This window comes from the organism of the source record quoted next, unplaced genomic scaffold (genome assembly GCF_019419815.1).
Source record: "Pyrus x bretschneideri cultivar Hongxiangsu unplaced genomic scaffold, Pyrus_bretschneideri_v1 Contig6, whole genome shotgun sequence".
NCBI lineage: Eukaryota > Viridiplantae > Streptophyta > Magnoliopsida > Rosales > Rosaceae > Pyrus > Pyrus x bretschneideri.
This window is the reverse complement of record NW_025999798.1, coordinates 10,501,354-10,644,754: the sequence shown is the minus strand read 5'-3', so window position 1 is coordinate 10,644,754 and position 143,401 is coordinate 10,501,354. Positions and strand designations below refer to the sequence as shown.

The 143,401-nt window shown below is 37.7% G+C and overlaps 14 protein-coding genes across 21 annotated transcripts; 11 read left to right on the top strand and 3 right to left on the bottom strand.

Annotated features, from left to right (window-relative positions):
• The first annotated feature begins 7,759 nt into the window (after positions 1-7,759).
• Positions 7,760-8,185, top strand: LOC125471495. The gene is made up of 2 exons (XM_048571934.1): positions 7,760-7,852; positions 7,907-8,185. Exons 1-2 carry the CDS (start codon positions 7,760-7,762, stop codon positions 8,183-8,185), a joined length of 372 nt encoding a protein of 123 aa, XP_048427891.1.
• A 20,582-nt stretch (positions 8,186-28,767) lies between these two features.
• On the top strand, positions 28,768-31,748 carry LOC103928038 (FCS-Like Zinc finger 8-like). Its single transcript, XM_009337046.3, has 3 exons — positions 28,768-29,400; positions 29,479-30,335; positions 31,317-31,748. The coding sequence occupies exons 2-3, from the start codon at positions 29,542-29,544 to the stop codon at positions 31,393-31,395; spliced, it is 873 nt and encodes a 290-aa protein (XP_009335321.2). The 5' UTR covers positions 28,768-29,400; positions 29,479-29,541; the 3' UTR covers positions 31,396-31,748.
• A 5,381-nt stretch (positions 31,749-37,129) lies between these two features.
• Positions 37,130-40,981, top strand: LOC103928039 (folate-biopterin transporter 1, chloroplastic). Of its 2 annotated transcripts, none has more exons than XM_048571440.1 (9): positions 37,130-37,441; positions 37,601-37,821; positions 38,139-38,203; positions 38,295-38,457; positions 39,091-39,239; positions 39,334-39,588; positions 39,721-39,889; positions 39,980-40,072; positions 40,427-40,981. In XM_048571440.1, exons 1-9 carry the CDS (start codon positions 37,165-37,167, stop codon positions 40,727-40,729), a joined length of 1,695 nt encoding a protein of 564 aa, XP_048427397.1. In that variant the 5' UTR covers positions 37,130-37,164; the 3' UTR covers positions 40,730-40,981. The 2 variants fall into 2 exon arrangements, with proteins under 2 accessions (XP_048427397.1, XP_009335324.2); XM_009337049.3 differs by having other exon boundaries at positions 37,595-37,821.
• Positions 40,982-68,227: 27,246 nt separating this feature from the next.
• Positions 68,228-85,680, top strand: LOC103928041. 3 transcript variants are annotated; one of them, XM_048572086.1, is made up of 2 exons: positions 68,228-69,022; positions 85,654-85,680. In XM_048572086.1, the coding sequence occupies exon 1, from the start codon at positions 68,623-68,625 to the stop codon at positions 68,980-68,982; it is 360 nt and encodes a 119-aa protein (XP_048428043.1). In that variant the 5' UTR covers positions 68,228-68,622; the 3' UTR covers positions 68,983-69,022; positions 85,654-85,680. The 3 variants fall into 3 exon arrangements, with proteins under 3 accessions (XP_048428043.1, XP_048428042.1, XP_048428044.1); XM_048572085.1 differs by having other exon boundaries at positions 85,658-85,676; XM_048572087.1 differs by lacking the exon at positions 85,654-85,680 and adding an exon at positions 77,274-77,292.
• On the top strand, positions 81,431-83,231 carry LOC103937664. The gene is made up of 3 exons (XM_009347611.3): positions 81,431-82,346; positions 82,462-82,611; positions 82,742-83,231. The coding sequence occupies exons 1-3, from the start codon at positions 81,636-81,638 to the stop codon at positions 83,033-83,035; spliced, it is 1,155 nt and encodes a 384-aa protein (XP_009345886.3). The 5' UTR covers positions 81,431-81,635; the 3' UTR covers positions 83,036-83,231.
• Positions 84,177-87,559, top strand: LOC103928046. Its single transcript, XM_009337056.3, has 6 exons — positions 84,177-84,310; positions 84,452-84,557; positions 85,561-85,605; positions 85,730-85,838; positions 86,308-86,596; positions 87,141-87,559. Exons 1-6 carry the CDS (start codon positions 84,263-84,265, stop codon positions 87,330-87,332), a joined length of 789 nt encoding a protein of 262 aa, XP_009335331.2. The 5' UTR covers positions 84,177-84,262; the 3' UTR covers positions 87,333-87,559.
• Positions 87,560-89,191: 1,632 nt separating this feature from the next.
• On the top strand, positions 89,192-90,229 carry LOC103928045. Its single transcript, XM_009337055.3, has one exon. The coding sequence runs from the start codon at positions 89,515-89,517 to the stop codon at positions 90,058-90,060; it is 546 nt and encodes a 181-aa protein (XP_009335330.3). The 5' UTR covers positions 89,192-89,514; the 3' UTR covers positions 90,061-90,229.
• Positions 90,230-91,702: 1,473 nt separating this feature from the next.
• Positions 91,703-96,183, bottom strand: LOC103928043 (protein OBERON 1). Of its 5 annotated transcripts, none has more exons than XM_018642763.2 (6): positions 95,921-96,183; positions 95,784-95,827; positions 94,300-94,680; positions 93,046-93,608; positions 92,894-92,960; positions 91,703-92,727 (listed from the first exon to the last, which is right to left on the bottom strand). In XM_018642763.2, exons 3-6 carry the CDS (start codon positions 94,673-94,675, stop codon positions 92,309-92,311), a joined length of 1,425 nt encoding a protein of 474 aa, XP_018498279.2. In that variant the 5' UTR covers positions 94,676-94,680; positions 95,784-95,827; positions 95,921-96,183; the 3' UTR covers positions 91,703-92,308. The 5 variants fall into 5 exon arrangements, with proteins under 5 accessions (XP_018498279.2, XP_009335327.2, XP_009335329.2 ...); XM_009337052.2 differs by having other exon boundaries at positions 94,300-94,742; positions 96,000-96,183; XM_009337054.2 differs by having other exon boundaries at positions 94,300-94,689; positions 96,000-96,183.
• Positions 96,184-104,164: 7,981 nt separating this feature from the next.
• LOC103928047 (pentatricopeptide repeat-containing protein At4g14850) lies at positions 104,165-106,444 on the bottom strand. The gene is made up of 2 exons (XM_009337057.3): positions 104,765-106,444; positions 104,165-104,672 (listed from the first exon to the last, which is right to left on the bottom strand). The coding sequence occupies exons 1-2, from the start codon at positions 106,351-106,353 to the stop codon at positions 104,207-104,209; spliced, it is 2,055 nt and encodes a 684-aa protein (XP_009335332.2). The 5' UTR covers positions 106,354-106,444; the 3' UTR covers positions 104,165-104,206.
• Positions 106,445-106,972: 528 nt separating this feature from the next.
• Positions 106,973-109,119, top strand: LOC103928048 (lactoylglutathione lyase). The gene is made up of 4 exons (XM_009337059.3): positions 106,973-107,133; positions 107,248-107,478; positions 108,424-108,499; positions 108,884-109,119. Exons 1-4 carry the CDS (start codon positions 107,047-107,049, stop codon positions 108,910-108,912), a joined length of 423 nt encoding a protein of 140 aa, XP_009335334.2. The 5' UTR covers positions 106,973-107,046; the 3' UTR covers positions 108,913-109,119.
• Positions 109,120-111,654: 2,535 nt separating this feature from the next.
• LOC103928049 (late embryogenesis abundant protein D-34) lies at positions 111,655-113,253 on the top strand. Its single transcript, XM_009337060.3, has 3 exons — positions 111,655-112,039; positions 112,480-112,770; positions 112,879-113,253. The coding sequence occupies exons 1-3, from the start codon at positions 111,713-111,715 to the stop codon at positions 113,041-113,043; spliced, it is 783 nt and encodes a 260-aa protein (XP_009335335.2). The 5' UTR covers positions 111,655-111,712; the 3' UTR covers positions 113,044-113,253.
• A 10,396-nt stretch (positions 113,254-123,649) lies between these two features.
• LOC103928053 (transcription repressor OFP12-like) lies at positions 123,650-124,942 on the top strand. Its single transcript, XM_009337064.3, has one exon. It carries the CDS (start codon positions 123,820-123,822, stop codon positions 124,564-124,566), a length of 747 nt encoding a protein of 248 aa, XP_009335339.2. The 5' UTR covers positions 123,650-123,819; the 3' UTR covers positions 124,567-124,942.
• Positions 124,943-130,657: 5,715 nt separating this feature from the next.
• Positions 130,658-131,580, top strand: LOC125471230 (preprotein translocase subunit SECE1-like). The gene has a single exon (XM_048571432.1). The coding sequence runs from the start codon at positions 130,733-130,735 to the stop codon at positions 131,273-131,275; it is 543 nt and encodes a 180-aa protein (XP_048427389.1). The 5' UTR covers positions 130,658-130,732; the 3' UTR covers positions 131,276-131,580.
• LOC125471231 (probable prefoldin subunit 2) lies at positions 131,496-134,314 on the bottom strand. Its single transcript, XM_048571434.1, has 2 exons — positions 134,150-134,314; positions 131,496-132,206 (listed from the first exon to the last, which is right to left on the bottom strand). The coding sequence occupies exon 2, from the start codon at positions 132,198-132,200 to the stop codon at positions 131,754-131,756; it is 447 nt and encodes a 148-aa protein (XP_048427391.1). The 5' UTR covers positions 132,201-132,206; positions 134,150-134,314; the 3' UTR covers positions 131,496-131,753.
• Between the last annotated feature and the right edge of the window lie 9,087 nt (positions 134,315-143,401).

The window sequence follows — 143,401 nt, the reverse complement described above, 5'->3', positions numbered from 1 at the left end:
ATTATTATCATGAAATTTATATTTGGCGAGGAAATAAATGAAGTGTTAATGTAATTTTATAAGTTAAAGGAGATGCTTTGATTTCTTTCATATTGTACTTACAACTGAATGTTCTGAAATATCAACGATTATATTTTATATATGGTGATGTAATAGATACTTGCAATGGTTATATATTGCACGAAACCCGTTCCACTTAGTGAGACATAGCATTTCATTCAGACCTTAACATACGACTAATTTACTTGAGATATTAATGTATCTTTTTACAAGACTGAATATTGAAGTTATCATCCCAATTCATATGCAGCACAATACGGCCTATTATTACTGGGCTTAGATCCCCATTTAAAGAAAGGCGAGTCATATCATTTTGTTAAGCCCAACGGATGGCCGAATGTAAGTTTTCAGGATGATAACATCAATCAGATGCTAATGAAGTCCGATTCAACTGAAATTGTTGTGTCTATGATCTCCCATGTGGAGTGGTACCACTTAGGTCATCAATTATTGCCTTTCCTTTTACGATATTTGTCTTGAATCCTGATGCTGATCGATGCCCGCAACATATGCCAAGAGATTGGTTGATCCATTGCGGAAGGCCATGATAAGTGGTTTTGGTCTGACTTGGCCGGGGAAAATATGGTCCCCAACTTGCATCTGAACGACGATGCTCTAAATACGAGTTTTAATAATTATAAGTAACGTTATAGCAATACAACACAGTTACAAAGCTTGAGTTAATATACCAGTACAACACACTAATATCGTACCAAGATTGTTGGAAAAATAAGTGTAATATTGCTATAAATTCGTATCAGAAATATATGAAATAAATCATGCAAATAATGCGCTGAAATAATTGAATAACTATACAGAAACAAGGGTTAGAAGAACTTGAAAATTTGAGTCGAGATAAGCATTTAATACTCTGATACTTATACCCAATGCACGTGATAGAATTGTAGGAAAACACAACTTGATAGTATGGGATACTATATATTGCGCCCCACACCGTATTTTTGTTACAAAACAAACCCCCAAACAGCATAAAAGAAAGTAAATGCATAAGGGATTGAGATGGTCCACATCTCCTCGGAATTTCAAGGATGCCCATTGTTTAAGTCATCATAGGGTCCCTATCAATCTTTTGTCACCAAAGATGTTCTTGTTTGCCTAATAATTTCTCTCTTTTCCCTTTTCTTTTTTCAAAGGAACCAAAAACATTTGATAAAAGTAAAATCTTTTCTCCATCTTTCCTTCTTATTACAAGTTTACGCGCATCTTCCCCTTCCCCATTCTGCTTTCCTTTTTCTTTATCTACTCAATTTCTTCTTTTATTGGAATGAATTTTATCCGCACGCATTAAGCTTTATGTAGCCATCGGACACATAATTATTAAGTTGGAATCCTTCAAGGCACAAATCCGAAATTAGGTTGGAAGCTTTTAGTTCAGAATTAAGTTGGTTTTTCTTTCTTTTCATCATGAAATTAATCATCTTAATCTTTGCCAAAATGCATTACATTTTACTATTTATTTATTTATGGGTTTGTTGGGTTTAATGTTGCATCTTGGACAAGTCTACTTAATTTCAAATGCGACCTTGTAGTTGTAGATAAAAAAGGAGTGCTAAAACATATGAGTCTATCACGGGAAAAACTTGTGTATCATCGAATATTTATAAAAATACGGTGAATAATTAGTCATCATGTACGTAAATATTCCAATATTAGTTAATTATTCTATATGGAGGCTTTTCCAATAGGACACGGATGGATAAGATAAGCTAATAATACAAGTACCATTGTTAAATATGCACAAAATACGTGTATTATTCGCGAAAAATAATTAAAAGAAACTCGGGGATGATAAATTTACTTCCAAACCAAAGTTTTTAGGTAAAACTAATTTGAACCATTTCTAAATCTTAATTATGAGCCCATTAAGAGCATTTTCACCCCATCCAGTTGTAAGGAGGATTGGATAATTCAAACCACTAAAAACAACAAAATGAGCTCTAGCCTATACATATCAGTGGCTATCCAGTGGGCTCAACACCCACGGACCAAGCACTCGGGCCATTTCATCCCGCCTTAGCGCCTCAGTGCATTTAGCGTTAAGTTGACATCAGTCATGTTGTATATATTTTTTTTGACGCTAGATTCCTCCCCCTCTGATGACCCATCAATTAGGGCGATGTTCCTTCCAACTGAAGACAATCCTTCAGATGAACCAAGCTCTGGAAACTCAAATACGATGCCGGATTCCTCCCCCTCTGATGACCCATCAGACGACTCGTTGTTCTTTCCAACTGAAGACAACGAGTTGTTGGAAGATTCCTCCTACTCAACACAACGATCTTGAGCAAATCTTTACTCTCTGACGAGTCATAGATTGGGATCAAGGCGTCTCTTGGATGTGTTGGGTGACTAAAATTTATGTGGTTGGTGTGGTGTGGGAAAACAAAGGTGAGGGAGAAAAGGAGAGGCAAAGAAGACGAGGGGATAGAAAGGGGGGGGAGAGTGAGAAACTTGGGAGGTTTCTAGAGAGAGGGGACCTTTAGAAAAGAAGATACTTTTAGTATTTTTTTTATTTTTTAAATAAATTTTAATACTAATTGTCGGGGAAATTTATTATTTGGGATGGAGATGCGCTTGAACATTCACTAAGGCAATAATTGCCTTAACCAATTGATGGGGTAATTAGGCCTTAGTGGGATGGATTTTCTCTAATACGAGATGCAAAATACTATGAAATGGGCATTTTATATCTTTTCTTGCTGCAAAATTCCTCAATAGCGAAATGTAATTATCCATCTTTGTCAGAAGACGTAAATAAAACTTAAATATGTATTTATTTTTGCATCTTTTGGTGATCAACCTCACTAAGTAATTAGAGAAAATTAAATTGGATATCAAATTTACAAACCTCCTATTGGACTATTGGAGTAGAACTTTCACTTACATCTACTAGAAATATGAAATGGAATGTAAACATGATTTTTGGATCTTAAATTTTCATTTCCTCATTGAAGATGCCCTCATAATGCATGAAGCTTAGCTTGAGTGTTAATAATGCTTCCAACAATAATTATAAGAGAAGTAGAATTAAATGAAAGGATTTTTTTTTTCAATACTACATGGTATTAAATAATACGAAAATGAATAACTGGGTTTGAAAATATAAAACCTAAATTTTTTTTTCCAAATTTAACAATTAAAACAACTGTTACAGTAAATGCTACGTAACATTGAAGTCACGCTCTGCACAATGTAAGTCGGTTAATACTCAAATCTTACAACTATCGTCCAAACCCAATCTAAAATTGAAATTATGTATGTATATATATATAACCCATCTACATAGATCGTTAATTATTGATATAGTTTTTTTTCTTTTTTTCGTCAAAATCATCCATATAGATTATAGAGTCAATAGATTTCTCAAAGTCCATCAAACCCTAAGATCTACTATAACCCTTGTAGTAAAACTCAAATTTCAACTCTTGGGGCAAATATGAGTTAAAACTCAAAACTCATTTATAGGCCAAATTTAGCCTAGGATTATTCTTTGGGTTAGTGGGGTTGGTCCACCATATATGTATATTTTTTTAGTTTTATATTTATAAATTCATTGAATCCAACCGTTAAGATCTAATTTGATGAAATCCAACACTAAAATAAAAAATAAAAAAAATAAAAAAAAAAATCTTTTATGTGTTTCTTATTCTTTCATAGTATTTCACGAGTTTCATGGTGTCAGTTAGTGATTTTTCAATATTTGTCAGAATCTAAATATTTTTAGGTTAAAATGTTCATAAAGTTAAATTAGGATACTCTACATAACTTTTTCTTTTAAAAAAGTTACTTCAAGAAAAAAAATTAGTTTAAATTCATTTTTTAATAATTTGGTGCTAAAATTTTAACCCAGAAGGGTTGGAGCAAAAAATTTGTTTCTAGGTTAAAACCTAAATTTTCTGATCTAAAAATTTTAAGTTTTAACTTAAGAGTTGGAGATGGTCTAACAAGCAATTGGGTTTGATTACACAAACAACTAAGAAAAAAAGGGTGGACCAATAAGAAAGGACATGATACTTAGGCCTCGTTTGGCAGATCAGACTGTACTGACTATTTATGTCAGATAGGATAATTAGCCACCGGATAGTACTGACTAAATTAGTCGGGCGTTTGGTATAGTATCGGACTAATGATCGTATTATTTATAGTGTGTTTAGTACTATACCGGATAGAAGGAATTCAAAGTATTATTACTTTTAAGATAAAAATTGATGATTAATGGAAAAAAAAAAAAATTACACATTCACGACCACCAAATGGGTCAAATTAAAAAAAAAAGAACGAAATCTTCCTTTATTTAAATCAAACTTAAAAAAAAATTGAAAACATCTCTTTTGTTCCCCATATCTCTCCGCCGCATCCCTAAACTCCCTCCCTCTCTCTCCCTTCTTCTTCTTCCCCAACTGATTTCCAACTCTGAAGCTCTGCAATTAACACCCATAGACTTAGTTTTCCTTCACTGCAATTTCAGTCACGAACATCTTTGCAAATACACCATGTTTCTTTGCAAGACCCAGTTGCAGAAGAAGCTCAGAACTCCAAAGAAACAAAGTGAGTAACGGAGTCAAATACAACATCGTCGTTCTTGCGAGCTTTGAGAGCGCATGCGAACTTAGCAAGCGGATCGGACTTAGAGCCTTCGACGCGCGATGGCCAGGCTTTGGGGCTCTTGTAGCAGAGGAAGATGTGGCAGCTGTAGGCGTTGATGGTGACGGCAAGAACGATGATGGCTAGATGAGGTGTCGTGGAGAACGAAGTGCGAGAGAGAGGGAAGGAAACCAGACTAATAATCCACTCCTTTTGAAAAGGTTTATTATGCAGATGCATACCCTACTAAATAGGCAGACTGACTAAATTAATCTGGCGACTATTTAATATGTAAGGATACCAAACGACTGGGTCCATATTAGTATAGTCATATCTGATCTCTTATACGACCCACCAAACGAGGCCTTAGTGGAGAGGGTGGGCCCCCAATTGGTTGATTTTCCACACGTGGCATTGAAGCTGTGCCACCAACTGCTTCTACTCATTTGATTCTAGGGTTTCAGTAAAGGAATCTGTCTATATCTTCAGACCCATATGGGTAATGCATTATGCATGCAAATAAAATTAGAAACCATAAGAAAAAAATATTTTGGACTGGAAAACCAAAAATGAATCATTTTATTTTATTTTGTTTTGGTAGAAACATGCATGATTTTAGATTTTATCGTTTTTTGGTAGAAACATGCGAGACGAGGACATTATTTTTTGCTCTTTTCCAAACGAGACTTTTCCAAAGAGAAAGGGAAAGGGGGATAAAACCCTAGGAGTTGAGTTGATCGTGCGATTCCTCTGCAGATATGTACATTAATTATTGTTGTATCAGTAGTGGAGTCAGCATGAAATCATTGATTGTCGACGATCTAATAACTTAAAAAAATTCTATGTACATTTGTTTGTGTATTGTATTTGACCCTATTAACAGCTTCAGCAAACTAAACTACCTCATTCTCCTAATTCTTCTTCTATTTTTTATATCATCATGTCTTCCTTTCTCTCTTCTTGTTTGCAACTCTATTGTGCACATCAAGTACTCGATGAAATGCCTTAGTTGACAAGCATTGGCAATCTTCCACATTACTTTTCAATTTCCTGTGGTCATCTTTGACAAGTCTCGACATATGTATCATAGCAATTGTTGACATATATTGGCATAAGCCTTTAGCAGATGTTGGTAAGCTGTTAATAGTCCATTAAAGTTTTTTTGGTCGAAATCATGACCCCATTATTTGAAATTCTGGCTCCGCCATTATATCGTATACATAATGTACCCACGTAATATAATATCTCTGTCCTTTTTTCATTTCTATATGTAGAGGTCAATTATGTATTCACATTATCTTTCTTTATTTTTTTCTCTGATTAGCTTCTTGTGTCTTATCAGTAATTATCTGAACATCTCAATCGCAAATCTTTGACATTTAGTAGTAATACTAATTTCAACTGGGGCTAATCCACTGATTTAATTCCCTGCTTTGATCACTTACTCGGAAATTTTCCTGAGTGGTGTCTCATCTTCACCTTATCAAATTAACCTTTTTCCATGGAATGATATATATGGACCCCCTGCGCTAGGTGGCCCTCTATATGTCATCATTTCATGAAATTAAATCGTCCACAAAGATGCTGAGGTGAATACAAACAATAGGGGACTAGGGTCACTTCGTTGAATAATTATTACACAATCCACTCCACTCTACGGACGATCATATACATTCAGGACTCAAGAGCTAGCAGTGCACTTCTTACGTACTAATACTAATGAGTTCTATAACACCAGTACTCTATTATTACATACAAGAAAGTTTACACATATTTCTGTATGGACAATGATTGTGTTTCCCTACGAGGGGACATACTTGTCCTCTTACTAACGATTAACAAACTTTTATTGTCCGAACATTATTCATTTTCAACATGATCATTTAAAGATTACATTTTGTAGGCGTTTTCCTTCAATCCAATCGGTGGATCGAATTGATTATAGAAACATGAGTTTAATCAGTCGATTTATTAGCGAACAAGGAAAAATATTATCTAGACAAGTGAATAGATTGACCTTAAAACAACAACGATATATGCAAAACATTATTCAATTTGGAATTTTTTTTAGTCATTCATATGTATAAAACAAAATAGGTGATTCATCATGAGGATGCTACTTGTTAATAAAACTGTTGATTAGTTTAATACATATGGATGACTAAACAATCTCCAAATTGAATTATCTATTGCATGAGATGATGTTTTGATAAAGAGAATAAACATTTCCAATTATGATGTTCCAACAATAAAAGTTCGTTAATCTTAAGTGGAGAGGACAAGTAAGATCTCTTATAGGGGGACAGAAGCATTATCCTTGTTGTATTATTGACTTATTGACACAATACAACACAATAACAATATATGTGTCATATAAGTTCCTCTTTACGCACAAATATACATTGAACCTTGTTGAGTGGGACACAACAGTTCCACCATTAAACTATCTCCAACCGAAGGAGTGCTAGAGGGCTCATTTTAGCCCTCTAGCTCTCCAAAAAATTAATATCTTAATGAACAATGCATGGCCATATTTCTTACCATCTCCAACCGAGGGCCATAGGGCCAAACATAATTTATTATTTAAATTTAAAAACTACAACTTAAATTTAAAAACTACAACAACTTAAACTTAAAAACTACAAATTAAATTTAAAAACTACAATGACTTAAATTTATAGGAAAAAATTGAGAATTTTTTAATATTTTTTTTAAATTTTGGCCGAAAAAAATTCAAATTCAAATCCAATGGGTAGCTGACGATTTGAATTTTTCTTGGCTATAAATAGGGTGGATATTGGGCTATAATTCACACACCTTTGAATTCAATCTCTTTCAATTCAAGTTTACAATGGATTCCAACTTTGGATCCTCTTCGAATTCCAACTGGGGGTTCTCATCCAATTCCAAATTGGAAGAAAAATAGGCACATATAAGACAAGAAGATGAGGAGTCTGATGAAGAAAATGAAGCATGGTGCAACACACAATATGTGGCAGCCATAGCTGCGGCCATGGTGTGTCAGCCAACTAAGGAACAACCTTAATGGGGTGGCTCTGTTGCTAATCGCTCTTACAAACCACGAAACGGAGCGATGACGCATGCCAATCTGATGAACAACTACTTCAATGCCAACTCGATATACATAAAAGATGATTTCAGGCGTCGCTTCCGGATGAGACGTCATGTCTTTGAGCGTTTACTTCATGATGTCCAACATGTCAATCCATACTTTCAATAGGATTTGGACAAAGCAGGTCGCCCTGGTTTCTCACCTTATCAGAAGGTTAGAATGATGGCCTATGGTTCCCCAGCTGATTCGATGGATGAAACCCTTGGTATGTTTGAGTCTACATACCTTGATACTCTTGTTGAATTTTGTAACACAATTGTTCAGCTTTACAAAGCGAAGTACCTCCGCGAGCCAAATCAAGAAGATCTGGATCGTCTCATTCTCAAAGCTGAAGACCGTGGGTTTCCGGGCATGGTAAGGCCATTAGACTGGATGCATTGGAATTGAAAGAATTGTCCCACTAGATGGCAAAGAGGCTTTAGCGGAAGGTCGAGAAAGCCAACTATTGTGTTAGAGGCGGTTGCCTCGTATAACACATGGATTTGGCATACTTTCTTTGGAGTCCCTGGATCCCAAAATGACATTACAGTTCTTGGGCGTTCACCCCTCTTCAGTAACCTGACAGAAGGTAAATCACCTCAACTTTGGTTAATGTTAATGGCATTTTGTTTTGACTTATCACACTGTTCAACCTAAGTATTTCACGAATTTCAGAGTGAAAATCATTTCTTCTTCAATTTTTTGAACTAGAGATAGAAGGCAAGTTTATATTAAGGAAAAAAAGGATGAAAGTGGGTAAAGGGAGGGAGGAGGGAGAAATTAAGAGAATGTATGAAACAAAAACTTAAAGTTAAACAACTTAATGGTTTTACGTTTTTGTTTGTGTACCGTTAATTATTGAACAACCCTAATCTTTGAAAGAAATTAAAAAATAAAAAAAATAAAAAAATAAAAAAAACCCCTAATCAACCAATCCAATTGTATGTGATAAACATGATTTAAATGAGTGATGAGTTGATTGTTGTTTTTCACTTTCATTCTGCTTGTGAATTGATGAGATTGACTAAAAAATGTTATATCATGCAACACGCGTCGTCAAACTTTCATAAGGGGTATTTTGATTTAGGTCTTAAATTTGAACTGATATTGGATTTAGTCCAATGTTTTATTTATCTAATTTAATTAAACTTTTGGATTTATGCATCTTTATTCATATTTTTAATTTAAATATTTAAATATGAAGATCTAGCCACTTTCCTAAAAAAATAGTTAATAAAAATTTCTAAGTCATCATATATGATACCTACACCATAATTTGATTAAATACATTCAACATGTGGTAGAGATAGAATATACAGAAAAAATAAATAAAACTCAATCTAACTATCAACCGTGAAAATAGTTCAAAGACATTTAATCTTCATACATTTACAAAACTCATACTAGTCTGTGTATATTTATGTGGGTGTGTATGTGTGTGTATTTCCTACAACATTGATTATTTAACACAATGAACCTGTACATTTTTGCTCGTTTAAGGCGCACAAGGTACATCGTAAATTTATGACATGCAGACACCAAGCAGTAAAAGCCCATATCATAATTCATACCCCTCAACACACGGGGTGCAGAAAGAGTTATGAATGAGAAATAATTTAATTCTTATCTTTAATAGTAAAATTATGATAGGGAGCTTTACCAATAAATACAAAAACACAAAATACATTTCATAGAACTTCATTAGTTTTGAATCATTTCAAGGAGAGAGAAGATCCAGTAGACTTATTACTTAACCAAGACAAAACTACAAACCGACATCATCTATAAAAACTTCAAACTAATTTTAGATCGGTATAAATGAATTTTTGCAAGATCAATTTCAACATTTTATGCAATATCAGTTTCATAATTCATGCACTTCTGTAAGTTCAGTTTCAAAATTCCAACACTTCTGTAAGATCAATTTCAAATTTTTTGCACTTCGGTTTGATCAATTTCAAAATTTCAGCACTTCTGCTAGATCAGTGTCAAAGTTCCAGCACTTCTACAAGATTAATTTCACAATTCCAGCATTTATGCAAGATCAATTTCAAAATTTTCAGCAGTTATGCAAGATCAGTTTCAAAATTCATACATCCAAATCAATCAAACATTTAAAAAAAAATACAAAATAAAAAAAAAAATCTAAAATCTCAATTGTTCTAATAAAACTCATAAATCTAGTGAACAATATGAAGAAGAAAAAGAGAAGGGAGAAAGAAGGATAAAGAAGAAATAGGAGAGGCAAAGACGAAGAAGGATGAGGTGAGAGAGAAAGGTAGGAAGAAGGAGGAGATAGAGAAAGAGAATGAAAATGACGAAGAAGGAGGAGGAGAGAGAGAGAGAAAGATAGACACGGGTATGAAGGAGAAGGAAATGAGAAAAAAATGACCAAGAAGAAAAAGTAGACGAAAGAAAAATAAGAATATAGAGACTTATTTTTCAATAATAGAAAGGTAAACTTGTAAATGTAAAGATAATTATAAAAAAAAATCATGACGTCACTTGCTATTGTGTGGCTTAGCCAAACTCTTCTTCCTTATAGTGTAAAAATATCGATGTACTAAAAAAAAGTTTTGTTACTTAGTACTATAGTCTAGTGGTATTCCTCTTCACTTGTAAGTAGGCCTGACAATTTCTGATACAACCCGTTAGTCCGACACAAAACGACACAAAAGTAACAGGTTATCGGGTAACCCGATAAGCACCTGTTAAGATAACGAGTTGGTCCAGGTATACATGTGGGTAACGTAATGCACAATAAGCAAAATGTTTATTTAATCATTTTGTACCCCCACAAATACTATTATAATTATATGGCTAAAGCCAAAATAGTCTCTGAGATTTGCATAACACATCACTTTGGTCCCTGAGATTGAAAATCAATAGAAATGGTCCCTGGGATTGTCCACCATCCATCATTTTGGTTATTCCGTTAAAAATTCAGTTAAGTGTCACGGAGCTCTTGGCTGAAAGTTTGGGCAATCTTCAAAGCTTCGTAACTCAATCGTTTCTTAACCAAATTCAACCCATTATATATTAAAATGAAAATAGGAAAGTATAAAACAAGATTACACCTATTTGGAAGCCCAATGGTTGCCAAAGATGGCCAGAAAATAGCCTCAAAGTTGATTGGTCCGCGGGAAAACTGGAAAACTCGTCGAAAACTGGGTAAACTTTAAACGTTCATAACTTCTTCAATACTCAATGAAATAAAGTGACTCAAAACAAAAATCATACTTCTCGACGAGACGAAGAGAATGGTATCTTTGTCGACGGCTATGTATCAGTGGTTTGGCTAGAAAACAGCGCGAAAGTGGCTAACTCGATAATAGTTAGCCATTTTTGAGTCATTTTCTGGCCAAAATACGATGAATTAGCCGTCAAGAAAGGTACCATTCTCTTCATCTCGTCGATTAGTATGAGTTTTATTTTTAAATCACTCGATTTCATTGAGTATTGAAGAAATTATGAACATTTAAATTTTACCCAGTTTTCGGCGAGTTTTCAGTTTTCCAGCGGACCAGTCACATTTGAGGCTATTTTATGGTCATCTCTGGCAACCATTGGCCTTCCAAATAGATATAATCTTGTTCTACACTTTCATATATTCATTTTGATATATTATGGGTCAAATTTGATTAAGAAATGATTGAGTTACAAAGCTTTGAAAATTGTCCAAACTTCCAGCCAAGAGCTCCAGGACATTGACGGAGTTTTTAACGGAATGACCAAAATGATGGATGGTGGACAATCTTAGAGACCATTTCTATTGATTTTCAATCTCATGGACCAAATTGATGTGTTATGCAAATCTCAATGACCATTTTGGCTATTTAGGCTAATTATATATACAATCATGTACATATAATTATATATATATATATATATATGTATATATTAAACTAAATTTAAAAAATGGGAACTTAAACGAAAAGTTCCTGGTACTGTTTAATTTAACGAAAAACCACATTTTTACACTAAAAAGTCAATCCTGGTACTATTCACTTTACCTTTTATTTTGTCATTGCCGTTAAAACTCAAAGTTTTCAAGTCATTTTCATTAGTTTTCCTTTTAAAAGTTTGGAAAAGAAGGTAATATATTTTGATATGGTATAGTACTATTATTTTATTTATTTTCGTAATTATTTTAGTAAACTTCTCTTTTATTTAGCGTATTCTTGCACTTTTGATATTTTTATAGTAGACTATTAGTGTATTGGTGCTTTTTTATTAGGCTATTATTTTGGAGTGTAGATATAGTATTTAACGACAAATATGTTTTTATGTTTTGAAATAATATTTATATGGTAATATGGTATCTGCAAATTTAAGAAGAAAAAAAATGTTTTTCTTAACGGGTCATAACGGGTTGGGTCATTTTACCTGTTGGGTAAAGTGACCTAACCCGTTAAGATAACGGTTGTGACATGACACGACCCGTTAAGATAACATGTTTTACACAAAAACGACACGAAACACCGAAAACACGATCCGTTTGCCAGACCTACTTGTAAGTGAGAGGTCTTAGGTTCGATTTTCACCAAAGGCGAATTTGAACAACATTAATTGCTAGCCCATTATGAGGCTAAGTCCATCATCTCCCCTTAGCTTAATTGTTCCTAAATAATCCATTAAATAAGAGATGTCATTTACCACAATTTAATGAAAATAAATTTATGTGGATAATCAATGAATGGACATAACCCAACATAGTGAATAAAACATAATGAATTACAAAATTCGACTTATATTAAATTTACTCCTCTTTTCCTAGTTTGAGTGGTAAACGCACAAAAGAAAAAAAAAAACCAAGTGTCATGTGCAAAATTTTATTAAAACAACAAATTTCGTTTGATAAAAAAAAAACAATAAATTTCGTTGTTAAATATTTATAAGATATCATCCTCGTGTTTTTCATTTAAAAAAATCTAGTTGACATGTTCTGTTACTTAGAAGGCTTAAGTTTGTTTGAATAACAAGTTATCATCAGTTAATTCATGCACTGCTCATTTGAAAGATAAGAACTTCATTGTTTGATTGTATTTTATTTGTACGTACTCGTATATTCCGTAGTAATTTTTATTTATCATTTTACAATTGCCATTCAACAGAGGAAATAAGTCGACGACGTGTGCATAACCAATATGAGGATGAATTATTGTGTTAGGAAGGGGCAGCACTGGGAGAATGACTTAACTAACCATAGGCTTTTAGTGTAACCATAATAATTCATAAGGGATATAAATTATGATGGTTACACTACGTAATACCACTACTTAACCATAATAATTCATAAGGGATATGAGTGCGTGTATAATCTATGCTAAAAGTGATATTCACATTGTATGTACGTTTTCTCTCTAACCATAAGCTCTTAGTGCTTATATGGTTTTTAAGGGAAATTTTTTCTTAGAAAGAGGTAAGTTAAAATGTCCAATACTAAGCATAGATTTAGCACTGAGTTGTATGATATAAACTGCTGATTTGGTTTGTAGATTATTACTCGGTTAGAAATTAACTCCATTAACTATATTTTTAAAAGAAAAAGTCATTGAGAGATCCAGCCAAATCCTCATTTTGGTCCATGGAGTTACAAAACGGAAGGATTACAATGATGCGCAACAGTGCAAGTTGTTGAAGCAATATTAGAAAATATGAAAAATATGTTGGAAAACTAGGAGTATATAATATTAACAAGTTTCCTAGATTACTAACAGATGTTAACATGATACCTGAGGCAGCCATTGCCGAACAAGAAAAGGATATCTTCTACTCGTTGAAAGACTCAATGTTCTTAAGGTGATAGAACCCAATAACGCAAAACTTTTCTTTACGAGCAGGGAGTCCTTTTATAGATTAACATTCACCAACTTCCCTCTATCATGGAGAGTTGGTTTTTGTCAGTTAACAGCAGTTTCATCAAATAAGTGGGATGGTAGTTATCTCCACAATTGATATCCATATTTCCTTAATAATAGGAAGTAGTTTTTTCCACGTTTGCAACTTACGTCAAACTGTATTGTTACCAAATACATTTCGTCCTTCACTAAATGATAGTTTAGTCCAATTAAGTTTCTAACATTCTCCCACTTGGACGTAAACTAATCATTTCATCGAAATGTTATCACAATTACAATATTGACTCCTTAGTGATCACATCCAGTTACACGTAACTTGCTTCCCCACATCTACCAGTATTAGTTCAAATGTCGAACTCTAGAAAACCATGTGCAGCTCTCATTGGCACATGCACTCTAAAATCACTGTCATTTGAGTCTAATCTGTATGATGTCAAACTTTCAATGAACTTCACATTCATTTTTCTATGAATCAATTCAATCAACTTTATGGATCATCTTTGGATAATCACAGTTCCTTTACTGAATTGAAAATCATATACCACTTTGTGTTATATAAGCTATATAACTCAGAATAATCATAAAGATTCAGCACATGCATATTTATTACTGCAACTCAGTCTTAAACCATCACTTCATAATTGTAATGGCATACTGACAATCATGCAAATACATATAAATACACATTCATACATGCAATTACCCAGTGTACCTTTATAAAGCTAGCTTTATGTTGCCTTCAACCTTAATCACTGGATACTAGCTTTTCAAGCTTCCTGCATACTCATACGAAACCAACATGCTCTTTGGAACATAAGTCAATTGTACTAATATATATTATAAACTGAATCAACGTGGCATTATTTACAATAACCACAGGGAAAATAAGATAAGTCAAGCATCAGGTCCAGATGCTATCAAAATTACGCAGCAGCGCTTTCTTTACTCCCACATTTCAGTTGATTCAAAACCATCATGCACACCCATGTTTGCAATGTGGGCATCCTTATCATGCACTCCCAAATTTCAATAGCCGTAAAAATTGTTATATCCTAAAAGATCGCAAACCATTTATACATTCATCTCTTTGGAAAAGAATATTGACATGTGTTGAGTTTTAAATTCATAATTTACACAATCCAGTTCCGGAAATCTTTTCACTTTGGTGAAAAACATATGTACACAAGTTGATACTACAAGGTTATACTTTATACATATATTTGTGTCTTTGCATTGGCTCATCTCAAGCTTAAGCAATGTAGGACAACCCATTCCTTATTTAAACACACAATATGTCAATTTTGCTTCATGTTTGCAGAACTCGAGATTTTTAATCCATTTTGATTATTTCCCACAGCAACCAATAATATGGCTATTCAATTCAGTTAATATATATTTGCTATACATTATCATAGAGCATAACAGGCTGAGAAATTGATTTACATGAATTTACTTTACCCATTCAAGTGGAAATCAAAGGCAACAGACTTAACCATGTAAGGGTTATGTCAGGCATCAATCACATATAGAAATAACATGTATGATTCTTATTCCCATAGATGAATCAATAACATGCACTGCCAACCGATATCAAGTATTTCTATTATTCCTTTCAGTTACTCACACACATACAATTTTTTTTGAGCAATTGATAACTTGATAACAAGAAAACTAAGGGGTTTTGGATCAGATTAAATCAAAATAGTGATAGGTTGATTCCATCAAAATTCAGATGCCAATCAAATTAAATCATTAATAAATACATCAAAATTTAGTGATACTCACAATCTGGTGTGCTTGGGTGTACGCAACCTCTACCGCCATCAAGAAGAGCCTTTGTCTTTCCTTTTCTTGCAGTGAATAAAAATTTGACTGAGGAAAACATAAAAAACTTGAAACAACCATTAGTGATTGTTAAATGCATGTTTATATCACACCTTTGGGCAAGGGATAAAAACTGCCATTAACCTTCATTGTATAGCCATCATTCAAGAATCTTATCATGCATTTATTACAAGTCTTTGGACAAGAATATGGCATGATCTACATGATACCATACACTGATTAAAACTACCAACAATTTATACATCCCCTTCTTTGGAAAAGAATGTGAACATTTCATGAGTTTTAAACGGCAAATATTCTACCTTTACTGTAACAGAACAATGTTCTTAATTGTTCTTAACATTTTACTGCAAACCAAGCTGTTAGTATAGGAGCAGAAAAAATAGAACCGAATTGTGAATGAGATCGAACCAGATTAACGTAGTGAACAAGCAAACATCTGCAAGTGTGAGTTTATCTCCACACAGGTATCTCCCACTGCTTAAATGATCTTCGATCGTATCTAGTGTGTCGAACGACTTGTTCACCGCTGTATAGTTTTCTTGTTGAGAAATTGGGGTAGATTATGCTATTCCACTTCTCAATCTTATGCTTCAATGGTGTTGGCGAAAGATCCAAACCCGGATTACGAACCAACTCATTGAGTCCGGAGTTGAACAATTGGATTATATGGAAGCTCTCGTTGCAGGCTACTTCATTCCTCTTCGCATACTAAAACATTGGCACTGTGGACCTCCCGTTATACCCTCGAGGCTGGGATAATGGTATCTCTCATAGAATCCAAAGTGATGTAGTTATTAACAAATGAGAAACCAGCAATAACCAAAATAGTTGAGTACCATGTTATCACTGTCATGCAATTTAACAATACAATGGATCTAGGGCCTGTTAAGTTAGCTTTCTGCCACTTTTCATGCTTCAATCTTTGCTCAGCAATCGAAGTGTCAGCCAGCAGTGCGTTCATCCTCTCTCAATGCTAAATCGAGATCCATCAGGCCCAGCAAAATTTCAATGTCTTGTTTCCACCTTTTGAAGTTTCCTCCGTTGAGAGGCTCGATCGATGAAAGGCTAAGTGCAGACAATGTTGCTGAGGCAGCCAAATAAAACATTAAATGCAATTTTTAATTTCATGCATCACTTACACATGTTTATATATCCCCTTTTGGTCAGAAATATAAACACCCCTTAAAAGACATCATGTATATTCTGACCACTTCAATCATCTTTTATCACAGATATATCAAGTCTTTGGACAAGATAATTACAAGATTATACAAGGAATGATTCATACAAACCTTATGCATTTTATATATTCTTTCCTTTGGAAAAGAGTATGAACATGCAATGAATCTTTATACCCTTCTTTGCCAGAATATACATCCAAATCATTCACTTTGGTGAATTCAAAATATTATGGTAAGTGCTGCATGACATTAAAAGAACTTTTGAGGCAAAACACCCTCATGCATTTTATTGAAAGTATCGGTGCTGTCATATGTTGTCGGATGAAATAATGGAAAGCATGGATGCATTGAAAGTATCGATTCGGTGCTGTCATGTGCTTTGGATCAACACATCATAATTAAAAATAAAAATTCACATGCTTGAAAACATATGCAGTTCGACACGTACATTTGAATCTAGGATATGTTAATTTGGCTCTGATACCAAATGTTGGAAAACTAGGAGTATATAATATTAACAAGTTTCCTAGATTACTAACAGATGTTAACATGATACCTGAGGCAGCCATTGCCGAACAAGAAAAGGATATCTTCTACTCGTTGAAAGACTCAATGTTCTTAAGGTGATAGAACCCAATAACGCAGAACTTTTCTTTACGAGCAGGGAGTCCTTTTATAGATTAACATTCACCAACTTCCCTCTATCATGGAGAGTTGGTTTTTGTCAGTTAACAGCAGTTTCATCAAATAAGTGGGATGGTAGTTATCTCCACAATTGATATCCATATTTCCTTAATAATAGGAAGTAGTTTTTTCCACGTTTGCAACTTACGTCAAACTGTATTGTTACCAAATACATTTCGTCCTTCACTAAATGATAGTTTAGTCCAATTAAGTTTCTAACAAAATAACAATATAATTTCAATGATAATAATCATAAAGAAATTCACAACATCAATTATATATGAGATTAATATAAACAACTAGAGAGAAAGTTAGAATAACTGACAAACTTGGAGATTGAGGCTTGCATAAATACAATGTCCTAAAGATAGAATTTCGCCCATACTCTTGTGCTTGTAGTTCGGTAGGCATCCATCTCCCAGGATTCAACAATCTATAATCCAAAGTCAAAGCACTTCAATCTTCAGACTCTGGCGAACTTTATATATTCCGTACTCTCAAGATACGACTCAGAACTTGACACATGAAACATGAGAGAAACAAAGTGGGGAAACCCTATTTCTGAAGGTAAAAATTAACTCTAATTTTTTTATATTTAATACCAATGGTTTCATGGGTTTATATAGAATCCAATGTCTACTTATTAAGGAGATGTAACCTTTCATTTATAAATATACATCACTTATCAAGGGAATACACCTAAACAACATAACCTTTCTAAGAAATTGGTTAACAATATTTTTCATTTAATTATTAAAATTATATATTACAATATTTCATATTATAATATATAATTTCCAACACAAGTTGGGAACTACATTGATCAATTTTGAAACTCAGAGACCAAAATGAATAACTAGGTGGGTCATTTGAGTGATAACAAAGGACAAAACGATTAAGGAGAGTTCATTAAAGTTGATATATCAACCAAAAGAACGCATAGAGGTGCTATCCCATAATCTATTCCATACACAAACTAAGCCTAGATGCATGCCATTGAAAGTATTATTGTAGAACATTTGCAGTGCTTTAGCAGTTGATCGGTAGTTAATTAGTACTGTTGTTATAGTACATTTATAACAATTAATTTAAAAGTTTTTTATGTCTTTAAATGTCCTTATCAATCCAAACATAATATAATCTTTGATTCCTTTGTTTCTTTTATGAAAAAAAGGATCAGCTCGAGGTTTCGTCACGGTAATCTATTGTTGGAGGCTGATAAGACTCATATAGGCTTTTCAACCTTTTCTGGTCATCACTGTGTGATTCACTATCATCAGAAATTGATCCAAGAACATGCCTTGTAAAATATGGGTCTGGAATTTGTCCCCAACAACTAGGTCACCTTGTGATGATTGACAATCTTTGATTCTTTCGCTATATCAAGTCTATACCTTGCTTTATATGTACAATTATTACCGTTGTAATTTAGTGTATTGTTAATTAAGCACCGGTGTGTGCGTTTTATTACAAATGAAGGAAGTTGAGGTTCTACCATAAAGTTAATTGGCAATATTGTGATGCCCAACTTACTTATAAACTCTTGCAGTGTTTCTCCTTTCACCAATGTGGAACCCTTTAACCTTCACGTTGAGCCAAAAATAATCCCAAAAATCCTGGAGGCGACACGTGGACTTTTAGCCAACAAAGACAAGATTGCCTTATTAAATGAGCAGGGTATCCCATGCGCAGTTCAGCATCTTAGGACATGCAAGCAGCAGACTACGACTGCTGAATGCTCCCTGCTCGTGGCAAGAAAAAGTCAAAGGCATTGAAGATAAGATTAATTACTAAATCCTATTTTTAATGCATTCCTAATTGAAAACGAACTTTTTTAAGTAAGTAATCCCAATCACATTTAATTTGGGATATCTTCACAATTATTCCAAGATATTATTTACACACTATCTTGGAAATATTCTCACCAAATCCTACCCTAAGGGTCGGCCATACTCCCTATAAATACCTCATTCCTCCACCAAAAACAGGGGAGAGCCTTTCTATACACAAAAAACCCTAAACACTCACTCTTTTTAGGGAGACTAACTTAAGCATCGGAGATCAATTGACATTCATTTTCGTCAAGACTGAAGACAGCGAAAATTTACATCGACACTTGACACTGTCACATATATATATAGTATTACTGAAGTGAAAGTCAAATAAATCCTTCCTAATCTGAATGATAAAATAAAAAAAACTGTTCTTAAGGAACTGCCACAAGTGCTGTTATGATATAAATAATCTTCCATTAATCATTTCTTGTGGACCATTATTATCATTAACAAACTCACTCAGAGATGTGGTTGGCCTTTGCCTTCGATTTATTTATGGCTAATTTGAAGATTTGATCATTTGCCTATATAATGTTATCTTTACATTTGACCATTAAACAATGTTCTGGCATATATAATCTTATCTTAAGATTTGATCATTCGCCTAAACTTAGTAAGAAAGTGTAATTTAGACTACTTATTCTCAGTATTTTATTTTGTAGTGATTTGATTTTACATGTGTATCGTGAAGCTGATTTAGAATTAAATATTTTTACGAACAAAAACTATTCGTCGTTTGCAAGGACGGAGTTAGGATTCTTTTATTATGTGGGCTAAGCTTTTTATTTATTTATATTGCATAAGTTAAATTCCATAAACAGACTAAATGATCAAACAAGATATTATTGTTGTACAATTAGTAAGAAAAAGAACCAGAAAGCAATTTAGAAGGAAAAAAAACTAATAGTATTGGACCAACTTATGATGGTCAAATATATATATAACATTGGACTCAACTGGTTCAAGGAAGTCTGTTGTATTATTAATGGCATGGAGCTTTTCAATGTGAACATGGGTGGGCTAATGGTGATTAAATTAATTTAGTTTTTTTTTTAGTTTTAGTTTCCAAAAAAAAAAAAAAAAAATAGTTCTTTCAAAAACTGAAAAGTTACATGAGGTAAAATGGATTAGACCATCTCTAACCATTGACCTAAAACCTAAAATTTTTAGTCCAGAAAATTTAGGTTTGAACCTAGAAACAGCTCTTCTGCTCTAATTCTTCAGGCCTAAAATTTTAGCCCCAGATTATTAAAGAATGAATTTAGGCTTTTTTTTTTAAATTAACTTTTTAAAAAAAAATTATGTAGACTATCCTAAATTAATTTTATGAACATTTTAACCTAAAAATATTTAAATTCCGATAAATATTGAAAAATCACTAAATTGATACATGAAACTTAATACAAACGACAATTAATAAACCACATAAACTTAATACAATCGATAATTCATAAACTACATAAACTTAATAATGATATCCACAATCTTAACTTGGTGGTGGACTTAGGATATAGCCTTGAGATGAACCATCATCTTGAAATATACTCCTTGTGGCATGCCTTCACAAAATTTCCTTTTGCTTATCACGTAAGAACTTCTTCCTTTCTGGAGTGTATTTGTTAAGGTCCTCCATCATGAAATTACTTTTGAACCTTTCTTGATCCCTATTCCCTTTGTGTGTAATGACCAAACACATTTGGGCCACTTCTTCCTCCCAAGAGTTATTGATGCAGGAGGCAAGCCTTGAAGAAAACAATTTGAAACCCTTAATATGCTTTGGAATAACAAAGGTTTTGTATTTTAATTATTTGGGAATTTGTTAAGCTATTTTGGAAGTTGTAAAGGTGTTGTAGAAACCTGAGGTCAATTAATTTGTAAACCCTTATAAATATTGTACTAGGAAGTCTTGAATGGAAGACTTGAATGAATTAAAATATTATTTGCTTTGTGCATTTGAAGTGAGTTGTTTCTCCTTCTAAAATCAAGCATTTGACTTGGTCGTGTGAGTGAATCCACGATTAGCAACGTGAGCAAGCTCCATTGCCCCTGGTTGAGCGAATCCCAGGTTATCTATTCTACTCTCCTCGATACCCTTGGTTAGCGAATCCCAGGTTATCTATTCCACTATCCTCGATACCCTTGGTTCTGTCCTGCATCAATTATGGCTTTCGATCAATCTTGCAAACTGGTAGCAATTTGTGCACTAATCGGATCTTGGAACTTCCCTTTTCTCTTTGCTTCCATTTGTTTATTATGGATGCAAATTTTTTCCTCTTTGTTCTTGGACAAAATTGCACCTACAAAACAAACAACATCTTAGATCAAGGCCAAAAGCTTTGTCTGCCTGCAGAACTTGAGTAAGGGTGTAAGTCTGAAATGCCTCAAGTAGTCTGGCTAGTGATTAGCTGGGAATCAGAATGAATTGTGAGCTTTTTCACTGCCAAGTCTTTTGCCATTCGGAGGCCTGCTAGTAGGGCCTAGTACTCTACTTCGTTGTTGGATGCTTTGAAGCCTAGAGTGATCGCCCGCTCGAGCATCGAACCATTTAGGGTGACAAGGACCATGCTTGCGTTCGAGCCTTTGTAGTTGGATGCGCCGTCGACTTGAAAATGCCAGAAGTCTCCATCGAGCGAAGCAAGCATGGCTAGGGCATGCTCGGCCGCCTCCGGAGTATTGTTAGGTCGCTTTGTTGCGTCACCTAGGCTAGGCGTGAAAATGCGGTAGGGAGCCATGAAGTTGGGGCCATGTTACACATAAAAGGAGATGCTCAACTACAGGTATCAGGCTGCTCTAGAGTTGAATTATGGAGCAAGGGCTGGTTGGTGCCGTGTGACACGTAGCAGGAGGTGGTGTTGAACTGCCAGTACATGTTGCTCATATGTAGAATCTTTTGGGACGACGAGGACAAAACTTACTTCCGAGTGTTTCCTTCAAGTATCCGTCTGCCATTGGCCTGCCTTTTGGGCTGAGTTGTTGGGTTTGTCTAAAAACTTTGCATCCGCCAATGTCTACGCCTTTATCATCGCGTGTCTGGATTGGGCGGAATAGTGCATCATGTGGATGACTGTGTGTGTCTGAAAGTAAAACTTGAGCTTCCGGATTGCAACAACTATTGCCAAAGTTAGGTTTTGAATTTCTGGTAGCATGGAGGAAAACTTTTGAAATGTGGAATACAGGTAGTCGAGCCCCCAACTTTTCTCGTATAATGGTAAAGCTTATTGCTGCTTTAGATGCGGCTGCTCGTCCAATCAGACCTTGAATCTCTTTCAGAGTAGTGGGGGACTTCATATTCAAGATCGCTCGGATTTGTCTTGAATGTGCATCGGCAAAGCTTGTCCCAAAGTGCATGCTTCTCTGCCAGAGCGAAAGAGTCAGCCAGAGTTAGATCTTCTTTCATGATTAATTCTCCGAATAGTGAGTGGTCTGCTAGGAGTCATTTTTGGAAAACTGCTTTAGCTATCGAGTCGTTACATCCGACTATCTTTGCCTTCTTTGCTTTGAACCTCTTCACATAGTCACAAAGTGACTCATTAGGGTTCTTCTTGACGTTGAACAAGTGGTCGGACTTTTTCTTGATCAAGCGATAAGATGAATATTCTTTGGTGAAAACCAAAGAAAATTCGTCGAAACTCCAGATGGATTGTGGCGGTAGGGTGTAGAACTAATCTTGCGCCTCGCCTTGTAGAGTGGTGGCGAATATCTTACACATGAGATCGTTTTTGTTTCGATAGAGGATCATTACGCTTTGGTAGTGCTTTAGGTGTCTCTCTGGGTCTTCATCTCCTTTGAAAGATGTGAAATGTGGCATGTTGAACTTGCATGGAGGCTCTGCCTGCTCGATCTCGTCCTATGAAGGGTGACATGCTTATGTTGGTCATGTCTCATCGTAGTGGCTTGTTAGTGACCTTGTTGCATTGAAAATCATGCAATCGCTCGGTCATGAACCTTTTTACTTCTTCCTGAATTTGCCTTTGTTTTTTTTGGGAGGGGGGAGGGGGTAACAAAGCTCTCAGCTGGCCCCAATCTATGCCACGACTGCGATGCATGTGGTTCGTTCCTAACTGGCGAAGGAATTCTTTGCAGGTTGTTGGTTGAGCTTGAGCTGAACTGAGTGACTATTTCTCTCCGTTCTTCGTGCTTCCTACTCCGATGTGAGGTGGAGGATGCTCCTTGCGGGCCTAACCACGAATGAACATTTCGCCTGGAAGCTTGCTCATGTTGACTATCGGAATGTGGCCCCAACCATGAATGTATGCTTGTTCGTGGGCCTAGTCAAGAGTGCCCGCTCCTCCGCACGTTAAGACGGGAGTCTACGCTATCTCAGGGGCCCAATCAAAAGTGTACACTACTCGAACGCTCGATTCGTAGTTGGTTGAGTGGCTACTTTCAGGGACACTGCTGGAAAGGTTCTTTGTTTGCCCTTGTCCTACTTCAAGACACCTTATCTGGGGCACGTTGCATCTTGGTGCGCTGCAAGAGCTGATTCGCCAAGGTTGTCTGCTGTGCGAGGGTGCTCGTCAATTCCATGACTTATCGAGACAAGTATTGTTCTCCATTTAGGTTGGAAGGAATGCGTCTCCTTGAGCAGTGGAAGTGTGGTAGACTCTGGGTGTGATATTTGAGTTGGAAAATGTCAAATCCGTGGAGAAATGTGGTGACAATGCCCCTGGTTCAATCGTAGACCTAGAAATTTGAAGTCAGGACGGTTGAGCTAATCTTAGGCCGACTTGGGCTGCTTGGGAAACCATAGGAGCAGGCTGGGCTACGGGAGTGGGCTGATTGGCATATGGTGCACATGGGTGCGAGGCTTGGGCTTGACAACACATTGGGTTTTGGCAGCACGGGCCAACTCGGATAGGGCTTGGGTCCTTGAAGGTTGAAGTGGCAAGGCTTAAGCTGTGACCTTGGTGCCGTGAGTTTTGCCGAAGGTGGCCACCATGGTGGTTGCCACAGTGGTGCCCCGTGGAGGTGGTGCTGCTCCACTCACTGTTATGTTGAGCCTTGTAGATCTTCGTTGTCTTAATTCTTGAACATTAGAATTTCCATTCGTCGAGGTTTCCAAATCCATTGCCATTATACTTTTCTTTTACGTTTTACCAAAGAATTTTTAGAAATAAAAATTCTAAGAATAAGAATGTATGAAAAATCTACAAATGAACAAGAAAATGAAAAACCTTATATGCGAGAGTCTTCTACGAGTGTGTGAATCAACTCCCAATGAAAGCACCAATTTGTGGATGCAAATTTCTTCCTCCTTATTCTTCAACAAAATTGAACCTACAATACAAATAACACCTTAGGTCAAGGCCAAGAGCCTTACGTGCCCACAATGATTTTTTTTTTGGGGGGGGGGGGGTGGTGGGGTGGGTTGGGGGGTGGGGAAGTGTTTGGAGAATTTTGAGAATTTAGTAAAAGTGTAGAACTTGGGTTTTGGAGAAAATGAGGGTGTTTATATAAAGGTGTGGCCAGCCCCTTTGGGAGGAGATGGACCGGCCACTTGGATGTTTTTTGGGTGAGATTCATGATTTGTAGCTAATTAATAAATTAATTGAACAATAAACCAATTAATTAGCTAATTAATATAATTAAAAAGGAATGATTTGGGGGTTACCTTAGGGAGAAGATTTGATGAGGGTGGATGAAATAAGTTTGAAATCAATACCTATTTTGGGCACTTTTGACTTGATTGAGGGATGATTGCCCACTGATTGTGCATAAAAATCCTGGTGTCCCTCAAGGATAATTTTATCTTTTTACCCAAAAATCCATGTGTCGCCTCCATATTTTCCTTGATTATTTTTGGTTCCACACTTTTCTCTTCCCGGGGGCCTTGCAAAAGAAGAAGTTGGGGTCAATGAATCAACATCTTCATTGACATCATTTGTCTGTGCAGCTTAAAAGCTTGATTTTTTGGTGTAGTCCTTGTCTTATAAATTGCCATTGCTTTGTCACCCTATGCAAGAAATACATAAAAACAATTAGTTGCAAAATAATATTATGTGCATGACAAATAAATATCAACAAAGAAACTCACAACTTTTGCGGCGCTCCTTCCACTAGCCATGTCAACCACGGCTCTTTCTAAGCTTCCCTTACTTAAAGTGCACGCTTTGTTGATAACCTTTCACCGATTGTAAACACCACCACCTTCCCTTCGGCCGGCGTTTGAGTTTTCATTGAACTTTATAACGATTTTACCCCACAAAACCTTTTTATTTTGATTCGTGCCAACAACACCATCTTCGCTAATAGAAACTCATGCCAAGCATAAAGTAACATCTTCCTCAAAGGTCCAATTACGACCTCTAATATACTCTTTTGCCATCTTAAAAAATTTGGAAACTGTAAGAAATGGTAGAAAGAAAAATTGGAAGAATTGTAGGAGAAAATGAGTTTTGTGTGGATGCTTGAACAAATACATAGGTATTTATAGAGTTTTTAGGTGAATTTTGATTTAAATAAAATTTTTAATTATTTTAGCTGTTGAATTTAAATTTGGAACGTTGGATCTTTTTTTTTATTGTTAGATTTTATTATATTCAATCTCAGCCGTTGGATTCAATAAATATATAAATATAAAACTAAAAAAAAAATTGAATGTAGGCCGTTAGATTAACCAATGGCCTGTTGAGCCATAACATACCCACGTGGGCGGGGCCATGCTGATCTCTACGTTGGCGCGTCGCCCGCGTGCACGCGTTTGGTGCTCAAGTGCCGAGTTTCACTCGCGTTGGTAGGGCACACACCATTTTCTGGGCTAAATCTTGGCCGGTTTCTAGCTTTTTTTCTTCTTCAAGTTTTAGGTTTTAGGCACAAATTAGAACTAGGGTTGGAATAGATTGGGGGGGGGGGGGATAGAAGGGAAGGTTGGAGTTAGTCTTAGAGTATAAAACTCCCCTAGCCTAGTGCCCAGTGTAGCCCTCTAGCTAGCTTCGCCGTTGGTCGTTTGTTTAATGGCTCGTTTACATAACTGTAATCAAAATAGAGGAATTGGAATGAGGATGAATCATAATTAGATTCAAGTTGAAGCTGTTTACTTAAATGTTCCGTAATCAGAGTAAAAATGAAAGATAATTCATATAAGTTGTTTACTAATTCACCTAAATCGGAATAGAAATCAATACGATCACTAAAATGCCCTTATTCTTTTTTGTTTTATTCATCCCCATATTTATTTTTATTAACATTTTAATTAGTTACTTTTATTAATTTGATTAAAGTGAAGAGTTAGAATGTCATTATTTACATACGCCTTCATCTATCATCCCCAACAGAAGATGATAACTACTCCTTCCCCTTTTCCTCTCGCACCTTTCCTACTCACCCTACCCAATAACCACCACCCCTTCTCCTTGCCAAGTATTTCAATTTCAAGATTTTTGGGGTTTTGAGAGATTACTTCACTGGATATGTGGGTTTATTATCTAAGGTTTGGGGGATAAATTCTTGAATCCAATTTGGGGGAAATGTGGCTGGCTTTTGTGAGGCAGTGGCAGGGGAGTAAGGCATGGCTTCATGGCAAGGTGAAAGGTGAAGCGCAGACAATAGAGGTGAGGCACAAGAAGTAGGGTTTGTTGGGTTGAATGGAAGCCAAGCCCCAAATCGAAATTGTTCGACACGGTAATGCATACAGTTACAAAGAGGGATCTAGGCATTATGAGTGATAGTGAGTCCTCCGGATCATCTTGTGACGATTCGCCGAATTTGATGGAGGAAAGAGTGGAGGATTTTGAGGTGGTGGAGCAAGAGGAGGCGGTGGAGGAGCAGAGAATTGTTGGAGAGGGTGTCAGAGGACAATGAGAAGATAGAAAGTGGTACTGAAGGTGAAGGTGAAAGGGTGCTTTGGGAAGAAATATTTGATTTTGGATGGAGGCTTCTCCTCGGAATCCAAATACTACCTTCGTCCAAGTAATCCAATTTCATCGATATTAGGAATTAAAATCCTGATTTTTTATGGGGCCCGCAGTACTATGTATTCCACTTGAGTTGGTAAACGCATGAATAATCATGTATGGGGCCCATATGTAAACGCAGCATAAGTGTTGATGAGATCATGAATGGTTCAAAGATGTTAGTACTCGATTATTGGTGAGAAATTTAATGTTGTCTTTTGTGTCAAAACCCTTTGTCAAGATCATTCACTTTCTATTTGTTAGGAAATTATTTCGTTTCATCATGTCGTGAAGCTGATTTTGTATTAGATATTATGAAACATATCATATTTTTTCTTGCTCGAATTTGAGAAATTTCCCTTCCAAGGACGTTCTTCAACATTCCGAACAAAAGTTATGAGGATTCGTTGTTTGCGTAAGTGTCGGCACAAGCAATCGCCGCACTTTTTCGTGTGGGCTGGAGATGGATTTTGCAATTGTTGAGTAATGTTTGTGCCCCAATTATCCTGAGTTTTTCTCTGGGGTGGATTTGCTTTTATGGTTGTCCAAATTAATCACTTAACTTTGAATGTCAAAAATATAGAAACCTATTAACTTCTATTTTTTTATAACAATACCTTTCATTTAGAAGAAAATTTTCACGTAGTGATAAGTACTCATTAAACCAAGCAGCATCATTCCAAAGGGGCCCTCTGGCCTCGTTATGCCCCCGTTTAATGTAGCAGGTAAAGGTAAAACCATTTTTTTCTTTTTTTTTTTTTTTTTTTTCTTTTAGTGAGCTTATTTTTAATGGTCAATAATATTTATTAACACAGTCATAAACTAAGAAATTGCAAAATAAATAATACATGATGAGGTGTGGGCCCATATTCGTGGGTCCCTTGACGAGTCAGAAATCGAGACTTTCTAACTGGAGTTAAGTGGGACCTGCATTGGGTTAGCTCAGGAGTCGGGACACTTCGGCTTCTCATTATACATTCGCAACGCCACAGAACCGCCCATGAATTTCCCACACCATTACAGCCGAGAGATTTTTCCTTATTACCTGGCACAATCTGATACGCCACGTGTCAGAAATATTTATTCTTACATGTTGGTCTTGTGCGTGTTTCGTTCTTCTCTACTAGAATTTAATTATATATAAAAAAACATAATATTGTAACCCAATTGTCACAGTACTTGGATTAGTTTCTTTCAAAACCCAATTTTAAGAGCGTTATGATGTCATAGTGTTATGTTTTAAAACACAATTGATTCTTCATTTTAGGGCGTAACATTAGTAAACAGATACATTTATCAAAGAACAAGTGAAATGCAAGCATGCGCTTAGCTAAATTAGTTAGAAGAATGTACTCTCTCCTTTATGCCACCCAAGTATTCATCATTTTTTACTTTAATAACAAAGATGTAAGTGAAATAGTAATATCACATGACGACGTGGGAGCTCAACGTAAGCCGAGCGGAGCTGGAAAGTAAGAGCTGGTGAGTGTGGGTCAATCCTGCGCGCGTCGCGTCGCTGATGCTCAAAATTCCACTAGTAAAAAAAAACCAATAATGTAGGAAGTGGACTGTAGAGTGCGAGAGAGTGATGAGTAATTGTACGCTGAAAAAAAAAAAACGCCATCGATTTGATGGATCCATCCATACCTGGACAGAGCCCGGTGTGTGGTTTTAGCAAACCCACTGATTCTCATGCACACCACACGCTTCTTTATATTCACCCCCACCAACCCATAAATCCAACGAGCTCTCTCTCTCTCTCTCTAACTTCCCTTTCTCTCTGCAACTCCACTTCGATGTTTCAGGCTGATGATGTGAAACTGATTTAGTGCGGAAATAAAGAGAGGAGAGAGAAAAATATAGAGAGAGAAAGAAGACGCATAAATCACAGTTCATGTGACGAGCTAGCTACTCCTTTTGTTTCATATAATTCTGGGTTTTATTCGTCTGTCTTTTTAATCTCTAATCCTGGTTTGCTTCTCGTTTGCTTCTAAATTCTGAATCATTTCTTCTGATGAAAAAACCACTTTTGCTGAACCAAAAATACCAACAAAAATATAAAAAGACATAAAAAGCTGAGTAGCACCAACAAAAGAAGGAACAAAAATACAAGCTTTCTTTGTTTTCTGATGCGGTGATGCATGCACGTCTTGTCCTTAGAGATATGGAGGTCACAGAGTTGTGGCAGCAGAGAGAGAGAGAATCGTTTCATGGAATCGTTTCCGCAATTTCTGGTTTCTGGGTTTTTTCATCTGCCATTCTCTAACACCGCAGAGCTTAAAAGTCTGCAACTTTCTGCCATTTTCTAGAGCTTCAAAGCTTGTGAGTAACTTACTGGGTCAAAATCAGATTCAAGTTTTAATTTTGGGTGCATTTAGTAGCTATTTTTCTTGTTTGCAGAGGGATTTTATTTTTATAGGATTTTTCAACAACCAGAGCAAGCAAGCAAGCGAGCGAGCTCCAATGGCGGAAAACGGCTCTCTTCTCTCTCCCAGAGAAAAACACACAAAACTCACTTCCTCTTTCTTCGCGAATCCGAGATTGTTCACCAGCTTTACCTCAAAAGCCGTCTCTGAATCCGACGCCGTAATGAGCCCAACCTCCATCCTCGAAACGAAACCGTTTCTGGGCCTCCGAAACCCCTTCTGGTCCGAATCGAACACCCCCAGAACCCCGGAACCCGAATCCAGACGCATCCACTGGGACAAATTGGACTGCAAAGGCATCGGCCTCGCCATCGTCGACGCCCTCAACGAATCCGACCCGAAACCGTCAAATCCCAAAACCCGAATGGTGATTTTTGGATCGCAGCTCAAGATCCAAATACCTCCCCTGAAACCCTCTGTTCTCTCCCCTTCCCGATCACCGAAATCTTCGGCGGATTTCAGCACCAAGACGGAGAATTCCCATCTGGGTTCTTTCTCCTCCGTCTTGTCTCAGTCGCCGGAGAAGAAATCGCTGTTCGAATCCGCGTACTCCGGGCTCGAGACGAAGAATTCGACCCGGGTTTTCACGAGCTGTCTCTCTGTCAGCGAAATGGAGCTCTCTGAGGATTACACGTGTGTGATTTCCCATAGGCCGAACCCGAAAACCACGCACATCTTCGACAATTGCATCGTGGATAGCTCCGATGGCGTCCCGGAGTTTTCTCCCGGCGGGAAGTCAAACGGGTCAAGCTCTCTGTCTGAGAGTTTTCTCAGCTTCTGTGACAATTGCAAGACGAATCTTGGCCAGGGCAAAGATATTTTTATGTACAGGTTGGTTCAATTTTTTGTTCCTTGTTATTTTTTTGTCACTCTATCGAGAAACCGGGTTAAAACGATTATTTTTCAAATCTCAATCGCAGTAATAATCGGTGTTCATTATCCGATGCATGATTACCAAGTTTGTAATCTTTAATCGCCCCGGTGCTAATATTTGATGAATACGTTATCAATTTTATTTTTTATTCTTCAACATAATTTGAATTTGATTTCTAATCATTTGTTAATCGATTTTTTTTTCTTTTGAGTTTATCATATGATTCATATTTGTTGAGTTAATAGTATTTTCTTGCCAATTACATGAAACTCCATATATATATATATATATGTATGTATGTATGTGTATATATATATTCTTGGATCATGGTTGCTATTTGTATAATTATTTATGATTAGAATCTTATATTATACTGACTTGTACCTTAACCTCGAATCATTAATTCATATTATAATACAATTATGGATAGGTAACTACTACTCATACTAGGAGAGGATTACAGATCCATATTATGCAGGGTATCTTCTACTATAAAAAAAATAAACCCATCTACTCCCTTTCAACCAACTAATCAATTTTCTCCATTTTATATTCACTTCAATCATGCAAATGCATTTCATTTTGGTATTCCTTAGAAAAAAAAAGTCTTTCTTTGCGGTTGAAAAAAGAGTAGCAAGTGCTGCTGAAAAATCAATAACAAATAGACGTGTGTTTGAATAATTGAAATTGTATCACTGGACACTTGTACATATGTGATTGGTTTCTAGCTGCATTTCATGTTCTTTCAGCAGCAAAATATGGTTCTTAAATATAACAGTCGATATTTTAATCTAAATTACGAGAAAAGTAGCTCGAATTTGGTTTAAGAGACACACAGCCTGCTCTAACTTGGGTGCAGACGGAGCACTCTGCATTAGCAAACTTGGCTACGCGGAATTTTGCGTTATTTAAGCATTCGTTGAAATTGTGTTTTGCAGGGGTGAGAAGGCATTCTGCAGCCGTGAGTGCCGTTACCAGGAGATGTTGGAGGAGGGAGTGGATAAACTGGAAGCTTGAGTAGCTGATTGTAACGTGCATGGACCATGGAAATTGTTCCTGACACTTGACTGAAAAAGCTTCAACAGAGAGAGGGGGAGAGGGCACCTTTTTCTTTTCTTTTCTTTTTTTCTATTTTTTGTGAGCTAAATAATCGGGAAGGAAGGATAGTGATTTGTGCCATGAATATAGTCCATGAATTGAAGATACATGTACGACAATATAGTAGTTGAATTTTCTGGGAGAATGTATCTCTTTTCTTTTTTGCAATTTGCTTTCTGCCTCCCCTCCTTGTAGAATTGTAGAGGGAATGAAATCAAAGGCTGAGTTTTGTTGGATTGTTAAATATATAATTGTTGTTGGATTTTCTGTAATGTTGCTCGTTTAAACACCGATTGTCGAAAAGCACTTGAATTTTAAATAAACATTTCATTGTGTCTTAAATAAAAGCGCTTTCATTAAAAGCTCTATAGATGAAGGTGTTTTTAATAAAAATGCAAGTGCTTTACCTTTCGTAATCTCGTTTGAGACTACTTTATTGTGACTTGAACAAAAATGCTTTTATTGACTACGCTTAAGAATACAAAAGCATTTTGTTATACACGCTTGCGAATAAAAGTGCGTACAAAAAAAATGCTTATCAAACTCATCTACAGTTTTTGGATTTCAATGCTTGGTGTAGGTGAGGATCATGATGTGTGACTAATTAAAGCCTACAGTATATCTGTTTACCGTGTCTAAAGTGTCAATGATTTTGGTTGAAGTTGATTCTTTTTTTTCCCTTTTCTTTTTTTCTATAAACAGTGTTTATTTCTATACGAAGTCACTTACTCCCTTTTTTTTTTTTATTAATCTTTTTCAAAAAAAAAATTATTAGATTATTGGGGTAGCTTTGATTAGCCCACTAATGGAAGAGTGCAATGAGCATACTTTAAGGAAAAAGTTTATGTGACTGATTTCAAGGGAATAATTCTCTGTAAAACCCACTTATTTAAAGTACCAAATTTCAAAGCATAACAATACGACGCCAGACAACCACTGTTCTTGGTAAAACTTTTTTATTTATTTGCAAAATAGTCTTGATTTTAGCCACTTTTCATATCAAATTGAAGTTGTGTTGTCCAAATCATGACAATTGCTTCACATTTCTTAACAAACAACATTAATTTGTATAAACCTAAAAGTAGAAATAATGTTGGCTTTTAGCGAAAAGATTCTGGTATTTAAAATCGATAAAAATGGTGTTTAAGATTGTCCATTGTCAATCATTTTGATCATTTTATGAAAAATCTCCTTTAAGTTGAACAAAAAACCACAAGTTCAAGTTGAAGAGTTGACTTGATAAACCTGCCCTCAATTTAGCGGATATTTTTCATGGAATGACCAAAATAATTGACAGTAGACAATCTCATTGACCACTTTTATCGATTTTAAATTGCAGAGACCAAAGTGAGGAGGTATGCCAATTTTAGGGACCAGTTTGGCCAGAAAGCCAAATAATGTTTAAAACTAAGTAAAGCTAGAGCACACCTATAAATGGAAGATCTTAAATAGAGAGTATCCTCGCTGGATTCTCTTTGTGAGAATCTCAAGGACCCTCCAATAACATTCATTCATCGTCCATCGTACGGCCATTTTTTGTCAGGTATTATTTATATTCAATTTAAAAAAAAAATTACAATCATTTATGACCGCACGATGTACGATGAACGGATATGATTTGAGGATCCCAAGATCCTCACAAAGAAGATCTGGCGAGGATCCTCTTTCGATCTTAAACATCCTTTCATCACACGATATACGCACTAAGTAATGCTTATGATTCTGTGTTAGTGTTTTTAGCGCTTTGGTCGTGTTTATATTTTAAACTATGTTGTTTAAGAATTTTGTTTTGAACAATCCTTTAAATTCTCAAAAAATAAACTCGTAATGCTTAATCCTCAAATCCAACGAGGACAAATATGTCCTCTTGGACATGTTTACTATGAGGAAAAAGAATTTAAAAATAAATAAAGGGGGAAATAAGAAATAAAGATGATCTTATTTCTTTACAAACTTATTAAAGTGGTCTCTCTTATAGAAGTAGGTAGGATTTGGATGTGGGCGTATTATATTCCATATTTTAATCTCGAGATTCTCTACCAAAACAAGTTTACAATAAATAAAGATAATTCATTATTTCTTATGTTTTGCTTGTTTGAAAAACTAGAAGCGAAGCCAAGACTATGTTGGCTATATATTGAAAACGATAATTTTGCCTGCATCATCACTCATCACATCTCCAACTCGAACCAATACTTTATACATTATATAATAAGTCAGACAAAACGAGAGTGACATTTCACACAAAAACAAAATTTATTAACATGTTATTGACAATGGACTTAAGAGCAAACGACTCTCAAAAAAGAAGAGATAGAAACTTACACGTCCTATCTTTATAAGAAATAGAAACTTGCATGTAAAGGGTGCTATACTTTCCTTCCTGCAACATTTTTTACTATGTGAGGAAGGTCGGTATATTCATTTTTGCGTTAGAGCCTTAAAGGTAATTGAACTTAAAGCCTATCATAATGCTAAAAGCATTAACTTAATCTCGCTCACTTTTTAACCTACCCTAGACTTGTTGCTAATAACTAATTATGTTTGTTATCATATTCGTTCTTTTTGATGACATGAAAGTATCCATTTGGTGCCCAGCTCTCAAGGATATATTCGACCAGCACAAGCTTCTCGCTTACGTCTAAGGCTTTAAACCCTGTAATCACGGGCGGAGCTACCCACAAGGCTAAGGCGGACTGTAGCTCAGGGAAGTTTTTTTATAAGTGTAGTGTTATCTACACACTCATTTTTCTTTCTCACACATTTCTCTCAGTTTTCAACCTTCGGATTGAATGAATTGATGACGATCAATGACAAAAAATTAATACGGGTGTGTGAATTGACCATCCTTTTTTCAAACTCATGCTTTAATGATTTATGTTAATGCATGTAGCCTATATAGCTCACTCATTCCAATACAGGTTATTATTTCATGTATATTTAGTAGAGGATAGGTAATAAATAATACTTTTTATGCTACAAGTAATAAACTAGTTCTATCTTCCCTCCCTCTTCTATCCTATTCGTTAAAGAAAAACACCATTTACCCTATGCGATTTAACCTCCGTACTTCTTAGTCAAGAAAAGAAAAATAATTTTCTTTTAGTTCACAATTAAATTCCTATCTCCGCAATTCCTTACTTTTCGTTGCAATTTTCCAATGAATGCAACCTTTGATACGTTCTTAATCACTTTATTTATTTATTCTTGGTTTATTTAGCAAGTTAATTATTTATATGGTCCTTGAAGTTGTCAATTAGGGTTATGATTTCAAGAATTATTTATATTTTATTGTTGTTCTTTTATATTGATTAAAAAAAATAAATATATAGTCTTGTGGTACTAATTTCAGGTAACCCATCCAAAAAAAAAATCCTGACTCTGCCATGCTCCAATTGAACCTAATATCACACATATAGTGATTTTACACTCTATTATGATCATCTTTGTCCGAAAATGACATTTAAAATGAAGAAAAACTTATCATAATCAACTACATGTCAGGGCCAGTTGTGATTCGCAACCTAAGACCTAATAAGCCAGTCAATCGAGATCAACATCTCCTTATAGACATAAATGGATGGATACATTCGGTGACACAGTAGAATTTTTCTCCGCGATAAGAGAATTTCTATTTTTTCTTATTAATCGATAAAATGAATTTTTTATTTTAGATTAATAAAATAAATGATAAAAGAAATGATAAAAGAAATGAATCATTAAAAAAAATGTAAACGAGGCATAACATTGTTTTTACCTAAGATTCTAAAAAATACTAGGCGCTAGTCGAGCAGCAGGCATGAGCCTTCTGCCTAAGCATATTTATGTAAATTTATATATCTTGTAACTAAGTGCATATTTACACCTAAAAAAACCTTACTTGTATGGATAATAAAGGATTGATAAAATACAAAAATAGAAGTAGAAGAATACACAAAGTATATACATCCATAAAGTTCAATATTTAAAAAACAGTAAGCATATAATCATAATGAGGAGGATTCTTGGATGATAGACTAAATTCTTCTTATTCATGATCTTTGCATTGGATTGGATATAGACTAAATTATTTAACCTTGTTGTATCTAGTTTATTTCTTTTCTTTGTGGGGGTGTTTGTTTGCCCTCACTAACTCGGACTGGACTGGACTGGACTAGCTATTAGTCCAATACTGTGTTTGTTCCATGCTGGGACTAACATTAATGAGACTAAAGGGGACTAGCATGGACAAAACCCTTCACTAAGAGGTCTTAGTGAGACCCCCCAATAACCATGGGACTAGCTAAGACTATCCTCTATTTCTCGTCCTTGTCATGCTCAACGACCACTCTCGACAGACTTCTCGTCATCGCCGATCACCTAGATCAATCATTAACTTCCCGACTCTCTTTCAGATCCATTTCACAACCAACTTTCATATAAAATATACCAAATTGAAGCTGGGAGTGACAAGATTACGATTTTACTTGAATCAAGGCCAAAATGTGGTCGAATGTGGCCGGAAAATGGCCTGGAAATCTCGGCCTGTTTGGGCTTCTTCAAATCCATGACAAATTCGAGCATGCAAAGCTAAGATCTCGGTCCAGGGATGGTGATGAATTTTTTGGCGGTGCTAACTTCATCCAATTTAATGAGGGTTGGCCAAAAAACACATCGGGAAACCTGCAACTCATCGGGAAAATTGGAGACGTGAGGTTCCGTTCGAACAATGCATAGCTAGAGAGGGAGGGAGGACAGAGAAATAGAGACTGGAATCAATAAGGAGTTTGACCAGGAATGAGAAAAAGACATGAATTGAGAGGTCTGAGAGGAAAAAAAGAGGAAGAGGGTGGGACGATGAGAGAAGAGGAAAAGAGTGGGACGGAAATGGTAGGAAAAGATGGAGAAAAAAATAAGATCATAATAAAATATTAATAATTTATATATTAAATAAAATAATATTAGAATTTGTTATTATCCAGCTTCTTAGTCCAATATTGCATCAAACGCTTCACTAAGTTAGTCCAGTTTAGTCTAGTCTAAGCCAGTCCAGCTTAGTCCTTGAAGCTAATCCAGTCCGAGATAGTCCGGCGCAACAAACGCCCCCTGTATGTATCCCTTCAAAAGTGCTCCAATTCATTTCACTATTGGATGAACTTGTAGTAAATCCATCATTTGCAAATTAGGCACACCATTTCCATAAGTATACCACCATGAAACCAAACAAGAAAAAAAAACACACAATTAATAATAATAATAAAAAAAACCTCCTAGGAGCCTCCTAGGACTGCCTAGCCCGTCTAGGCTTGCCTAGCTCCAGACCGATTTTTCAAAACAATTTGCACTAAATCGCGGCGGGTCTTCATTGCCTAGAGCCTAAGGGCCACTTAGACCGATTTTTAGAACACTGTTTTTACCTATGTCCAGGGATTGAAGTAAAAATTATCTAAATTAAATTGGGCCTGGATCCAGTACTTTTAATCATTGTTGAGTCAAGTTGGCCCAAAGGCACTTTGTTTGGGCCATGGGCTGATCTACTGAAGCACTCAAGGCGCAAAGCAAAAGCCGAACGTGTCCATTTGTTGGCCAGAAAAACCTAAAACGATAGGGGTACTTACGTCATTCCATTATCGCGATATAGAAACGTTTAGAATCATCACACGGAAGAAAAAGCGTGCAAGTACGCTTGTGGTATTAAATAATTGTCAAATGGAGTCACAAACTTTTTGTGCAATCTCAATCTTGCCCTCGGGAAATCCAATTTTGTCCTCGGCCTCCTTCGCTCCACCTCCTCCACCACGCTTCGTCCCTCGGATCCACCGGAAGCCGTGCACTCTCGTATCCGGCGCCCACAGAAGAACTCGCCTCCGACGCAGAGCCCGCCGGAAGCTTCCTCCCGAGAACGACATGTCAGTCGCCGTCCCGATGCCATCGTCCCCTCGCCGGCTCGACTTGGACCACGAGTCGTTCCTCGATTCCAGGATTAGTATGTCTCTCTATTTCCGTTTATTGAAACGTTACAATAATTATTCAGCAGTCAAAGTGTAACTATGAATATCTAAGCAAGCTTTTACAATTGGGTTTTAGCAAAATGTGATAAAGGTTGAAGCTTTACTTAGTTTTGGTTCAATGCGATAAGGTGCAGGAGAAAGGGATGTGTTGATAACTGATAGGGAAAAAGAGGAAAGCATGCCTTCTCCAAGCAAGACCAAACATAGAACGAGCACTGTGAAATTTTTTGGGGTCGAATTGTGCCCTGACAATGTGGCTGTTGCCATGGTGTATTTTGTACAAGGTGTTCTAGGCCTTGCAAGGCTTGCTGTCAGTTTTTATTTAAAAGACGATTTGCATCTCGACCCGGCTGAGGTACATTTACATTCACATTTTTTCGTTGTTTTTCTGGACTGGTTTGCTTTACATTTTCGTAGCTGTAGTTGTTAAAAGTGGCATGCTTGATTAACTGTGAGCTTAAATTGATGTTGTTGTGCACTGATTGGTAAAGAATTTTACTTTGAGGATTCCGAATAGTATGAAAAAGGTGTTAACAGGGTTACGGATAATGGGATTCTAGCTTTGAATTACTAATGTGAGGGCACATATTGTTTTTTCTTTGATAGTTGTGAATTGCTTGTCTTTGGTGTTTGTAGTCTTGGTTTCTGACAAATTTATATGTGTTTGACTAGACAGCTGTGATTACCGGTTTTTCTGCGTTGCCATGGCTGATCAAACCTATATACGGTTTTGTTAGGTGTGAGTCTATTTGCCATGTCTATTTGGTATCTCTCAGTTACTGTATTCCGCTATTGTTGTTTGTGAACAGTTTTTTTGGGTCCTTGCAGCGATTCTGTGCCACTATTTGGTTACCGAAGAAGGTCATACTTGATTTTGTCAGGGCTTCTTGGTGCAGTGTCATGGAGTTTGATGGCCACTGTTGTTGATAACAAATTCAGTGTTGCTTTCTGCATAATTCTTGGATCTCTATCTGTTGCCTTTTCAGATGTGGTAAGTATCTATTAGTTATTCTGTTTGAATGGTATGGAAGGTATATCTTGTTACGTGTCACAATATGTGCCTAACTTAGGTTTCAGCCAGAATATGAAGTTGACTTGGTTCTCAGCTAGAATTTGATTTAGATCATTTATTTAGATTGTTTTCGACATGGAAAATCCTCTTAAAAAAATAAATTTGTTATGAATTAAAGTGTATCTCAACACCGTATATGATTCAAGCGATGAGATGTGTTTACTTAAATAGTTAATTTTGAACTTATCAGATCAAATATATAATACATATAGAGATATTACGAAATAAAAAATCAAAATGATCCCTAAGAGAGTTTATATGGGGAAGTTCTGATCCTCAGTTCTCTCCTTTTGAGATTACAAATAAGAGAACATTGAAAAATTGGAGGGGAAAAGCCCTAAAATGATTCCAGAGGAAGAAAGAGTCAAGACTCACGAGTGTCTGGTTTAATTTTAGGGAAAAACTTAAGCCTACTTGTTTGCATTATTTAGAAAGGTTCAGCTTAAGAATCCAGATCCTCTGGTATGAAACGATGAATTGCCTCCTTTTTTGTTCAGTTTCTTCGTTCTGTAACATACTTTGTAAACCATGTCAAAACTAAGTATGTTTTAGGTTGTAGATTCCATGGTTGTGGAGAGGGCTCGTGGTGAGTCACAAAGCATGTCAGGTTCTCTTCAGTCTTTGTGTTGGGGATCTTCTGCTTTTGGTGGAATCGTGAGTTCCTATTTTAGCGGCTCCTTGGTGGATGCTTACGGTGTAAGGTACACAAAGTTTGCTGTTCAGAATGTAGGGTCCTATTGCTGATAATCATCTGATGTGGTCTTTTGTTTGTTTTTCAAATTGTTGATGTTTCAGGTTTGTTTTTGGTCTCACGGCTTTGCTGCCACTGATGACATCTGCAGTTTCTATTCTTGTGAATGAGCAGCCTGTGATTGGTGCCTCGAAGGGGCCAAATTTTCCTCTGGCTGGTCATAACTTGCTTGATAGCTGGAAAAAGAATGTTCTTCAGTTATGGGATGCTGTTAGGCAACCCAATGTATTTTTTCCCACGTTATTTATTTTCCTGTGGCAGGCAACCCCTCACTCAGAGTCTGCAATGTTTTACTTCACGTACGTGCAATTTATGAGCATGATCATTATCCTTTACTTTGTAAAAGCTACAGGTGTACATGGCCGCTTTCAATTTGTTTCAGTAAATGTTTCCAATCTTAACTAGGGCTTTTCTATTTCCTTGGTTTTCAGCACAAATAAACTTGGTTTTACCCCAGAGTTCTTAGGACGTGTCAAGCTTGTTACCTCTGTGGCATCATTGCTTGGGGTTGGACTGTATAATGGATTTTTGAAAACTGTTCCATTGCGGAAGACTTTTGTAGTAACAACTGTTTTTGGTTCAGCTATTGGGTTGACTCAGGTTTGTGATACGACTTATTTTCTTAAGGCTCCCTGACTTAACTGTGTCAAAAGAAATTCATCTGTAATTATTATTGATCTTATGTTTCAGGTTCTCCTTGTTACTGGATTAAACAGAAAATTCGGGATAAGCGATGAGTGGTTTTCAATTGGGGATTCTTTGGTCATAACAGTTCTCAGTCAGGTACACTATTAAAACTGGTGTATTACTATTGATTGCTGTACCCTGTAATTTGTTAAAAGAATGTAGTTCCCTTGGATGCATGCATTCTGAGTGTGCTTTGAAAATTTAGTCAAATGCAGCTTCAAACCTTTCTTAGAAATAGATAAACCGATAAATTTAACTGATGTAATTACTCTTCGAAAAACTAAGCTCGCAACTTCTATTCATGGTTCTGTTGTCGTAACAATGTTTCGTTTTTGATATTTCGAATCTAATTGTACCACATGCATGACAGGAAATATATCTATTGCTTGTGCACAGAACTGATTCTGTGGACGGCTGTACCGCAAAACTAAATCCTAATTTTCGTTGCAGGCTTCTTTCATGCCTGTTCTTGTGCTGGCTGCTAGATTATGCCCGGAGGGAGTGGAAGCAACACTTTTCGCAACCCTCATGTCCATTTCAAATGCTGGGAGTGTTCTTGGGGGGCTGATGGGTGCTGGTCTGACCCAACTCTTGGGTGTAACCAAGGACCAATATGATAACTTGTCCCTTTTGATCATCATCTGCAATCTCAGCTCCTTGTTGCCTTTACCACTCCTTGGCCTCCTTCCGCGGGATCATCCTGATGCAAACCCGGAGGAGAGTGAATCAGATATTGAGATGAAATCTAGTTGAGTTATGGTTGTTTGGCCCTACGGTAGGGGCCCTACCTCATCCAGTCAGTGGTTTTGTTATGTACTGTGATTGCCTTGATCACAGGCAACGAAGTTTTGGGGCATTCCCCTTTGACGTGCTCCTTGATCCCTAAGCTAACTTGTAAGTTTTTACCTCGTACCGTAGCGTACACATCAACAAGAGAAAACAATTGGGTTTTGTAAATATCATATGCTATGTGTATGAAATGAACTGATAGCATCCTTGGCCTTATTTTTCTGTCATTGACTCGTTGGATTGAATAAATCAAAGAAGAATCGAGGGAATGAAAAGTCCGGTGTGTGCAAAATGGAGAAAAATGGCATGCAAAAACCATTTAAACTAATATATTATCCTAATCATGAATCATTTTTCTATTATTCACAGCAAAACTAACAGAAAACTGGGCTGTTCCTGGGATCTGGCTAATCTAGTCCTCAACTAATACTGCAGTTTAAGCCATGTGGATCTGCAGTGGTTCGAACTAATTAAACTGGACTATATCATGTTTTATGTCTGAAAAAATTGATAAATGGTAGTCCTGAGCATATTAAATCGGACAACATACCAACACATAACAGCGGACAAATTCATTTCTGGAGGGGTAAGATTTCATATGGCTAGACTAGAGTTAGTCTCAATTGTGAATACGCAATCTCAAACACCATTGTGTAGGCTCTGTTGCGCGGGAGATTTTGGCTTGCAATCGGTGACATCAGGTGGCAATAACGGAAGAATGGTTTACTATTTATAGATGACAATCATCTATGTCATCGGTGATGCCATTAAAATAATTTATTGGTTTCGAGAGAGTTTCTCTTTTGCTGCTACGAAGTAAGTTCTGTGAAATAACAACAGTGCTCTTAAGCAAAATAACATTATTCTAAAAGGTACATTATTGGTATCTTCTAAAACAACCATCATGATGAGAATAGCTTGGTGGAATGGGTTCATTGAATTCAACCAAGGAGTTCAAATCCTCTAAGTAATACAAGGTCATGCAGGAAAAGTACATAGTGATATATTATTTATTAAACATTGTAATGACGAAGAACTCGTTTAGTGTAAATTTGTACCATCATAATGGGTCACAATGATTTCAAGTCTGAATGATCTACAGTCGCAATATTATCAGATTTATTATAACACTTAAAACAAATATTTTATTGGATAATGATAGATCTGTCTGCATTTTTCAAACCTGGTTTAGAAAACACTAGCTTTTTATGTTGTCTCCATATATGAAGATAGGTACGTGTGGGCTGTTTTATTTTAATTTTACAGCATAGATATACACACACACGTATACACATGTATTTGGAAGTGACTGGTTTCGAGATTCTTCACGGCTCATGCATATCATCAGACAGCCTGGCCAGCATCCCAAAAAGTCTTCCATATGAAAGAGATATGATGATGGATTGGAGGTTTCAAATGGAAAGAGATATGATGATGAATCTCTTTTTTCAAAACTCACGGATTAAGTGATCTGAACTCTTAAAATTTGATTAAATGGTCAAAAATTATTTTAATTTTTAAAAGTTTTTACTAAGTTCTATGTTTCTCAATGATTGTGGCTGATTAAATCATTAACCATAAAAGGTCAGAAATACCAGGATATACACTAATGCACTAAAAAAAAACACCACGTCCACCATAATAATGTACTGATGATGGATTGGAGGTTTCAAATGGAAAGAGATATGATGATGGATCTCTTCCTTCAAAACTCACGAATCAAGTGATCCAGACCTTTAAAATTTAATTAAACGGCCAAAAATTATTTTAATTTTTTAAAGTTTTTACTAAGTTCTATGTTTCTCAATGATTGTGGCTGATTAAATCATTAACTATAAAAGGTCAGAAATATCAGAATATACACTAATGTGCTAAAAAAAAAAGCACCATGTCCACCATAATAATGTCCTGCATATCCCCCGCGCCCCCCCCCCCCCCCCCCCCCCCCCCCAAACAAAAACAAAAGCACGGGAAAAAAACCTAGCCGTCCATCTTTGCTTTTAAGGTTGTAGTTGGCGGCAATTTTTGTTGATCTCTTCTTTTTTCTATTTTTTCTTTTTGGTTGTAGTCTCTCTTTCCCTTTATCAAGGAGAGCCATCTGTTTATGGTTATGGTCACCTTCTTGCTTTGTCAAGAAGAGATTTTGTAGTTGTGGTCATGATCATGATTTGTTCAATCTCGAATTTTAGAGAGGTAATTGTTATCTAAATATAAGGTCGTGGTGTTTGTGGCTTGTGGGCTTGGTAAAGAACTATGAGAAAAAAACTCGATATTTGTTGGAGGGGACTCATAGCAGGACTTCTTTGCCAATAATTACGAAATCATCAGAGATTAGTGAGGTCTTTTCCTTATGGATCCTCTTGAGCATGGAATGTTTTAGTCCTCGTGACTAGGGTTTAGGACTAAGGGTCCTCCATGATTGAAGAATCATATTCTATTTTTTATGTGTTTGTAATTGTAGGTGTAGACATTGTAAAATTTGGTGAAACAAATACTCGTCAACAAATTAATGTTTTGAATTGCCAGGCTTTTGTGGCACGCACCATGTCCATGGGTTGCAATTTTTACACATAGCATGTGATTCATCAATATCGAGCGAGTCATCAAAAGTGATATGCGTCGACGTTTGGTAATATAAAACAATTACCAGATTACGTTGATGGTCGAAACAAATGCGAAATATCTTTTAAATTGACTTTGATATAAATCATGTCAATTAAATTATTTGGTTAAATTATTTGATTAAATCAAATTGGACTCCATATCAAATTCTTCCATTCGTAGGATTAATCAAGTCATTTGATTAAAGGGGTTTTATCACAAATGGTCCCTGAAATTGATCCTAACCATCAAGATGATTCCTGAAATTAAAAATCAATCGATGTAGTCCCTGAAAATAGGTGTCGTAAATCAATGTGGTCCTTCTATCACAATTATGTTAAGTGATGATGTGACACATAAATAGGCCTCACAAGATTTACAGGGTTTTCTCACAAATGGTCATTGAAATTGAAAATCAATCAATGTAGTCCTTGAAAATAGGTGTCGCCTATCAATATAATTTTTCCACCACTATTTTGCAAATAAATTTGTTATGTGCTGATGTTGATTTAATAATTAATAAAAAAAAAATTATCTAAATACCTTTTTGCACAATTAATTTTTTTCTTCTTATAGTAGGGCCTACTCCGAAGAGAGATCTCTTCCATAAATTCTCAAAGGCACAAGGCTTAACCAAAGCCTAAGAGGGGGTGTGGGAATATTTTTCAACCAACAATAGATGCACCTCGGTTATAACTTCATTATCCCAAGGCAGACCTCGCCGTTCTTTGCATCACCAGACCATAAGGGAGGCGTCGAACAAGCTCTCGAAGATTAAGGTTGTGAGGATGTTGATCACCTAAATGTTAACGGTAATGTCCCATTTGTCAATGCGCCAAGCCGTCACCAAAGGTGATCTCGATCCAAGTTTAATCCGGTAAGGGGTGTTGAAGTGTGTAAAGATGCGTGTATCGGTTTTTTTTTTTTTTAGAGAATAGAGAGCGAAAGAGGTAGAGAAATGTGGACTGGGATCAGAGGTGATTGCAGGACTGGGTTTTTGGGTTGACAATTTTTTTATTAACTATTAAATTATTAAGCCTATTTGTACTTTTTTTTTTTAAACTTAATTAGACTTGTGTCACCTATTTATGTGTCACATTAGCATATAACATAATTTTTGATAAAGTTGTGACAGAAGTACTACATTGATCAATTTTCAATTTCAGGGACCATTTTGATGTCGCCGACACCGATTAATTTCAGGGACCATTTTGATGCTGTGGGTCAATTTCAAGGACAAAGGAAAAAAAAAAGAAAAAAAAAAGAAGACTTATGGGGGCCTATTTATGTGCCACATCAGCACTTAACATAATTTTAAACAGAATTGTAACAAAAAGACCACATTGATTTGCGACACCTATTTTCAGGGACTACATTGATTGATTTTCAATTTCAGGGACCATCTTAATAGTGATGGTCAATTTTAAGGACCATTTGTGATAAAACCCTTGATTAAATCAAATTGGACACCAATCAAGTCCGAATCAAGCTAATACCAAATCAAGTTCTTTCACTTGGTTTACCAAATTATTTGATTTGGTTCAAATCAAATATCAAATCAAGTCCAAGTCAAGCTTTGGTTCTTTTATCAACTAAATTATTTGGTCAAATTATCAAGCTAATTGATTTAGTTCAAATAATGCCAAATCAAATTCAAATCAAGCTTTAATCAAGACGATTCACGGAGACAAACTCAATAAATCAAGGCCCAACAAATGAATTGATTCAGTGAAAAGAATCATTGAAAGACCTATAAATACAAGGCTTCAAGAGAAAAATGTGAACTCTAAGACACATGACAAACTCATATGACTTGATAGAACTCTTTGCATTTTTATCACGCTAGTGGAGAATCAACAAGCATAAAGTCTGGCTGAAAGTGCCACCATGCACATCATATTGTATGAGAAACACTATTTTGCTAACTTTGTACCTGAAAATGCACCTCTGACAACCCTCTCAGGCCCATCCAACCTGATAGAATGTGTTGGGCTGACATTGACACTAGAGACGAAAGCTAGGGGATCAAATGGGATAAGATACCCCAGTAGTCCTAGCCGAAAACGATGGATACGCACGTGCCAATTCATCCACCATCAAAGTTGAAGATCACCTATCACGTGATACTACTTGGGGTCCCAATTTGTTCAAGATCAAGCCTCAACAACTCTTGAAGAAATCACAAGCCTTATTCAAGATCAAGTGTTCACCACCCTTGAATCAAATTCGACTTCAAAAGAAAGGGAAGCAAGTCCAAACTTTTGGAGAAAACCAGAAAGCTCTTTGGCCAAAAGCAAACACCAAACGCCCAAACACTCATGTTCTACATCAATCTTGTGGAGAATGAACAAGCTCAACTAATACACATGTTGGTTCATCCACACGAAAATTGAAGACCACCCACCACGTGAAAATGCTCATGGTCCTATTTTGTTCAAGATCAAGCATCGACGGACCTTGAATAAATCTCTTCCCGATTTAAGATTAAGTGCTTGCCACCTTTGGAACACTGGACATTAGAGGAATATTCTTGTAAAATATAAACTACAAAGATTGTAAGCTTAAACATTTATGTAATACAAATATTATTCTACATATGTGTTCTTATTTCATTGATTATAAAAATTTCCGTGTTTACAGTAAAATTGTAATATTTTTTTACATGTATAGTCTTATGAATATTCTAAGAAACAGGTTTATTCTTAATGAAATTTCTTTCGCCCAAATAAAACAATGTGCTGCAAAAGACGCACAGGTTCATAACCAATGTTCAGCCCACAGTTATTGCTCCTGGGTTTTCTTTCTCAATTTTTTTTCCCTCATGAATCAATCATTGATCATAATTTGTCCTCTTTTAATCCTTATGAATTGTACGTTATTTATTATCTTGTTTTATAAAATAGGAAAATGCAGGGAAATATAATGCTATTAAATTATAGAAAAATACATGTGAAGTGCTACATCCAAGGCCAAGGTTATACATCCAAATTTGGTTACCTGTTGTGTGGTTTAACTGAACTCCTTCTCTCCTTAGTGTAAAAATATCGATGTACTCAAAAATAATTATGACTATATAATGGATAAGTATGAAGATGTACGGATGGCCTGCATTTGGATTGTTCCCATAAAATGGAAGGATAAGAAGTAGGTTGTTTGGCCTAAAACCAGAGCTGCAAGTGCCCTTACCAGAAAAATAGTTGCAATTGCCAAATGATTGATTTGATTAGGCATTGGCTGAGTGGAAGACAAGAATTCTAGATATAAAGCATGTGAATGCCATGTGAAGCAAATTAACTTCTTGAACCAAACTCCACCTTCTCCTATCAAATATTTAACTTACACACACACACACACACACACACACACACACACACATGTGAATGCCATGTGAAGCAAATTAACTTTTTGAACCAAACTCCACCGTCTCCTATCAAATACTTAACTTACACACACATACAAACACACACACACACACACACACACACTTCATATGATAATTGGAAACCAAACAAGAACCATGTGATTAATCATTGACCTCAGAACAATGTATATAGGCATATATAATCCCTAATTAAGTGGGAATATTTATGGCACAAAAAGTTAATACACTTTTTTAAACAATGTATTAAGGGTATCTAAACCCCAATACAAATGACATTATTAAGGTTATGCCTTAAGATAAACAAGACAAATTGATCAAGGTAAAACATCCTCCACTCCTGAGTAGCTTGTCTACTTTCTTAAGCTTACACTTAGCCGAGAAGCCGTAACTTATATTAGGATATCAATACTAAAATGAAACCTTATGAAGAATCGAGGCTAGCATTCTTGTATATTAATTGATGAAGTGCTCGTAGAACCGCATATTTCCTAATTTAGGGATCGTTCGGTTTGAAAAATAAAATCAATGGACCGATCTAAATACACAATATAACATTCAGTCACGCCTTCATAACTCCAAATATATACTCGAATTTGTCACAGTACCCCATGCCAACCACTTCCTTCGACTCTTTTTCAAAGTTAAGGAATATTGTTTGATGACATATTATTAAAATCAATCCTATATTCATAAAAAAAAAAAAAAAAAAAAAAGATTTTTCCGGTCATTGGCAAGAAAAAGAGAACTTAATTCAAGCAAATGCTCTTAAGCAACACTTAGTTTGAGTGAATGCTCTTAGTCATTAGCTTGAGTCACTCCACATATTTGTTATTACCTAATTAAACCATATAAAGGTCACATTCAACTAATCTGAAACTCATGGTTGAAGTGATCAGTTGGTCATACATATAAAGAAGGAGTCAGTTATAATCCAAATGCGTAGTGTGTGTGTGGACACGCGCGTGCGTATATATACATACACACACATATATATATATATATACACACACACATACATATACCCACTAGTTCCTTCCTGCTCAAGCAACAGTTGCAGGATTTTGGTATTTGGGTCATATCATCCGATCAACCCCACAATAATATTAGTTGAAATTGGAAAAACTATGGTGGCCACTAGAATTGCCGGACATCTACCAGACAAGTACTCAAACGTCGGGTTTCATGACTAGGACTAGTGTTTACATGGCCACGGTTTTAGGGCAACTGAAGCTCTTCATTTGGGCAACCCCACCTGCTAGGCCATGGCTTGCCCATGCACCTTCGGTTTGTAGGACCATGGGACCTATTATATATATAGGCAGAGAATACTTGGCTCTATATTGAATGCAGTCATTTTCTTCCACGGTTTGGCGCAAATATTGTATTGAGTTATTTCTTTTAGTTGACTTACCACATATAACACTTTAATGGATTAATAGTTACTCTCTCTTGTACCTATGCACATGTCCGAACGAACTCTTGTGAAAGACGTAATATAAAAGTCCAGATAGGTCATGTATGACGTATTCATCATTTGAAAGACAAGACATAAACGTACATGTCACCGAGATTGTGATCATTATACTGTAGAAATGTACAAGCCAAAATTTACTAATTGTGAAGTTTACCTTTATAATTAAAACATGTGCACATTCTAGCCTTCTAGTTTGGTTTATGCTATTTTTTTTTTTAACAAACGATATTATCTACACTAACGGGGAGGGGATAGGCTTAACCTCACAATGAACTAGTAATTATGTGATTCAAATTCGCCTTTGGGAATAATCAAACATAAGACCTCTCATTTACAAATGAAGATAAATACTACTAGACTGTAGTACTAAGTGGTGGTTTATGCTATTAGCTAGCTAATCTATATGAAAACCCATTTGGCTCATCATTCAAATCTTTAGTTGCGTGGCGGTTCAGTGTGCTTATTGCTAACATTGCTTAATTAAGATGCGTTAATCCATGATTAAGTCGTAAGATTCTCTGGGCAGGCACTTGCACGTACGTATGTGTTTTTATTCAATGATTCCAATTATTGATATGATGCTTTTTTTGTGGACTATGATTACGATCTAAATCCAATTGATTAGTGGTAGGTGGTCCATATCACTTGATATATATCTAAATCTAAAGATTTAGCAAATAATTAGAGCATAGGTTGATCATATATGATTAACACTGGAAATTATCACCTATCTGTTTTGGATTTTCACATAAAGAGGGTTCTGTTTCAGTACTTAATTATTATCCTTACCTTACAATCACTCAAATAAATCAGAATATGATAATAAAATAAGAACAATAAGCATCTGATTTGACCATTTATGTCTTTATTAGATGCACAAACGCAACATTTGGTGTGTGAGAATAACAAAAGAAAACCCTTTTGAAAAGGTTTTCTTTCATTGGACAGAATGATGAAAGTAACGTTTCATCACGATTATGTCAATTCAGTATAGCAGTCTTTTGCATGTGACTAGTAATTCAGTATGGATAAGGATTAAGGGTAGAATATGCAAACTTGCAAGCATGACTTGGTTCTTGGGGAGGTTATGTCAGGCAATCGAGTTTTGTTTATCCACGTTACTTTCTAAGAAACGTTTGTCATACTATTTTTCATTCAAATTTATGTAATGACGAACTATTTGCTTCAGTTTTTCACATTGATATGTATCACTAAAATTATGGATGATCATGTATTAAAAAATGCACTGTCTATCAAATGAACGATTATAATGTGATGAGATGGTGATATAAGAGAATCTCTTGTATTCTTGTGAGGGCAAACGAAACTAGCACCTAGGTTGGCTGAGTATTCCCTCTAAGGTCTCTCACATTTTTCACCTTGTATAATTTGAGACCCGTATCATTTGGCCGTTATAGTTTATGAAATTAACCAAAAACAATCTTAAAGCTACAGATTACATTATTAATCCCTTCATTTTTATACTCTTGAAGAATTTGACATTAAAGAAAGTCTCAAAAAAAAAAAAAAAATTTGTTTTTTCTATGATTTTTGTGGTTCCATGTGACGTTTATATGATGCTCATATAGTAAATTATGTACCCACCACGAGCTAGATGCGAAAAAGAGTGTCTGCCTCCATAGTTTGACAACCAAATGAGTAATTATATATTGAGTAATGATTCCGTAACTTTATGGTTGCTTTTGTCGATACTTTTCAAGAAAATGAAAATTTCATTAAGTCTATTTACCAAAAAGAGTGGAGAAATTTAGAAATATAACCATTTTAGAGACCACGTATTGAAATACAACCTACATTATTTTAACTCTTGTAAAACTAACCAAAATAGATGTTCAAAAAACTAAATTGCCCTAGAACTAAAACTTTCTCTTCAGCAGCGTCTGATTATCTCTCACAGTCATGGGACTGAATCATCAGCAACGTCCGTGGAGTTATCAGAGTCGTTGCTTCACGATTCCAACGACAAAATGAAAGTCGACCGAGTTTACCATGCAGGAGAACAACTTCAACCAAACCTGCATCGTTGCCTTGCTATGGCCTCGCTTTTAGCAGTAAACCTAACTACTTATGTTCCGCTCTTCACTAATTAGTATTACATCACTAATTAACTGATTAGCTAGTTCTTAGCTCTTATTCTTCTTTTTGTTAGTTAACTTTGATGTTAGTCATGGAAAATTGGTGATCTTCATTTTAATTATTGAATGGAATAGAGATAACAGAGCAATGCCTAGTGGTTCAACAAAGGGAATGAGGTTGAGAGTAAAGAAAATTACAATGTTGGGAGGAAGAGAGTTTTAGCCTAAGGGTAATTAAGTCTTCTGATCATCAAATTTGGTTATTTTCATAAGAATTGCAAAAAGTAGGTTATATTTCAATAAATGCTCTTTAAAATGACTATTTCCAAATTTTCCAAAAGAGTGCAAAATGTACTTGACTTTTTAATTGGTTATTTCATTATTATTTTCGTGGTTTTATCTTATTGGGGATGTAGGTTTAAATTGTAACTTGACTTATATCTCTAATTTTTAAGTTGCAAAACATTTGATCCAACTCTTAAGGTTTAAAGCTCAGTTTTAATCTATAAAAATCTTCGTTTTGATTCGCAAATTTTCATAATAAAGATAAATGTTTAAACATATGAGGTATGCAATGCATCAGTAATACATATTTGTTTTCATGTTTATGTATGATCTCCAGTTAAAACAATCTTAGCATCACTTACTTCCTTTTGTAATTTATAATTGATCAATTGACCAATTATAATCCACTACGTGGATGAGTTAGTGAACCCTAAAGCCAAATCAAGTCCACATTACTCGACGTGACAAAAATCTAGTCTACCATACAAGTGATGGGCATGCCAAGAACGTACCTTGAAAACCACCAGAATACGACGTGAACAAATCTTGATCATAGATTGCTTCCCTTCTCAATGATGACATGACACAATGGCATTGCATCACCAACCCAAGAAAAAATTAAAATTAAAAATAAATTGTTGACAAGTGATGGGCATGCCAAGAACGTACCTTGAAAACCACCAGAATACGACATGAACAAATCTTGATCGTAGATTGCTTCCTTCTCAATGATGACATGACACAATGGCATTGCATCACCAACCCAAGAAAAAATTAAAATTAAAAATAAATTGTTGACAAAGATTTGCAGTGCAATTGGCCAATGAGCATGTCAACAAGCATCTCAAATGTTATACTTAACAATATCTTTAGGTGGGATTTGTTGGAGGAACACAACCGCATTTGTAAACTTTGGAATATGATCATTTCCTTCTCTCTTGAAGAAACATAAAAAATAAAAAAATAAAAAATAAAAATATTAAAAGGGTATTTGAATAATCGCAATAATGGCTGCATACTGATCAAGAGTGATCAAGTTTCATGTCATGGTCACATCCAATTCTGATGACCAAAGGATGAAGGTAAATTTTTGTCATGAATACTGAAAAATATTAGGAACAAGAAAGAAAGAGAGGAGGTCCGGCTCTAATGCTATATGTTTCTGTTGACTTTAAAAACTATTAAGCTTACGTGACGCGCAAGCCGTGTAACTAATAAGCTAACTACGTCCTTCAATTATGTGCGAGGCATGCCAATTCGTCGGCCGAACTCAGTCAGGGAGTAGAATGTGTTGATGTCGCGTTGGGCGTGCTGCTGACTTCTCGATCTTGCGACTGCGGCCGAAGAAGGAACACGTCTTAGCCTTTGAGTTCTAGAGCCTAAAGACAAGGCTGCTAGTTCTGCGAAGTTCACAAATCGTCGGCACCGGGTTCAATCATAGCGATTATATTCATGAGAGACACAAGCACTCAAAAGAGATATACGTCTTGATTGTAAATGTCGTTCGGCCGTTGGAATGTCAAACCCTAAAAGATACTTGTGAATATCCAATCATAAAACAAAATTCGGCTTTCAATGTGCCGAGCCTAGTAACCTGTAACACCTCACTTCGCCAAGAAGGCTAATGAGATGACCTCTACCAACAAGGATTTAGAAATCCTTGTCGAATGAGTCTTGGATAAATAACTAGTCAGCCTCGAAGCAGTGCTGTCTATTTAAACTGAAGGTGCTCCTCGATCGGCTGATTCTAGGGCTCCAGTGCTGTTTATCCAAATTGAAGACGTCGCCAGTTGCCTTCACAATGTTGTTTATCCAAACTGAAGATGTGTTGGCTGGAAGAAAAAGGGAGGAGAAAATCTCAGGGTTGTTGAGAAGTTTTGAGTAGGGCAATTTATGTGTTGAATTGGAAAGAGACTTGAATGATGCACTCCCTTCTCTATTTATAGTAGCAAATCCTCTCATGGCCGAACTAGAAATAGACTAGGATTAAAACTCCTCAACCCAATCTGATCAGGTTTCAGCCAATCCTAATTCTTATAGGACTTTGAACTAAGCGTCTTAACAAAACAGATTCATCCCCTAATTCTCAGCATCCTTAGCCTTAAGAATCCTTGTTGCACTAAGATTTGACCAACTCACCTTTATCCAAACCAAACTTCTTTGTAAAAGGATTTGGCCTACCTTAACTGGATGGCCCATAACAAGATTCTAGATGAATGCCACTGGGCCGAGAATGACTCTAAGCTCGACCCAAAATAACATTTTTGGCCCAAACATTGCCCCCTCACTTCTGAGGTCTTCGGCCTACAAGTCTTGGCCAAACCTCGACCTTGAAGAAATGCAATAAACCTCTAGCATATTCCTTCTAGTAAACCGGACGACAAGCCTCGAATACTCCAACCACCCATGCGCATTTATTAGACCGATTACACGATCTCTTAAACCTGTTAGATTCCCTGCCACGTGGTAGTTCTTCAGCCCGCCTGTCCTTTTTTAATAATGACGTTCGAAGCGTGCAGGTATTGAAACGTCCATTCGCCATATACCTTGCCATCACACGCAATTGTTCATCCTCAATTCGAGAGCTTTTCGGTCTCCTCACCGGGATTTTCAAATATCTATCATGATTACAAAACTCTTTGGTCGAATTTACCCCTCATTCTTTTCAAATACCCAGCCTAAATTCACTTAACCTTTTACGCTTTCAAATCTCTAGGATTTCTTGCCATTTGCTTTTAATCCAGAAAAGAAACCAAATTTTGAAACCCAAAAAACCTTCAAGTCTTCATCAATGACCGCCAACACCTTCATCACCAAGCTCGCTGAGGAATGCGATAAGTGTTGAGACTTTATTGATCGGAATACGATCAAAACCTTCCGATTTGATAGTGATTCGAGTGCTTCCCACCAAATCCTCGGCCCACTTTTCAAGGATGACGTCCCAGAAGTCATCACCGAGATGCTGAAAGCCAACTGTCTAAAACCCTTGTTCCAAGGGTATGATTGGTCGAAGTGGGAGTCGACCAAACCCCAAAGAGCCTAGCCCTCGACCACTGTGACCTGGGTTGCTTGAGTTAATCGAATGGAACCTCATTTCGACGATGAGTGAAGAACTCTCCGCATTTTTGATGTCATTAAACTCTCGACCATCGAGATAAACATGGACCGATAGCTCGTGATGGTCGTCTTGAGTTTCTGGTGCTTGGCCACCAACAATATGGTCCTTCCCCTCGGCCCCATCGGTCTAACTATACTATACATCACGGCCATACTTAGCATCTCTCCCTCCGGTCTCCCAGTCGATATTGCTCTTTCCGGGTACTAATTTGACTGGACCTGAAGACATTCTTCGACGAGTGTCATTGAAGTCTTGATAAAGAAAGATCAAAGGAAATTGCATAAGAACTTCTTTAACTACAACACCCTCATCAACCACTTTGCTAGTTCCGAGGAAGAAAAGCTTAAGAAAGGAGAACATGAGGCATTTTTGTTTTACGAGTACAATAAATACATTTTTTTATACCAAGTCGAACAAGTGTTTATCCGAGAATATGTCGGTGCCCAAAGCTCTAGCCAGTGGCCATGTCCTAGCCTTTAGCCTGGCCATCTATGCCAACCTGACTCAATGCTTGGATGAGGCCTCTATCGGGAAGATCGACCCTATCAGAACGGCCTGATTTGGGTCTTCTAACTCTGGCTGTAGGTCTACTTATCAATGCTGAGACCAGAAATCCCAAGCTCTAATTATTCTGAAGCGAGATGTCTTCAACTGGCCTCACACCCAATTCCTACTTACTCGGCCAAAGAGATCTTCAAATATTTCTTCGGCCTTGAGAACCTGTCAGATAACGAGTTCCTGATCTGCCGTCGTCAGACATACCCATCTTCCACAACCTTCCATTGTCATCATAGGAAGAAGTGGAAGACGCTGACTTTCGATGATCTTGGGGATCGTTCACCCTAGCTCGTGACCTCTTATACGTTTGCGAAGCTCGACGAGGAAGCTGGGAAGTTTATCATCCTTATTTCCTGGCTCATCAATTGGGTTATCTTCAGGGCTGCCCAGTGCAACTCCTCACTTCTCGCTCACTCTTAAGCCGAGAACACCTCTCCAACTCCTCGGAGAGGGAACACAAGGAAGTCGAGAAGGAATTTTAGGAGCAGTGCACCAAATTCCGTCTTCGGTCGACTACTCTAGAAACCCAATATACCAGCACCTTCATCAATTGGTGAGATGCCTACATCAAGGATTTCTTTGGTACTTTGACCGAGGAAGTTTCAAAGAAACTTTTTGGCGACCGGCCAAAGAAGACACTTGCTCCAAAATCCAAAGAAACGGCTCAAGGTATATATATCTTTTACTTCTATTATTTCTTTGCTCACCTATTCAAACTTCAATCTAACTCAAGTTTAGCATTTCTAGATGGTCGTTCGATAAGGTGGGCTAATGTGGTTGCAATAGTCGCAGCCAAGAAAAGGCTCGGCCCTCATCCAAATAAGGCTGCAACCCTTGTGCCAACAACACCAAGCAAGCAGCCTCGCCCGAAGGCCGAGACGACTGATAACATTACTCGGCCCTAAAAGCGCGTCAAGAAATTGGCAAAGAAGAGAACGAAAAATTCACATTATTTCTAGCTAGACCATAGAAGCAACCACTCCTAGTACTCATCTTCATTCTCTCGTCATCCAGGCCTCAGCAGCTGTATCGCTGGACCCTTTGATCTCATCCATGAGCTAGGCAATCGCAACTCGACCTACCACGCAAGCCACGGTCGAAGTTGAACCGATTTTTGCACCTATGGTCAAAGAACTTGCACCCCCAAAGCTGATCGTTGCCTCTGTCGACGTAGGCCTAATATCTACTACTTTGGAGGAGGCAGCCATGGTCGAACAAAACCTTTCCCTCAATCCAATGATCGTCCTGGAAGAAGAAGTATGATAATTTCTTTTAATAATGTTTTCCTTTAATAATGTCTTCTTTCATATTGGTTGAGTTTCCTTACTAACAAACGATATTCTTTCATAATCAGGAAAACAAAGGCGAGGTGTCCTTGCTGATGAGGCACCATCGACGGGTTGAACCACCGAAGATAAGCCCCTTGCCCCTGGACACAGGCAAATGTGTTGCATCCCCACAAGGTGATTCTCAACCGGCGGTCCGGGAGGGGGGGCTGGCCAGGTCGACCCCCAAGCGGCCGAAGTAGGTCCAGGACATGAGGCGGTGCCTCTTGTCGAACCAGAAATGATAGTAGAGACGCCAACTCATCCCCAGGACTAGGACCTCAGCATCCCACATCAGGAGGTTACTTTGACCTTTGTAAGACTCATCATCATTGTCTTTTATTAAGTTCTACCTTAGAATTCTAAACCAAGAAAAAACATTAAATGCCAGGTGCCCAATCGCTAGTTTCACCGAAAATTCTATGCGCCAAAAGACGTTATTTATATTTCCTAGCCACTTCAGTGGCCATCAAACGTAGATAACCTTTATCAGCCGTATGAATTGAAAAGCTATCTTAAACACTAGGCTCATCCATTAAGCTCTCTGGGTTCAACCAACGAACCAGCAGACATGGCCGAAGTTTCTTTTCGGCAAGTCTAAAATAACTTTCTTCTCTGTCATCCTTTTGAATTCTCTTTTTTTCTAACAACTCTTTTCTATACAGCCTTCATAGGAAATCGAGCTAAACTTCCTTCTCTCCAGCGCTTTGGGGACGGTTGGGCATTTTGTGATCGCAACCGAGCCTTCTAGCATTATGGCCTAGTCTGGTGCCCTCGCCAAGCTGCAGGAATGTTTGTCTATCTTGGCCTCGTAAATCCTACAATGCAAAGGTCTCAACTCTGTGGGTGAGTGCTTGAATGACCTTGCATCTGATGGCTTGCTGAGCAACGAATATGTTGTTTACTTGTCATTTATCCTGGAATGAACTCGACAATATTTCACTATTTTCGAGAAGGCTCTTCAAGTAGAGGATGACCTCAAGGCTGCAATGTTCGCTCAAGAAGCTATCCGACCAGAGCTCGAAGCAATAAAAGCAAAGAAGGAAAGATTGGCCGACCTTGACCCTTAAATGATCGAACTTCAACGTTAGAGGTCGGCCGTTGCTTCTGAGCTTGAAAAGGATTTTGAGTTGAACAAACCTCGACTGGTTGAGTACGCTGTTGGCGTGAAGCGGACAGCAACTAAAGCTTGATAAAAAAACATGGCAGGCTAATGTCATGATGGGCGAAGTGAAGTGGCTGGAACTAAAACCTGCTCTTGAAGCTTTTCTTCTTTCGACTCCCTAAGACATTTTATGATGGCTTGTATGTCGATTGACTTTTGTAACTTTACTTGTACGCCCTTTGAAAATCAATAAAATCTTTTATTCTTGCATTTCCCAAGTGACCAGATAATATTTCTTTAAGAATTTTCCATTGATCGGTAATTTATGAACCAAACCAGTTTGATCCTCAAGGTGGTATGCCCCCTTGCCGAGAAATTTGTGGACAACGAATGGTCCTTCCCAATTCGGCGACCATTTCCTAAATCTAGGGTCTTTAATCCCCACTGGCAACACGGTTTGCCATACTAATTCACCTTCGCTAAATATCTTGTGCCTAACTCGTCGATTATAAGCTTGTTCATCAATCTTTTTTTACGCCACTAATAAGTTATAGGCATCGAGCCGAGCTTCCTCCAAGTCTTCCAACTCTTACCTCATGGCCTGACTATACTCGGCCTTGAACAAACTGCTTTGTTCAATAACTCGTAACGAGTTTATGCTTAACTCGACCGGTAACATCGCATCGTGTCCATAAGTCAACGCATATAGGGTCGTCCCTATTACTGTTCGGAGTGAAGTTCGGTATGCCCATAATGTCTCATTTAACTTCAATTGCCACAGACCAGGTTTTTCTTTTATCATTTTCTCAAAGATACCGATTAAAACATTATTACTTGCTTCGGCCTGTCTGTTTGCTTGTGGGTAATACGGCGTAGACTGATTGAGCTGAATTTTCAAATTCGCCGCGTATTCTTTAAACCTGTCGACTGTAAAAATTGTGACATTGTCTGTGATAATTGTTTCCGATATGCCGAATCTTGTCACGACGTTTTCTTATACAAAATTACATACCTTTTTGGAAGTTAACTCGACGTATAACTTTGCTTCGACCCACTTGGTGAAATAATCCGTCGCAACGAGTATCCATGCATGCTTTGCTGAATCGGAAGATGGTGTAATTTTTCCAATTACATCGATGGCCCATCCTCTGAACGACCATAGTTTGGTGACCGAATGAAGTAATTCAACCTGGATTCTCTGTACGGGCATATGGATTTGACATTGTACACAACCTTGCACGTATTTAATGTAATCCTTTCAACATACTTAGCCAGAAATAACCATATCGGTGGAGAAACCACCGTGTTTTGCATCCGTATTGATGAGCCCTGCATATCCCTTCTTGTACCTTTGTAATAGCTTGGGCGTCCTCTTTCGGGCCCAGGCACAATAGCAACAAACCGTCTTCACTTTGTTGATATAGCTCATTCTAGTACATTACGTCATTTGTAGCATGTACCCTTGCCTTGCAATCGTGATTGCCATTGGGATTATCAAGATACTGCATAATTGGCTTTCTTCAGTCGTCTAGTAATGTCTCTACCGCATAATTATCTATAGGATCCTCTCGTTCCAACAACGAAGGTAGGGACATAACTCGTGTATGGATCACGTGATCATTTTGGAGAACTTGCTGATTAACCAAGTTCGGGTATAGACGTCGCACTACTGGTATGACCCGGCCTAGTTTGCCCCCCAGGAGTTGTGCTCCAGAGGTTATTTGAGCCAATTCGTCTGCATCAGTATTTCATGCTTGTGAGATGTGCTTAAATGTAATTCATGCAAACGATTCGGCTAAATAACTGGGAACCATGTGATAGGGCGCTAGAGTACAACTCATGCAACGAAAAGTCTCATTAAGTTGGTTAATCACAAGTTCTGAATCACCAAAGAAGAGCACACGGGCTGCCTTCAAGTCGTGAAGGAAGTTAAGGTCGATGATAAGGGTTTCGTATTCGGCCTGAATATTTGTACAGTCAAAATCTAGCTTGAGAGAAAAACACCATCGGTAGTGATCAAGGGAGTGGATGACGATCCCAACGCCAGCCGAGGTTGAGGTACCAGAGCCATCAAAATACATTGTCCAATAATTATCACGTGTTTCCACATGCCAATTTCGACGTCGTTGCCCCCAAAACCGTATGGAGAAGGGTATTAAATTAAGAAATTGGCTAGCGCCTATCCTTTGACAATTTTTTGGGACACGTATTGCAAGCTAAATTCGGACAATGCCATTGTCCATTTCCCTATTCGGCCTTTTACTATCGACCGAGTGATCATATAGCGAATAACATCTATCTGGGCTATGACCTACGTAACAGAATGGAGCATGTAATGCCTGAGCTTAGACACAGCAAAAAACAAAGCTAAATAGAGTTTCTCGATGGGTGGATAATTTATCTCAACTGGGATAAGATTTTGGCTAAGGTAAAAAATGGCCTGCTCCCGCCTTGTGTCATTGTCTTGTGCAAGAAGACAGCAAATGGATTCCTCGGCCACCGAGATATATAGCTTAAGGGGTTTGTTGCACAAAAATGGCACGAGGATAAGTGGTGTAGTGAGGGAGACCTTGATTTGCGTAAAAGCATCTTGGTGTTCCTCGCGTCATTCGAATTTGTCAAAATCCTTTAGTTTTAAAAACGTGGAGAAATCTTTCATCTTCCTTACCAAATTAGAAATGAAATGAAGGAGGAAATTGATTTTACCGAGTAATGATTGAAGAGTCTAGGGTGGAGCATTAATGATTGCTCGAACTTTATTTGCATTCACCTCAATGTCACAAAGATGTATGAGGAAACCTGAGAAGTTGCATGCTGATACACCAAAGGCTCATTTGGCAGGGTTCATTTTAAGGTTATGTTGGCGCATACGAAGGAAAGCTTGCTGAAGATCATCCAAATGTGTTTGACAACACTTTGATTTGACCACAACATCATCGATAAATACCTTGACGACGGTGCCAATTAAGTCATGACAAATAGTATTCATAACACGCTGGTATGTGGCACCGGCGTTTTTAAGGCCTAACGGCATGATGACCCATTCGTAAGTCTCGAGTGCCCCCGGACAACGAAAAGAAATTTTGAGAACATTGGCCTCAGCAATGAAAATCTGGTTGTAACCAACATGGCCATCCATGAAAGATAACATCTCGTGGTTTGCTGCTGCGTCGATTAATAAATATGAAATTAGCATTGTACATTCATCTTTAGGGGTTGCTAAATTCAAATTATGAAAATCGATGCAAATACGTAGATCACTATTCTTCTTTAAAACCGGGACGCTATTCGCCAACCATTCGACGTATCGAGCCGTCCGAATAAACTAGGCGTTTAAAAGTCGAATGAGTTCATCTTTTATGTTGAGTTGTACTACAGTTGAGAACCGTCGATGGGGGGTTGGCGGAAAGGTTTACAACCAGCCTTGATGCGTAATTTGTGTTCAACGAGTGTTCAATCTAAACCAGGCATCTCATGGTAACTCCAAGCAAAACAATCTTTAAATTTTTTGAGTAATTTACAAAGCTAGGTTTTCATAGGTTGGGGTAACCAGGCACTAATAAATAAAAGGCGTGGGTCATCGGTTGTTCCAACATGTATTTCTTCTAACAGATCTTTGACTTGGGGTCGATTGTCTTCGAGCTTGGTTGGGGCAACTTGAACTTTATCAAGGAACATCACTGAACCGTTGTCTCATTCGACGAGGAACTCTACTAAGTTCACGCCAGAATTTGGTTGCTTGAAAATAACATACCAATGGGCTAGTAGGTATTCCATGGTAGATGGACTTGCGGCTTGGCATCTATCCTGTTTAGTATCAGACATCGGAATCATCTATTAGGTTAACCAACCCGAGTCTCATCGAATCCTGTTGAACAGTCTTGGCGCCAACTTCGATGGCTTTCTGAATTGAAATTCGAGTCGGCCGTCCTTGTTCGTTGAAACTTTGTAGGGTGATGTAGCCGACATGATCATCGTAATAACGAGCTTGAATAATATTGGCTTTGAACGATTGATTGTCGGCTGGATGAACCACGACCAACTTGCCGTCCCAGAAGATGAGTACTTGATACACTAAGGAGAGGATACAACCGGTTTGGTGAATCCAATCCCGACCAAGCAACGCATTATACTCGATATTTGAATCCGCTATAAAGAATTCAGTTATATGATTTTGACCTGCAATCGTCACCTTTAAAGGAAACACTCCCTTGGTCTGAGATTTGTCACCGATGAAACTGCTCATGGTCATCCCTGATGGAATGAGTTCGTCGTTAGAGCGGCGTAATTCCTTCAAGATGGAAATGGGCATAATATTGACCGTTGCTCCATAGTGGACAAAAATCTTAGAAACTGAGTATCTTTCAATATGAGTCGTAACATACAACGGCTTCAAATGATGAAGATTAATTGATGAGGAACAGGGAAACAATTTGGCAAGAACTACTTTAAGTTTATCTTCCTTGCTTAATTGTTCAATCTCTTCAGTGGCCATAAAATTGACTTGCATATCCTCATCGGCAACCACGTCGCCATCCAGGAAATTTGGCTAGGATAGGGTTGGTTGGAACTCGGCAGGTAAGACGTGGACCATGCTGATTTTCATGCTGTCGAGGACTAAAGGGCCCATCGGGTCGTGATCTTCGTATTTTGGATTTTTGAGCGAAGTATCTTGCTCATGGGTATTATCTGCCTGATCTTCTTCAGTCGCTACGAGAATACGCTCATGCGGTGCATCCACCAGACCCTTTTCATTCTGACTGTCGACCTCGGGCTCGCTCGACGTGGGGACTTAGTGTTGCTCTTGTGAAGCTTTGCGAGTTCGTTCCTAATATGCGATGCAGACATCTTTCATGTCCAGGTAAGCATCCAATCGCACCACGCGTTCTTTCTCATCAACCGTAAGACCAAAGAGGGCAACGGCCGAGAAAACTTCAAAATGATACCATAAATATTGGAGGTCTTCAAGGGAGAAGGGAAAGTCGGTATGATCGATATTAGTATATGGGTCTACCTCAAAGCTGAGAACTCGAGCCTCACGTATATGCTGGAAATAGCCTTCATTGCTAGATTCGTGGTCTTTTGAATGATCTGTTCGACATCGGGGCAAGTTAGCGCCAGATCAAGAGCCTCTTAGCATGTTTTTGGCAGGCTGTACAATTTTTTCGTCGAATGCTTCTTGTGAACTTCTCGGATGTACTCCAAAGCTTCACCGAGAAATGGTGGATGGATATTCTTTCTGACTTTAATTAACGGTTCTTGTGGAGGTAGCGAGGGAAGTTTGATTTCGGCTTCCTTCCGGAAATGCTTAAGGCATGTTTTTATTTCGCCAAGGAGTTTGATTCACTTCTCGGATTCTTTAATTGTAGTTTCAAAATAGTGATCAATTACCTTCTTCCCTTGAAGTAATTCGGTCATGATTGTCGGAGGTTGTGGGTCATCTTCGCTGTCGATTGTTTCTTTCAACTGCCATTTGGTTGCCAAGGTAGCCTGAGTTGCTCGTCGTCGACGTTTCTGTGATTTGGACAACGCAGTATACATACCGATAGGGGAGTTATAATTGTACCAACGCTGGTTGCGTGGCTCAGGTGGTTTGAAGGTGCACTGGTTCGCTGGTGAACTTAAGCTGCTAGAGTTGTGCTGCTCATTGTAAAACGGCGCATTGAAATCAAGGTGTTGTCTGGCTATAAACGTCTTGTTATCATGTACCTGAGGGCCAAGCTTATCAAAAAATTATTGGCGTTGGCCTGCACCAAGCACTTTTTGGGATGTTACCGCAGTTGTGGGCGCCTGTTGCGGTATTTCAGCCCATGGTGGCTTTCCTTCGGCCCAGTTAATATGACGTTTGATTTACACCGACTACATAAAACAATCAGCCCGTCAATTTCCTCTGCGCTTGAGTCTAATATTAACTTGACATAAGCCAGGTTCGAAAAGTATTTAGGTGGCTCATTTGTAGATAAATCAATCTTCAATCGTGGCTAAGAGTTCCACTTAAGGATGGATTGTGTTGGGACGAACCCGGCCTTCCCTTTTCCTTTATCCCTAGGTAAATAAACATCTATCATGCTTACTGTCGCCGTAGGGAAAGGATCGGCGTCATCGATCATTTGTTTCTTAGGAAACTTAAGTTTACCATTGTCGATCTAACTTTGGATGCCGTCCTGAAATACGACGCAATTGTTTGTCGTATGCTTGTTTGAATTGTGGTACTTGCAATACATATTTTCTTTCAGATCTTCGACCTTGGTAATATTGTGCCCTGGGCGAAGCTTGACGATTTTTGCAAGTCATAACTGGTCGAACATGGCATCGGCCTTAGTGATGTCGAAAATGTAGACTTTTGATGTTTTAAAGGCAGCTTCCTCAAAGGCCAAGTGGGTTTTGGCATCTTTAGAGTTAGCATGAGCCAATGCTTTGCATATGTACGGTTTGTCAATTACTATCTCGGATGTATCTATGATGGCATACTGGGACTCTTCTCTTTCGATTGATACATAACTGACTGTAGGGTTTTTGTAGATCGTTCCTCGGGATGAGGACTTTGAGATCTTTTATTCTCAGAGCAAATAATCATATTGCTCGACATGTTGAGCCAGTTCGTACATATCTCGGAAGTTTTCCGCCAAGAAGTTCTTTTTATACTTCACATCCAAGCTGTTTAAGGCATGCTTAATGAACTCGACTTCAGGGAGAGGTACTCGACACCAGTTTCTGGCCAACTTAAACCTTGTAAGATATTCCATTGGTGACTCGTCAGAGGCTTAAGCCATCCTGGCCAAAGAAGATACTGACATGTCCATCCTTGGTCGATAGAATTGCTCATGAAATTTCTCAACTAGTTCTTCCCAACTTTAGATGGAGTTGGGTGAGAGATTGATATACCATGCGAATGCTGAGTCGATTAACTAGAAATTGAACAGTGTAGCTTATGGAAATCACTATTGACGTCTTTACATTGAGTAGTGAATTGAACCACGTGTTTTAACGACGACAAGGATGACTCTTTAGCGAAAAGGCTGAAGTCCAGAATTTTGAATCCCTTGGGATACTCGAACCTTTCTACAAAGGTTGGATACGAGTGAATGAATTTTGGAAACTTTGGCCCATTTCTCAAGGTCGAATCAATCATTCTCTGGACCTCGACCATATTAACAAATGTTGTTTCTGCTCCTTGGTCAAATCTATCTGATTTACTACTTAATCCACCTTTTTTTCCAAGTCGATGATTTTAAGTCGAGCAGACCTTGTTCAGCCTGTATAGTTGGCAGAGGATTATTCCTTAAAAAAAGCTGTCTGGATCGATCAGCGGGTCCAATGTCATGGACTTTACTAACCGAAACTTCGAGCAATCTATTGTGTACAACGCTATTATCACACATTTCTTCAAGTATGTTTTTTTACTTCTCAACTGAACATTTGCTCAAATTGCTAAGATTGCTCTTCAAGTCATCGTTAAAGAAACAATCTAGTTGATGGATCAAAAGCCTCACCACCGTCCTCGTTACAATCCTCCACTAATACTTCAACAAAAATGCCTTTTGTCGTTTTGGTGGGGATTTCTACATCACGAGCCTGACCTCCGATATTAGTTTCTTTTTCTCGGTGTGTTGCAATTGTGGCTTCAGGTGTCACGGCAGCAGAAGGATTATGTGCCTGTGACAAGACATCTTGTCCTAGGTTTTGGACTGGAAGATTAGTCGTTGACTGTTTTATTTTTTATTGACCATGTCTCAATGGTCATGAACTTTGTAACTTTAGCACTCGGTCTCACTGGGCGTGCAAAAATGTTGACCTTAAAAACTACCAAGCCTACGTGGCGCACAGGCCTAGTAACTAATAAGCTAACTACGTCCTTCGATTATGTGCGAGGCGTGCCAACTCGTTGGCTAAACTCGGTCGGGGAGTAGTATGTGTTGATGTCGCGTTGGGCGAGTTGCTAACTTCTCGATCTTGCGATTGCGGCCGAGGAAGAAACACATCTTGGCCTTTGGGTTCTAAAGCCTGATGACAAAGCTGTTAGTTCTATGAAGTTCAATCATAGTGATTATATTCGTGAGAGTAAAAGCACGCTGAACTGGTACCAAACTATATGGACACAAGTACTCAAAAGAGATATACAACTTGATTGTAAATGCGGTTCGACTGCTGGAATGGCTAACCCTAAAAGATACTTCATAAGACAAAACTCGGCTTTCAATGTGCCGAGCTTAATAACCTGTAACACCTCACTTCGCTGAGAATGCTAATGAGATGACCTCTACCAACAAGGATTCAGAAATCCTTTTTGACCGAGTCTTGGATAAATAACCAGTCAGCCTCGAAGCAATGTTGTCTATCCAAACTAAAAGTGCTTCTCGATCGACTGATTCTATAGCTCCAGTGCTGTTTATCCAAACTGAAGATGTCGCCGGTTGCCTTCACAATGTTGTTTATCCAAATTGAAGATGTGTTAGCGGGAAGAAAGAATGAGATAAGAAAATCTCAGGGTTGTTGAGAAGTTTTGCACAGGGCAATTTGTGTGTTGAATTGGAGGGGGACCTAAATGATGCACTCCCTTCTTTATTTATAGTAGCGAATCCTCTCATAGACGAACTAGAAATGGACTAGGATTAGAAATGGACTATGAATTTTTTGAGTAACTTGTTGTATGATATGTACGTTTGTCATAAAGTATGATAGGATCTATATAAAATATAGTAGGAGGTTTACTCATTGGTGCGAGGAGAAAGTCTTTTACCAGGGGGTACCACGTATCACAACTAGGGCTAGGCACAAGCTGGGCTAGGCCCAATTTTGAAGGGACTGGTCCGGACCTAGATTTTAAATAAACAAATTGGACTGAGGTGGGTACAACATATTTTAATAAAGGAATCGAACCTAATCCGACCTGGTTGAAATAGGCCAGGTCCTATTTTAATTTTTCTTTTTTGGCATACAATTTAATCGACACCGCCTGAACCACCGCCACTCAAGGCCGTCTCCTGCCATGCCCACCTCACCATTAGATCCAAACCCACCAAACCTAGTTCCAAATCGCCACCCATAGTGAGATTTGATGCTGCCCAACTCAGATCTGCTTCTTCTCTTACTTAAATCTTTGATAAAGAGCATGAAATCGAATCATATGCACTAAATATATGAAGTTAGATAGAGAGAGACCAGAGTGACAGAGGAGATGAAAGCGTAGGTGGCGCAGAGAGCGTAGAAGATGTCGTCCTGCCACCGGTATGACTCATTGATCTCGTCGCACTAGTTGAAGAACATCGAGACGACTTCCATGGGCACATAGCTCAATAATAGCAATGGCATTCTTGTCATTTTGCAGCGGAGCTCCTCCGAGAGCGCAAGAAGCTCAACGAGCGAGCCAAGGTCAAAACGCTTGAGAAGTGAAAAGCAGAAAAAACTCAACTGGTCATCGCATTGGAGATTCGACGAAATCGCAAAATCGAGAAGATGGGTGGTGCGTACAGATAATGATGGTGGCGAGAGAGAATCAAGTTCGAGGTCTGATAATGATGGTGGTGGCATATGGAGTTGGGACAGTGGGAGCGAGATAGGAGGAAAGATCAAGGTCTGAGACTCTCAGTGAAATGAGAGGAATCGAGGAGGAGACCCAGAGACTGAGAAGACTAGGATGAGGAAAAAACTAGCCGGGCCGGAGGCTCGTTCCTTCCTATTTTAAGATCTGCCCCGCCCCATTAATTTCGTCTACACAAATTGCCCCCCCCCCCCCCCCCGAACCTAAATTACCCGTCCCTACCCGCGATTCCTATACTCGTTTGCCCACCTCTAATCACAACAGGCTAGGTGCGACCACTAATATAGATCTCACTCTTTTTTATAACTAAAACAAACAAACAAACAAACTACAAGGTGAGATCTTTTGGGATCTCTACCTGCCTTACATCATATAACACTTTACGAGCCACATTATGTAGAAAATTACAAAACCAAATACATGAATTTTGAATGTAGCTAATAACCTTAATTTGCAAGTTCTTCTACTACTATGTTAGCTTCACGAAATTCATGTTATACCTGTTGAACAAAAAATTTCCTAGCAATCTTCAAATATCAGATATCGTTGAAAGCAGTCTCCAAGTAGGTGTATCATTTGATTTTAACAAATGGATTAAAACTTGTGAACCTCCTTTATTACGATGGGAAGAAATTTCTAACTTTGTTGCTCAAAACTTTTGGTGAGAGGCTCACAAAACTCTTGATGGTAATATGATGGTAAAATTCTTTGTGGCTGTCGCGTAGAGATGATGTCTTATATTGTTGTTAGAGAGAGTCGTTGTGAAAGTACTTTTTCATGCGCAAGTCTTATCCAAAATATCACCTCATCTGAGAAGAAGGCAGTATGCATGCAGTGATCATAAACCCTAATAATGCACATCTTCATCAATCATTGGCCGTTGAACCACCCAAGGCCTCTTGGTCAACAAAGCATTGATGTTGGCCTCATTGCTATATAGCAAGCTCTAAATTCACACATGAAAGTCAGATGGTCGGCAGTCAACACGTTCATGGAACCAAGATAACCAAACTACCAAAATTAAGAATCCCAAGCCTCACTCGTCAGCTAAAAGTTTAGAGCCAAGTGCAGCCATATCCAATACAAGCCAATTATTCTAACTTATTGTGACGAAAATATAAGTGGTACACCATATGTTTTAATAGAAGTGGTGGAAAATTTTATTTTTTGAGTTATTAACTTTTTAGCACATATATTCCACTATTTATATAGTAACACATGATATATTATCCCGTGTACCGATCACATTGAAAAATCTTTCCTCATTTCAACCGAAAGTAACTGTCACTAAAACTACCAAAAAGCTACCAACATATTTCACAAAATCGAGAATTTGAGAGAGAGAGAAAAGTTGAGGTAGGAGTAGGACCATAAAGTTAAAGGAAAACTGATGAAAAGGGTTTGAAAACCTTAAGTTTTAACGATAAAGAAAAAATAAAGGGTAAAGTGAATAGTACCATGATTGACTTTTTAGTGTAAAAATGTGATTTTTCGTTAAAATTAGAAGTGCCGGAAGTTTTTCATTAGAGTTTCCTAAAATTAATTGATAATATAGAGATTAATTTAATTACTTACTTATAAGTATATGTAAGACCTTTTTTTTTTTGAAGTGGTATTGATACAGGTTCTCTCACATGTGGCGAGTTTTCAAGCTTAGTACATAGACAACAGAAATCGAGTGATGTGGAGTAGCACGTGTGACCGTTAGGCTTCACACACGAGACAATATATTCTAATACCATAAAGAAGTTAAGGTTTCACCATAAAATTACTTGACAATATGAAAAATAACTCAACTATTTATAAATACATACAAGTTCTACTTTTTCTCTGATATGAAATTTGTACTCTGAATAGAGAGATGTAAGTTACTTACTACCCCAAAACCTACAAACATTGTTTATTTATGGGGGGATATGAGGTAAGTATTTGAGTAAGCATTTGAATATGATAGATAGGGCCAGCCTTGAGGACCCCTCCGACCACTTGTCCCGTTTCCCACTGCCCCATGTCCCTTAGAACATGGAGGAAATTATGGCAGTTTTCCCTACCCTGGCCTTATAAGAGCTCTCTCTCTCTCCCTCTCCCTCTCCCTCTCTGTCTCTCTCATCTCCTAAATTCCTAATAACCAATAGACAGAGAAAATCCCAACCATAAAAGCTCTCATACATCAAACACTTCTAAGTTTTCTGAAGCAACCAAGTGAGCAACACAATCACCACGTCTCAAGAGAGAACAAATGCAAAGAAACCCCACTTTCTACCCCATCATTGCAATCCAATCCAACAAATAAAAATATCTCACTTTTGTCTTCAATCCCTTCACAATTTATCAGAGCAGAAAACAAAAGAGGAAGAAAAAAAAAAAAACAAATGGAGATTGAGATGGTTAGGTGTGAGTGCTGTGGACTAAAAGAAGATTGCACACAAGACTACATCACACAAGTGAAGGCAAAATTTGATGGGAAATGGCTGTGTGGGTTGTGCTCAGAAGCAGTGAGGGATGAGGTTGGCAAAGGCAGCAATCAGCCATTTGGCATGGAGGAAGCTGTGAGGGCACACATGTCATTTTGTGGTAAATTCAAATCCAACCCTGCAGTTAGAGTGGCAGATGGGATGAGGCAGATACTCAGGAGAAGGTCAGACCTGTCATCTTCTTCTTCATCACCAAAAAGGTACACAAGATCAGCAAGCACCCAAGTGGGCGATTCATCTTCTTTCTCATTGTACTAATTGCAACCAGACTTCTTGGGTTGGAATAATTGATATATATATGAAGGTAGTGGAATTTCATGGCTCTTAGTTATGTCTCTCACTCATTCTAATTAGTCTTATACAGTACAGGGAAGGTTTATTCATGGAGGTTTATTCCCAGTTTTGCTTTATTACGTTCCATTTGATATGGGATATGTTTTACTTTTCTTTCCTTGGTTAGAAGGACAAAATTGACAGGGGATATCTTAACTTTAACTTTAAATTTTTTAAATGGGTTATTATACAAAATGGTCTCTTTGCATGATTAATAGAAATGGTCATGGAGATTGTCCACCATTCATTCATGATTTTGATCCTTCCGTTAAAAACGATTTTGGGCAATTTTCAAAGCTTTGTAACTCAATCATTTCTTAACCAAATTCGACCCATAATATATCAAAATAAAGATAGGAAAGTGTAGAATAAGATTATACATATTTGGAAGCCCAATGGTTGCCGGAAATGGCCAGAAAATAGCCTAAAAAGTGACTGGTCCGCGAGAAAACTGGAAAACTCGCCGGAAACTGGGTAAACTTTAAACGTTAATAACTTCTTCCATATTCAACCAAATCAACTGATTAAAAAACGAAAATAATACTTTTTGATGAGATGAAGAGAATGGTACCTTTTCGAAGGCTAACTCGTCATGGTTTGGTCTGACAATGGCTCGAAAGTGGCTAACCATTTTCGAGTTAGCCACTTTCGAGCAGTTTTCCGGCCAAACCATGGCGAGATAGCAGTAAATAAAGATACCATTCTCTTCTTCTCATCGAGAAATATGATTTTCATTTTGAATCACTCGATTTCGTTAAGTATTGAAAAAGTTATGAACGTTTAAAGTTTACCCAGTTTCCGGCAAGTTTTCCAGTTTTCCCGCGGACCAGTCACCTTTCAAGCTATTTTTCGACTATCTCCGGTAATCATTGGGCTTCCAAATAGGTATATCTTATTCTACATTTTCTTATCTTCATTTTGATATATTATGGGTCGAATTTGATTAAGAATTTTAATGGAAATAATATTGCAGAATGAAAATCATAACTTTGAAAATAATATTCCAAAAGAAATAAACATGAAGTATTTGGAAATAATATTGCAGAATGATTGGGATCGAAATTTGTTAAACCAAATGGCAAATACTAAAGAACAGCATATCTGGTGTTCCCATTGTAATATTGTATAACTTAATTGCAATAATTATGGGTCAACTTCCCACTCCACTAGAAAGGAACTAATAAATGAGACTCGACATGTATTACCTAATGCATGACTTTTCCCTCTATAATATTCAGTGGTTGTGGAAGAGAATTTCAACAATCTTTTATCATCAAGAGTACCTTATAATGTTGCTAAAGCTGCACTTGGCACGTATGAATTCCATTAGGACTCATTCCTTGATTCCAATTAACAGTCATTGATCAACCATTTAAATAGAACATATATAATCCGCCTTGTATAACCTCGCGTGAGGAAGAATTGTATGGGACATTACGCTGATTAGGACCATGAATACTATATGAACGACGATGCCATGCACATGTAACATATATGATGAAACGGTATATATTTCTGTAAAATGTACATGTTAATAAAGAATCTTAAGTCATATGATCTAATTAATCTAGTCTCTTGAGACATATTATGGTTAATTGTGGCACTATTATATCTGTTACCGTGCTTATTCAAGTACCAAATGTTTAGCCACTCAGTACTACGGTTTGATGATATTCTTATTCACTTGTAAATGAGAAGTCTTAGTTTCGAATATCATGGATGGCGAATTCGATACCAAATTATGTTGCTCATTGTGTGGCTTAACCGAACTCCCTCATTCCTTAGTGTAAAAATATACCGTTGTACTAAAAAAAAAAAAATTACCAAATGTTTAGAGTTTTTATACTCCAAATGCACTACTTTTTTTCATTTTTACTCTCACTTCCAATCTTTCTTTACTAGGTCTCTATCTCTATCTTTCTCTCTCCTTTCTTGATAAGATCCTCACTCTCATTTCTTTCTATCTCCTCTCTTCCGAATCCCTCTCTCCTATTTCTCTCCCACTCACTACTCTCTCTCCTCCTTCTGTCTCACCTCCCTATCTTCCAACCCTCTTCGGATCTCTCTGTCCAATTAAATTTAGTAATAATTCCTAAATCCACGACGAGTTGTTGTAGGGTATTTTTTTCTTTTCTTTTTAATTATTAAAATTTAAAAATTATTTTGAATCTCACACCAAACAAATTTTTAGATCTTAAAAAAAAATTATTATTAAAAGATGTTCGTAAAAAATATTTTGAAAAATTGTGAAATTTTTTAATACAATACCAAACAAACCCTTAATTTTTTAAACAATTTGTGCAAGTAGCACCAACTTTTTGGAGGATGAACGAAAACCTAGCTAGCAAACATGCACCTTTGTTGTTTCCTCAATTTATTAAATGGGTTTATAAATAGAATATGGGGATGCTTCTCTGCCCATAGTATGTGTAAAACACATAACGACGTGTACATGTTACACGCATGTGTACAAATTACCAATTAACTATTGGTTTAGTGATGTTTCTGTAGACATCGAAATTTCGGTGAAATAAATGTTGGCCAATAATTAAAATTTCAACGTTCACATATCACATAAATTTTACACGTATCATGTAACTCAACAAAAAATCAAACAAAATCAAAAAAGTCATCAAATAGGACATGTCTTAACACCTGGCAGAAATGATTTATTTCATCTGAATATTATATTCAAAATTAGGCCTTGAAAAAGTCTATAAATAAAAGCCAATTCCATTCATTTCACTTCATCAATTCACATCACACCAAAACCTTGAAGCTTTGAAGCTCTAAAGCTCTCAAGCAAATCCCGAAGGATCAAGAAAACGTTCTTCGTTCTTCGTCAAATCCTCCTTCAAGATCAAGCCCCGACGGTCCTTGAAGAAACTTCCCTCAACCTTCAAGATCAAGCCCCCAACGGCCCTTGAAGAAAGTATTCATCGTTTATCATCCGTTCATCCTAAGATCAAGCCCCAACGGCCCTTTGGATCAACGACATTAACAAATCCACACACCCGTTCTTCAAGATCAAGCCCAAAAGCCCTTGAAGATCCGTTCATCCTAAGATCAAGCCCCAACGGCCCTTTGGATCAACAACATCAACAAATCCACACAACTGTTCATCCTAAGATCAAGCCTCAACGGCCCTTTTGATCAACAACTCATCCACAAATCTACACTTACAAAGATTAAATCAGAGGATCAAATTGTAAAAGAGATTGTAACCCTAAAATCAATGAAAAATATATTTTGTACACGTGTTCTTGTTTCAGGAAAATTTGTATTTACAAATTTAGCACGCCCGGTGGGACAATCTCTACTTCTCATCTCTTTCTCCCTTAAGGAATCCGAACACACCTCAAAATTCATGGCATCAAGCAAGGGACAAGCCATTCTAGCAACCACCAAGGGAAGGATCTTGAGCACTTCCGACGAGAATGGACAATCCATTGGCTCCACAACCGCTCCTCAACATGCCGCTTCAAAGTTGGTGCCACTAAGGGAGCAAGAGGAGCATCAAAGGTGCGAGTCCATCATCAACCTGACCTCGTTAGGGGCACCAAAGCATGTTGCTGAGGCGCACAAGATGATCCCAAAATGACCAACGAGGCTCTTCGTTAGCACCCTGGATGTCTGAAGGAAAGTCGTGTCTATTGGTTGCACAAGTCATGACCATTGGCGTTACCTCCATTGAAAAACAACTAGCTCAAATAAGTGAAGTAATTGCAAGGCTCAGAAGGACCTTAGAGAAGAAAGATTTGCAAATCACCGCACTCATCAACCGATTGAAGGCGTAGCATGACAAAAAAGTTAACCTTGACCCAAAGTTGATCCACTAAAGAGAGAAACCAACGAAAAAGAGAAACCTCTAGTGGAGAAAGTTGAAGAGAAGCCAGACCAAGCAACGACACTTATAAGCTCACTTTCCATACAACATATCCAAGACATAATTGCCAACACCATCAGAACACAGGTGGGAGACACTTCGCAGGATGCACTGCTGTACTCAAAGCCATACACCAAGAGGGTTGATAGCTTGCGGATACCGATGGGTTATCAGCCGCCAAAATTCATACAATTCAATAAAAAGGAAAACCCAAAGCAACATGTCGCCCATTTCATTGAAACTTGTAACAATACTGGGATGAAGGGAGACTACCTTGTCAAGCAGTTCTTGCACTCGTTAAAAGGTAACGCCTTTGACTGGTACACCGACCTCTAGCCCGAGTCTATCAACAATTGGGATCAGCTAGAAAGGGAATTCCTCAACCGCTTCTACAGCACTCGCCGCATTGTAAGCATGCTGAAGCTGACAAATATGAAACAGTGAAAGGATGAATCTGTCGTCGACTACATCAATATATGGCGTTCATTAAGTCTGGATTGCAAAGATCAGCTTTCTGAAACCTCCGCCATTGAGATATGCGTTTAAGGCATGCAGTGAGGACTACACTACATCCTTCAAGGAATCAAACCACGAACCTTTGAAGAGTTAGCCACCCGTACCCATGATATGGAGTTAAGCATCGCCCATCATGGGAAGAAAGAAACGATCGCCGACTACAAGAACAACAAAGTTTTGGGGCCAAAGGTGGATAAGGCTGCATGGAAACCCACCAAGGAAGCAATGACGATCAACACAACTCCATTCAAAATCTCTACACGAGGCAAAGTTATTCAAACCGAAGCTTTTCGTGATCAAGAGATGCGTAGACACACTTTGAAGGAGCTTGAGGAGAAGACTTATCTATTCCCTGACTTTGATGTGGTTGCCATGTTGAAAAACTTGTTTGACAAAAAGGTGATCGACCTACCTGAGTGCAAACGGTCGGAAGAGATGAATCATACTGACACTCCAAGGTACTGTAAATTCCACCGCTTCATCAATCATCCGACAGAAAAATGCTTCGTGCTGAAAGATCTCATCATGAAGCTGGCTCAGAAATGAATCATCAAGCTAGATCTTGACGATATGGTGAAGTTAAACTATACCACCGTCACTTTTGTCTCATTCGACTCAAAATCTTCACCTAAACCACTGAGGGCATGTTCCAAAACCATGTCAGTCAAGTCAAGTGAAGTTGAAGGATGGACTCATGTCACTCCAAAGAAAATGCACAAGAAGCATACATCTCCTCCACAAGTTCACCAATCGGAAAATGAGCAAAGCAACTCTCATCAACCTCCAAAATTACATGAAAGTGTTGAGGATGATGAAATTGTGACATGAAGATCGTCCGTTGCCATCACGATGCGCAAATTCTTTCCTAAAGACTTCTTCAATCACTCGGTCAAGACTCATTGCTATGAAAATTGCAAAGAATGCCTCTTCAAGATCGTTTGACAAATTCACAGAGCTCCTCATTTGCACGAGCCTAAAAGGCGACAACAAATGCTCATTGCATGCACGAGTCGAAACTGCAAATGGCACCAAGACGTGCATTGCCTGCACGAGCTGAAACTGCAAACGGCACCAAAACGCTCATTGCCTGCACGAGCTGAAACTGAAAACAACACCAAAAATGCTCCTGGCCCACAAGAGCATAAACTGTGTACGGCAAAACAAAACAAAAAAAAAAAAAACCATCATTCTTTTGAACTACGTCATGACTTGATCCATCCTTAACCGAGGGTACGTTGGCAACTTGAAACTTCAAAACTTCGAGTACAATCACATCATCAACAAAAACACAAACACTTTGAAGAATAAAAAGCAAATTCAAAATATGAATACTTTATTTCTTTAAAGGAATGATTTTGTTACAAAGCCGTATTACAAAGATGAGCATCACACCAACGTCACCACCGAGGAAAGTTGTGACCAAAAGGCACTACACAACATAAACTCACTGCAGTCTTTTGCACAACCCCACATGGTAAAGGTGACACACTGGAACAAGCTCCAAGCAGCAGCTGCAAAGAGCCCACGGCAAACAGCAAGGTCAGTGTGCACGGTAACGTCACCACCGAGGAAAGTTGTGACCAAAAGGCACTACACAGCATAAATTCGTTGCAGTCTTTTGCACAACCCCACATGATAAAAGTGACGCACTGGAACAAGCTTCAAGCAGCAGCGACAAAGAGTCCACGGCAAGCAGTAAGGTCAATGTGCACAACAACGTCACCACCGAGGGAAAACCGTGACCAAAGGTATCGTTTGGTATGCAGACGAGACGGGACAGGACGGAACGGAATGAGACGGGACGGGACGGGACGAGACAGGACAGGACAGAACGGAACGGAGCGGGAGCAAAGATGCCCTCGAATGGAAACAAGGAGGAAGAAGAAGGAGACGGAGAGGTTATAATTTTGTGTTCCACAGATGTGGAACGAGTCGTTCCAGGAGAGTGAGGTGAAACGAAAATTCACCCAAAATTCATCCCGTGGAACAGCTCGTTCCACCCATTTTAGGCGCACCAAACATGGGACGGAACGCCTTGTCCCACTCTGTTCCGTCCCGTCCCACGTACCAAACGGTACCAAAAGGCACTACATAACGAAATCCCTCTGCAGTCTTTTGCACAGCACCACAAGCACCAAGCAAAGAGCACAGTTGCACCTGTAGAAAAAAAAATTGCAATTTTCTTTGTATAAAAAAAAAATTTAATTATAGTTTATTCCCAATTAAATTAAAAAAAAAAAAAAAAAAAAAAAAAAAGGCAAAATGTTGACAAACCCGAAATAGTGGGCTAGATTGTTGTGTTGAGGACGAAGGCTCATATACCCAAAAGAATTGGGCCCTACTCTCTCTCAAGCCGCATATAATTCCCTCAATGGGCATTGGGCTTGACTGAGCACTCGTCAGCCTACTCGTCCTCTTTCCTCCTCAGACCTTCAAAACCGCAACCCAGACTCCTATTCCCATTGGGTCTGCTATGCCCTTCACCTCCTCCGACAATGAGTACCTCCTGCTTTCCCGAGCATTCATCACCGTTTTTGGAAGGTAGTTCAAGCACGAGATTGGCGCCATCATCATCCACGACTGCAAGATCGTCCCCGAACAGAAGCTTCTCCTTGCGAGGTTCGAAGTGACGTACTCGGGAAGGCCATGATGGCTACTCTAATCTGCCATACATCAGAACTTGCCAGTGCATATGGCTCATCTTCCTCGCCGAAGCTTTCCTCACGGGATTCGCCACCAATTACACCTTCATGATTGCTCTAGTGTACATCATCGAAGTCTCTCTTGCGTCGTTATATGGGTTCCTCACGTCCTTCCCAGTGATGTTCATCAATGATGCGATATTGTTGGGCTGCATCTCTAACTATGTAAGTTCCAAGCTGAACCCAGCGCTCTCTAACACCCTCCAGATTCAAAGACATCAACAGAAACCACATCGGATTGGATCTGAACTCCATGGTGTCAACGCATGTCAATGATCTGCGCTCCGTCGACATCAATCTCAAAAGCAGCGATCTGGTGAGCTCGTGGATCGAGTACGATGGGTCTAGTGGGGTCATCAACGTCTCGGTTTCATACTCCAATCTGAAACCCAAAGACCCGGTTCTATCATCCTCTCTCGATCTGGGCCAGCACGTAAGCAGTTTCGTGTACGTTGGGTTTTCCTGGTTGACTCAGGAAGCACTGAGATTCACAGCATCGAGTAGTGGAGCTTCAGCTTGTTGTTTGATTCCCCTGCTTCACCATGATTGGTACTCCGCCGTCTCTGCGACACATAGCCACAGCTCTCCCGCTGTAGGTGGCTATCTTTCATCATATGCAACACACACACACACACATATATATATATATCATAATAAAAAATAAAAAATAAAAAAATAAAAAAAACTATTAGTGCAGTGACTATGCAAATGATGGTCTCCAGAGAAGCAAATGAAAATGGTCCGCATGCGGAGAGTGTAGTACAACGAGGAAGCCCACTGAGGAACCCAGCCATGCCATCTTCAAGCCACTACTGACAAGTGCATGCTACTATTAGCAAGTCAAAAGGAAAGAAAAGAATAAATGTGGTGGTGACAAAATCATTGAAAGATAGAAACAAAAAAATAGGGATGATGGTGCATCAGACACCATTTAAAAAGAGAGAGAGAGAGAGCAAAGAAAGGTTATGGGATGGTGCACGGCATCATTTAAAAAAAAAAAAGAAAGAAAAAAAGAGAAGTAACACATCTTAGTGAGTTATATGTTTTGTTTGTACTTAGCACAATGCACTAAATGAAATAAAGCATGTTTATTGATATCTCCGATAAATTACATATATATATATATATAAATAAAAATAAAAAAAATAAAAAATAAAAAAAAAAAGAAAGAAAAACAAATGTCACTTATGTGAAGCCTCAGTACTTGGCGGAACTCCGGGGAGAAGAGGCACCAGAGGTTGATTATTCGGAGCCTCAATATTTAGTCGAGCTTTAGATGACAAAGGCAAAAAGTGCCTTTAGAATACAGCCACAAACCTCTAATGGTCACTTTGAATCCGACCTTCAGAGTCCTGCAGCTGATCGAGCTTCCTCTTCATGCTCGTCGAATAATTATTTGCAAGCAGGTGCCAATCTTTATTCTTGCGCTTGAGCTGTCTGATCTCTTATTTAAGATTTGCTACCTCGGCTGTCAATGATTCAACTTGGCGAGTTCGAGCAATCAGACGTTGGCCCATATTAGACACAGAGACTGCGCACTGAACACTGAAAGCTAAGGAGTCTTGGACAGCCAACTCATCGGTCCATCTTGAAAGTAACCTATCATTTATAGGAGTAAAGAGGTTCCTAGCTACTACCTGAGCCGTTGTTGCATCCTTTATCACGGATTCTTCAACTGTAAGAAGGCCATTTGAAGATAAGAAGGATGAACGCCATACATTTCCGTGGCACGCCTGTATAGCTCCCGAGGCTCAAATCTGAGCAGATGTTAGACGGGTATGCCATTTTCAAAAAAAAAAAAATGGTAAAAGAAAAGGGTTAGATAAAGTAAAATTTCATAAATACACCAGAGACAATTTTCACGAGCAGTCAATCTTCAAAGTGTGCATGTTGGATGTGATCGATACCTCTATAAAAGGAGAGGCAATGCATCCACTAATCCAAAAATCGAAGAGGCACCACTCTCCGAATTTCAAAAGCCAGATTTTCCTGCATAAAATCCGTCAAGACTTTTCAGACGCAAACTCAACTTGTTAGATAACACATGCAACTTTGTCAAAGATCTCTGACAAAGTTGAAAATGCATGGAGTTCACTATTCCAACTACCACACTTTTGCTAACAAGCGTGGGTGACAAGGCCACACTTGCACCACTACCCGTTGTTCTAAAATCCCTATATATGTCGACCTTCATCCTCCATGGCAAGACACACTTCCAAAACGCCTGATTCTTCTTGCTTGCCAAGAATACATCTGCAACCAAACCTCTCAACATACTCAGTTTCTTCCCCCTTGAAAACACCTTTTTAACCAGGTCACACCAAAGCAAAAGTATCTCATATCATCAGGGTCGAAAGCAAGAGTATCTCATACCATGCCTTCTCCATGTCCTTTTCTTTGTTCTTGTTCTTCCTTACAGGACAAGGAGAAAGAGAGCGATCAGTTGACACTTGGAATCAAGCTTCCCATCAGGAACCGACTGCCTGGAACCCTTTCCCTGATTACTTACCCAGAACTGTTCTCAAGTACTCATCTTTCACTATTGATGTACTTCCAAAGAAGATACCAGATGCCTGGAGAACGGATGGGGCAAGTGGAAGCGGTAAACCTAAGCATGCGAAGACAAGCGCAACAAATACATGTGTTGATTCATCCGCTACTTCTTCAAAAGCAAAAGTATCTCATATCATCAGGGTCAAAAGCAAAGGTATCTCATACCATGCTTTTTTCCCTGGCTTTTCTTTGCCTTTGCTCTTACCTCAAGATGAGGGGAATTAAAGCAATCAGTCAGAACCTGAAATCAAACTTCCAATCTGGAACTGATTGCCTGGAACCTTTGACTGGTTGCTTACCTAGCATTGCTCTCGAGTGCTCGTCTTCAACTGTTGATAGGCCTTGAATTTCCTCAGCGAATACTTCAGGACAATTAATATGATGTTGGCTCTTTACACTGAAGCTGCCAAGCATGGATGAGTCGTCGGGAGATGATGCTCTGAATGACCATTTAAAGGCAAAAGGTTGCGCACCACTTCTGCTATGTAAAAGAAATAATCAGAGAAGAATGCAGCATGATGAGCTGTAACAAATCACTATAACACGATGCCCTTCTCTGCAGAACCGCATAATCCAGACGGAGGAGTTTAAGTCAAATCCAAGCTCGATATCGTTGCTCTAATCGAAGAGTTCGAGAAGCCTCGATGGCCCTTGAAGAAATCACAAGTTCGATCCAAGATCAAGTGTCTACCACCCTTGAAGATCATACCGTTAACCAAACTGCTCAGGTATAAGTTGGAAAGATTGAACAAAGAAACAGACCATCACCTTCACCTCGTGCCTGCTTGCCATGTGTCTGAATCTTGAAATCGCTCATGGTCCTATTTAAATTCAAGGTCAAGCCCCAACGGCCCTTGAAGAAATCCCAAGTTCGATTCAAAATCAAGTGTCCACCACCCTTGAATCAAATTCAACTCCATATAAAATGAGTAAATTCAGACATTTGGCGCAAGTCTGGCAGAAGAAACTTCCAACCCAATTCAAGATCAAAGTTGTGGAAAGTCAACAAGCACAACAAAATACGTGTTGATTCATCCACTACCAAAGCCAAAGATCATCTACCACGTGAAGCTCCTTGTGGTCCAATTTCATTCAAGATTAAGCCTTGACAGCCCTTGAAGAAATTTCAAACAAAATTCAAGAACAAGCCTCAACAGCACTTGAAGAAAACTTTCAGCCCAGTTCAAGATCAAGCCTCAGCGGCCCTTGAAGAAATTTCTAGTCCATTTCAAGATCAAGCCCTAAAGGCCTTTGGATCGACATCTGCATTAAGGGACTTCAAAACGCATCTCCTACACGTGACAAACACATGTATACAACGCGCCTTGAAATGGGGGCATTTGTAGACATCGAAATTTCGGTGAAATAAATACTGACCAATAATTAAAATTTCAACACTCACGTATCACATAAATTTTACACGTATCATGTAACTCAACAAAAAATTGAACAAAATAAAAAAAGTCATCAAATAGGACATGTGTCAACACCTGGCAGAAATGATTTATTTAATCTGATTATTATATTTAAAATTAGGCCTTGAAAAAGTCTATAAATAGAAGCCAATTCCATTCATTTCACTTCACCAATTCACATCACACCAAAACCTTGAAGCTTTGAAGCTCTAAAACTCTCAAGCAAATCCCGAAGGATCAAGAAAGCCCTCTTTGTTCTTCGTCAAATCCTCCTTCAAGATCAAGCCCTGACGACCCTTGAAGAAACTTCCCTCAACCTTTAAGATCAAGCCCCCAACGGCCCTTGAAGAAAGTGTTCATCGTTTATCATCCGTTCATCCTAAGATCAAGCCCCAACGACCCTTTGGATCAACGACATTAACAAATCCACACACCCGTTCTTCAAGATCAAGCCCAAAAGCCCTTGAAGATCCGTTCATCAACTATTCATCAAGATCAAGCCCTGAAGGCCCTTGAAGATCCATTCATCCTAAGATCAAGCCCCAACGGCCTTTTGGATCAACAACATCAACAAATCCACACAATTGTTCATCCCTAAATCAAGCCCTAACGACCCTTTGTATCAACAGCCCATCCACAGATCTACACTTATGAAGATAAAATCAAAGGATCATATTGTAAAAGAGAGTGTAACCCTAAAATCAATACAAAATATATTTTGTACAAGTGTTATTGTTTCAGGAAAATTCGTGTTTACAGTTTCTCTTTGTAATATTGCGATTTGATATCAGGGCTTGTTTTTATAGGCATTTTTTTCAACTCGCAATCACTAAACGGCTGTGTTATTACTAGACTTTCTTTGACTAATGCTCAAATAAACAAACATCTCTTCGATGCCTGAGTTAAACTTAATGAATCTGAATTCAAGAGTTCGAGTTTTCTAACAAAGGAACCTTCTCAAGGTTAAAGGTTGTGTTATTATATATTAGTAGGGTTGAACTTGAAAATGATTTTATTAGAGTATGCGGGGCGTGCTATGATTGGTTAGTTTGAGACCCATTATCCCACTCATCAAGTTAATTAGCCGTTAAACTTTGGGAGACATGACAAGTATTTGCCATTAAGAGTTCTGAATTGGAACCACTTAGTACTACAGTCTAGTGGTATTCCTCTTCACTTGTAAGTGCGAAGTTTTAGATTCGATTCTTGCCAAAGTCGAGTTTGAACCACATTATTACTAGCCCATTGTGAGACCAAGTCACCCACTCCCCTAGTATAAATATAATATCGTTTGTTCAAAAAACAAAAAAAAAACAAAACAAAAAAACTGGGAGTCCTGAATTGGAAAGGCCCTTATCCATACTAAGATCATGTAGAGATTTGTTACCCAATCACTGGATTCAAAAACAACTCCCACCAGATCATTCCATATATGACCGTTGGGGATTCGAATTTTAAAAACCACATCTTTCCCTACACAGCATAGTTGTGAACGCTTCAAAGACCATGTCCACAAAACAAAGCCTCTCTCCTAAACCCGGAAACGCTCAAGCAGCCATGAAATGCGCCCTCTCATCGTCGCCGTCGATGACAACGACATCATCCTCAGTGAAATCGAGCACCACCACCGCCATGGACGACGACAGATCTGAAAACCGCGACAGCTGCTACTACCCAGGATGCCGGAAAGATGCCAACTGCAACTGCGAAATGTGCTTGGCCAGCATCAATGCCACTCTCGATCTCATGCCTTTTAGCATCCAGAAAAGCCCGCTCACCAAATTCTCATCTTCAAGGCCTAAGAACAACCCAAGTGTTGAACGCACCCCCATCTCTTTCGATGCTTCGATTTTGTCCACACCCACGTCGGGCTCTCCCCCGATTCCTGTGTCCCCGGAGCTTAAACCGGCTGCAAGATTGAAATCGAAGAAGAAGACTAAGAAGATGGAGAGAAAATGGGGTTTTGGGTGTGAGTTTTGGGGATTGATTTTGGGTTTAATCTTGGTTTATCTGGCGATGTGCGGATTTTATAAGATGGTTTCGGGTGCATTGAAACCAATTCTGTCGCCGGAGATGGTAAGAAATGTTAGTGAAAAATCTTGGGTTGTGGATGATATGAATGGCAGGCTGAGGTTCTTGCAGAAAGACATGCAGGGTCTTGTTCCTAGGAGGGTTTCGAATTGCAGCTATCCTAGTTCTATATGGGACATTAGTCAGGTACTTGGTAATCAAACTTCTGCTTTACAAGTTTAATAGCAATTCAGCATTATTCGGTGATAAACTTGAAATGTCTGTTCCAAAATTCACAAACTTGTTAATGATGAAATGTTAGGATGGTTTGCTTCTAAGCTCACATTGCACATTGTATAAATCTGCAATTGAGGAGGTGCGGATATGGGGATGGCCATTGCAGACTGCCGGGTTGCTCACGAGTGGGTTTTCTTCCCGGTCTTTCACAATCTTATCCGGCAGAGTCACAGAGGTAAAGCTGAAAACGTTTTTACTAGATTGTTTATGTTAGTGTTGTATGGTCAGCCTTGAGATGTTTTGAGTTTTGTGTCATGATGTACAAACATATACTATTTTCTTACCACATTGTTGTTGTCGAGAAGTGGTCGGATGGAAAGGTCGGTAGCTATGTGATTCGGAAGCCAAACACTTCGTGGGTGCGGAGAAGTTGGGGTGCCTCAGCTGTGCAGCTAGATCCCAATACATGGATTCTTGAGTACCGGTGGAGCACGATATGCGATAACCAAAGATTGGTTTCAGCAGCACTAGCGTTTTTGAAGAATATGATCTCAAGAATGCTTGGAAAGATGCAGCAGAAATTTTGGCTCTTATCTACTTTTGGCAACAACCAGTACCTTGAAACTAGTGCAAATTACAATATCGAAATCCCAACCTAAAGAGCTCAGCGGACATCATCGGAGGTGCAATGTTTTCTCTCAGCAGATATCCGGACGTCATATCTTGTGAGAAGCTTCGAAAAAATGTCCCCTTGTTATGTTGTATTGCGGAACCGGTTGAGCTTAATTGTTGATCTGATCTCGAACTGTATATGTTCCCTAACGGTGTAATGTAATCGGGAAATTGTTGCTTTCCTGATTATGAGTAACTAGCAACAAACTAGGTTCTGTTTGGAGTTAGGAATCCAATTCTTGGGAAGCGTCTGTAAATATTAGAGGCCACGTAAGCGTTAGTCAATCAAAAGTTAGTCATCAGCAAGAACATCAGACCAGATCATTGGGATAGTTTTCTAATTGATTGAATTGAATGAATTTCGCGTTCACGTTTTAGCAAGTAGAATGAGATTTAATCTCAAACGGAGAATAGAGTTTACCAATAGTCTTTACAAGAAGAAAAACCATGTTTGTAGTGGTGAAACCTAGTCCTATCTCTGACAATAATCTCTCTCTCTCATACACCGTTGAAGCCAACTTCATCAAAGTAAGCCACTCTTTGCATATCCGGAGATTCTTAACTATGCGAATGCTTGAACAGTAAGAAAGAGCCAACTTCTCACTGTGCAAGAGAATCGCTTCCTTCTTTTCTTCCTCTTTCCATCTTCTTTGTTTTGAGTAAATGTTTGATAACGCCACAAGGGCTCCATCATCATGTGATTCTACCTCAAGAAGCTGTCTTGCAGCATATTCTCCTAATTCATTCTCACCATGAATCTGACAAGCAGCCATCAAATATCCCCAAACGACAACATTCGGTGCAGAGGTGTTGCAAGAGGTCACTTTTTTTTTTCTCTTTTTTCTTTTTTTTTTTTTTTTTGGAAAACTGAGGATACTTTTTATATAGGGATTTTATATTTTTTTTTAATAAACGATAATCTTACAATGGGTTAGCATTAGTACGGTTCAAATTATTTTTTTACGTAAATTGAATCTAAAACCTCACTTCTAATGAAAAAAGAATACTACTAAATCGTACTACTAAGTGGTCAAAATTTGATCATACAACTACACAACCATTGCTGCAAATCTGACCACTTTAGTTTTTTTTTTTTTTTTCGGAAAGAAAAAAAGACCATACAACTATAGAACACACGACATGTCGTTTATATGCGTCTCTCCTTTGTAAGTACAAGGAGGAAACGTTCCAGGATCTGAAGTCCCCAAAAAGCAATGGGAGAAGCTTTGTTCGAGCTGGAGCAACATCTAAGGTACAAACAGGTAAAAATTTCCACTCCCATTTCACAAATTTCCCCAATTTCAGTCACCAAATTCCTCGAAACCCTAATCCCAATTCAGGTTTACCCAAGAATCACCCATTAGTTGCTAACCTTGCTGTACCAAATGTGTGTATTTATGCAGGTAAAACTGACGCCTGAAGAAACTAAGATTCTTCTTACTTGCAAGTCCAAAGCTGTCAGGGAGTTTACATTCGGAGGTCTTGCTGCTTGCACTGTTGCCTGGACAGGTCTCTCTCTCGTTTGGCAGTTTTCTTGTTCAGGGTTCCTGTGTGTTTTGTGAATTTTTATCTTCCAACTATGTATTTCTGTATATTTCAATTCATTGGGAGGTCGGAGTTTCCAGTTGCATGATAGCGGTAGTGGTACAAGCGAACGACTGTTTTCGATATTAGCTAATTTGGCACACATTTTGTTTCTCATTCGCCAAAAGCTGCAAAACCCAGTTTTGATTTGGTCATTTTCTGTTACGAGAGTTTGCATTGGTTTCGGATAGAGAAATGAGGGTTCGATTTCTCATTATTTGGATGGAGAGTTTGCATTAGGCCATTTTCGATTACAGCAGTGTGCATTAGTTTTGGATAGAGAAACATTGGTTCTCCAGTATTTCAAGTTTTTGTTGTTCCATGGTTTTGAGGTAGTTATCAAGAGATGTTTACCGATTACCAGTGCCACATGGTTTTGAGGTAGTTATCAAGAGATGTTTACTGATTGCCAGTCCCACACTTATGTTCAAGTGAAAAAGAATATGTACTTCGTAAAATGTATTGAAGTACGTTGGTTTCGCTGCTTGGAATAATAATTCATTGCATTAGAGTTTATACATTTTAGTATCCTGTTCTCTTTTCTTCTTTTCTTAATTCTGCACTTTTTGAAACAGTACAAGGGAAAGGATATCAGCTTGCAAATTGCAATTGATATTATATGGTTCATAGAATTGTAATCTTACACATTTCGTGGGGCTTTTATGAATATTTACCGTCTGCATATCACTTTTATACTCATTTATAATCATTCGAGGGAGTGAGCTGGTGAAAAGTTATAGGATTCTTTAATAAACAATTATGTTAATTTTTTTGTTCCATTTAATTTACAAGTAAAGGTTCTTCTTTTGGGGTCCAATAATGATTCACGTTTTTTTATTGTAAGTTTGGATTATTATTACTTCGTTATCATAATTGTTGTTTATTTATATGTTTCATTCTTTTAACGATCTCAGTTTATTTATTGCAGCATCAAAGAAGCTGAATACGTTTATTCGACTTAACCTTTCAGGAGGTGGGTTAAACTCTCTCTCCCTCTCTCTCTCTCTCTCTCTCTCTCTATATATATATATATATATATATGAATCATAGCTACCTACTATCACTTTCTCATTTGAACAAGTTTTATGCTTCTGCAGGAGCTGCTGCTCTATTTGGACTATGGAGCTTGTCTAGGTCCTTAAATTCATGTGTTAACCATATTCTTTCTCAGGATGGAAGTCGTATGCAGGCGGAGTTAGCAACTATGTATGTCACCATTTTTATTTTTAGGATGTTTGATGATTCACTTTTGTGCAATTGGCTAGAAACACTGGTTTTCTTCTGGTATGCATGAATAGTCATGTTAGCTGTCTTGGTGTGGATCTTTAGCCATCTTGGTGTGGATCTATTCTTCCTGAGTTGTAATTAGGAGTTGAAAATTTTGAGTTCATTGTCCTTCTTACACTTATGGAATTGAAGTCCTTCTGATACATTTATTCATTCACAAAATCTTCGTTTTCGGTATATGACTAATGTCTGCCCTTCCATCACATCTCTGTCAACCCGTTGCTTACTTGGTTTTGTATGTAATTATCTGAGTATATATGAGACATTACTGTACATGTATTTATCCGGAAAAGAAATGCATTGTAGTATATGACCAATATCTACTTGTTTACTAACTTCAATTGAAATTCTTGAATTATTGAACTGTGAACTGTGATTCAAATAACAGAATGGTGAATAAGTATCAGAATGATCCTTCTATGATGGGGCTTATCTCTAAACAGTTCTATTCTGAGAAAGTTTTTGATGATGCGAACTCAGATCAGCCAACACTGAGGTGGCGTTATCGGAATTATTTTAGTGATAACATTAGCCATGGTCGAAGAACAGATTACAGCGATTCTCAAGGTGATCCGGACCAGGCTTCCCATGGTGACCATCAGAGTTCCTCTGACAGTGATTCCCGGAACACCCAGAATGACTCCCACAAAATACGTTTTGCTCCCAAACAAGTTCCTGTAAGAAACTTATCTAGTAATTTTTTTTCTTAGAAATGGTTGCATTACACTGCTTATGAGTTAAGTTTTATAAGTAGCGATAGTAGTGCAGAAGAAGAATTTGGAAAATAGATGTAGCATAAACTTGTCACTGTCGAGGAATGTGTACGTAAGATAGTTTGTAGCCTTTACTATTCATATAGTTGAACATTATACCCACCAAATGCATGTGAACCCCATTACATGGTACCGAAAATCATACCCCGATCAAATTTGCATGCCAAAGAAAGTATCATGCCCTGGGCCTATGCCAGTAGCAAACCTAACTGCTTAGGTATATATATTTCAATCTTTTTCACAAGTGTGTCTTCAGATAAGTTACATGATGAAATCAACAGCAATAGTACTATAGTAGGATCATTTGTACTCTGCATGTTCAGAAGGGGTTCTCACTCTTCCCTGTTGCCTATGTACATATCTGAATAATGATGAGGAAACTACACTTACTTCTCATGGCATATGATAAGGGTCTCTTGTATTCTGACTCATCTATTTCTTATCTTAGGTGAACTCTGCTGTTGATGTAATGGTCGACCCTTTTGATTGCGTGTTTGGTAATACAAGCGAGGAGATTCTTCCTCCAAGTACCTCTAGCACTGTCAATCCCCCAAAAGTACAGACTCGTAAACATAGAAGATCTCACCGTAGGCGTCATATGCACCATGAGGAAGACGTACCAAAAATGCAACATACGTAACAGAGTCGAATGTGGTTGAGCATACGAGAAGATCAAAGGGGAGAGCTTAAGGGAAGTACAAATTGCCCTTTCAATTGCCTTGTGTTTGTCAGACCTCCAGGAAGAGGAGCATCTCTGTCTCAATTTACCACAGTATCAGGCAAGTTACTGTCATTTACTTTTCACCGCTGTGTAATTATTGCTGAATCAATAGTTAAAGTTCCATTTGGGCTCATTATGCATTTGAAGAAGCAGAGTGCTCCTTCAATGAGCAACAACAATAATCGGTTTTTTTTTGTAATACAAGCGATATTAAAATAAGTGGTTAGTTTGGATATGCACGTATTATTTTTCCCGTTTAATCATTCGGTTGGAAAGACGTTTTTTATCAAAAACGAAAGAAGCTCCACAAGATTACACAACCCAGTTTGAAAGGTCTGTCCACAATCCAAACGTGAAAATCTTAATCTGAAATCTAGCAAGCAGATTTTGGAATTTTATGGTCACCAAATGTCCCCAATTAGGAAAAATCACCCTCTAATCTTTGGATTAATTTCAAAGATATTAAAAAAAACAAAAAAACAAATCTATGGGTGGTGCTGGTTTAGAGTAGTTTCAATAGACAATGGTTGTTTGTCACGGAGCACCCCATGTATTCCTATATGAAAACTACAGCAAGCACTGTCTCTATCTGCACTTAATCCAAAATTTTGTAGGGATAATAAATTAAAATTGTTTTGTTTTAGCTGGTCACCCCTTCTGCGAAGGGTGGGGGAACCTTCATTCTCTGTCTTTATAGTTTATATAATGCGAATAGTTTTGCTCACCGTCTCGTTTTTTTTTTTAAGTTTAAATCTTTTTTTTTTTAAGTTTAAATCTTGAAATTTGTATAGAAGATAGACTAAACCAAACTTATCTTAATCGACAATAATTACACCGGTGAGCATCGTTTTATGCTGCTGAGAAAAAAATTGCTGTTGTATAACTAGATAGAATATGCACACATCTAAAATTTCTTGTATATTCTAAATTCTGTGATAAAAGAGCTCATGCAAAGTCGATCGATGTTAGTTTTGTAAAATGCCATATTAGACAAGGGTGCAGGAGGGAATGTAACTTCGAAGAAGTTGCCAATGAGTATAGGAGACGGAATGTCCCTTTCTTCTTTTTTGGTAACGGAATGTCCCTTGCTTCCTTCCTCCCTTACGGCCATCGTGGCCTTATGTGCTATGATGCAATGTCATGCATAAGTTTTTCTTCACATCCTGTTATATCATTAGCACGGGATGTCATAGTGATAATATACTCATTTCATATCAATTACTTCCCCTCTTTTGGTGAATTCATCATTTTGCTCCTCAACCTAGAAATATTAGTAAGTAGTCATTTCCATGTGTTGTTCTTCTCACAAGGACGCGTCCTTAAGCGTTGATCACTCATTCGCCGTAAAAAACACGTCAAAGGAAGTCCCAAAACACGTTGACAAAGTTGTCACATAATCAAACGAAAATGAATTTCAAAACGACAACCTAAATTGTGTCACGAGACATGAGCTTGGAAGGTGACTTACAATTACTAAGAAATTGCACCCTATATATCTTTATTATTATATAATTGCACAAGGAATGACCTTTTTTCTCCTTGTCCTGTGAGATTTCCTTGACACCAAAAAAGCTATAAACATTTTGGATGGTCCAAAAAATTAAAATATGGCCAAAATTGTAATTATAGTAAAGTCCAAGGATGAAACCTAAACGATCTTTGCCCTTTATATATTCTGCTGTGATTCCTCCCATGGGCTCGCTAGCCACTATGCTTACCCAGAAAGGGAGCTTTCCTTAACGCCCTTTTCAAATTGCAGCCAACATTTCTTTCATTCTCCCCAATTTCTAAATTATCAGAAAGAAATTGGGAAAATTCAATTCAATCCAATCCAATCCATTTCAATTTCAATCCAAACCAATTTCTAGGGTTAGGGCATTTTCCCAAAAAATACCCAAATCAATTTTCCCACCAATCCTTTATGATTCCTTCTTTTGGTAAAAACAACCCAATCAGGATTTTGATTCCCACCCAAGATTGGCGTGCCTTTTTCACAAGAAGGGCATCTTTCTATTAATCTTGTCGCAATCCCTCTATTTCTTCTGCAGCTCCACTACCTCCGCCATCGCCTCCCCAGCAGCTGCCACTGAAGCCGCCAACCATGAAGGTCCACCCCATGCCCAGGAAGCGCAACATCACCGTCCAATACAGATCAAGAAACCCACTTTCTGAAGCGCAGGCACTTTTGGGTCTGACCCATAAGAAGCTCCGCCGTCTCCCCCATGTCTTCAGCCGGATCCTGGAGCTCCCCTTTCGGTCCGACGCTGACGTTCTGGTCCAGGAGAATCCCGATTGCTTCCGATTCGTCGCCGAAGCCGATAATATCGGCGACGGCGTGAGGACCCACACCATCGAAATCCATCCCGGGGTGACAAAAATCGTGGTTCGCGAAAGTGGATCGGCGGAATTGACGTTGGACGAGCTCGAGCTCGACATGTGGAGGTTTCGGCTGCCGGAATCGACTCGACCCGAGTTGGCCAGCGCGGTTTTCGTGGACGGGGAGCTTATCGTGACGGTGCCGAAGGATGTGGGAGTGGAGAATGCGGACGGTGGTGATGGTGGCGGAGAGGTTTGGGGCGGTGGCGACGGGAATGGGGGTGGGGGTTTCAGAGGAGGTATGGGGAACCGCCTTGTGCTTGTACAGTAATTATCTCTCTGTTTTTTAAACCTTTCTACTTCTTTGGGCTATAATTTTAGTTGTTCCAATTAAGTTGGCTTTAGCTGTGCAACTGAGCTTTTGAGGCTGTTGTTGTTGGTGGAACTAGTTGTTTTATGCTGCTGTTCTTGTTGAATGAAAGAAATGTTGGTTTTAGCAATGATGATGCAATTGTGTATTGGATTGGTCTTTTGGATTTAGGTTATTGGTATTGCTTTTGCATGCGGTGTTTCCGCCGTTGCGATTTTCACACTCCCGTTTACTCCTTTTGACACTGCTGTCCTTGTTTCCGTTCCTTGATTCTCGTTTGATTTATTAATCCTAGTACTAAGAGAGTGCAGGAGCGAAAAGGGAGTGCGAAAATCCCTTCCTTTTTTTGTGCTGATCATATTGGTTGTACGATTGGTTGTAGTTCATTATGTAGGCAAACAGGGCTTTTGTGCTCATCCCTTTTCTCTTCTCTCTTCTCTTTTTGTTGTTCTTGCTTAGCTATTTGCTTTCCCCTAGGATTATATAAATGCTGTGTGTAAGAAGGCACACAAACCCTTTCTGCTATTCAATTTTCTGCACTCTTGATTAAGCCATGTCAACATCTTATGTTGACGACTTCTTCACACGGAAAACCCTTTCGATCTGCCTTTATTCCAATACCAAGAGCCAATTACTTTTACTTGATGGTTAAGAATATATGCTTTCTGGCCCACTGAGTCTACTACTGCTAGTCAACCCAAAGCATTTCTAGTCTGGGCTGCAGTGATTTGCATTACTTTTCACTTTTAGCTATCAAATGAACATCTCTCTGCTTTTCTGATGATTATTTTGTGATGAGCTCTCCCATTTTGCTGACGATCATCGGCTGAGTACAATTGATGAGTTGCGTAGACGGTTCTTTGTGTCGAATTTTCATTGCATCGGATTCTCCCGCTTGATATGCTACCGCCCTTTTCTTCCATGCTTCTTTATCTCCTCCATGCTACGCCTCAGTTAGTATGGATTGATTGGGCATAATATGGTTGGATTTGCTGGCTGAGGTTTTCCCTGAATGTGAACAGAACTGATTCTTTTACGTGATGCCGTGGTCGGAGATTGAAAACTGGGTTGTTTTAGCTTTCATTCTTCTGAAAGTTGCATGGCCTCTGCGTTGTGTGATATGTTTGCCCAATTGTTCCCACTTCCGCATCATATTCACCCACGGTGGAAGAAGATATACAGCTGTTACGGAGGCCGCATTCGTCATTTCCTTCATTAATTTATGAAGCTACTGAGTTGCACGAGGACTGTAAATTGTAACTTCACTCCTTCTCACAGAAGCTGCGTGCCCCTTTACGCTGACCAAATGTATTTTTTTTTTGTTCTTTTTTTGGGTTACTACAAAGTTTAGTAAAAAAAGAGAATCGGTATGGATCAAACCTGGCCCATGGTACACAAACATAATTAACTTCCGCCACTATAGTAAGACGCCGTCTACCTTTTACCTGATTAGTGGGGCATAAACAAGTAATTTGCAAAAAGTATAGCTTGAGCGAGATCAGGTTCTAAGAATTTTGGCAGCACAAACCCACGATTGATAACTATTTTAATTTTCAGTTTTTGTATAAATCGGAAAACCAAATAAGCAAGCATAACCAAACCATTTTAACAACGTGAAAGGTCCATTTCATTCCGAAGAAACTATATTTGTGCATTGTGCACACATTGTACAGGAAATGAAAATGCCTACATCTGCAACCAACCTATTCACACGAACGAAGAGCAGCAGCACTCCAGCCAAAGTGTTCTCCAGTTGCCAAAATTTCCGATTCCCCAGTCAGGCGAACCGCCTTCACAAACATAAAAAGAAGAAAAAAAACACAGTCGGGGAAATTGGGAGGTTGAGAGCACACTTGCCTGATGCTTCAAACAGACTAGAATCTGCGACGACCTTTCTCATGCACCGTTTCATCAAACAACGCAATCACTGCAAGAAGGTGCAGATTCTTTGGGAGTTCATAGGATACAATTCACAACATAAGAGGGTTCCTTGAAAGTCCTTCAACGGGCTCTTCATACCTTTCTTCTGCCAGTAGGCACGGGCTGATTCTACTAGATGCCCTTGTGCTTACAAACCTCACACAAAAATGTGACAGCACGATTGCACAAAAATCTAATGCGCAATCGATTCAAACCATAAAGAAGCCAGTTCAATACCAAAGTTGATGAAACAACGAAATTAAACCATCATAATCCAGTAAGGTTTACTTCAATCCTCAATTGCCAAACTGAAGTGCTCCTTCAGGACAGCTCTAGAAGTCTTTCCAAATCCGTTGGCCACTTCTTCCATATCCTTAAGCTTTTTGACTTCGCTTTTAATCTGCTTCACTCTGCTCATTACAGTACTCAGTAAAGCGTCCGAGTCAGTTGAAGCGTGCTGTACCAAATCAGACTTCTCCTTCTCAAGTTGCTGATACAGATTACAGAGATAGTTCTTCTGTGCATTAAGGCATTCCTCCGCCATTTTAAATTCAGTTTCCTGTGACCTTCTTAGTGCATGGAGAACCTGATCAATCTCTTCCTCAAGTTTTTGAGCTTCAGTTCGATAATAAAATTGTGAGCCCCTGACATCCAAGGGTTCTTGGAAGCCAGTAAGTTCCATGACAGTATCTCCATGATGAGAGACATCTGTATGCAAATGAAAACATTTTAGAGAGAGAGAGAGAGAGAGAGAGAGAGAGAGAGAGAGATGAAACCTTGTGCAAATTAACTAATTATATTTTTTATACAGCATCCAAAAAGTTGCAAGTAATTATCATAACATAATTACTTAATTTTAGAGAAGGAAGATTACCAATGGAGATAGTTGAAAAATTGTCACCCTCTTTCCAAATATCTTCAAGATTAGTCCCACATTTGAGCTGCTTAAAATAGAAATGTTATATTGCTGGAATTTTAGGAAGTGTAAGTGTGGGAGTCTAAATACTGTAAAGCTACTATATTTACCTTTTCAATGGCCACTTCAATACGTTTCAGCAGGTCCTTTGCACTGGTTTTCTGTGAACCACACAAAATGCAGATACCAAAATTTAAAATCTTCTCAACATCATCCCGAGAATCAAGAGATTCGCAAGCAAGTAAAAGCCTTGTGAAATGTGAAACCAAATCTGTCTTTTCATCACAGCGCCGGCAATAGTATTCAGAATCCAAGCCAATGCTTCCTCCTACAGTGCCAGCCATGTAACATCGCAGAGCACAATCAATGTGGGCAGCATGCCCACATATGCTACCATCATGCATCAATGCTTCGCATCGAATGTAATCATAACCTGCACAGGACGAGTTTACAGACTTGCAACAAAGAATGCAACAGCAATCACGGCAGAACTTAGGTTCAGTGCAGCAAATATCACACTCCATTACTGCTAAAGCTGGGCTTTCTGCTTGTTCCAACAGACTGCTGCACTTTTTATTTCCGGCTTTACAACGCTCAGTATCAGACATGTAATCAGGTTCTGCACACTCTTCGGGGGGTAGAACATGTGACACATGCTTCAGCTTCGCACTACCTGCATAAATTCCACATGAAAATAACACTATTGGTTCTCCAATAAGTTGAGAAGTGAAAAACATATTAGATGCGTAGTACACTAAATTAGTAAATTCTTGAACATGGAATTTATTTTTTATTTGTGAAAAGCTTTAAAACCAAAATGGGATATATAGTTATGACAGCTTGAATTTGATGATGTATACACTTCGCTCGCTGTTTGCTATACATAAAAAATTCAAGAATCTTATAAAGACAGGGAGAAAAGATCATGATTAAAAAAAATTAAAAAAAACAGGACTCGGTTTGGATTGTAGATAGAAAATGAAACTTAACGTATAGGAATGTTTATCAGAATCTGACAGCATTTAAATACCCCACTATTTTTTATTTTTCCAAAATTGACACCATTAGTTCAGCCATTCACTACAGTAAATACAAATTAGAAAATAAACAACCAAACACACGTGTATTGAAGACATAAGTCAATAAATAAGAGCTTAGCCACCAGTGTCCAAGATAAATTGCTCTGGGTCAAATCACCAACAAAAGATAATGAAAAGGAAAAGAAAACACAGGTACACAAACACCAGATCATTTCAAAGACGTCTAAGGATATTATCACTTTATTTATATAAAGATGCCCAAAAGATATATAAGCACAAAAGTTGAGAAATAGAAAATAAAAATCAAATTTGCTTACGGCTGACCATTTGTCAATGCTGACTGGTGTGCAGGGATCCTCCAGGAGAATTTTGTAAAAAAGTCATCAAGATTTAAACCAGGAAATGTTGCTTTGATATATCGTTCAACTGCAAGCCTGCTTGCAAAACCATATTTCCTACGAGTTGAATGTTCACGATTGCGAAGACGCTTTGGAAGATAGAGATACCTATCCAGAAAGTGTCCAGCAGCAGAAACTCTCTTCCCCACCTTCCAGCGCCAATTATCACCAGGATTAGGCCAATTCACAGGAGCATAAGGCAAACCTTCCCCAGAATCATCAGGTAAAACTGGATTACAAACAAAACCATTTTCATTTGTCTCTGGTGTCCTATCACTTTCAGCATCAAAATCGATCTCCATGATTCCTGTATCAGCTGACATGTGGGTGAGGGTAGTGTACTTTCAAGCAATTGAAGAATATGATAACCTACGAACCAACATTATTTTTTCTAGTTACAAAGTAACACAATGCAAAAACAACGACCAGAGCACATGCCAATGATTCATTTTATTCTTAGAAATAAACTCTTTGATAGTATAACTACATGATATCTACGGTGTTGCAATATCAATAATTCTTTGAAATCCAGACAGGTATCCAACTTAATCCAACTTTCAGCCTCCGCGAATGGATAGGCCTTAGTTAAGTCATCAGTATGAGTAATTATGCCGTCTATCATAGTATTTGACCTAGAATTGTAATAGATTGTAATTTCACATCTATATGTAGGCACTAGGCAAAGATTTCATTCCACTTATTTCAAACAAGGAAAATTTTGGGCAAAGTTTGTTTGATACTAATTTTATATTTGAATCTCCCACTATCCATTCAACAACTGCCAGAAGCCCAAAAGCTTAAGCCATCAGCAGCGGCAAGCCAAGCCTAGGTCAAAAGTGGCCATGCCCCAAACCCATTTGTTACTATCGTTATTGTATCTTGGGTGGGTTTGGTTTCAATCGGTTCAGTTTTTTGCCAAAACTGGTTCCCCATTTTTTTTTTTTTTTTTTTTTTACAATATAGTCACACAGTGAAAGCCTCCAATGGAGGCCTATGCAACACAAAAAAGGACACGGAAATGCATATGCAAATTCCGACTTGCTGACAGTGAGACATACACGGCAAATAATACACTAATCAGATTACCATGCCTATACGCAAGAAGCCTTAATCGATTGAGACAATAAATAATTAGGAACGAAGAAGGAAAAGACAAAAAAGAAAAAGAATTATGAGATGAACTTTTTGATAGGAGAATGTTGCACATGCATTCATGGAAGAAGGAAAGGACGAAAAAAAATAGGAGACGAAGGAGCCGAAATTAACTTGAAATATCAATCCTTGTTATATATGCAGACAATGGGTACCTCAGAGAGATGAACAATATGCAAAACCCCAATAATTAGATAAAGAATAAACAACAAAAAGTAAGATAGGATTAGATCTTATAGCTCGGAAGAATGTTTGTACCTCAGATAGATTAGGGTTTCGGATTCCAGAAAGTCAGCTCGTCACTGCAACAACAAATCAAATTCATAGAAAATCAGCTAAACAAATTGAAATAGATAAATTATTAAATTACGAAAAAGACAATGGGTTCAGAGAACCATTTGCGGAAATGGAGGCCAAGAAAGGTAGAAGGAAGATCAAAAGGAAAAAAAAAAAAAAAAGACAAAAGAAGAAAACCCCTTGGAAGACCCTCGAACCAACGAGAGAGGGTCACTGTGGGCGTACAGATCGGATTGAGTTGCAGCCAAAAAGCGACGGGGGTCACCGGAGATAGGGGGAGAGGGAGAGGGAGAAAGCAAATTTCTGAAAATTGGGGTATTAGGGTAATTAGCAAGAAATGGGCAACTTGTGATTATCCAAAAAGAAGGGGTAATGCTTATTTATGGTGTTTTTACGGGCCGGGTTGACCTGCGCTGAGTCGAGCTGAGTTGGGCCCAATTTATACATACAAGTATGACGTATCAAAAGATGAATGGGTATATTCCTTTACATAAGCATAAGTCTTGGTTGGCTTAGACACTTAAGCCTAAAATCAATAATCATCATCTACAATGCACACAAGTTGTGCTTTGATAGATGGACCCGCAGATAAAGATAACCCAAGTTGATGAAAGAGAATATGAGATGGACTGGGAAGAGAGAGTCGCTAGAAACGGAAGAAACGAAGATGAAGTCGCCGGCAAGATGAGAGAAAGATGAAGTTGCAAGATGGCAAGAAAGCTTAGGTTTTTCTATGGGAAACAAACAGGGGTCTGAGAGTCAGAGAAGAGAACCAGAAGATGGTATCTAATTCACTAAAAAAAGAAATGAAATATACATAATAATTATTATTAATAATTAATAATAATTACATAAATAATTATATCTACTAGAAGAAACCAGTGGATGTTCCATGTAATCAATATTCCAAGTGCAAACAGACAACTCTACCCAAGAAAAAGAAAGTCATATATTTGGACTGAATGAATAATTTTAGATCATGCTAGAGCCTAAAAGAAACTCGTGGATATTCCACGTAATAGTGAGATACTAATTATAAAAAAGTAATAAAAAAATCTTTTTTATAACAAAATTACCCCTGCATTCTTTTATGCATTCTTTTCAACTGGTTTCGAACTTTTTTGTTTGGGGGGATTTGTATATATAACATAATATTAATAATATCAATTCAGTACGATATATCACCGGTAATGATTTTGAATACCACTACCATACCGAAAATGTTTGGTTCGGTACAAATATTGTATCATTGCCAATTGGTAAGTTTTGGCACAAATTTGGTGTGGTACGGTTGGTACATTAAGTTGGCAAAACATCTCACCCATATCTAGAAGTATACTCACTTGATCTAAATGTACTCTTTTTCCCTACAATTAAGAACATTTTCCCACTGGATTTTTGCTACATAACCAGATTTTGATGAGGCACCCATCCTCCATTGGTCATACCCTTGTGGGATTCTCTACTTGCATCCAGAAGACGTTTAGTTTTGATTTAATGCAACTTTTTGTTAGAGCAATATTAGAAAATATGAAAATAACACAAGAATTCCTATAATAATAATCATAAAGAAATTCACAACATCATGTATGAAATTAATATAAACAACTAGGGATAAAGTTATAAAAACTGACAAATTTGAAGATTGAGGCTTGCATAAATGCAATGTCCTAAAGATAAAATTTCGCCCATACTCTTGTGCTTGTAGTTCGGTAGATATTCGTTTCCCAGGATTCAACAATCTATAATCCAAAGTAAAAAAACACTTCAGTCTTCGAATTCCGGTGAACTTTATATATTCCGTACTCTTAAGACACAACTCGAAATTTGACAAACTAAGAATGAGAGAAACAAAGTGGGGAAATCTTATTTCTCAAGAGTAAAGATTAACTCTAATTTTCTATCATTTAATACCAATGGTTTCATGGGTTTATATAGAATCCAATTTCTACTTATTAAAGAGATGTAACTTTTCATCTATAAGGCCTCGTTTGGCACACCGGATAGTACTAATAATACGGAGTATAGTGTTTGATGTCTGTTCGTATTAAATAGCCACCGGATTAAACAATCGGGGCTCACCTACTTTATACGGAAAAGACCTACTTGCTTATCCTCTCCAAAACCACAATACAATTTAGTCGGATGCTCTCTCTTTCCTTTCCAGACGCAGCCACTCTCTTTGCTCTAGGTTAGTCTTCTCATGCCTTCTTCTTCTTCGTTTGAATCCCAATTCATATTCTCATTTTTCTTCTTCTTCCCAGGTTCCCTTCCTTCTGTTCTTCCTCTCCCTCTGTTCTTGTTATTCTTCGTTTCCCCTCCCTATGTTCTTTCCCCTCATTCCCACAAATCCCAAAACCCAATTCCTTTGCCGGCCACCATGAACCACAACCACCACCAGGTTCCATCCAACCACCCAGAACAAGACTCTTCTCTCCCTACATCTTCTTTTGGCTACCACATGATCTTCATCCCTCTTCTCCGTCGCTGCATCTCCGACCTCTACAACCCTCAGTCTGCAACCACCCCCAACGACGCATTTGAGCATTCTTTACATTTGATTGTCGAGTAAAATCCAATTATACCCTAAAAAACTTTTTTTTTTAAATGCAAAGTGCATAAATGACAGTCGATCTTTTTCTAATTTTATGTGATTACCATATGTACTAAACTTTTTAACAATTAACAGCCTTAACTTTACACCACCAAATTGTATAAGGTATGAAGTTATGGGATGCCATTTGCGCAATTTTTTCTTAAAGGATGAACAAACTAATCGTTGTGAGATTTTTTTTTTTTTTTTTTTTTTTTCAATACAAATCCTTGTGGGAATGACGTGGTGCGAGGGATGACAATTTAATCCGTCAAATTCGATCCCAGCAAGTAACCGACTCTAACAGTTTTGTTTCGGAGATCAAATTTCGGGTTTTTTTACGGTTACGGGTAACCGTTGGGTAAATTGTTCGATTTCGGGTTCGGTTATGGTTATAGGGGTATCCACCCCGAACCAGTCCTGTTTTCATTTTTTAATAAAAAATATAAATGTTTATTATTTATATATATTTTTTTTTTATAAAAGAATGAAATCCTTAATTTTTTTTCTCCAACAACTTTAATACTTCTTGGGAGACTCCAAGGGTGTGTTTGTTTGACCGGATTAGGGAGGACTGGACTGGACTAGACTAATTGCTAGTGTAGTCCCTTGTTTGGTCTGGACAAGGATTAGGTTTAATGAGCTGAGGTCAGACTCGCTTGGATTATATACCTCGCTAGGTGTTCTTAATGAAGATCCCCATTTTCGGCCGGACTACTAAGATCGTCTCCTTCTCTGTCGTCTTCTCCTCGTCTAAGTCACAGAGCCCCCTCTTCCGTCTTCCTTCTCTGCCAATCTTCCACCTATTCCTCCTCCGACAAGACCCATAACCTCTACCGCCTCCGACCGTCGTGGGCACATATCACTGTAGATGGTTTCGTTGAAACCCAAATCACAAGATCTTTGTGAACCCAGTAGTGGGTAAAGAACATGATTGCGATGGAGGAATTTGAAAAGCCAAGAATGTCGGTGTCCACAACGGCGATGAAGACGGCGAAGCGGCTTGGGGTCACCGACTAAGATGCTAGGACGCTGGGACCGGCGAAGAAGATGGAGGCAACAGTTTGAGAGGCTCTGATTTGCGGAATTAGAGTTGGTTTTGAGACACTATTTCGACAACGGGACACTCTGCAATTGTGGAATTGGAGTTGTTTTGATCTGATCTCAAATTGTGGTCTCAAATTATGGAATTGGTTTTCGAAGAGGAAAGTTTTCAGAACAAAAAAAAAAAAAAAAGAAGAGATAATTAATAATAAAATATTAATAAAAAGGGATTAAATAATATAATATTATAATTTATTAATTATCCTGTTTTTTAGTCCGACACTGCCACAAACGTTTCACAAAGTAGTCCAGGTTAGTCTAGTCTAAGCCAATCCAACTTAGCCCCTGAAGCTAGTCCAGTCCAAGATAGTCCGGTGCAACAAACGCACTCCAAAGGTCTTGAGCGTGCAGTGCAAACTTCAAAGGTTTTTATCTTTATTCCAAAAATTTTAATGATTTCAAGTTTCAATGAATCATGGAATCTAGAAGAACTCGAAGGTTAGAAAAATGGTTCAATACTTCAATTTTGGGAAGGAAACCTATTTGTTCTGTGCAGCTCTTTCTGGAAAAACAATAACTACCAAAATCAGCCACCTCCAAGCCATCACCAACAAAACGGTTTCATTGTTGGTCATCGATTTTGGATTCGGCTGCGGTGGTTGGCGGTGGCGAAATGGGTGACTGGAACCCGGTGTTTACCGCGTGGTCGTCAGATCTTCCAACGACCAATGGTGCATCATTAAGTCTTTTTTATCTAAGGAGATTTCTTCTTTGTCTTATAGCTTAGCTAGGTTCTATTTTTCTTTAATTTGGTTTTTATTTTTGGTTTTGTTTGTGTGGGTTGTGACATTTACTACGGCTTTAGCATCAGTAGCTAATAGCTAATCCTTCTCTTTCTTCTGTGTCTGTATGCGTCTTTTAAGGGTTAAAGGATATGAGGGTGTACCAATTAAGGACCAGAAATTAAATTAAATGTTTGTTACTTGTTGGTGGTTCTTGATGTTATCATCACATTATAATTGCCATAAATTATAAGGGGCTCTGCTTAATTGGATGCCTGATACTGTGGTGTTGGATTATTTTTCAAACTTAGTTTGGTGCGTAATTCTCGGCCGGTTCATAATGGAAAAATCGGTACCCGATGGGGAATCCGTTACCCAATGGATTCGGTTATGGGGAATATCCGTTCAGGTTTTTTACGGTTTCGGGTATAGGAAAAACAAATGGGTTCGGTTATAGGGATGGCACATCTGAACCCAATCCGCCCCATTACCATCCCTAGGTGGTGCTAGCACATGGTGAGACAAAAATGCATAAACATATGGTATAATATTACCTAAATTGTCACTCAATACCACGGTCTGGTGACATTCCTTTTCGCTTAGAAGTGAGAGGTCTTATATTCGAATCTTATGGATGGAAAATTCGATACCAAATTAGGTTGCTCATTGTGTGGCTTATCCAAACTCCCCTCCCATAGTGAGGCTAAGTCTTACCCCTCTCTGTTAGTGTAGATAATATCGTTTGTTTAAAAAAAAAAAAAAAAAAATATTATCCAAATTAATTGCCTGTGTGCAATCTGGTAACAAATTGGAATGATTTTCCAGCTAGATTTGCTGATATCTAATGGTTCCGATGCAAGTATTCGTCATTTACAATCATCAATTGTTCTCTGATAAAACAAAAACAATAACAAAGTTTTTCTCATTAAGTGAGGTCAACTATATAAATTCTAAAACATCACTAGATTCAGTTTTGCCAACTGCTGGGTCAATTAATTGCAGAAAAAGTGTGATGATTAAAAAAAACTGCACCAAATATTTATGTATGGACAAGATTTAAGTCTAATTAGATATAAGTGGCAATCGTAAAAACTAATCACATCCCAACTGATCATGAATATACAGGAACATCTATTAATTAATTTTAATCTAGGGTTATATCAACATTAATCAAAGCTTATATACATTCTAATTAACTAGTGTAATTGTTTATAAATCATATGAGAGAGTAGTATTATAGATGTACACGTATGATTCATATATACCTCCTCGATTCCTCAATGTCGAAAGAGAGTAGCGTACGTTCGTGGAGAAAATTTTCTACATCGATATCTTCCACGTACCGTGGCACTGCACATCAACATGTTATTATATATACGAAGACGTTCTCTGGCCAAATAATGACATTAAAGGTGATTGCATAATGATTAAGTTATAAGTAAGTGGTGAATTGAAATAAAGTTAAACAGAACAACGTACCCTTAGAAGAAACCAAGAGAGCATATCGACAGAGAGTTGTTGAGCTTTGTGGGTGGAGTCTCGGCCACCCCACTGGTTCTGGAAAGCCATTTCCTGGGCATTGGCCTCTTGCATATGATCATGGTCAAAGAACCTGTCTACGGTAGACGATTATGAAGCTGCCATCACACGTCCACCGTTGATGGATCCCATGGCATTAGGTACTAAGCTGTCGCCACCTTGTGCGACCGAAATGCCCTAAAGAAACTCTCTCTCTCTCTCTCTCTCTCTCTCTCTCTCTCTCTCTCTCTCTCTCTCTCTCTCTCTCTCTCTCTCTCTCTCTCTCTCTCTCTCCTCTCTCTCTCTCTCTCTCTCTCTCTCTCTCTCTCTCTCTCTCTCGGCGTGGAAGATGATCGAGGAGTGCAAATAGAGAAAAAGAGGAAGAGAGTTGTAATTGATTTTGAGAAAGCACGAAATGCGTGGAGTGAATAGACAGAGAAAGAGAGACTCGGTAAAAGTGTGTGAGATATCGGAAACGGAACAACTTAATTAGTTGGCTTTTTTGTCTCAATATTTGGTGAGCATATAATTCACATGGATTCTTCATATGTGATGCTTTGTAATAATAGAGCTTAATTATTAAGTCGATTTTTATTTAAATAAGGAAACTTGTTTATTTTGTCCAATCAAAAGATGATATGTGTTTGTTAAATTTAAAATTTTAAGTAACATATGCACTAGTTTTTAGAACAGTAAAACATATGTTGGTGATTTTGTTAGAGAGCTAATAGTGAACCAAATCTTGTCCTCCAATCAAGAACACTCCTCTATCTTTAAATCACATCCTAGCAGTGGCAGTGCAATAAAAGGCGATAATGCAGACCTCAATTGCTTGCGATGCAAGAAATGCTGATCGAGCCAAGAACATGAGCCACAACTCATAGAATCGACTGGTCGAAATGATACAACATATTTGACGTTATAGATTATAAATTCAATCCGAATTGGTTCATGCTATAGATCAGGTAATTATTGAAGACAATCATAAAAGCAAACATATATATATATATATATATATAACAACACTTGAGAAACAGCTGCATACATTGTAAGTTTGCAACTTGTTATATATATGTAATTAAAATTTAGTGATCGTCTGCTTCATATCAATCCCACTCGACCATTCGAAAGCTGCCCTAGGTGCTGTTGCGGAATTCATTGAGGTGCTCCAACCTCCAGGCCATTCCCTGCACCAGTAAAGACTGATTGAGAAAAACAAAGGAAAGCATCGAAGAATTGAAGAATTAAAACTAAAATCTTAACTGAAAGGATGAATGACAAAGACTCCTAGTATGATAATGGCGAAACTTATTCAAATTCATAGTCAGAATATATCTGTATATATAAAAATAATCGTGATACGAAAATCTTACCGTCTATATCAAAGAAGAAGACTTGCTGGAGCGTACCATCATTTACGCACCTCTCAGAAGTCTGAATTCCCTTTTCCTGCACGACCAAATTTGTTCTGACAACTCGCGATTGCGTCGAATAGAGGAAGAAAAATATAAATAACCGGCAACAAAGGCTAGTCCATAAAAGGGTTTTCATTATCAAAAATCATCCAGCAACAATAAAACATGCATTGCATTGCATATATACCTTGAGGGTTTGGGCTAAGGATGGGAGATTGGAGACAGTGAAGCAGATATGGGGGGTTTGGCCAATGATATCCGATGCCTAAGTCAGTTTCTCTAAAAAGAGAGAGAATTTAGGGCTTAATTACATACCAAAGCTTACTAGAATTTGGTGGAGAATGAAGTATTTATAGAGAGATAGCTGACCACATGTGTGTAAGAAGGAGGAAGGACGAGAAGAAACAGTACCACTCCAAATAGCCTTGGCAAACGAACAATACAAAATGATCTACATCTTCATCATGCAAAAAGACACATAAAGGATCCATAGACAGAGTGAATTGTCAAATACGGTCTTTAGTGCTAAGTCTTCCGCTAGCAAATAATTGTGAAGTTACAATCATCAATAAAGAATCCAAAAGAAAGTCTTGAGCTTTTTCCAACCAAAATTCCTCCGCGTCAAGAGACGTTCTGAATTGAGCTAAACGATTTTTTTTTTTTTTTAATTTTTAAAAAAGGTGATTTTTACACTATTTTTAACTTCTCACACTCTTTTATTTATGACCATCAGACTAAATAAATCAAACGGAATCAACGGTCAGACTTAAATAAGTAAGAGGCTAAAAAATGTATGTGAACAGCACTTCCCAATTTTAAAAAGTTGAATCGCCAACTTTTATCATAACAAAGGTCCTACCTGATGAGTCAATGTGCCAATTGTGCTATGTTCATGTAAATTGATTTTAAAAAGTTGAGATAAAGTTAGTGGCCGTAGTAGCGTTACTGTTATGTACAAGATGTGCTGTGTGCGTAGCTCAATAATTTATCGGTAGAATTTTTTTTTTAAATGATTAGAACAATTTTAAATTATCACCAATAATCTCTACACGAGCAATGACCATCTCTAAAGCGATGAAACCGATTGTTATCTCTCACAATAATTTCTCTACCTACAATTCCAGAAATGAACTTGATTGCACCATGGCAATCCCCACAGATCCTAAGGTTCTTTGTTATCCTTATAGGCACCCCGGGAGGGAGGGATATGAGTCCAAACGCCAGCGCAATCTTCTCGCTGTGGTACCAAACTTCCGACACTTTCTCTTCTTCCTCTATATCAAACAGCGCAAAATTGGTGTCGGCAATATAGCCAGCCTCGTCCATTTTCCTCCTTAACTCACTTAGCATTGTCTGAATCTCCGAATTCCTTTCGTGGGAGGTGTCCTTTGCTTGGAAGATGTGGACTGCATTCTTAACTGCGATCCAACTGTAGCCTGCACCCTTTTTGATCCCAACATCTTTCATTCCCTTTCTCACAAGCGTTGCTTCTTCCCACCTGCATTGAGAATTGCCAAACAGAAATCAGTTTGTTTAAACGCCACAAAGCGTGTAGGATTCTAGATAGCAACACTACAATGGGATATTTACCTGCCAGCAGCTGCAAACATGTTAGAAAGCACCACGTGGTTGCCAGAGTCTTTAGGATCGAGTTCAAATAACTTGTCAGCTGCAATCTTCCCCAATTCTGTACTCCTATACATTTTACAAGCCCCAAGAAGTGCCCCCCAAATGGAAATCGTTGGCCGAATTGGCATCTTTGTAATAAACTCGTAAGCTCGCTCTATCATCCCAGCTCGCCCTAGCAAGTCCACAACACATGCATAATGCTCTGCCCCTGGTTCAATTGCATACTTTGCTTTCATTGACTCAAAGATCTGCATCCCCATTTGCACAGCCCCTGCCCTACTACATGCCGATAATACACACACCAATGTAACATAATTTGGTTTAAACTCGTGACTTCGGGTGCACATTTCCTTGAAAAATGCCAAAGCCATATCGGCAAGCCCTTGATGTGCGTACGCACCTACCATTGCGTTCCAAGTGATCAAGTTCCTCGAAGGCATCTCATCAAAGGCACGCTTGGCATCTTCTATGCAGCCACATTTTCCATACATGTCAACAAGTGCACTCCCAACAAATACATTTCCGTCCACACACGCCTTCACTGCAACCGAGTGAACTGACCTACCCTGTTCAAGCCACGCAACTCCAGCACAAGCACTTAGAACACTCGAAACCATGAAGTCAGTCGGCTTAACCCCTTCTTTCATCGCCCGTAAAAAGAACTCGCATGCATTCTCCTCCTCATCATTCTGCACGCACGCAGCCACCATAGAGCACCAAGAAACATCATTCCGCTGACCAATTCCATCAAAAACCGTCATTGAACACCCGACCTCCCGGCACTTCCCATAAAAGTCAATAAGCCCATTTAAAACCGACACATCTTTGCCAAACCCACATCGCATCACAAACCCATGTAACTGTTTCCCGAGCTCCAGACTCGATGTATCCGAACATGCATTGAGAAACGCACAGAACGTAATCGAATTAGGCTCCCCACCCGCCCGCAGAAACTCAATAAACTTGTAAACCGCATTTAGCGGCCGCCCGTCAAGCACCGCATTCGACATGTACGCATTCCACGTCGCAAGGTTTCTCTCGGGCATTTCATCAAACACATTCCGAGCCTCGTCTCGGAGACCCGTCTTGCAGTACATATCAAAAGCGCTGCACCCAACAAAGACATCGCATATCTGCCCGGCCTTGACAGCTAGCGCATGGAGCTGTTTTCCGGTGACAGGCAACCGCAGCAAACCCGAGGCCTTGAAGGCGCAAGGGAAGGTGAAATCGTTGGGCTGGATGGACTCGCGGCGCATGTTAGAGAAGTGGAGGATAGCGGAGGCGAAATGGCCATTTTGGACAGCACCGGCGATAAGGGAGGTCCAGGTGACGACTGAGCGAGATGGGCTGAGTCGGAGGATGAGTTGGGCTGAGTCAGGGAGGTCGAGTTTGGAGTACATGTTGACGAGGTGGTTGGAGAGGAAGGAGGGGAGAGACGCTCCGAGGGTTCTGATCATGTGGGCATGCGCCGCCCGGCCCAGCAGAGGGGAATGCGTCGACACGGCGGATTCGACCAGGGAGGCGAGCGTGTTGGGAGCGAGGAATGGCATTGTTAGTAATTAGGGTCATGATTGAGGGGTAGGGAGGGAAGTTAGTAGTGCATCGGAGCTGTAGTGAAATTTCTTCACGGGTTTGTTTGTGAACTGTGGCGGTCTATTATACTAGTGCTTTGCTCAACTACTATTTACATGTTGTAAATTACAATGCTTAATTGGTACTCTGGCTACATCTCAAAAAATATATAGAAGTTCTTATCCAAAATTATTTTTTGTCGTTTTATAAAATTTTATGTTTTTATAAATTAATTTATAAAGAACGTTTTTGTAAAAAATTATTAAAATTAAGATCGTTTAATTTTTTTTTTTTTTTTAAAACAGATGAATAAAATTGATAAAAGCATTACTATACATTTACTATAGTAATTTGACTAAACAACCTTAGTTTTAATTCATTAATTTGTAGACAAGCATAGTGATTCATTATTTGAACAGTTCTAATAATAACCATAAAACTCTAAAACTCTGTAATTCGAACCGAAAGAATTTTTAGCAGGAATCCCTATTCATCCTTAAATAACTAAATTTTCCATTTTTGACTTTGCCAAAAATGTTAGTCCGTAATCACAATTCACAAAGCAATGACGTTTCACGACGTCGTATTCACATCACCCTTAGAAGCCTAGCCAATAAAATCAGCCGTTATATAAGGTCCCCCAAACCGCTTGCCAAAGAAAGAAGAAAGAAATGGCGGCAATAGCAACAGGAGTGAGTCTCAACCACATTTCCAGAGAATCCTCCGACATTCGGCGTCTCGCCGATTTCTACAAGGAGGTCCTTCACCCCTCCTAATTTAATTCCCTATTTCGATTCTTATAATTACATCACTTTAACAAGCTAATTAGCAATTAGTTAATCTAATTAATTTTGATTTTACGATCGTTGTAGATATTTGGGCTCGAGGAGATTGAGAGCCCAAACTTCGGGGAGTTCAAGGTGATATGGCTCAAGGCGCCTGGGAATTTCGCTCTCCACCTGATCGAAAGAAACCCTAGTTTTAACCTTCCGGAAGGACCATGGAGCGCCACTTCACCGGTTGCTGACCCGAGCCACCTCCCCAGAGGCCACCACATCTGCTTCAACGTCTCCAATTTCCAGTCTTTTGCGAAAACCCTCAAGGTATGAAACTATGAATACGTTTTTAAATTTACCCTTTTGGGATTTTTATGATTTGAATTGAATTTGTGATTGCTGCCTTGTTGGTTTTGATTTGGAGGTGAAAAAGATTTGTGCTTTGTGGAGTTTGATTGTTATAGTGAAAAGTGAAAGTTATTAAGGACCCTTTTCTTTTTACAAAGACGATATTCTAAACTACTCGAATTTATGACTAGTGGTGGTGGGGGGTCGAAGTTGCGTTCGAGGGTGCCGCTGCTACCGCTGCCAACTGGCCGGATCTACTTGTGTGAACCTTTATGGAATTGAGTCTTGAAATGTGAAATCAAATCTTAGGCAAGATGAGGCATTTGTTATGTACGATATGAGCTCTCGCTTTTATTTGCTAACTATTTTTTCACCCAAGTTTTGCTTCACTTCCCTTATACGGTCTAGGTTCTTCGTTTCCTCTATATATACATGTTCGTATAACTATGAACTGATAGTAATATGAACTTAGGTATATACTAAGACACGGAACAGAACATGAATGACATAGCTGAAGATTCAATGCAAGGGAAAAGCTTCAAAACAAACTCACGTGCATAAATTTTGGGAGAAAGAAGAACCAAAAACGCAACCTTTGACCTTTCTAGACCAAATGAGAGAGTGGGAGACGACTAGTTAAGTTATCCTCATGACGTACAAAGTCGTTTTTTGATTGGTTCTGTTTAGCTTGTTTTGTTGGGGTAAGAAGTTGGGAAGCTTTAAGAAGAATTTGATTGGGGCAGTTTTCTTCCCCTTAAAAACAAAGTTGGTTTCTAAAACAGGCTTAAATAGGTTGGGGCCTTTGTTTAGAAGGGGCAAAGACAAAGGTTTAAAGGCTTTGTATGTTTGTTTGTTCTCATTTAATTTATTTATTTTATCAACCATTCTTTGATGCGAGTTCTATGAACAAATTCGGTTGTGCAGGAAAAGGGAATCCAGACGTTTGAGAAGTCCTTACCTGATGGTAAGGTCAAGCAAGTCTTCTTCTTTGATCCAGATGGTAAGCCTTTCTAATCATATTGTTGATATATGTTGTGTTCAAGATTGCAACTTAAGCAAGAGCCATTTATCTTGGGTTAAAGGTGTTAGAATTTTGGATAAGCATGCGGGGATTACTGGAATTACTCAACGCTTTATGAACAAAATGACAGGATCAATATGATATGTTGAGAAACTAATTGAAAGATTGAACACAGTATTGAATGGCATGCCCTATTTTGAAGATGGAAGATCATTTGCTGACAAACACAGAGAATCTTCTCTCAGATGTATACTGATTATGCACTATGGATCTCAATCAGCTTTCCCATTGCTATGCTATTAGTAAAGAAGAACATTTGTCATTCCTTTCCTTTCAGTTTCTCAATCATGCTTTGTTGTGCAGGCAATGGATTGGAGGTTGCAGGTCAATGAACTGCACGGCAACACCATAGGCTGCTCCGAAAGGTCAATTAGAATGATATGAAGCAAATGATCAGTAAAATATCGTACATACAATAAGTAGCAATGATCAGTTTCATTTATGCAGCTGTACCTCAAGTGTTATTGTATTTATGATCTTAAATATGTTGTATACTTTTATGCTTCACATCAATTGCTATCGTAGCGTATCACGTGTCAGTACGGATTGCATAATATATGATGGTCGAATATTTAGGCTTGGTAGAAGTCGAATGCAAGCTTGTTACCATGTGACACTTGAAGTCGAAAATTTTCGAGTCATAAAAAGATATTTGACATTTTTAGCAAAACAGTCCCCTTCTATACTGAAGCCCCCCTTGTTAATTACATTCCCTTTTCAACTTGTTTGTGGCATATGCTCTTTTTCGCTTATTTGGCTCGATCTGGTATTCTTGCATCAAAAGTAATGTCTGCATTGCCTTATGCTACACCGCCAGGACGTGGTTGGAAGAGTGTTTTCGCAGTGCTCGTGTGTATAAACATGGGTCTTCAAAAGAACACTCTATTTTCTAATTGATACGTGAAGTTTTCGGGAAAAATCTCTGTTTTGCTCATCTCAAGGACACTTTTTTTCTTTGTCATACCAGCACTACTAGGTTGGGAGTAACTAAACCTTAAACGTGGGTTTTGGTGCAAGGGTCAACGTTCTTAACCACTTGAAAATCGATTTTTAATTAATTGAGTTAGTGCTCATAACAACTAGAACTGTAGAAGGGTACTAGGATACGTAATCGAACACAAGTTCTCGACTTTGAGTAGATAGTTGTTGACCCAAAAAATTACAAAGTCTACGCAGCGTGTAGGCCGAGTAACTAATGAGCTAACTACGTCCTTCTATTGATGCGGGGCGTGCCAACTCGTCGGCCAAGCTCAGCCGAGGAGTAAAATTTGTTGATGTTGCGTTGAGCACGTTGCTGACTTCTTGATCTTGCGACTGCGGCCGAGGAAGGAACACGTCTCGGCCTTCGGGTTCTAGAGCCTAAAGACAAGGCTGCTAGTTCTGCGAAGTTTAATATCAAATTCGGTTTTCAATGTGTCAAATGTAGTAACTTGTAACACCTCACTTCGCTAAGAAGGCTAATGAGATGACCTCTGCCAATAAGGATTCGAAAATCCTTCTCGACCGAGACTTGGATAGATAACCAGTCGACCTCGATACAGTGTTGTTTATCCAAACTGAAGGTGTGTTGACGAAAAAAAGAAAATAAAAAAAAATCTCAAGGTGTTTGAGAGGTTTGCGCAGGGCAGTTGTGTGTTGAATTGGAGGTGCCTTTTGTTGTTGCCACTGCCTCTATTTATAGATTTTGTAATGCTCAGCCACTGAAATAAAGTATTCCAATTCCATTCTAACTCTCAGCGTCAAAATATTGTGATAAAGAACATTTTTGATAATATCCCTCAAAGTCAAGATTCCTCGTGTCAATGTCGTGTGCTCCTTTCATCTTTGCAGAACACCAATCTAATCCAAAGATTGGTTATAATATTTAAATGTCGTGGATCTCTGTCATCCAAATTCCATGTACGAATGACATTGCAATTTGCATCATTATCTTGACTTCAACATTATCCCAAAACCATGCATCTTGACTATCCAAACCTCATCTTAATGCACCATCACCGTGCTACTCAATCTGACAATAGGAGTCCTAAGTCCAATTGAATTGTACTACTTGCTCGGAAACTTACTTTGCATCTTACTATCCCGTATAAGAAAATATCAAGATAATTTGTTAAACGATAATTATTATGATAAAAATCATAATATTATCTTTCAATAATAACAAAATTATCTTCATTTTCATCTGACGGTTGAGAGCTATGCTCACTCAATAGCCTTGATTGCACAGGCCGATGGTGTAAATTTGGATCCAAACAATAGTAAAAGCGTGAACTTCAACCTTTGAAAGGATACTAGCATTAGCATCCAGTATCAATTCGAACCATTGTTCTAAAAATCCCCGCCTAGGTGCTAGGCAGTTAGTCACCGTTCCGATTAATGCCTAAGCGTTTGAAAATTAAGAAATGGCATCTAGACTTGCTGAGGCGCCCACCCAGACTCGTCTAGACACTTGCCTAGGTGGCAACTCACTTAGATAGAAAATAGATAACTTTCCTTTTGCATTTTATTGTTTCCAATAAGTTGTAAGAAACTTATTGAACACTTAAATAAACACACATGATATATTTGCTCCCCATGTTTTCATTATGTTCCAATACTTCATAATATATATATATATATATATATATATATATATATATATCATTCTATTTTCTAGTTTATGATAAAATTATATATCTTTTATGTATAAACAGACACTTATTTACACGAAATACAATATATTTACTTAAATCCGTTTAGTTTGCTTAGACTTCACCTAGCTGCCTAAGTGCTAGGCTCCAGCACGACGTCCGATTAACACCTAACATATTTTGGAACCTTGGTTCGAACATTCGATGGAGTGACGAGGGTCCTAAGCCGATAAGTGTTGGCAACCTCTGTAGCGACAAGTGTCGGCAGATTAACTGCAAGCACAGCAACCTGCTTACATGTGTACCGCTAGAATTCGAAGTGTCCTGGCCTTTATCTCGACACGTGTCTCAAAATCCACGTGTCAATAAGGTTTCACAAATTATATATAACCTTATATAAAGTCTGCCATTCTTCCCTAACATCTACACGTACGTATAGAACTAGTCAGAACCACCAAAACCGTTGAAATAACGTTGTAATTCAACACAAATACTGATAAAAATGAGCCAGGGACAGCCACGGAGGCCTCGGGAGGATGAGGCGCAGCCGATCAAGTACGGTGACGTTTTCTCCGTCTCAGGGCAACTCGCTGACAAGCCCATTGCACCGCAAGATGCTAACATGATGCAGACCGCTGAGACCATGATTTTCGGGCAGACCCAGAAGGGCGGTCCGGCCGCTGTTATGCAGTCGGCCGCCAGCCGGAACGAAAAAGCCGGTCTCGTCCGCCATGACCAGGCTACCGATGTTGCTGGAAGTGAAGGTGTCACTGTTACCGAGACTGATGTCCCCGGCAGCCGCATCATCACCGAATCAGTTGGTGGACAGGTTCCCAACCTGCTCTCTCATTTTCCTGATCATTTAGATACCAAAGCTCGATTCAATTAACAATACAACTCACTTTTAATATGTTAATTATGTCTAATATATACGCTATATTTCTTCATACGGATTGTTACGTCTAATATTATCATGTATATATATTATGTAGTCTAATATTATCGTATACATTATGTTATTATCATATATATTATATATGTTTGAATCTAAATTATTAATTAGTACTATTCAGTACTAATTTAACATGTATGTTGTAGGGTTGAATTGATCATTCTGCTATTTGTATTAGTAGTATAGTTTGACATCGTAAAAAACATAAATATGATGGCTGGCATTGTGTTATACCTCCAACACATAATGTATGCTATGCTGCTATGGATGTAAAGGGGGTGGGTGACCCTTTTTCTTGTGTGTTTGGATGTGGTTAGGTGGTTGGGCAGCATGTGCAGCGTACCCCAGTGGCGCAGGCAACTGCGGCGGGGTTCATGCAGCAGAACTCAATCACCATAGGTGAAGCACTGGAAGCCTCGGCCCAAACAGCAGGTGACAGGCCAATTGATCAAAGCGATGCTGCGGCCATTCAGGCAGCTGAGGTGAGAGCGACAGGCAGCAATGTGATAAGCCCGGGTGGGCTGGCCGCCATGGCTCAATCCGCTGCAGCGTACAATGCTGGGACTGAGAGCGAGCAGGACAAGATCAAGCTCACTGATGTATTGTCGGTAATTAACTCGACCATTGGGCATATGGATATTGTGTGGTTTTTTGTATTTATTCAATATGGTCAGTAAGGTGTTTGATGTGAAGTAGTCTTTGTTGCGTGGCTGAAGGGTGCAACTGCAAAGCTGCCCGCGGACAAAGCCGCGACGAGGCAGGATGCTGAAGGAGTTGTGAGCTCTGAGCTGCGAAACAATCCGGGCATGGGAACCCGTCCCGGTGGAGTGGCAGCGTCGGTGATGGCGGCTGCTAGGCTGAATGAGAATATAAACATGTGACATGTGGCTGTTCATGCTTTCTGGTAAACTGAATAGGTGTTGTAATCAACAATCTCTAAATTAGTTAGCAGTTTTACGCCACGTATCTATATGAAATAGTATGTAAACGTGTGCGCCATGGTTTTGTATTCGCGGTAAAATACCAAGCTGTGTTGTACTTTGTATGTCAATGCGTTGTTCTTATATGATATGTAATTCTTAAACCAGTTTGAGTTCTGTTCTACATACCTATATGAAGGTTGCATCTTTAATTCTTTACGTTCTCCGTTTTGGACTGGACCGCTAGTTCTTATTATGGGGCTGTTTCTGCAAAATAAATCGTTTGGACTGGGCTAGCCCACACAGCCTAATGCTTTGGTTTGTTCTTATTTTAGGGGGAGCATCGCATCCCTTGCTGTAAACAACTTAAGTTTTGTATTGCTTTTTTCACCAAAAGCTAAGCGAAACAGTAAAAAGGTGTTTTGATAAAATTAATATTCCGCTTATCAATAAGAAATGGCTCTCAAATATCAGTTTTTAAAAGTGTAACATGGCGGTTGCTTCTAAAAATTACTTTAATAAAATGCGTTATTTGTTGAAAACATTGACAGTGTTGAAAATATTTGACAGATGAATGAATGGTCACACAGATTTTCAATAGCCACGTAGTAATGTGGATTTTGGAAATGAAGGAGATCATATTTTCAAAGTGTGCTGAAGTTGCTCTATAAATAGAACGCTCTGTGTACTATCAAAATACAGAGAAAGGAAAGATAAATAACATCAATATCTATCCGTCCCTCTTTTATTTGTCATCCCCTTGTGTTATAGTTACAGTGTGATAGTTTACACCTACTTCGCTTCTGTCACTAGTAAAGGTTATCTCTCTAACTTTTACCTATTTATAACACGTTCAGCACGATTCTCTAATCATTCTCTCATTTCTCTTCGCCGAAAGAAAAAAAAAAAAGTTTCCTTCAAGGATTTTACTGTTCATCTTCTTCCTCTGCCTCAACTGCTGGATATACCCTCATGAAGAACTGTTTACACCATGCCTACTTCTAGTTCTCAACCTAATATTTACATATATCTTTGATTTCTTGTTTGGTGTAGATCTTGATTACTAACCTAGTATTTATTTATGTTGATTTTACTGCAATCCAAGATGGTGCGGTACAATCGCCCATCTTGAACTGCAAATTTAATCTTAGTGCAATCCAAGATGATGCGGTATCATCACCTATCTTGGACTGCAGATCTAATTTTACTGCAAATTTTAGGTGGAGCGGTATAATCGCCCACCCTACCCTGCATATTTAATTTACCTGTTGTTTAATTTCATTGCAATTTTAGGTGGTGCGGTATAATCGCCCACCATACTCTGCGTATTTAAATTTTCTTGTTACTTGAGTGGTGCGGAATAATCGTTCATCCTATGTTATGTTATTTCAACGAGAATGGTGCGGTACAATCGCCATCCTCATTCATCATGTAAATCTCGAGCCAGAAGTTTCGAGTGCTTATCATTTTGGCTCGAAGATCAAAATGAAAAATTTATAAAAACCAAAAGTTCTAACACTACATACCTTTAGATATTATTGCAAGTTCTTACACATCTCAGTTTTCTTTCAGAAAAGAAATGGAGAACTTGGCAAAACTTGATTTTGTTGCCCTAGACATTACTGGGAATAACTACCTTACCTAGGTAGTGGATACCAAGATCCATTTGGAGGCAGGGAATCTTGGAGAAACAATCAAGGAAGAGAACAATGCATCTTCTCAAGATCGGGCGAAGACCATGATCTTTATTCATCGCCACCTTGATGAATGACTAAAGAGTGAGTACCTAACGGTTGAAGATCTGTTAACTCTCTGGAAAGCATTGAGAAACAGATACAATCACCAGAAAACAGTGATTCTTCCAAGAGCTCGTTATGAGTGGACTCACCTAAGTATCCAGGATTTCAAGTCAGTGGTTGAGCACAATTCTGCGATGTTCAGAATTGGCTCCGAGATGAAACTCTGTGGGGGAAATCATCACTGAAAAAGATATGTCGGAAAATACTTTTAGCACCTTTCATGCCTCAAACGTGCTCCTGCAGCAGAAATATAGAGAGCGAGGTTTCACTGAATACAACCAGCTGATATCTGTGCTTCTGGTAACTTAACAAAACAATGAGCTCCTGATGAAAAATCATCAGTCCCGACCTACTGGATTTGCATCATTCCCAAAAGTGAATGTTGTTTCCCTCGAAGTGAATGCCACATCTTATGGTGGCAATAACCATAAAAGAGGACATGGCCATATGCGAGGACGGTGGAATGGGAAAGGCAAAAATCATGGTGTCCAATTTCACAACCAGGTTCCAAGGCATAATTCAGGCCCGAGCTTCAAAAATGTAAATCGCCACAAAGGCAAAGCTCATATGAACAATACTCCTAGAAACTCTGAAAGAGCCTACCATAGGTATGGTGGCAATGAGCATTGGGCACGTACTTGTCGTACCCCAAAACATCTGGTGGATCTATATCAAGCCTCCATCAAGGAGAAAGGTGTTGAGACCAATTTTCTTGATCAGGCTAAACCAATGGATATACCTGATCTAGTGTGTGACTTATCAGGACAATTGAACACAACATACTTAGATGTCTCAGACTTTATTGTGGAAAAGAGGAATGAAGTATACCGGTTCGACTGAATCATTTGTGTTTGATGTACTGAACTTGTAGTTTGAAACTAGCATTTCAAATTCAATAAAAGTGGCATTTAAATTTCCTGTTATAAATTGCTTTTAACTGGTATCCCCTTACTTAGAAAGCATGGATAAGCATTATGGTCATTCTCAAAACAAGAGCAATGGTGAAGGTATTTGTCTTGCAGACAGCGCAACTACGCATACAATACTTCGAGATTGAAGGTATTTCTCAAGATTGATGCTTACAAAAGTAATGATAACAATAATATCAGGCCAATCAGATGTAACTGAAGGCTCAGGGAAAGCCCAGATTATGTTACCAAATAGAACAATATTGTCTATACAGAATGCGTTGTACACTACTCGATCTACTCAAAATTTGTTGAGTTTCAAAGACATACGGGATACCACATTGAAACAAAAAGTGCAGAAAATGTGGAGTATTTATGCATTACCTCCAATGATACCCAGAAGCGTATATTGGAGAAGTTGCGTGGTTTAACAAGTGGATTATATTATACATACATAAAGACAGTTGAATCACATACTGTCATGAACCAGAAGTTCATTGATTCAAAAGTTTACTTGTTTTGGCATGATCGTTTGGGTCACCCAGAATCTACCATGATGCATAGGATCATTACCAACTCTAATAGACATCCATTATTGAGGAGACACATTGCTATCTCAAATGATAACCCTTGCAAGGCTTGTTCTCAAGGGAAGTTAGTAATTAGATCATCATAACTAAAGGTTGATGCTGAATCCCCATCATTTTTTGCAAAGAATTCAAGGGGATATTTGTGGGCCTATTCAACCATCCTATGGACCATTCCGATATTTTATGGTTTTGGTTGATGCATCTACTCGATGGTCATATGTTTGTTTCTTGTCTACTAGGAATGTAGCTTTTGCGAGACTTCTTACTTAGATAATTAAGTTCCGAGCACGGTTCCCAGATTACCCCATTAAGTCAATTCGACTTGATAACGCTAGTGAATTTACGTCTCAAACTTTTGATGATTACTGCATAACATTAGGCATTGATGTTGAACACCTTGTTCCTTATGTCCATACTCAAAATGATCTAGCAGAGGCATTCATCAATCGGCTTCAATTAATAGCTCGCATTCTGCTCATGAAAACAAAATTGCTAGTTTCTGCATAGGGACATGCCATCTTACATGCTGCATCATTGGTTCGATTGAGACCTATAGCCAACCACCAATACTCCTCAGTACAACTTGTGTTTGGGCATTAGCCAAACATTTCACATTTACGAGTTTTTGGTTGTGCTGTTTATGTACCTAGATGAGACCTTAACGCAGACTGGGAATTTATGTGGGTTTTGATTCACCATCTGTCATTAGATATTTGGAACCCTTAACAGGTGATATGTTTATAGCTCGTTTTGTTGATTGTCACTTTGATGAGACAGTCTTCCTATCATTAGGGGGAGGAAAAACTGTTCCAGAATAACGACAAGAGCTGATGTGGGTTGTTCCCACCTTATTCATTTCAATCCACGTAGCACTCAATGTGAAAATGAAGTGAAAAAGATCGTTCATCTTCAAAGTATTCCAATCAAATACCAGATGCATTTAATGATGCTATGAAAATGACAAAATCATATATACCAGCTGCAAATGCATTTGCAAGAATTGATATCCCTGTTGGACAAAATAAAGTGTCAGTGAATGATTCATCTAGTGCACGCCTGAAACGTGGTAGATCTCCAAATTCAAAAGATTCAGCCCTTCGAAAGAGAAAGACGAGGGCGTAGCTGAATCCAAATGAAATCATTCAAGAAGAAAAAATGAATGACAAATCCACAATTCATGATTCTGTACTTTCAAAAAAAGAAAATGTCCTTGATGAGACACATGTACATGAAGAAACAGAGGTACATGAAAGCAAATAAATCTCCATAAATTATGCTTGTACTAATGAATTGTGGGATCGGAATGAAATAATCATCGACGACATGTTCGCATTCGCAGTAGCCACTGAAATCATATTAAGTGATGATATTGAGCCCCGCTCTGTCGATGAATGCAAACAAAGGTAGGATTGGCCTAAGTGGAAAGATGCAATCCATGCATAATTAAATTCCTTAGAAATGCGAAATGTTTTTGGACCATTAGTCCAAACCCTGCCTGGTATAAACACCGTGGGTTACAAATGAGTATTCATAAGAAAGCAAAATGAGAAAAACGAGATTGCAAGATATAAAGCACGACTCGTTGCACAAGGCTTTTCGCAAAGACTTGGAATTGATCATGAGGAGACATACTATCCTGTAATTGATGCAATTATGTTCAGTTACTTAATAAGTCTAGTGGTTTCAAAAAAACTTGATATGCAACTTATGGATTTCATCACCGCGTATCTATATGGAGAATTAGATACAGACATATATATGAAAGTCCCAGAAAGACTTACGTTGCCTGGAACAACTAACAAATCACGAGGTATGCTCTCAATCAAATTAAGGCGATCATTGTATGAGCTGAAACAATCTGGACGAATGTGGTATAATCGTCTCAGTGAGTATTTGATTAAACAAGGGTATATCAACAATGTCATTTTCCCTTGTGTGTTCATTAAGAAATCCAACTTTGGATTAGCTATATGGGTAGTATATGTCGATGATATGAACCTAGTTGAAATTCCTGAAGAGCTCAATAAAACTGATGAATATCTGAAAAGTGAATTTGAAATGAAAGACCTTGAAAAAACAAAATATTGTCTCGGCCTGCAGATCGAGCATTGTGCAAGTGAAATTTTGGTCCACCAATCAACTTACATTGAAAAAAAATCCTGGAGCGATTTGGCATGGACAAGGCTTATCCACTCAACAATCCAATGGTCGTTCGTTCTTTGGACATTAAGAAAGATCAATTCCGTCCAAAAGAAGATGATGAACTGGTCTTTGGTCCAGAAGTACCATATATAAGTGCAATAGGTGCTTTATTATATTTAGCACTATGTATTAGACCAAATATAGCTTTTTCAGTCAACTTGTTAGCAAGATATAACTCTGCTCCAACAATTCGTCATTGGAAGGGAATCAAAGATATATTGCAATACCTTTGTGGGACAACAGATATGGGTCTCTTCTACTCAAAGAAATCCACAAATGACCAGGTCCTTGTTGGATATGCAGATGCTGGTTTTCTCTCTGATCCATATAAAGCCCGCTCACATTAGTTGCTACATCTTCAAATCACTCATAAATACTTGCTTTACATGAAGCAAGTCATGAATGTTCTTAGTTAAGATCAATGATCCATCATATCCATAATTCATGTGAACTAACTTCGAAGATAGATAATCCAACTGTCATCTATGAAGATAATGCAGCATGTGTTGCCTAAATGAATGAAGGATTCATCAAGGGCGATAAGACTAAACACATATCTCCAAAGTTTTTAAGTGCACATGAGCTTCAAAAAGCTAAAATTATTGAAGTTAGACAAATCCGTTCCAATGAAAATCTGGCAAACCTGTTCACCAAGTCTCTACCAAAATGCACGTTTCAGAAGTTAGTGCAAAGTATCGGATTACGTCGACTTACCAATCAGATAAATTTGGAAATTGTGGAATCATGAGAAGATACATATTAGGGGGAGCATCCATGATACATGCATGTTGTACTCTTCTTCCTTTGATCAGGATTTTTCCCACTGGGTTTTTCCTATCAAGGTTTTAACGAGGCAACATAAGCATATTTAACACTGTATCAACAATACAGGTAAAGTTGTACTCTTTTTCCTTCACTATGGTTTTTTCCCACTGGGTTTTTCCGAGCAAGGTTTTAACGAGGTAACTGATGTTGATATGCGGGTATCTAAGAGTGAGTGTTGAAAACATTAGTAGTGTTGAAAATATTTGGCAGATTAATGAATGCCCACACAAATTTTCAATACCCACACAGTAATGTGGACTTTGGAAATGAAGGAGATCGTATTTTCAAAGTGTGTATGCTGGAGTTGCTCTATAAATAGAGTGCTCCGTGTACTATCAAAATACAGAGAAAGGAAAGATAAATAACATTAGTATCTATCCGCCCCTCTTTTATTTGTCATTCCCTTGTGTTACAGTTCCAATGTGATATTTTACACTTACTTCGCTCCTGTCACTAGTAAAGATTATCTCTCTAACTTTTACTTATTTATAACAAAATTGAGTTTTCATGAATATTTTTAGTTTTTATAATAGGCTCATTGATTTTACAGAATTTGATTATTTATCATTCCAAATACATTTTACTTTTGAAGTAAAAAGCGACCACAATCACCATTACAAATTCTAAGGAAGGTTACTATCACCACCATTGTTGTCACCCTTCGTACAACTACCACCACAACTAAAATTGCCACTACCAGTGTTGCCATTATTACCACCACTATTACTATAAACACAACCACCATCATTGTTGTCATAATCACAACTACAATCGTGATCCTCGCCGTTGTCACTGCGCCTACAACTATTGTTACCTCTATCGGCTTAACAACCACACCCTTTTATTGACACCACTAGCACTACCATCAAACCATTACCTAGCCACCGTTGGTTTTGTTGTACTCCATATTTTCATGTCCATTTTTACCTTTATATGCAATTATATCACTTTTACATTTAAAGTTTACCAACCGCTTTACACTAATTTTCTACTCACAATACTTTTAAATTTACATTTATCGAACGCTCAACTGTTTTATTTTTCAGCTGATTATTCTTAAAGTTTAGCAGAAGCAATGTTTAAAATAAGCACAACAATTCTAGACTAGACCCAAGAGTCGCTCTTTAAATTTCCTTTTTCCTTAAGTAGGTTGTGTTTGAATTATTAATAATAAAATATTCAAAAAATTTTAAAATAGAGAGTGGTGTTGGAAATAAAAGATTAACTTTTTTTTTTAACAATATTTACTTCTTAGTTTAACAAAAAATTAAAATCTCTTCGAGATGTAGTATCTTTTGCCCACTGCAAAGTATCCCAACATGTAATGAGGTGTAATGAGATGTACTTTTGCTCACGGTGTTTCGAGTTTAAACTCATATCCTCAATGTATGTTAGTGTAGAATATTGCTGATACTAATAAAGGTGGTGCTCTTCACACATTCTTTTTACTTTCCACACATCTCTTATTGATCTCTATCATTTGATCTTCTTTAATTTTGTTTGACGTATCAGTTATATATTGAATGGGATGTGAAAATAGCACCTCTAACAAAAACATTATCACCATTAGACTCTTTCAAACATCACATTGAGGTGAATATAAACTAGCTAGTTTACACCAATTAAGCGGTTTTTATTCTACGACCCTTGTATAGTTTGCACCTATACAACAATTAAGTAGTCCCGATATCTTTACGCTTAGTAGTCACCCTCTAATAATGGACTGCATGCACAATGATCCTCTCCCAGGCAAGGACAATAATTCACATGGATGTAGGGTGGGGGCAATGGCGCGGTTATGTTTCCACGAGTGAAGAATAATCCAAAACGGTAAAAGTAAGTGTGGGAGTTGGTGGTTTCCTGGAAGAGGAAAAGCAAGCACGTACTTACAGGACTGAGACCCACAAGTACCTACTCTCATGCGTAACTGCGTAGTGCCATGCATCATGCAACAAATAATAATATGAAGGTGACGGAGATCTGTGGAGTGTAGTACTATTTGTGTTCCCTGTTGGGCGCATATATATATGCTTCCCTACAGCGTTGTTTGCGTTACTTCATTGGCAATGATATGACATGACAGATGGCTTTGTTTTTTTGCAGTAAACAATCAAATCATTGGCAGAAAATTTCATTTTATAATTGCAAGGTGGAGATGTAATGGTTGGTGTCATACACAGTAACACATTTTTGCTCTGTGTAATTTGGTTTGCATTATTCGTGTCTGTTCTCTTAGACCTCCTGATTTAAAGAAAATTGTGATCACTCACAGTTTGATTTCAATTCTTTATCATTGGATTAAGATTAAACAATTTGTGATCACAATTATTAGACCATGGGGTAAGTTTAGGAGAACTGGACTCCCTTTTAAGAATCAATGGCTTGTTTTTTGGGATAGATCTGACTGTGATATGCCTAAATGCTTAACTCAAACCTTGCTAGATACAAATTTTCCACAATTAGGATGTACATTCTTGGTCTATGTGAGATATGCCATATGGCCGCTTGGTTTTTACATAGTTTGGCTGTTCCATTCCATTTTCTATGTTAAATGTTGCAATTGGAATGTGCATGCATGAAGTGAAATGATTGGATGCCAACGATCCGATGTTGTTACTAAAAGCTGATGTGATGATCAAACTACATGGAGCTCCAGGCCCTCAATTTGAAGCCGCATCATCAGCAGCAAGATGCTTTGAATGGAAGTGAGGAGCGCCACTGCAACTTTTTGTTTACGGTTAATCAGATATGGTAGACCGGAAGTGACTTTTTCAAAGTGGGCATAGAAAGTTCACGAAAAGCCAAGAAAAAGTTTTCCATTTTCAAGCAGGGGGTTAAAACCATGTTAGGTCTGCAACTTTGCAAGGATAAAATGACGTTCAATGTTGTACCAAAAGTCATGAAAATGATTAGTTCCTCTCTCTCAATCTTCCTACCAAGAATTAATATTTACTTTTCTTGCAAGTAAAATTGTAAATTGAATAATGGAAAGGTTTTTTTTTTTTTTTTCTTCAAATGATTTGAGAATACAACTCATCATGTTGTATTTTATGTCACGTGTTATAATAAGAATAGACAATATGACTGAGATGTCCCGCTTTGAGGATATATTAACAAAATAAATTATAGTGTTATAATTTGAGTTGAATAGTAACATCACTTGGGTACGGCTATACTAAAAAATTGCTCGATGAAACAGACCAAAGTACTACTTCTAGAATTTTTTTGCATAAATATTGGACTTTACATAGTCCCACCCATATCATATGATCATTATAGTAGATAAAATTGTATACAAGTAATCTTATTGTTTGTGATAAAAGTTTAATATTTCTAGAAGTAATGCATACTAATTTCTAATTAAGGGTGGTTGTGAGAGCTTGAAATTAAGATAGAATTGAAATTGATTAATTGACTCTCATAGCTATTAATTAGTAAGCTTTTCTTTTCTTTGTTATAATTTGCTTGGCATCCCCATCCCACACCAAACATTCTGTGAAACAAAGCACAAGTAGCGAATAGTAGTCTCCTAATAGTATTTCTTAAAACTAGTGTACCTAATATGCCAAAAAAAAAAAAAAAAATATGAAATCTAAGTGTATCCCACTTTAGCAGTAGACTTTGCTTGAACATGAGTTTTAATGTAAATTTGTAGCTAGCATCCATATATGTATTGACAAAAATAAAGGAATTGTTAAGCAAAGTAGGGGTCATCCACTTTGTATGTAAAACAATTAACAAAAAGATGAATCTTGTTGAAGGTCAATCTTTGTGCTTCCAAACTGAATGTGATCACGGACATTTCATATTGTGGATGTACGTAGATTGTAGACTTTCCCAAAGTGGTTGCAAGATTTTTTTTTTTTTTGTATAAATCATGTACTAATAAATTAGTTAACATATATAATCTGAGTTAATATACAGATAAATTTTCCTTGCCATCCTAAAAGTAGAAATATTAAAACTAGAGTAATGATAATTGCACACAAACTAATCACATTGCTAACTATGTTTTTAATACAGAAATTTCATAACAGCAACATATAGAGATTATTTTTTATTGGAGAGATAGATGTAGATGAGTTAAAATGTGATTAGTTTTATATGACTCGTAACAATGTTGTTATAAATATATTATTGTACGAAGAAATAGAACAAAACAAAGAGAGAACCTTTCTTGTTTGGTCGGACCAACAATTAAAGAGAGAACAAAAGACAAGAAAATCTCACGATTCTCACCTCCCTTCTCTCCCTGTCCTTTCGGACTTTTGCAGTGCTCTCTCTCTCTCTCCCCAAATAAAAGCCAACTTATCATCCCACCGTTTATTTTACCTCCAGCTCTCATTCAGCTAACCCATATTCCATAACTCACAAATATAACCAGCACACCCTCCTCCCTCTCTCTCAAAAACCATGTCTAAAATCCTATGCAAGAACTTCCACTGCTTCCCTAATTTCATCAAATGCCTACCCACAATCCAAGCTCCACCGGATCAAGCCTCAAACGAATTAGACCACCAAAACCAGCCACCACGTCCCTCTACCACCACATGTACATCTCTTATCATCAAGAACTTCAACTCCCTCTACCATGACTTCAACTTGGTGAACTCATCATCAGATCACTCAACCTTCAAATCCCTCACAGCCTCCTCCTCCTCCGCCGACGATCACTTCTACAACTCCTCCGACGAATCAGACGCCGACCAGTACTCCCCTCCAGATTTCGCCACCATCTTCGCCTCTCAACGCTTCTTCTTCTCCTCCCCGGGACAATCCAACTCCATCGTCGAGTCTCCAGACACCACCACAAAACCCAAGTCTTCTCACAAAAGAATGTTGGTCACCAAAGGCGTGCGCGTTCCCAAGTATTCCTCAAACCCTTACATGGATTTTCGGCGTTCGATGGAGGAAATGCTCGAAGCGAATCGAGATCATATATCGGCAGGTGATCATGTTCATGCTACAAGCGATGACATGGAGTATTTACATGAGCTTCTCTTGTGCTACCTTTCGCTCAATCCGACACACGCGCACAAGGACATTATCAGTGCCTTCACCGATCTTGTCATCGGCCTACTGTGTGCTGAAGATTCACCAGCACCTGCACCAGCTTCAGCGGCTGATATGACCGTGAAAAAAAAGCCGGAAACTCATTAGTTAGTGGCGACGCGACTAACATTTGGTGGCGGTTAGCGTAACGGTTCGAAAAAGAGAAAAAAGACAAAGAAAGATAAGTCGTTTGTATTGGCTCTTCTCTTTCAATGGATGTTCATGTTTATGTATGAGGACAAAGAAAATACGTATTTTGATGATCACAAAACCAAGGAAGGCGTGGGATATGTTGAGGTCTCGAGATGTCTGTTTATGCATATTTCTTGTAGTATTTGTTGATTGTGCTGCGTAAAAAATTGTTTTTAGGTTTAACAATGTACCTTTTTTGTGGTTGAATGTTCGTCATTGACAATGGTAATTGGTGGCAAGAAAGTATGGTTTACTATTCTTGGCCTCTTTGTGGACCTCTGGTGGTCCTGCTAACATTATTAAGTCGCTGCAATTAACAAGAAGGAGATCTAGCCTAACTATTTCTTAATTCAAGGTAGAAAGGAATTGAATAGTCACATTATCTAAAATAAATAAAGTTTAATCTAAATAAAGAAGTTGGTATCTTCTACCACCCCTAAAACATGCATGAATGAGATGAAATATGGAACAATGCTGCCAAAGGAAAAGTGACACATGCGTAGCCAATTAGGGTGACTATATATCTTTCTATTCAACACACCACCCATATATATGGAGAGTAACCCACCTTACTATTGTAAGTTTTTTTTTATCGATGCAGATTGCAAACTCTTTACCTTACACGTCCTCACACGCCCCTTGCATGTGACGAATATTCAAGCCAAATATGTAGACAACACAAATTGAGTGGTGTGAACCACGTGTGGCCGTTGGGCTTCATATGTGGGCTAATCTACTCTAATATCGATCACAGAAGAAAGTTGAGATTACATCCTAAAACTAATTAACAATATAAATAGTAGCCCAACTTATTTTTAAGTACTTGCAAAATTTCTACTTTTACAGACATGAGATAACATTCACATTCTCACATGAATTCAACCGAAATGATTAACGAGATAGAACTGAACCCGAAAATTAAATAAATTAAACATTTGCGTGTTGGAATTGATCACGTCTTGACATGAAACTAACGTGGTTTGCTAACAAAGGCTTATGATAATTGATAAACAATTAAATCTAGTACGAATAATGTTATTTTGACACATAAAATTTAACTCTCTCCTCTTGCATTGAGGGATCCCTCAATAATTAAACACTCCACATTACATTTATATCAATTTTATATATCCAAATAAAATTATTAATTTACTAAACACTAATGATTTTAACGCAATACATGAGTTAGGATTGACTAGTATTTTACAAGAACGATGACCACTCGTTTCTCACCCTTCTAGCCAACCATTGGACAAAAGAATAAAGATTTATCCATAGTAACTTTTAGCAAACTTTTACTCCTAATTAAGGTGATTAAGATAACAAGACTATATTTTGGTAAAGAAGATAACAAAACTTGCATAGGCTTGGAACATCAGTTATATATGGGCATACTCAAAGCTCTTTAAAAATGAAGGAAAAGATATGCATGCAGCCAAGAAAGTGCATGCTTTGATTAGAAACTTGGATGGATCGATCATGCATGAAATGATATTTGTGTGTGTGTGTGTGTGTGTGTGTTATATTGTGGCTAAATCCAAAAGAAATTAATCTTAAAAAAATAAGGTCGGCTCTGTAATCTGTGTACAAATCACTGAGCAGAGGCATTGGGCAACCCAAAGTTACAAGTAAGTGGTAAAACAAGGTTCATTTGATCAGTGTGGTTATACTGTTTTTTATGCATAATCGAGAGAAATGGGGGGACAAAGTAAAAAGGATCCAAAGAAAGTATACCCCAACAGCTACAAGAAAAGAAGGAATTATTGCTTTCTTATTTTATACTATACACTAATTCATAGAGTTGGTTGGTTTAGGTAAGGTTAACACCAGACCATTTGTCCTTAAGTGTGATCTGCATTATTTTAAGATGGAAATTGTCTGGCTCCTTATAAGATTATTCAACAACGATATTGTCACATCCCAATCCGTATAGTAAGATATTGTTCGTTTTGGGTCACTCCCTCACATATTTGTTCTTAGGCTTCCACCCAAAACGTGTCTCACTATAGGAAGGTGGGCATGTACATATAAGGCTCATCACCTCCTCTCCCCCGGGCGATATGGGATCTTACAATCCACCCCCCTTAGGGGCCCAACGTCCTCGTCGGCACACTTCCGGCCGGGGAGTGGCTTTGATACCAAATTGTCACATCCCAATCCGCATAGTAAAATATTGTCCGCTTTGGGTCACGCTCTCACGTGTCTCACTATAGCAAGGTGAGCATGTACATATAAGGCACATCACCTCCTCTTCTCCAGGCGATGTGGGATTTTACAGATATGATATTATTTTCTCTACAAATATCGTAATTAGAACAGTTTATTTTCTTTATCATCATTTATAAATTATCTCTAGAAAAATTCATTAAATTTGAAGACCATTTAATCATTCATACGAATAAAATTTTTTATGACTTATCATGAAAACGTAATTTGCCCGACACAATGATTAAGTAAACAACTTTCAAATTGAATAATCTTTTATAAGTATGATTACTAAATGATGTTAAAGAGAATGAACATACTATATAATACACATAAAATTTATGTCAGATATTATAGGATCTCTTAATTTCATATTTCTAGTATGGACATTAGGTTGTGGCCCTTGTGGGTGGAGATGAATAGAACTGAAAATTTTGAAAAGTAAACTGAATAATGCTGGATGAAAAATGATTCCAAATGGCAAATGCACAAGTTGGAGAGATAGGCATAAGCGAGTAGGCCAAATTATATACAATCATGTAGGAGAATCTTGAAAACTGCCTAGCTATGGTCTTCTTTTACTTTTTCAGAAAAAAAAAGGTTTGTTTAATTATTTGGAAAATTTTCAAAAAGATGAACGAGATCAAGATTCTTTGTGATAATATTAAGAAGTCATGCTTATAATTAACAATTGGGGAATTAGACATTAGTATTTATGCTGTGCTTAGATATGATAAAAAGTTGAGAACCATATGCGTACACACATAAAAAAATTATTAAAATTAAAATGTCAATGTTTTAGCATTCAAAACAGCTTCAAGTCACGTCCCCAATAAAAAAAAAACTTTATACTTTCAGGATGGAAAAAATTGAAGGAAGTAGAGGTATTACTTCAAAATCAATTGGCATGATGGATAAAGTCCTTCCAAGCCATTTGGAAAGAGAAAAAACAAAAAAAAAAGGGAGAATCAAATGATGTCGTAAGATTTTAGCTCTTAGATGCCATAAAGAATATGTTGATGCACAAAATCAGTGACATAAGATTCCATCATAAAATCAATTGATAATATAAGAGTATAGCCCGACTCCTTATAAACTCTTGCATGGTTTGGTTTCTCACCAATGTGAGACTTTGTCCTCACATTCTTACAGGTTGAGGAAATAACCTCAATTTTCTTCACATTCTTAGGCGCGGGTGCTCACATGTATGGTATTGAGTACGAGAAACTTATCTTGAAGTGCATATTTATTTATCCTTTTTGTTATATTTACTTTTCATATCTTTTTAATGGATACATTTTTTGTGTCATAGATGAAATGGAATAGAAATGATTTAGTGGTAAGAGTCATAGAAACAAATATTTCTTTCATATTTTAGTTGATATATTTGTGTGTACAATATTTATTTTGTGGTTTGATCGTGTAATAAGTGTTGTAAACTGAATAAAATATATTTCTAGTTATCAAACATATTATTGAGGGGATCCAACTTATTATCTATGAGTACATGGATCGATGAATCAAGTGATAAGATAGAAATAGAGGTCGGCCGAGAAGTTGGATTATCTCTTATAATTAGTAGTAGTCATTAACTTTTTTGAGGATATAGTAGTTTTATTTTTTTATTTTTTTTTTGTTTCCGAACAAACGATATTAATCTACATTAAAGGGAAGAAAATGTAGTGGTTATTAACAAGATGGCAGACTACAAACTTGGAGAAACAACGAAATAATATATGTAGAAGTACAGGATATATACACACACACACACACACATCATCTTGACAATCAAATAATGCAAAATAATGCAATAGCAGGAGAACAGGAATAGTGTTGGGAGGATTGTCGGGTTATGGATGATCATATATGAATCAACTTAACATTGATTTTCTTGGACCTAGAGATCTTTGCCGGGGACCCCATGATTTGGATTAAGTATCTAAACTCCACACATGCAATATACCTGTATACGTATAACAGTATATATATGTATATATGTCTTCGTGCGTGTGTGTATATATATTAACTTTATAGCAAGTATTCTGCTCCACTGTTCGTAAAGCGAGACGTGTTATTACTCACATATATACCACACGTATAAATTACATGTTTTTATCCATATGTGTAACTCAAAATGTGAAATCATATAGGTGATATAACATGAATATACGTGTTATATATGGGCAATAATCTATCCCGCTCCATAAACAGTAAAGCAAATCCCCTTCAAAGGGAGTAACTATATGTATTTGTAGTTGTACAGAAACACTCCAATGAGGGTAGAGTTATAGTGCAGTAGTTTGAATTACACTCAATGGCACTGCCACGGAAAGAGGAGAGAGAGGAAGGGACTGTTGGAGGCTATGCCAATGGAGCCAGGAGGATCTTAAATCGTATCCGTTTATTGTATATATACGGTCAGTTTTTTTTTACAGATACTATTCATATTTAATTTAAATTAAAAGTATTTAAAATAACTTCTGGTTGTGCAATATACAATGAACGGACACAATTTGATGATCTCCAGGATCCTCATAATGGAGGATGCTCTTCCATTCAATTATGAGCGAAGATCCTCGCTGGATCCTCATTGGATCCTCGCTAGATCCTCATCGGATCCTCTTTGTGAGGATCCGAGAATCCTTCAAGCATATTCGTTCATCGTATATTGTGTAGCCTTTTGTCAGGTGCTGTTTACATTTAATTTTAAATAAAAAAATTTACAATGATTTCTGATCGCACGATGTACGGTGAACAAATATAATTGAAAATTTTTCAAAATCCTTAAAAAAAAAAAAAAAAATCCAACTAAGATCCTCTGGATCAAATAAAGCAACAAATCTGACAAACTTTGCTTCATATCAGATGGAGATTCTTCTGTCAAATCATATACATATGTGCTTTTAACTTTTTTGGGTCCGATGGAAACTATATATTACATCTCCTGCAGTTTCATGAGTTCAATCGTACTTGGTTTTCCTCGGGAATGGAACAGAATTTTTTTGTCATTTCACCTGTTGGCCATGCACATATTCTTGTGCTCTTGTTTGCACGCGTCAGGACACTTCTCACATTGCATATATGCTACTGTATCAAATCGCAGTCGGCACAAGCGTTTATAAATGTTATAAAAAAAAGGTGTTGAGCGATCAAACTTGACAAGCGCGCGCTGTACCTGTTTCCACTCGTTAGAAGCATATGAATATTGTAATAATTTTCCATACTTGTCTCAGACTTACTATAAAATTAATACGCAACCTGAATAGGTGTACAATTTTTAACAAGCCCTTGCACAATTTGTTTATTCTCTTATGTGAGACTTTACCCTTCATATCTCACGGTTCTGACAACTACTATTACTAACTTTTGAATCTTGAAAATACAAATAATTTTCGATAGTGCATGATTAGAAGATTATAGTTGGATTTATTTGGTCTTATTGATTGTTGTTCGGTGTTTCACCTTTGAACTTATTGATTGTTGTTCGGTGTTTCACCTTTAAAATAAAATTTCAAAACCCATTCTCACCAAAAGTATTTCTTAATGGGTAAAACACGTCGAGTAGTGTAACCCGCTATTTTAACTAGTCGAATTCAGGTTCGAACAACCGATTGATGAAATGTGACTTGTTAAGATAAGGAGTGAAGACGAATATAACAAACACAAGTCATTTCACATCTACTTCCATGTATGCACTCAAAAAGTGTGTGCCTAAACCTAAAAGCTAAACTTAACCGGTTACAACAGAAAAACTGAATTCGGGGCTCCAAAACAGAGCCCAAGTTCGACCCAACCCAGTAAACAAGCACCCATGATGGAAATCCACCACCATCCAAATTCAGTCTGACCAGTTACCACCACCCAGGAACACGAGAACATGGCTCTACGCATGTTCGTACAGTTCCCGGTAACCTCACCCTTCTCGCCACCCACAAAATCCGGTAGCCTAAACTCACCCGTACGGTTGAAACTGCCATGTTCCGGTAGCCACTCAATTCCCCTATCCCAACCCAGACGGCCCCTAACACAGAAGAACAGAAGACAATCATTTCTCAGAGCCGTCGACGAAAGCCAGACGAATTCCGAGTCGGGTGCGGAATCGGTGAGCACCGAAGACGAATCGGCCGCGGAAGGAGAGTCGGCCGTGAGTCAACCGGTCGAGTTGAGCGAGTTGGGGAAGGAGATCAAGGCAGCGATGCAGAAGAGGAAGGAGGAGAAAGAGGGGGACTTTTTGAGCGGAGTGGCGGAGGAAGTTAGGGAGATCGAGTGGCCGGCGTTCGCTAAGGTGTTGGGAACCACCGGGGTGGTGCTCGGCGTCATTGCCGGCTCCAGCGTCGTTTTGCTCACTGTCAATGCCGTTTTGGCTGAGTTTTCCGATCAGGTTTTTGTTGGGAGAGGGGTTCAGGATTTTTTCAGCTGAGACTCAGAATGAGAGAGGAGTGATAATGTTGGGCTTCTGGGCCCACTATCATACCCGGCCCGGCCCATATGTGTTGTGTTGTCTTCCTGGAAGAGAGACAGACCGTACATCATGTAATGGAGACTCATTTCTTTGTGTTTCACGAAAGGAAAGAGAATTTGATTTCCGAACGCGGTGTATTAAACCAAGTAGCTAACATAAAACTTTGCTAAGATTACGGATCCTTCAAAATTTGTGGTTTAACTTTACGAATTTGTGTTTTTCCCCTGAAATTTTTACCAATGAAAGAAAAACATAATTAAATAGGGTACAAATACAATTATAATTCAGTACAATAGTTGTAACTTGTAAACTTCTACCCTGATCAACCAAAACCCCAAAATCTCTAGCACGTGCTACACTTAAAAACACACTGCATTTAAAAGGTTCGTGACGACGAAACAAAGGTCGAAGAACAACAGAAATGGAGACTTATCGTTCATTCACTTCCGCCAGCAGGGCCGACCAGGACTCCTTGAGCTGTCCCTTCCTTCCGAGCGTTATCATCCTTCTCCTCACCCTGCTCCTTCCGTATCCTGATCTTGTACTTAGCCTCAAAATCAGAGATTTCCTTTTTCTTCTTTTCCAATGCCTCATTCAGCCTAGCTATAACCTCCTCAATCCCCTCTTTGTTGCGCTGCACAGCAGGCAGAACCTCCTTGATGGTTCTCTCCACCAGAACACCTCCGATCATCCGGTAGCATCGCCTGGATGGATCGAGTGGCTGGATGGCATTGATGACCAACAAGTGCTCGCTCGCTTCCATCTCTAGCTCAGTGATTTTCGAGTAAATTTGGTTGAGTTCAGACCTCATAGCAGCAAACTTATTTGCAACTGCTTGTTCATTTACATATTCCTTCTGATCTTCAGCTTTACTAGTGGCCATGGTTCTCTACAAATGATGGAGCAAACAGTATTCATGAGTAGGAAGAATCCACATAAACATAAATTCGCTACCTAAGATAGATCACAACAAAAAGGTATACAGTATATTGCATTTAGTAGAAACCGTAAAGCTTCTGCTTCCTGGTTCTCGCAGTGTAAGCAATTTATTTTAAAAAAGGATAGTGCTATTCACATACCCACTTTACTTCTCACACACACCCTTATTAACTTTTGGCCATTGATCTTCTTCAATTCATTCAATATGATGACCCGAAATTCAAAGAAGGGTGTGTGAGAAGTAAAAATGGGTGTGTGGATAGCACTACCCCAAAAAAAACAAACACAATTTTGCGGCTGCATCTACCATTAGTCACAGACAAAGTTCATATGCTCCTTGGAGCAAACTCGCATTATTTCATTTGGGGAAAAAAATCAACCTTAAAGCTTGTTGCAACCAGGAAACAATTTTTCAACATGATAGACAACAAACAAGTTCATCTAATATGAGTTTATTCATTCCCCAACAAAAAATGAAAAGGAAAAAGAGCTTTATCCTAGTTGTAACTATAATTGGTGTGACTATGATACTATCCCCTCCCCAACTAAGGATGCAAAATGACTGCATCCCTCCGGGGCTATTTCTGGTTGTTGACTCATCTCTGTCTAGCACACTTGCACTACATAAACACATACGTAAAATCTGTTGTCAACTTATCGTATACTCCTTGACCAAATGTTGTTATCTGACGGAAACAATATGTGGTAGGTAGCAGTTAATTGACGAGAAAACATCTAAGTAATCAATTGATTCTGTGAATCTTCTATAGTATGGTTGCACTAAATATGCACATGCATAGAATCTGCTGTTAGCAACTCCTCTGAGTCTCTGACCATATGATTTTTAACAAATGTTAAATATCAAGGCAAACATTGGCCTGTACGAGCATATCTACTACGTTTGATACATTGAGTTGCACCCTTTGGACCTTTGAATATGTACTCCAGTAACAACTCAACTAGAAATTTGAGTCTTCAAATGAGTCTATCTTTAACCCTAAAGTATCTTGAGCTGGATTTTGAAGATGTACGTAATAACCAGAATAAAAAAATGTTTCAAAAATAATTGATTCAAGATAATTTTTTAGCAAACAGTTCTTTACTAAATCTAAAAGCGTCAAGATTACTAATCTATTCCTATATCTCTACCTAGATCAAAATGAAGCTGGAATAGGTTAAAACTTTAGTTTCATCTTGAAGAATAAGTTTCCCCTCCCTGTCCTATGATTTTTCTTCAACACACTAAGACCACCTATTCATACTGAAATTGACACAGTGTGAGATATTAAACAGGGAAATCCAACGAAAACCCTAAGCTAAATCCACTAGAAATTTGGAATCCATCAGAAATACAGCGAACATGTCACCATCATGGTGTATGAATGCCGTTTTCATATTCTATACAAGCTCAGAAAACATATGTATGCAATAACGGGCATTGGTTGTTGAATATCTTTAAATTTTTCAAGAACTCGAAGAAATTTTATGATTTCGATTGGATAGTTTGTTATAAATTCACATATAATAGCTTAGCTTAGTACCAACTTCCCAATATTTACATGTTTAATGCGAAAAATGTTGTTTCTTTGTCTACTTTATGCAGTTTCAGGAAGACGAATCCAGAATCGGAGTTCGAATCGAATACAACAAGAAAAACTTAAGCTATTTCTGCAGATACTGATGAGTGATGAACATCTTAATATTCCAACTTAAGCAGAAAATCGCAGCTACCCAAGTACCCAAACACTCCCTTTTCTCCGTGCTCTTGGCGCAGTTAAACACAAGCAGTTATTAATTTTGATTAAATTTACAGAAATCAGAGGTTTCGAAACCCTATGATCGTACTTCAAATGAAAGAAGACGAAATTAACATCCATGGCGAAGGAAGCGTACCTGACTGGTGGCGCGGAGGAACTGTTGAGAAGACGGAGGGAGAGACGGTGGCTCTGTGGACTATAGAGAGAGCGGCAGCGACGGAGGAAGCGAATGACGACGCTGCTCAACCGCGGTTTGACACAGCGAGTATTTTACTTTGGTTTTTTGGCAGAATTGCACAAATACCCTGTGTAGTTTACTAAATTTTCACTGTCATCCTTATGTTTGTTGCATTTTCATTCCTCTTGTTCATTCCAGTTAGCACCGTTAGTCGGAGAAATTTTTTATGAGCAACTGTGAGAGCTAAATCATGTGTTATAATAAGAGAAGACAACAAAATTGATATATCATATTTATAAGTACTAATTGAAAAATAAACTAACGATTAAAATTTGAGTAGAATAATAACGTTACGTGACCGTGTTTCAGGTCTGCAGAAAAATCACTCACTCAGTCCAATTTATCAAATAAGAAAAGACATGATGTCACCGAGGATATATTTTCATCTCTGTAGCACTCACCAATATTTGAGCATCACGGAGGATATCCTAGGTTATATCTAATTAGAAAACCAAATCAATGAACAAGAAAGATCATGGAGATGAAATAGATTATTTATAACATTATATCCATCTAAAAGGCTCACAAAAAGAAATGAAAGTGACATTCAAACCCTAGTAACTTAATAAAAGCATGAAATATAAATTTATACGCATTTGTTAAACTTCAATTAGTCTATATTAAGAGAAATGGTTTTTAAACTCGTCATTCTTGAAACCTAACAAATTCCACATGACAAGTCCTTTTCAAACCAATTTTGAACATGGAAATTTGCTTGTGCATCTCCTGCTTATGTTGGTGAAGAAAGTAAGAGACCTCGCAACAATACAAAGTCATTACAATCTCGATTATACAAACTTGTTTCGGATAATTAGAATTTGAGTAAAATAATAAGGTCACGTGACCGTGTTTCAGATTTTGCAGAAAAATCATTCACTCAGTCTAATTCATCAAATGAGAAAAGATTGGATGTCACCGAAGATATATTTTCATGTCTTTGTAGCACTCATCAAGATTTGAGCATCATGGAGGATAAATCCTAGGTTATATCTAATTAGAAAACCAAATTAATGAACAAGAAAGATCATGGACATGAAACAGATTATTTATCACTTTGTATCCATCTCAAAGGCTCACAAAAAGAAAGGAAAGTGATATTCAAACTCTAGTAACTTAATAAAAACACAAAATATAAGTTTATACTCATTTGTCAAACTGCAATTAGTCTCTCTATTAAGAGGAATGGTTTTTGAACTCGTCATTCCTGAAACCTAACAAATTCCAGACGACAAGTCCTTTTGAACCAATATTGGACATGGAAAGTTGTTTGTGTATCCCCTGCTTAGGTTGGTGAAAAAGGTAAGACCTCACAACAATACAAATAGTCATTTTCTTTGTAACATTCTCGATTACAGGAGCAGAGATGTTAAAATCCTGACCATCTTTTGGGAAATATCCCTTTACTTCCAAATATTCGACAACATGGCAATTGGAGACGAGCTTTCTGGTTAATGCAATACCTATAGGATTCACACAAAGGCACTTGAGACTTGAGAAACAAACTGATGCAAGGAAATCATAGGCAATTCAATTGAGTCCACCTTCAGAACCACCAGTGTTTTGCTCGTGAAAACGCTTTTAGGCATTGTGAACTCTAACTTCCCGACGTTATAAAGTTCAAAAACATAAAAACAGAGATCAACTTCGACAAAATCTTACACGGTGGAGAAATATTTCTTTTGAGAAAACAGTGTTCGTGAATCTTGGCATCTCTTTTCGGTTGTGCAACATGTTCATCGTCTAAAATGGGGTTTGATTTTGTTGCTGATTCATCAGCTGTCTAGCTTATGTCTTAGTCTCTTAACCTCCTTCAAGGCTTGTACCATCAACCGATGAAGACTTGAAGCGAAGAGTGATTGGGCTAAGAAGGGAACCTCCCGAGAGAAAAAGTAAATGATGGAGATTTCATCCATACTTCATGAAACATTAAACGATAGTGCTTTCATTTATAATTCATCAAACATCAAACAATAGTTCTTTCATTCATAATTCACAGTAAAAAAAGACCGGCACAAACTACAACTGTTCAACACAACTTTTCATATTATGAAAACATAGCATAATAGCTTCATTATCAATACAACCAAAAACATCTTTCTCAATATAAATAACCAAACTATCCCTTAACCATTGATCTCCATGTTGCAGTCGCAACCAGCAAGACCAAAGCAAGTGTAATGAGCAAATACACATAATTAAAATTTCGATGCATCCCCTTCACCATTTTTTTTTTTTTTCCAAGATTACTAATCCCTCGCAATTGAGAAAAATCACAACTCGGACGCATATAATGAATATAAAGCCCAAGCTGACCTTCAAGTGTAAAAAAGTATTCATTGGAAAAATCTTGAGGATAAAATTGAACAAGACGAAGTAGCTTTTGTTTGTCAAAAGCTACGAAAGAATTATCTGGATTCAAACATGCCAAACAAACAAGTAACTCAATATTTACCTCATTGAAGTGATCATCCAACTCCGTTAGTTGCTCGTCAATGCCACAAAAAAAGACCTCTACATAAAAAGAAGATACTTTATCATGCTTGAGTTAGGATTTTCATTATCATGCTTGATACAAAAAGAAGATACTTTATCAACCAAAAGATCAAACTCGCTATTCCTCATGTGGCGCAGTTGTTGCTTACATGATTTGACTAAATCCATTGCAACCATAATCTCTTTATCTTTCTTTTGTAATGCAAGTGACATAACGTGTGTGACTTCCAAAATAGATCTCATAAAAAAGAGGTGAAAAACAAACTCAAAAGAGAGTATTCCTTTCAATGTACTACATGCTTCACCAACACTATCAATGTAGTAATCATCAACAATCAATTCAAGAACTTTTACCACAGATGAGAACATGGAAATCAAATTGAGCAATACACCATAATATGAGTTCCAATATGCATCATACTCTAGTATGCTTGAGACTAGTTTCTTGATTTATGCCTCTCTCCATTAGAAAATCATTTCCAAAAGCTTCCTTGAGCTCTTTATGGAGTTGCTCTCCAAGTGCATCACGACGGTGACACAATGCTCCAACAAGATTAATTGCACTAATTACATATGTGAAAAAAATGGCTATTTCAGCATTCTTCTTTGCTGCCACAACAAGACATATTTCAAGATTTTGAGTAAAACAATGAACATAAAATTCACAAGGTTGTTTACTCAGAATCTTTGTTTTAAGGTCACTGGACTCTTCATTCATGTTACTAGTTCCATCATAACTTTGTCCACATAGCTTGGAAAAACTCAATTTGTTGAAAGAAAAGAATGAGTCAATGGTCTCCTTCAGTTTACTTGAAGTGATGTCGCCAACATGTTGGACTTCCACAAACCGTTCAATTACATCCCCTTTCTTGTCAACATAGCGCAGAACAATTGCAATTTGATCTAATGTCGAAAAATCACGAGATTCACCCATATAGAAAAGAATCTATCTTTTACGTCACTCATGATAGCATCGATGGTTTCAATGGCACATATATTGACAAGATTCTTTTGACCTGAGGGAGTTAATACATCAACACAACCGGCTTAACTTTCTCATTGTGATTGGCAATAAATTGGAAGAGTTCCAAATAATTTCCCCTGTTGCTTGAAGTGACACTATCACAATAAACAAAGAAATAAAGATCTTGTCGCAACAAAAACTTAATGCAATTGATTGAGATATTCAAACAAGTGTCATAAGCCATACGATCTTGGTCTGACTGATTGATAACGACATTCTTTTGATTCACTAGATTCACATCCGCTTCATAATCCGAACTTGAACTACCCACATTATCTGAACTAATCGTTGATGGTTGTCGCTTATAATATCGTTCCATAATTCTACACATGTCAATTGATCAAAACAAAAACTCATATCAATTAATGAAAGACACGAACTCTTTAGCACTTGACCAAAATAACAGCACAAGCCAATTAATCAAAACACAAAACCCATAACAATTAACCAAAATGAAACTCATAATTAATTAATCTAAGCAACAATCCCACTCCATATACAGAGAAGATACATTCAGTCTGAAATTGAAATTTGACATTGAGGAGGTGAAGGAAACATCCAAGAAGGTAAAAGCAAGCATACCTAATTGACTGCTGCCGCAAAAAAAAATAAAAAAAAATAAAAAAAAATAAACTTCTGACAAGAGCTGGGGAAGGAGACGGTGGCTCTGCCGACTGTACTAATACTTAGGCCTGTCAAACAGGTCGTGTCTGTCGTGTTCGTGTCGTTTTCGTGTAACACCTGTTATCTTAACGGGTCGTGTCGTGTCACACTCGTTATCTTAACGGGTCCTTAACAGGTCAGGTCACTTTACCTAACGGGTAAAGTGACCTGACCCGTTATGACCCGTTAAGAAAAAAAAAAAAAAAATTAAATTTGCACATACCACACATTGCCACATAAATATTACTTCAAAACATAAAACATTTGTCGTTTAAATACTATATCTACACTCGAAAATAAGAGCCTAATAAAAAAATAATACATACACTATTAATCTATTACACGTATTAAATGTGCAAGGATAAATAGTTTTTGTTCTCAAAAGTTTACACCTCCATTTACAAAATCTTTAATTTACATCGATCATCATGAAATTGTATTAGAACTTTGGCTTGATCTATTGCCTTCAAGAGTTATGTTGAAGATGTTTTCAGTAAGGTTTTCCACGTCAGAACTCTCTTCCGCATAAACTAAGTATAGAAAAACCAGACATTAAAAATCATTCAAATTATGAGAAGTTTACCAAAATAATAATACTATACCATATAAAAATATATTACCTCCTTTTCCAAATAGCCAATCTCGTGTGCACAACAAAGCTTGAACTGTTTCTGGTAACAATGAACTACGATACTGATCTAGTACTCTACCCCCAATACTAAATGCAGATTCTGATGCAACAGTTGAAATGAGAATTGTTAACACATCTCGTGCTAACTGAGAAAGTATCGAATAATGAAAACGCTCCATTTGCTACCAAGAAAGAAAATTGTTAAATTAATGTATATAATTATTAATATTATAGTTGATTCATACTTTTATTAAGTATATAACATTAGATTTTGTGATATCCACATCCACTAGTGTAAATATTTTAAATTGAAGATCAAATTCATTCTTTGTATTTATATAGGGTCAAGGAGTGTAGCTGTAAAAAATCATCAAAATCGGAGTTAAAATAACTGTTAAATCGTGATTTTTTGTTTATAACCGTCGAAAAATTTTGTCCCGTTACTTGATCCCTGAATGTTTGTATTTTGCAATTTTTTGCTGATGTGATCTTGAAGCATATACAAATAAGTTGATGGTTTGGATCGTTAAAATTAGTTTTAGAGAATTCGTATCCTATCAAAACGATAGATTGACTAACACTTAGAGTTTATTTATACTTTCATTAAGTATAACATAAGATTTTGTGGTATTCACTTGTGTAAATATTTTAAATTGAAGATCAAATTGATTCATTGTATTCATATAGGGTCAATGAGTGTAGCTGTAAAAAAACATCAAAATCGGAGTTAAAATAACCGTAAAATCGTGATTTTTCGTTTATAACCGTCGAAAATCTTTGTCCCGTTACTTGATCTCTGAATGTTTGTTTTTTGTGATTTTTTGTTGATGTGATCTCCAAGCATATAAAAACAAGTTTAATGGTTTGGATCGTTGAAATTAGTTTTGGAGAATTCGTATCCCATCAAAACGATAGATTGACTAACACTTAAGAGTTTATTTATCCTTTCATTAAGTATAACATAAGATTTTGTGGTATACACTTGTGTAAATATTTTAAATTGAAGATCGAATTCGTTCATTGTATTCATATAGGGTCAAGGAGTGTAGCTGTAAAAAATCATCAAAATCGGAGTTATAAATCGTGATTTTTCGTTTATAACCGTCGAAAAGCAATAGATTAACTAACAAGCATATAAAAACAAGTTTAATGGTTTGGATCGTTGAAATTAGTTTAAGAGAATTCGTATCCCATAAAAGCAATAGATTAACTAACACTTCTTAGAGTTTATTTATACTTTCATCAAGTATAACATAAGATTTTGTGGTATCCATTTGTGTAAATATTTTAAATTGAAGATCGAATTCATTCATTGTATTCATATAGGGTCAAAGAATGTAACTATAAAAAATCATCAAAATCGAAGTTAAACTAACCGTTAAATCGTGATTTTTTGTTTATAACCGTCGAAAAGTTTTGTTCCGTTACTTGATCTCTGAATGTTTGTTTTTTGCGATTTTTTGTTGATGTGATCTTAAAGCATATACAAATAAGTTTGACGGTTGGGATCGTTGAAATTAGTTTCGGAGAATTCATGTCCCATCAATCAAGTTCCAATGGTGTGTGTAGTGTGTGTGTGTGTGTGTGTGTGTATATTTATTAAGTAGATTTAAATCTATTTATTTTGTACATATAATTGACTGGTATACGGAATAGTACATCATGTGTGTCATTATAAAAATAGTGAGATATATCATATGTATGATAAAAAGTTAATAACTTAAAAAAATAAAAAAATAAAAAAATTTCTCACCACTTCTATTAATTTTCATTTTCCCCTCTCTTTTTTGTTTCATTTTCAACTTTTTCTTATCATTTTCACTTTTCCCTCCAGCATCTTTCCCTAATTCCCTCACTTTTTTATTTCATTTTCAACTTTTCTTATCATTTTCATTTTCCCTTCATTTTTCTTCAAAAATGGCGGCATGAATGGAATGAAATCAAATCAAATTAATCAATGGATGCAATGCACATGCATCAATCCATCATGCATATTAATTAATAATTATTATAGTTTTTATAAAATTTAATTCAAAATTTAATATATATATATATATAATTATTATAGATAGTCAATATTTTGGGGGTATAATTATTATAGTATATATAATTATTATAGACTTTATAGTTAATTTAATATATATATATATATATATTTATTATAATTTTTAGGGGTATAAAATTGTTAAATTAATGTATATAATTATTACAGTATTTTTTTAGGGTTATAAAATTATAAAAATAATATTCTGCTTATCGTGTATCGTGTTACCCACGTGTATACCCGAATCAACCCGTTATCTTAACAGGTGCTTATCGGGTTACCCAATAACGACCCGATTCGTTATCGTGTCGACCCGAACACTTGTTAATTTCATGTTATGTCGTGTCGTGTCGGGTTATCGGGTCATGTCAGGAATTGCCAGGCCTACTAATATTGTAGGATCGCAGCAACACTGGAAGTGAAAGACGTGGTGAGGCAAATATGGGTGGACTAAACCCTAAACTCGTGCTGGTTGAAACTTGGAAGGTGAGCCCAAAGCTAGTCCACCTTTGCAATTTGTTAAACATTTTCATTCTCTTTTTACCCAATAAATCACATTAATTGTTCTTTTAAAAAACAAATCACATTAATTCTTCTTTTAAAAAACAAGTCACACTAAACTAATCACATTAATTTTTCTTTTAAAATACATATATGAAAATTATCTCTCCGTTAAAAAAGTATTAACAAAATTTTTTTGTCAACCAAAATATGTTAAAAAAAATATTTAGTTTTCTATCACACAAAAAATATGAACAGTAATGTAATTTTTTAAAATCAATTTTTTTTGAGTAAATCTCAATTTACTACCCTCAAGTTTCGTGGTTTTCAACATTTGGTACATGAAGTTTTTTTCGTCCCAGAGTCATACCTAAAGTGTTAATTTTGGGATAATCTCATACATCCGTTAGTCTGACTTTTAAGTCTTCCGTTAATTGATGATGTGATGCCCATTTGGAGGATGACTAGGCGCCACATGTCATTAAGGGATCCACGTGGAAATTAAAATTTCAAGCTGGCCCCATTTCGAACCATGTTGCAAATCCCCAGCAGCCCCATCTCCGTCTTCACCATTGCAAATCCCTAGCAACGTCCTGCTCCAAACCCTCATCCTCCTCATCACAAAACCTAACCCCATCCTTCACACCCCAAAACCCAACCTCAACCAAGAGATGCCGTCGCATGAAGTTATTCACGGAGCCCAATCCTCCAACATGCCAAGCCTAAGGCCGCATATCTCTACCCTCCTCCTCCGGATCTGGTCAAGGCCTCCAAACCTTCACTTGAAATCTAATGCCAACGTGGATCTCCCCGAATTTGACCTGAAATTCGTACCATTGGATGCTCCCGAATCGGACCCCTACCCACATCTAGCCTAAAGACCCTGACGTCCTGCAAATCCACTTGTTCTTGGCAGAGATTTGATTCTGAACTTCCTTCAAATTCACAAAAAATGGAAGAAAATAAAAATAAAAATCACAAAGGTAGAGAGAGACAGATCGAGAGGACATAGAGAGTACCTGCAAGATTTAGGTGTCTTCGTGTAGAGAAGAAGAATTGAAAGCGAGAGCATAGAGGGAGAACAAAAAAGAAAGGTTGGTCGCTGGATTGGATGAGAGGGAGAAAAGAAAGCTAGGAGGGGAGCAATGCCGGCGAAGGAGGAGAGGGAGGGGGAGAGGCGAAGGAAGAAAAAGGATCGTGATTTTCTGTGTTGGGTGGGGAAGAAGAAACAGAGAGATGAACTTAGATTGGTTTTTTAGGTTTAGGTTTGGTTTTTTAGTTTTTAAATTTAAAATTTAAAATTGTTTTAGTTTTTAATTTTTTTAATATTCACGTGGAACCATACTAACACGTGGCACTCATTCATTGTCCATGTAGGTGCCACATCATCAGTTAACAGAGGTTCTGACGGAAACTTAATAGATGTATGAGACTATCTTAAAATTATGACTTTAGGTACCATTCTGGGATGAAAAAAACTTCATATACCAAATGTTGAAAACCAAAAAATTTTAGAGTAATAAACTGAGATTAACCATTTTTTATTTATTTAAACCTCAGCTACATGAATTTAGCATATATCTAATATTAAAAAATAAAAAACAAAAAACAAAAAACAAAAGCATCTTTCCTCACTCCATTCCCATACTCTCTCTCCCACCTTCTCATTTTAAAAACAAAAATAAAAATAATGTTCATACACGAGGTGCGGAAGCATAAACTTGTAAAAACAAATAAAAAGTATTAGTGATTTTTTAATAGAAAAACTAAATTTTAAAAATGAAAGAGAAAGAA

What these genes read in the sequence shown, in the direction of transcription:
- LOC103928048 (XM_009337059.3), top strand. Translation starts at nt 107,047, where the DNA reads ATGGCGGCAATAGCAACAGGAGTGAGTCTCAACCACATTTCCAGAGAA. An exon ending in TCGCCGATTTCTACAAGGAG is followed by an intron (nt 107,134 to 107,247) that starts GTCCTTCACCCC and finishes CGATCGTTGTAG; the next exon opens with ATATTTGGGCTCGAGGAGAT. An exon ending in CTTCTTCTTTGATCCAGATG is followed by an intron (nt 108,500 to 108,883) that starts GTAAGCCTTTCT and finishes TTTGTTGTGCAG; the next exon opens with GCAATGGATTGGAGGTTGCA.
- LOC125471231 (XM_048571434.1), bottom strand. Translation starts at nt 132,200, where the DNA reads ATGGCCACTAGTAAAGCTGAAGATCAGAAGGAATATGTAAATGAACAA.
- LOC103928038 (XM_009337046.3), top strand. Translation starts at nt 29,542, where the DNA reads ATGGCGGAAAACGGCTCTCTTCTCTCTCCCAGAGAAAAACACACAAAA. An exon ending in AAAGATATTTTTATGTACAG is followed by an intron (nt 30,336 to 31,316) that starts GTTGGTTCAATT and finishes TGTGTTTTGCAG; the next exon opens with GGGTGAGAAGGCATTCTGCA.
- LOC103928049 (XM_009337060.3), top strand. Translation starts at nt 111,713, where the DNA reads ATGAGCCAGGGACAGCCACGGAGGCCTCGGGAGGATGAGGCGCAGCCG. An exon ending in CCGAATCAGTTGGTGGACAG is followed by an intron (nt 112,040 to 112,479) that starts GTTCCCAACCTG and finishes GGATGTGGTTAG; the next exon opens with GTGGTTGGGCAGCATGTGCA. An exon ending in AGCTCACTGATGTATTGTCG is followed by an intron (nt 112,771 to 112,878) that starts GTAATTAACTCG and finishes GCGTGGCTGAAG; the next exon opens with GGTGCAACTGCAAAGCTGCC.
- LOC103937664 (XM_009347611.3), top strand. Translation starts at nt 81,636, where the DNA reads ATGTCCACAAAACAAAGCCTCTCTCCTAAACCCGGAAACGCTCAAGCA. An exon ending in CTATATGGGACATTAGTCAG is followed by an intron (nt 82,347 to 82,461) that starts GTACTTGGTAAT and finishes ATGAAATGTTAG; the next exon opens with GATGGTTTGCTTCTAAGCTC. An exon ending in TATCCGGCAGAGTCACAGAG is followed by an intron (nt 82,612 to 82,741) that starts GTAAAGCTGAAA and finishes GTTGTCGAGAAG; the next exon opens with TGGTCGGATGGAAAGGTCGG.
- LOC125471230 (XM_048571432.1), top strand. Translation starts at nt 130,733, where the DNA reads ATGGCTCTACGCATGTTCGTACAGTTCCCGGTAACCTCACCCTTCTCG.
- LOC103928053 (XM_009337064.3), top strand. Translation starts at nt 123,820, where the DNA reads ATGTCTAAAATCCTATGCAAGAACTTCCACTGCTTCCCTAATTTCATC.
- LOC103928039 (XM_009337049.3), top strand. Translation starts at nt 37,165, where the DNA reads ATGGAGTCACAAACTTTTTGTGCAATCTCAATCTTGCCCTCGGGAAAT. An exon ending in CCTATATACGGTTTTGTTAG is followed by an intron (nt 38,204 to 38,294) that starts GTGTGAGTCTAT and finishes GGGTCCTTGCAG; the next exon opens with CGATTCTGTGCCACTATTTG. An exon ending in CTGTTGCCTTTTCAGATGTG is followed by an intron (nt 38,458 to 39,090) that starts GTAAGTATCTAT and finishes AGTATGTTTTAG; the next exon opens with GTTGTAGATTCCATGGTTGT.
- LOC103928045 (XM_009337055.3), top strand. Translation starts at nt 89,515, where the DNA reads ATGAAGGTCCACCCCATGCCCAGGAAGCGCAACATCACCGTCCAATAC.
- LOC103928043 (XM_009337052.2), bottom strand. Translation starts at nt 94,696, where the DNA reads ATGTCAGCTGATACAGGAATCATGGAGATCGATTTTGATGCTGAAAGT. An exon ending in TTGAAGTGGCCATTGAAAAG is followed by an intron (nt 92,961 to 93,045) that starts GTAAATATAGTA and finishes TATTTTAAGCAG; the next exon opens with CTCAAATGTGGGACTAATCT. An exon ending in TTTTTCAACTATCTCCATTG is followed by an intron (nt 92,728 to 92,893) that starts GTAATCTTCCTT and finishes ATTTGCATACAG; the next exon opens with ATGTCTCTCATCATGGAGAT.
- LOC103928046 (XM_009337056.3), top strand. Translation starts at nt 84,263, where the DNA reads ATGGGAGAAGCTTTGTTCGAGCTGGAGCAACATCTAAGGTACAAACAG. An exon ending in AACATCTAAGGTACAAACAG is followed by an intron (nt 84,311 to 84,451) that starts GTAAAAATTTCC and finishes GTATTTATGCAG; the next exon opens with GTAAAACTGACGCCTGAAGA. An exon ending in TTGCACTGTTGCCTGGACAG is followed by an intron (nt 84,558 to 85,560) that starts GTCTCTCTCTCG and finishes TATTTATTGCAG; the next exon opens with CATCAAAGAAGCTGAATACG.
- LOC103928047 (XM_009337057.3), bottom strand. Translation starts at nt 106,353, where the DNA reads ATGCCATTCCTCGCTCCCAACACGCTCGCCTCCCTGGTCGAATCCGCC. An exon ending in ATGTTTGCAGCTGCTGGCAG is followed by an intron (nt 104,673 to 104,764) that starts GTAAATATCCCA and finishes TTCTCAATGCAG; the next exon opens with GTGGGAAGAAGCAACGCTTG.
- LOC125471495 (XM_048571934.1), top strand. Translation starts at nt 7,760, where the DNA reads ATGACGCATGCCAATCTGATGAACAACTACTTCAATGCCAACTCGATA. An exon ending in GCTTCCGGATGAGACGTCAT is followed by an intron (nt 7,853 to 7,906) that starts GTCTTTGAGCGT and finishes TACTTTCAATAG; the next exon opens with GATTTGGACAAAGCAGGTCG.
- LOC103928041 (XM_048572086.1), top strand. Translation starts at nt 68,623, where the DNA reads ATGGAGATTGAGATGGTTAGGTGTGAGTGCTGTGGACTAAAAGAAGAT.